At 39.9% G+C, this 144,179-nt stretch overlaps 4 protein-coding genes and 1 pseudogene across 6 annotated transcripts; 3 read left to right on the top strand and 2 right to left on the bottom strand.

Moving 5' to 3' along the window:
* Nucleotides 1-14,063: 14,063 nt before the first annotated feature.
* Nucleotides 14,064-35,639, top strand: GLYAT (glycine-N-acyltransferase). Of its 2 annotated transcripts, none has more exons than XM_072638699.1 (6): nucleotides 14,064-14,316; nucleotides 24,941-25,039; nucleotides 29,003-29,110; nucleotides 29,294-29,420; nucleotides 30,677-30,848; nucleotides 35,040-35,639. In XM_072638699.1, the coding sequence occupies exons 2-6, from the start codon at nucleotides 24,962-24,964 to the stop codon at nucleotides 35,518-35,520; spliced, it is 966 nt and encodes a 321-aa protein (XP_072494800.1). In that variant the 5' UTR covers nucleotides 14,064-14,316; nucleotides 24,941-24,961; the 3' UTR covers nucleotides 35,521-35,639. The 2 variants fall into 2 exon arrangements, with proteins under 2 accessions (XP_072494800.1, XP_072494799.1); XM_072638698.1 differs by lacking the exon at nucleotides 14,064-14,316 and adding an exon at nucleotides 24,555-24,663.
* Nucleotides 35,640-61,616: 25,977 nt separating this feature from the next.
* CNTF (ciliary neurotrophic factor) lies at nucleotides 61,617-65,120 on the bottom strand. The gene is made up of 2 exons (XM_072638697.1): nucleotides 64,881-65,120; nucleotides 61,617-63,331 (listed from the first exon to the last, which is right to left on the bottom strand). Exons 1-2 carry the CDS (start codon nucleotides 64,992-64,994, stop codon nucleotides 62,855-62,857), a joined length of 591 nt encoding a protein of 196 aa, XP_072494798.1. The 5' UTR covers nucleotides 64,995-65,120; the 3' UTR covers nucleotides 61,617-62,854.
* A 1,335-nt stretch (nucleotides 65,121-66,455) lies between these two features.
* Nucleotides 66,456-98,330, bottom strand: ZFP91 (ZFP91 zinc finger protein, atypical E3 ubiquitin ligase). Its single transcript, XM_072638694.1, has 11 exons — nucleotides 97,828-98,330; nucleotides 91,719-91,750; nucleotides 79,525-79,737; nucleotides 79,323-79,359; nucleotides 77,677-77,778; nucleotides 76,847-76,981; nucleotides 74,462-74,512; nucleotides 74,099-74,177; nucleotides 73,548-73,662; nucleotides 70,556-70,655; nucleotides 66,456-70,202 (listed from the first exon to the last, which is right to left on the bottom strand). Exons 1-11 carry the CDS (start codon nucleotides 98,211-98,213, stop codon nucleotides 69,692-69,694), a joined length of 1,761 nt encoding a protein of 586 aa, XP_072494795.1. The 5' UTR covers nucleotides 98,214-98,330; the 3' UTR covers nucleotides 66,456-69,691.
* Nucleotides 98,331-99,389: 1,059 nt separating this feature from the next.
* Nucleotides 99,390-121,275, top strand: LPXN (leupaxin). Of its 2 annotated transcripts, none has more exons than XM_072638695.1 (9): nucleotides 99,390-99,704; nucleotides 106,245-106,387; nucleotides 107,336-107,382; nucleotides 109,513-109,612; nucleotides 113,841-114,008; nucleotides 115,732-115,908; nucleotides 116,000-116,081; nucleotides 119,341-119,489; nucleotides 120,533-121,275. In XM_072638695.1, the coding sequence occupies exons 1-9, from the start codon at nucleotides 99,653-99,655 to the stop codon at nucleotides 120,800-120,802; spliced, it is 1,188 nt and encodes a 395-aa protein (XP_072494796.1). In that variant the 5' UTR covers nucleotides 99,390-99,652; the 3' UTR covers nucleotides 120,803-121,275. The 2 variants fall into 2 exon arrangements, with proteins under 2 accessions (XP_072494796.1, XP_072494797.1); XM_072638696.1 differs by lacking the exon at nucleotides 99,390-99,704 and adding an exon at nucleotides 103,174-103,281.
* Nucleotides 121,276-139,241: 17,966 nt separating this feature from the next.
* The window catches only part of LOC140523365 (olfactory receptor 5B21-like), a 5,951-nt pseudogene continuing 1,013 nt past the window's right edge, over nucleotides 139,242-144,179 (top strand).

Raw genomic sequence — 144,179 nt, 5'->3', positions numbered from 1 at the left:
GAAAATGAACACCAGTTTGAATTTTTGTCAGTGGCTCCCTGTGGACACCAGACTTGGGAGGTTGGATTTCTCTCACTGTCTGTACCCAAACTGTCTGAGCCTAAGGTAAGTCTCTCTGAATTGAAGATTGATCAATCTGCCTTGATTTACCCTAAATTCATCTTCTGTAAGAAGGGTCCCTGGTGGGACTAAGAGGAATGGTTTAAATTTGTGACTAATTTTTCTAAATTTGTAAACTCCAGAGTACTCAAATTCTATATAACCATAATTCCAGCTTTTTAAATATACACTACTTTTTTTTTTTTAACTTTTTCCTCCATTTTCTTTATTTTCTTTTTGTTAGAGATTCAGTACTGGAATTACTAGTTCTTCCTTTTCCACCTAGCTAATTTTGAAACTTCTCATTGGCAGGGTTAAAACAGGTTATTGGTTTTTTTGCCTTTAAATTCTTTTAACAAGGAGTAATTAAACCATTTTTGTCATTAGAAAACAATCTTTCATACTGATCATGGGGGAACTCAGTAAGTCTTCAAGGCATCTGACCATGCCTTGGGATGCCTGAGAACAATCCCACCCTTTTCTGATCTGAGAAGAAGTCTCGTAATAGTTTACAGAGATGAAGAAAGAAGTCTCCCTTTCATTTAATGAGAAAGGTTGTCGCTTATGTTCTTAGGACAATCAAAGCTAAATTTTTAGGAAGTTTTGAAGGAAAGCTGGCATAAATTTTGCTGAATGTTCGCTTAGAGAAAACCTTTGGACCCCAGTAGACCAGTATAAGGATTCTAGAGGTTAGGCCTAGAAATCAAAAATTGGAAGTTTTGGAGAATTCACCAAAATGAATTCCTGAATACGCAGTGTTAGCTGTAGGAGAAAAAACTTCCATATAGGCGAATCTCAGAAGGATAACAGATTGCCTCCCATGATTCATAATCGAAGGGGTGGGTGGGGACATCTCTAACATCTTCAGTGGGAAATTTCTCGGATGGAATAAGCCAAAAAGGCTAGTGCAATTCTCTCAGAAGTTCCTCTGAGGAGTGCCACTGTTGGTTGAGGATACCCCTAAGAGAGATGGGGTCAGGCCTAAGAGGAGAAATGTATCTTACGGCATCCCCATGGGGCAAGACTGGATTCTCTGTCCTGGGATGACTAAAGAAAGAGCTATTAAACTGTGTACAGTTCAGCTTGAGAAGACAAGGGTTTTTTTGTTTTGACCAAAGCTTGGAACTTTTGAGTACTTAAAAAGTTGTGAAATTTTACTGAACAATCTCCCCAAATTAGCTTAGACACAATGAACTGCTGATATTGCTAAATTCTTCATCACTCTCCGTTTTTCTTCCTGTGATTATACTTTGGCAAAAAGTCTAAAGAAATGGAAATTTAACCAGCTCTTCTGTCTTTTAGGGACTTGTTCTAAATAGAAAGTGCACTTTAAATGCATGAACAAAATTGGCAAATGAAACCAAAGCAATTTTGTATTGTTACTAAATTACATTTTTTTTGGTGAGATTCTAAAATCATTAACATAATTAGGAAACAGAAGAGTTATCTTAGATTGCCAGTAGAACCCCAGCCACAGTGTGATCATAAGTTCTATACTTAATAGAGGAGTCAGGTAAGATCTTGACTTCAAAATCTCTTAGAGAAAAAACTTAGGAGTAATTCAGGTCTCATTTAATGTTGTGTCTTGTTTTCTACCTGCTTATTTTGTAAATGATGAAACTAAGTTTAGGAAGAGTGGATTCCTTACTTCAGACACAAAGGGACCTTATGCAATTAGGAAAATCTTTTAAGAGAATGCTACTAGTGTCTGTTTTGTCTATATTATGTTATTTGTGTTTTATGCTAAATCATAGCTAATGGGTTTTTTGCCTCTGCCTTTTCTTTTGATGTGATCAACCAAAAGAAAGAAGCTATAAAAACATAAACTTTCAAGAGTCTTAAAATAGACAAATCTCTCTTTTTTTCCCTCTGTTTCCAACACTGGAATGTTGCAGATTGCTGATATGAAAGACAGATACAGAAATAAACTGAAAACTAAGACAGAAAAACCAATTGGAGACTAAATTTGTGAAAAGGGGATAATGATTTTTTTAATTTCTCAACATAATTTTGATGTCTTTATAAAGTATTTTGATGAGCTTATAGGGTACTAGCAAATTGTAAAGATGAAAGAAAACCAAAAATTCACAAATCAGTTATTCCCTAAAATGGACCTTTAAAGTAAATAGGGACTAATTTTAAACTGTAGTTTGAATTTTGAGAAATTTTTTTTATTTATTATGAGATATGTTCAGGAGAGATTAAGTGAAATAATTCAGGAAAAGTGTTAAAATAATAAAAATAAAATAATAATAATAAAATATAAAATGATAAATAAAAATATAAAAATAAAGAATAATAAAAATATTAAAAAATGATAATAAAATAATAAAAACTCAGGAAAAAGTATAGGAGAAATTAGAATAAAACTCTTGTGAGCTGCCTTAAATAATTTCACAACTCCAAATTTAAAAAGGAAATATATTTGCTAAGCCTGAAGAGGTTTCAGTTAGCTAATCTCCAAGTGTGAAGTTTTGGGGCAACAGTCTGTTAAATTGGTTTTTAAGTTGGTACAAGTTTATTTCAGGAAGGAATTTTTATTATTAGAAAGCAGAAAAGGAAGTTTTAGACCATCTTCAAAATAAAAGTGAGTAGAATTGGAGTGCATTTGTTTTTCTGTAGATTGCTGCTTTTAAACAACCAACCTAAGGGGGCCAAGCAATTGCTGTTTAGTGATCTCAGATTGAAGGTGATTCTCAAAGTGCTCCCAGAAAAAATAACTTGTTTTGAAATCAGAAAGCAAGTCATATTTAGTGACACTACTGCAGCTTGAATCAGTTGTTTAGGTAAATTAGAAATACAGTAAAATGTTTTGAAATATATGGGTTAGTGAAAATAAGTTGAAATTGTATAATAAGGCTATAAGTAAGCTAGAGAAAGAATTGTTGAAAATAGAATTAAATAAGAATATATATTTAAATACATTTGGGTTTTGAAAATATATTTGTATGCACACCTAATAGAGGGTACTAAAGTTAGAAAAGATCCAAATAAAAGGAACCCATGCTTTATAAAGTTATAAAATACTGAAATTTTGGGAAGGAAAAGTGGAACCTGCAAATTGTTTTAGTACAAATAAACATTCATAAGATGAAATAAATGAACAAAAGGTGAAGAATACAAAAGGATTTTAATGGAAAAAAATATAAACAAAGTTTAGCAGTACCAGATCTTAAACTATATTATAGTAATTTTGTGTTTGATAAATGTAAACATTTATGCTTTGTGGAAAAGAATACACTACTTATTTTTTTCTTTTAAATGTTAGGAAAACTGGAAAGCAGTCTGGCAGAAACTGGGTGTAAACCAATATCTTACATCATTTACCAAGATTAGGTCAAAATGGATACATGACCTAAGTATAAAGGGTGATATCATAAGAAAATTAGATGAACATGGAACATATTACCTATCAGACTTATAAATAAGAAAAGAATTTATGAATAAACAAGAGATAGAGAACATTATGAGATGTAAAATGGATAATTTTGATTACATTAAATTAAAAGGTTTTTGTACAAATAAAATGAATGTAGCCAAAATTAGAAGAAAAGCATAAAATTGGGGAGAAATGATATAGTTTCTTAGATAAAAGTCTCATATCTCAAATGCATAGAAAATTTTATAAAATGTGTCCAATTCTCAAGTTGATAAGTGGTCACAGAATATGAATAAGCAGTTTGCTAATGAAGAAATCAAAACTTTCTGTAGTCATATGAAAAAAATATTCTAAATCATTATTGACTACAGAAATATTCACAAACTAAAACAAACTTGAGATAACATTTCACACCTATCAGACTGGCTGAAATGACAGTCATTAGAATTATGGATAAGAGAAGAATTTTTGAATAAACAAGAGACAGCAATGTGAGATGTAAAGTAAATAATAGTTTTTTTCATTAAATTTAAAGGTTTTTGTACAAATATTGGAGGGGATGTGGAAAAATGGGAGATCAACACATTGTTGGTGGAACTGTGAACTGATCCAACCATTTTGGAGAACAATTTGAAATTATACCCAAAGAGCTATACCCTTTGGCTCAGAATACCATTATTACATCTGTTTCCCAAGACGATCAGGGAAAAAGGAAGAAAATATTCTAAAATGTTTATAGCAGCTATCTTTAGAGTGGTAAAGAACTGGAAATTGAGGAGATGCCCATCAAATGAGGAATGGCGGAACAAGTTGTGGTATATGAATATAATGGAATACTATTGTACTGTAAGAAATGATGAACTGATTGATATTTGAAAAACATGGAAAGATTCTCATGAAATAATGAAAAGTGAAATAAGTAGAACCAAGAGAATGTTGTGTATGGTAAAAGCAATATTGTTCAAAGAATAATTTGGGGGGAGAAGATTCTGGAAAGATTGCATAGTGGGTCAGGAAATTTCAAGCTCTTAAGATTTTCCTCCACAAAAGAAATAAAACAGCATCTCAGGACAAACATAGAGTGGTGAAAATAAAGAAGAGAAGGGGAAGAACAGAGGTCTTCTTGGGACAGCTGGAGAAAATCTGAAGAAAAATCTTGGGACAAGATTTGGTCCCCATGAAGAGTAAAAACCTCCAGATTAGGGGTTAGCTGGGTTTTTTGTTTAATTTTTTTTTCTTTCTTGTGATTTTTCCTTTTGGTTCTAACTCTTTTTTCACAACTTGACTAACGTGGAAATATGCTTAAAATAATTATACATGTATAACCTATATCAGATTTCTTGGTGTCTTGGGGAGAGTAGGAGGGAAGAGAGGAAGAGGGAAAAAATTAGAGCTCAAAATCTTTCAAAAATGAATGTCAAAAACTATCTTTACATGCAATTGGAAAAAAATAAAATACTATTGAGAAAAAAATGAGGTCAGCTTCAGGATAATCAAAATGGAAAGAATTTTATCTAATTTTCAGTATTACACATTTTCCATATTTTGCATAAAATAAGTGCTTGATTTTTTCTTTTTAATAATATGTCAAATTATGTTAATAGTTCTTAATCTTTGTAATGGTGATTCTGTAGGGAACTCAAGTATTCTAAAATAATTAAACTGAGCCTTAATATGATTTACGTAGAAAAAAGAAAGAAGGTCTAGCAGATCAGATTTTTTTTTAACTCACTTATACAGCTGGATTAACATTCATCCTTAAACTAAACTCATTAAGGTATAGCTAAAATGATTCTTTATCTCATATAAATGAGGTGTGAGAGAAAAACCAAAACAGAGGAATTAGATGGGGGAGAAGATCTGGTAGTTCTGGAAACCTACATTCATCAGGAAAAGGTTCAAGAGGGAACAATTCATATACCTTTAGAAGTGTATAAAAGTCTTCTAAATTTAGAAAGAAATAAAATGTTAAGGGGATAGGGAAGGAGTAGAGGATAATGGAGGGATCTTTAGAGGGGAGGGTGAGGGAATAGGTGAAAAGGGTGTTTAGATTTATGGGAATAGGAGGATAAGGGAGGGATCCTTACAGGGGGCGTAGGTAAAGCAAATAGGAGGGCAAGGTATCAGGTCGAAGCAATGTAGAGGAGTCAGAAGGAATTGGAAATAATAGATAGGCACAAACATAAAAAATAAAGATAAGAAGGAGAACTTCTTAGGTAAAGTACAGGTTCCTATATATATGTACATATGTATATGTGTGTATATATATATGTACATGTATGTGTGTATCAATATCCTTATATAAATATATCTGTCAGGCCTAGAGGCCTAAGGGCTACCCGAGTCTTTCCTTACCTGTCACAGGTCTTCAGCTGGCCAAACCGGATAAACGTGTGAGAGAAGGGACTTTCCAGAGTTGAACAAGGGTTAGGCTTTATTCAGGGTCTTGGTTACATGTGCAGGGTGAATTCTTCCTCAGGAGAGAGGAATCCTCTTCCCAAGGAGGCAAAGATCTTACAGTAAGAGAATGGAAGTGGGAGTGGGACAGGGGACAGGGGAGAGGGGAGAGGGGCCTTCTGTCCTCTAAGGGCCCCTCAGCGCTAAGAGCCCCTTCAGGCTTTCCTGACCCTACTTAAGCTCTCCCGCCACATAGTTTGCACCTGAATACCGTGCCTGTTCTCACCCCTTAGCTAGACAACAATAGGTGTGCTTAGACCATGGATTAATCTCGAGGGCGGGATGCTCTCCCCAGCAAGTTTCCCACGGGGAAGAGGCGGAAATGCACGAGATAGCCCGGGTCTCACACCTCAATTCCCAGCTGTTCCCTGGGGGGGGCCTCATGAGAACTCTAAGATTTAGAAGTCCTCACTTTTACCTGCCTGAGACTGTCCACCTGGAACTGAGCTTACACCCCCAACATATATCCATGCTTAATTATAGCCTGGTGGGAAGGAGGAAAAAGGTGTGTATGTGTGTGTGGTGGAAATGAACAAAGTAAAACGAATCCAGTAAATAATGAAAGAAAACCTACAAAGAAGCAAAGAAAAGATGGACAGCTTTTGATACAACTTGTAGCATTTAATTTATAGGCTTTCTTGAAGTGGAAACTTACTGCTGCATATTTTGAATCCTTTCTTATGGTTTTGCTGTGCACATGATATGTTTTTTCTTTTACTATTTTATATTTAAGTCTTAATATTTAAATTTGTAATATGTTTCTTTTTCTTTTCTTACTATGCATTTAAGTTTTAGTATTCAAATCTAAATTCAAATATAAAATTAAAAAAATACTTACAAGTAATAATTGTGAACAACCAAGTTATTGTGAATAACATAAAAACTCAAATCAACTACGAAAGATCTAGGAATGAACATACTACCTGGCTTCTAGAGAAATAGAAGTATGCATAGTATTGTTTCACATATATTTATCAATCTGTCAAATGACAAACTTCTCTATACAGGGTAAAGAGGGAGGGAGATAATTCTGAATTTAAAGTGCAACAAAAATTAAATTTTAAAAATGAATAAATTGCATGACTTTGGACTAGCTGAATGATGCACTAACAAAAAGGACATGTGTTAAAGCAATGTAAAGCAATCTACTTGAAAATAAATGTGTATATACTTATTCCTTAGTGTAGGACTAATTCTAGCAAGCAACAAGCAAGTTTTACAGTTTCACTGTTTTGGTTTTCTTTATTCATCTCAATTATAGCATTATATGTTATTTAATATAACCTATTGTGTTACCCTTTTTTTTTTCCTGTTTGGTTTTGTAAAACAGAGGCTTAAGACAAAATGTTATTAATTAGATCATGTATTTTAAAATGAAAACACACACACACCACACAGTGGGATTCTGAAAGATTTCTCTCTATTCTTAAATTTGAATGGCATTAAACTTTTTCAGCTTTAACAATAGAATTTGACTTGGGCAGTATCTGCCCACTCTTATGTAACCTTTTGTGAAGTTTGTGCTCTTACCAGCTGCCTGTTGAAGTTGGCTTTTTTTTTCAGTTCTGTAGTGTTAGAATACCTTTTCTTTGGAAGATGTGAAGTGTGCTGATGCATAATCTGTTCAATTCACTTTTGTGTCACTTTTGTAAATATAATAGTTTTGCACGACCTCTCTCAAATGTCTATATAATTTCACACTTTTAAACAACAGATGATGTGCCAATCAGAAGCAGAAGAGCTCCTATTCCAAATTCTACAGCTAGAACTTTTGTATAGACGAGTGGTTTACCATCTTGGAGTCACAGAATATCAAACTAGACACTTTACTCACTTAGTCATAGACATATTCTTTTCATCTGTTACTAATGCCTATGGCATTCATTGGCTTTGTACATATATGATAGGTTTGTTGTTGCTTAGCGGCTTTTCAGTCATGTCCAATTCTGCGTGACCCCATTTGGGGTTTTCTTGGCAAAGATACTGGAGTGGTTTGCCACTTCCTTCTCCAGCTCATTTTATAGATGAGGAAACTGAGGCAAACAGAGTACTGTGACTTGCCCAGGGTCACATAGACAGGGAGTGTTTAAGCCTGATCTGAACTCATCTTCCTGATTCTAGGCTCTATGGACTACACCACCTAGCTGCCTGATATCTGTTGTCCTGTGCAGAACATTTCACTATAACTTTGATGAAATTGCAAATCATGGAATTTACAAGATTTTTTAAATGGAGAGTATTTTTACTTTCTGAAAGCTCTGGAATAAAAAAGGCTTTAGTACTTAGATTCCATTTCTTGATGTTAATTTGATGTCTATAAGAGTAGAAACTGTGGGGTCAGAATCAAGATGGCAGAGTAGAAAGATGCATATACTCTAGTGCTTCCCCCACAGTTCACAAAATACCTGTTAAAAATGACTGTCAACAAAGTCTAGAGCAGCAAAAGCCATAGAACAACAGAGCAAAACAGGTTTCCAGCCAAAAGTAACCTGGAAGGCCCAGAGGAAAGGTCTATCTCATGGGATGCTGGACAGAGTGGAACCCAGCCCTGGCCATGTGGCGTGGGGAGGAGCAGGACTGGAACAGGCTTCCAGAGCAGAATTCCCAGCAGGGAGGGTCCCAGATCCCTCAACCCACAAGTGACAAAGAAAGCTCCAAAGATCAGTGTGGGAGGGCTTTCCCAGCTGAGTGAGAGGGGAAGGGGTTCCTCCAGCAATAGCCCCAGACAGTGGCAGAGGCCATGGCAGCAGACTGCAGGCAGCTATGGAGGCTGGGAAGTAACCTGGGTCCATTGTCCAGGTAGCTCAGCTTAAAACCTCTGGTGGTAGGGAGCAGCTAATCTAAATCCCAGCCCTGAGTGATGGCCCTGCCCCCACCCAAAGCCTAGGGGAACTGAGCAGCTGAGTCGAATCTCTTGACAAAGGATTCAGAAATCAAGTAACTGGGGTGGAGCCAAGATGGCAGAGTAGAAAGACACACATAGAGAGGCTGCCCATACACAGCCCATGAAACACCTGTAGAGAGGGACTCTCAACAAATTTTTGGAGCAGCAGAAGTGGAGAACAACAGACCTGAAAGACCTACAGGAAATGTCAGTTGCACCAGATGCAGAGCGGAGCTCAGAGCATGGAGCCCAGCCCAGCCTTGGCCACGCACGCATGACCATTGAACAGCCCTCTGGGGTGGAATCTCGACTCAAGAGATCCCCAGTCCCAGCAGCAGAGGGTCTGCAGATCCCTCAACCCACAGGCGCCAAAGGTCAGTGAAGGGGCTTATTCAGCTGGCCAGGAAGGGAGAAGGGCCTTCACATCAGGCAGGCAGCAAGACTTCTCAGGCCAGCCCCTAGAGCAGCCTGAGACCATAGCTGGATCGTAAAAACCCCTGGGGGCACTGAAGAGCAGAGTCTTACCTCAGCCCTGTGTAGATGCCCTGAGGCAGCTGGTCTTTGTCTCGAACTGAATGGAGGCCCTGCCCTCACAACTTGACTGAATCCCACCCCCGCCCCAGTGCTAGCTTGGCAGAACTGGAAGTCAGGTGCCTGTGGAGAGGAAACGCTGATAAGATTCTGGGCACAAAAATCCTTCCCTGTGCCCAGACAAGTACACACTTGATTGTGCCACCCTGGAGGAACCGATATCTTATAGGTCTCCAGAGTATACGCTACTCTTGACAAAGGACCCAAAAGTCAAGTAACTGGATGGGAAAATGCCCAAAAAAGGGGGAAAAAATAAGACTATAGAGGAGTACTTTCTTGGTGAATAGATATCTCCTCCTATCCTTTCAGATGAGGAATAACAATGCTTACCATCAGGGAAAGACATGAAAGTCAAGGCTTCTGTATCCCAAACACCCAAAATAAATATTCAGTGGGCTCAGGCCATGGAAGACCTCAAAAAGGATTTTGAAAATCAAGTAAGAGAGGTGGAGGAAAAACTGGGAAGAGAAATGAGAGAGACGCAAGACAAGCATGAAAAGTGGGTCAACACCTTGAAAAAGGACATCCAAAAAAAAATGCTGAAGAAAATAACACCTTGAAAAATAGGCTAACAACTGGCAAAAGAGGTTCAAAAAGCCAATGAGGAGAAGAATGCTTTCAAAAGCAGAATTAGCCAAATGGAAAAGGAGGTTCAAAAACTCACTGAAGAAAATAGTTCTTTCAAAATTAGAATGGAACAGATGGACACTAATGACTTTATGAGAAACCAAGAAATCACAAAACAAAACCAAAAGAATGAAAAAATGGAAGATAATGTGAAATATCTCATTGGAAAAACAACTGACCTGGAAAATAGATCCAGGAGAGACAATTTAAAAATTATGGGACTATCTGAAAGCCATGACCAAAAAAAAGAGCCTAGACATCACCTTTCATGAAATTATCAAGGAAAACTGCCCTGAGATTCTAGAACCAGAGGGCAAAATAAGTATTCAAGGAATCCACAGATCACCACCTGAAAGAGATCCAAAAAGAGAAACTCCTAGGAACATTGTGGCCAAATTCCAGAGTTCTCTGGTCAAGGAGAAAATATTGCAAGCAGCTAGAAAGAAACAATTCAACTATTGTGGAAATACAATCAGGATAACACAAGATCTAGTAGCTTCTATATTAAGGGATCAAAGGGCATGGAATAGGATATTCCAGAAGTCAAAGGAACTAGGACTAAAGCCAAGAATCACCTACCCAGCAAAACTGAGTATAATACTTCAGGAGAATAGAGGACTTTCAAGCATTATTGATAAAAAGAGCAGAGCTGAAAAGAAAATTTGACCTTCAAACACAAGAATGAAGAGAAGCATGAAAGGGTAAACAGCAAAGAGAAGTCATAAGGGACTTACTAAAGTTGAACTGTTTACATTCCTACAGGGAAAGACAATATTTGTAACTCTTGAAACTTTTTTCGGTATCTGGGTAGTTGGTGAGATTACACACACACACACACACACACACACACACACACACACACACACACACACAGAGACAGAGAGCACAGGGTGAATTGAATAGGATGGGATCATATCTTAAAAAAATGAAATTAAGCAGTGAGAGAAATATATTAGGAGGAGAAATGGAATGGGGCAGGTTATCTCTCATAAAAGAGGCAAATAAAAGACTTTTCAGTGGAGGGAAAAAGAGGGGAGGTGAGAGAAAAAACATGAAGCTTACTCTCATCACATTCGACTAAAGGAAGGAATAAAATGCACACTCATTTTGGTATGAAAACCTATCTTACAATACAGGAAAGTGGGGGAGAAGGAGATCAGCAGAGTGGGGGGGATGATAGAAGGGAGGGTAGTGGAAGGAGGGAGCAATTTGAAGTCAACACTCTTGAGGAGGGACAGGATCAAAACAGAATAGAAGCAATGGGGGACAGGATAGGATGGAGGGAATTATATATAGTTAGTCATACATAACACGACTATTATGGAAGTCATTTGCAAAACTACACAGATATGGCCTATATTGAATTGCCTGCCTTCCCAAAGGGAGTGGGTGGGGAGGGAGGGATGCGGAGAAGTTGGAACTCAAAGTTTTAGGAATAACTGTTGAGTACTGTTCTTGCAACTAGGAAATAGAAACACAGATAATGGGGTATAGAAAGTTATCTTGCCCTACAGGACAAAAGAGAAGATGGGGATAAAGGAAGGGAAGGATGTTAGAAGAGAGGGCAGATTGGTGATAAGGGCAATTAGAACTCTCAGCGTTTTGGGGTGGGGGAGGGGAGAAATGGGGAGAAAATTTGGAACCCAAAATTTTGTGGAAATGAATGTTCAAAAGTTAAATAAATAAATAAATTTTAAAAAAAGAAAAAAAAAGAAGTCAAGTAACTGGCTGGGAAAATGCCCAAAAAAGGGGGAAAAAAATAAGACCATAGAAGGTTACTTTCTTGGTGAACAGGTGTCTCCTCTCATCTTTTTCTCCTGAGGAAGAACAAGGCTTACTGTCACAGGAAGTTAAGACCCTTGCCCCCAGGGCCTCCAAAGTGAACTTAAACTGGGCTTAGGCAGTGTAAGAGTTTGAAAAGCCAGTCAGCAGCTTGCTAAAAGAAAACTAAAAAAATGCTCAGGAAAATAACACCTTTAAAAAGAGGCTAACTCAATTGGAAAATGAGGTCCAAAAAGCCAATGAGGAGGCATTAAAAAGTAGAATTAACCAAATGGAGGAGAAGGTTCAAAAGCTCACTGAACAAAATAGTTCTCTGAAAGAAAGAATTGAATTCAGGGAAATGAATGACTATGAGATAAACCAAGCAGTTAAAAAACAAAACCAAAAGATTGAAAAAACAGAAGACAATGTGAAACATCTCATTGGAAAAACAACTGACCTGGAAAATAGATCCAGGAAAGACAATTTAAAAATTATGGGACTACCTGAAAGCCATGATCAAAAAAAAAAATAGCCTAGACATTATCTTCCATGAAATTATGGAGGAAAACTGTCCTGATATTATAAAACCAGAGGGCAAAATAAATATTGAAAGAATCCACAGATCACTTCCTGAAAGAAACCTGAAAAGAGAAACTCCTAGGGATATTGTGGCCAAATTTCAGAGTTCCCAGGTCAAGGAAAAAATACTGCAAGCAGCTAGAAAGAAATAATTTGAGTATTGTGGAAATACAATCAGGATAACACAGTATCTGGCAGCTTCAACATTAAGAGATCAAAGGGCTTGGAACAGGATATTCCAGAAGTCAAAGGAACTAGGATTAAAACCAAGAATCACGTACCCAGCAAAATTGAGTATAATGCTTCAAGGGAATAAATGGTCTTTCAACGATATAGAGGACTTTCAAGCATTCATGATGAAAAGACCAGAACTGAAGAGAAAATTTGACTTTCAAACACAAAAATCAAGAGAAGCATGAAACGGTAAACAGAAAAGAGAAATCATAAAAGACTTTCTAAAGCTGAACTGTTTACATTCCTACATGGAAAGAAAATATTTATAACTCTTGAGACTTTTCTCAGTATTTGGGTAGGTGGAGGGATTGTACATACACACACACACACACACACACACATACACACACACATATTGACAGAGTATAGGCTGTGTTGAATCAGAAGAGATGATATCCACAAAAAAAAATAATAATAACAAGAGCAGGAATTGGGTGCATTTTGTCCATCTGGAAGTAGAAGTATATATTTATTTACAATTTTTCTGTTGAATTCTGTACTTAAGACACACTGGGATGATATTTTAATTATTATTGAGTAGCCATTAAACCTTGATCCTGCATAGCTAATATTTGACAACTGAAAATGCAAATACAAATTAAAAAAGGAATTTTGAACAAGTAAACATTTGAAGGCTGAAATTCCAAAGACATGTCATTATGTATAGAGCTGTAACACATTAGTAAATATTTTTAGGATTAAATTATAAAGAAACTAGATGAATTGACCTTGCTACAATCAGAACTCATTTAAATAGGAATAAAACACCTCCCAGTTAAATGTTTAAGCCTTAGTTATTTTACTAATACAGATGCATCATTTTTTTTTTAAATTTAAAGTTTTTTCTCCTGTATCACTGAGACCCAGAGAGGTAAAGCAGCCTCTCCAAAATCATGTGGATAGTAAGTAGTAAAGGTGAAATCTGAACCAGGTCCTCTGATTTCTGAATCAGTCCCCTCACCATTACACTAATTCTCTCTGTCAGGGTGTCTCTATATCTCTCTCTTTGTATCTCTGGCTCTGTGTCTCCATCTTTCTCCACTCTTCTGTCTGTTTCCATTTCTCTAGCAGTCTGTCTCTGTACCTCTGTGTGTCTCTCCCAGATGAGAATCCTAACCTCCAAAATTCTTTAAAGCCCAGAGTTCAAATCTAATAGTGGATTGTACTAGGTGGCTCTGAATTATCCAAGGTGGAGAAAAAGACCTTGTTCCCAAGTGGGAAACTGCTGATGGTCCTTTGGATTCTTCTTAATGCCATGATCAGCTAACCTTCCTCTCTCAATCTGCCTGTGTGACTCCCTTTGGCAGCCCCCTTGACCTTCAGTGGCTCTGCTACTGCATTCAATATCAGGCTCCCTGCCAAGTACAGCGATAACCCCAGCTTGACAACCCTTCAGCCCACCTGCCCTGGCCATGTTCAGCTACTGTGACCCGCACTGACCCAGGTTCCAATAACCATGACAACCCCAGCCTGGCTGACTCTGAACTCTGTCCAGTTCCCTAAGATCTCCGTGACCTGTGATGATTTCCTCTCATCCTGACTTGTGGCTCTTCCAGGGCCCAGTAAGTCTGTCCTGCCACATCAGGATTCCAGGCTCCCTGGCACAAAGCACTTAACACTTGTCTGTGTTGTGGCCAACCCAGTGTAGGAGAAGAGGAAAGCTGTCCAGTGCCTGATAACACTTCCTTTACCCAGCCCTCAGGTACTGGGGAAAACGTTTTCTTTATTAAACTGGGTTTGGGTCAGAGAATTTGCATTTGACTCTCCACCTTTCTGCTGCTTCCCATGTATGTGACCTTGGACATGTCACAGCCGCCCTGGACCTCAGTTTCTTCCTCAGTAAAATGAGGGAGTTGAATTAGATGACCCCTGTTATTTCTCCCATCTCTAAATCTATCCCTCCCCATGCTGTCTGAGTTGGATTTGGAAGACGGGCAAATCCAGCAATCTTCCTACAAATTCTCCATCACCATAAAGCACTGTACTCAACTAAACACTACTTTTGTAATTTTATGTTAATAATAAAAAGAGCTTTGTCCACTGGGGTGTTCAGGTTAACAAAATACCTTACTCAGAATGACCTTGTGAGGTAGATTATACAAATTGATTTGTTTTCTTTTTCTTAAACTTGACCCTTAATGCTATGGGTATAGGAAGTTTTCTGTGAAAAACACCCCTTACCTATACATCTCAGCACATGCTCCCAACTGAAAGTCTTAGCCTTGGAGAAGTTGAGGGCCTTTGCCCAGGATAAGGAAGAAGCAGAACTCAATCCCTAAATCTTCCTTTGAATTTAAGGACAACATCTCCTTCACCCATTTTATCAAGATGCCTGAATGCAAGAATTATGATCCCATATAATAGGTGAGGAAAGTAATACTGTATCACAGTGTCCAATGCTGACTGGAGGACCAGTGCAGCCTGAACCAGATGAAAATGGAACTGAGAAATACTTAACAAAATGAAAATACAATAGAACATAGACAGTTGTACTATGTAGTTTTCTATGTCAAAATGCAACCTGCAGAGATCCTTGTGTCCCTTTAATGCCTCTTCCCTCCTCCTCTCTCCCCCCACCCCATTTCTACTTGAGCTTGACAGCACTGCTCTGAAGGAGAGCTTCCTAATGAGATTTTCCATCTCACTTCGTAGTCCTTGGGCTTTTGTCAAGGTCTATAGAAAATGGCCTTTCTGCTGGGGGGAGGAGAATGCTGCCTCAGGAATACAGGGTCAGAGATCTGTAGCTGAAAAGAATCCAAAAGGCTGCCTAGTCCAATGCCCTTAATTTATAGAGGAAACAGTCACATGAAAACTTAAAAAAAATTAAACCATCATTACCAAGGCTGTAAACATCAGAAATGAGATCTGAGCCTGAGTGCCCTGATTTCATAGCCAGGGCCCTCTCCCTTTTTGCAGTAACTTTCTGGTTGATTTCCCCACTTCATGTCTATCCCTGCTCCAATCCATCTTCCCCTCAGCTGCCAAGGTGTTTTTTCTAAAGTGTAGGTCTGACCTGGACAAATCTTGCTCAGTTAACTCTGGTGGCTCCCTATTACCTCCAAGGCCAAATAGAATTTCATATTAAAGCTCATCACAACCTGTCCTCTTCTTAGCTTTCCATGTTGTCATTCAGTCCTTTTTCAGTTGTGTTCACTTTTTCATGATCCCATTTAGGATTTTCTTGACAGAGATACTGGAGTGATTTGCCATTTCCTTCTCCAGTTCATTTTATAGATGAAGAAGCTGAGGCAAACAGGATTAAGTGACTTGTCCAAGTTCACACAGCTAGTATGTGTTTGAGGCTAGGTTTGAACTTAGGTTTTCTTAACTCCCTGCCTGGCAATTTATTCACTGTGCCATCTAGCCACCCCATATCTTTTCATACTTTAATCTTTTTATACCTTAATCACCTTCACTCATTCCTTAATCTAGCTACACAGGCCCTCCAATGCAATGCAATACCATCTCTGTGCTTCTGAACACTCAACTTCACCTGTATATTTCCTGGCTTGCTTCAAGACTCATCTCAAGTTCCACATTCTGCAAGAAGCCCTTCCGGGTGCCTCTCAAGAGCTAGCAACTTTCCCTTTCAGATTACCATCCATCTACTCTATATCCCTTTAGTTACTTACGTATTGTCTTCTACTTTAAAATGTCCTCTTCTTAGGACAGTTTTTGGTGTTTGTTTTTCCTTTCTTTGTATTCTCAGAGTTTGGCATAGTGCCTGACACATAACATGCATAGAAATGTTTGTTGCCTTGAATTACCTTCACTCAACATCCCTTTAGATTTCTAAACAAAAATGCCCCTTGTTGGACTCTGCTTTCCATGTGGCAGTCTCCTCCCATTCAAATGTAGGTTCTTTGAGGGGAGGGTCTGCGACTCTTTTTGTATTTGTGTTTTTGGTGCTTAGCACAAAGGAAAAACTTAATAAGTATGTTTTTATTGATTCATTTATCAAGCCAACATGTACCTCTTTTCAGCTCCATACATTGTTCTTGGGGCCAGATGGAAGTCAGCTCCATCTTCACTTGACAACTCTCAAAAGACTTGATCACAGCTATCATGTACCTTCTTGCCTCTTTTTTCCAGGCTAAACATCCCCAGTTCCTTTAACTGAAACTGTATAGACTTCAATGGGTACTAACAGTCATTCACCACCCTGCCTGCCCTTTCCTGGATGCTCTCCAGCTCATTAATGGCATCCCTGAACCATGGGACAGGATAATCTAGAACAGAACAGAACAGAAGACTTCAGATGAGTTCTAATGAAGGCAGAGCACAAAAAGACCATCCTTACTCCTGAGACTATGTTGTCTTTAATATGCTCCAAGACTGCGTTACTGCTGGTGTTTCCCATTGCTTTTTGTGTTCTCCTTTCTATATTATCTTCTCCTATTTGAAGAGACAAAAGTTCCTTGTGGACAGGCGCTACCTTGATTGCTTATTCAGTTTTTATCACAAAGACTAGCTTCTAGATTTATCTGTTGATTAGCTCCTTGGGCAGCCACATCATCCTGCTGGCTTATACTAAATTTGAAGACCACTAAATGCCCCCGATTATTTTTAGATAAATTGCTGTCTAATTAATATTACCACATTCTGAATTTTTGAAGATATTTTTTAACCTAATCAAAACACAAAAATTTCCTTAATGCTATAAAGGTTACAGTTAGGTCATTGACCCATACAGATTTATCCCTGAATTATTTAAACGAGTTATTGAAAATGTAAAAATGGGAAATGGACAACCAAAAAGACATCAACACTGACTATAATAATTTCATCCAGAAATTAAACTAATGTAAATTGATTGTCACAGCAAGAAGACCAAAAAAGAAGACCCCAGAAACTGCCTTAGTCAACAAACATATGACTTGTTTTCCCAATAGAGAAGGATGACTGCCAAAGGTTAAACCAAGTTAAAATATGAATTGATTTGACCTTTGGCAGTCATTTGGCAGTATAGCCCAATAAAGCAGAGAAAAGGAGGGGAAGACTACTGTAAAGAAATCTTGGCAAGACAACCAACTAACCAACTAGGCATTCAATAATGAAAAAGGAAAGCAGAACTACAAACAAGAAAAATGGGGAAAGATTTGCAGAAAAAAAAACATCATTTCAACAAAGTGTTTTCTCCTTCAAGAAGAATGGAATCAATGCTCTTGATTGCTAATATTCCAGTCCCTGAAATGTTTATAGAACATGCAGGAAAGTACTAAAGAAAATAAAGACAGGAAAAGTAGCCAGATTGGACCAAATATATAGAGAGAAGTTTGACACTAGAAGTGATACTTTGAGAGACTGATCTAGAAAGTATCTGAAGGAAGGGAACATTAAAAGTATGGGAAAATGTCAGACTACTAATAATGGGATGGGGAGGAAGGTGAATGAGGGAACATCAGTAACTACTGACTCCCTCCCACCTCATAGACAATCAGTTGCCACATCGCATTGATTTTACCTTCACATCACTCATATATGAAACTGCCACTATCCAATCTCATCACCCCATGCCTGAACTATTGAAACAGTCTTCTGGCTGGTCTCCCTGTCTCAAGTGTTTCCCAACTCCAGTCATCCTTTATTCAACTATGAAACTGATCTTCCTAAAAAACAAGTCAGACCCATATAACCCCTTATTGAATAAACACCAATGGCTCCCTACCACTTCCAAGATCACATATAAAACTCTCTGTTTGCCTTTTAAAGTCCTTTATAACCTGGATACTTCCTAAGGTTCAAGCCTTATTCTTTTACTCCCTTCCACAAACCTTGTGATGCAGTAAAACTGGTCTCTTGGCTATTCCTCACTCTATCTGCTGACTCTATACATTCTCACTTGCTGTTTCTCATTCCTGGAATTCTCTTCCTCCTGACTTCCTTCTTTCAAGTCTCAGATAAAAAAAAATCACCTTCTACGGGAAGATTTCTTGGTCCCCCTTACTACTACTGCCTTCCCTCTGAGGTTACCATTATTTGACCCTATATATTGACAACTAATAAATTGAACTGCTTGGAATTTTGTAACTCAGTTTACCTTAATTTCAGTCATGACAATATATAACTTTTTTGTACACAGTGGTTTATGTATTGTCTCCCCCATTAAATTTTGAACTCCTGAAGGACAGATACTGGTTTTGCCTTTCTTTGTTCCCTAAGTGCTTAACACAATGCCAGGCACATTGTAAGCTCTTAATAAATGGTTGTTGACATATACATACTCTCCAATCTATACATTTTATCAATGTTGCTCTGTGGTAACAAGACATGGGATGCCACTGTCTTCAAAGAGTTAAAGATGGACATCAAACAGAGAGCAATAGAAAGTCATATGGTAGAAATGGGCAGAGCCAGAAGAATAGTTGTCATCAAGGAATTTGAGAGCAGCAAAGAAAAGGAGGTCTTGCTGTTTCACATGCAAGAGTGCAGGATAATAGGAAGAGAACCAAAATACTCTGCCAGTATTCTTTTGACATTGGAAACAAGTGAAAAAGGTCACCAGCATATTGGGTGGACCCATTTGGTGAATTTGGGGGGGAACATGGAGTCACACAGGACATTCAGATATTTTGACTGGCACCACTGGAGGGAACTCCCAACTCAAGGACATCAATGGGCCATTTGTTTTGGAGTAAGTAGTAAGTATAATGGAGTCCAGAAATCTTTGTATCTTTCATTCAATTATATGATGATAAAAGTATGATCTGTTGGAGACTGTCATTTGTGAAAGCCTGCCCATTCCCCTCCTTGAGAATACTCCCAATATGTTGATGATTTTCATTAAAATTACATACAGGTGGGAAAGAAGGCATATATATAGACCTGCAGTTGTCAATGTTTTCTCATTTGCTTCTTTTCAATATTAAGATGTGCAATTTTTTCTAGGACTCCTTGGTATATTCCTTTCCTTTAGATTTTTAAAAAATAATTCCCTCAACATCCTCACAATTTTGTTAGCTACAATACAGATTTCTCATAAGTATACTTGATCTAATCTGGTTATTTTCCTCATATTTGTCCAGTTATGGTTATTGTTCAGTTGTTTTTCAGTCATGTCCAACTCTTCGTGATCCCATTTGGAGTTTTCTTTGTAAAGATACTGGAGTGATTTGCTGTTTTCTTCTCCAACTCATTTTATAGATGAGGAAACTGAAGCAAACAGAGTTAAGGAACTTGCCCAGGTTCACACAGCTAGTAAGTGTCTGAAACCAGATTTGAACTCAGGAAGATGAGTCTTCCTGAATTCCAGACCATTATACACTGCACCACCTTCACTTTAGTGTTACTTTTACTTCCTCTATAACCACATCCAGGAATATAGCTGAAGTATGGCATATCTCTTATTGTTGATGGTAAAAATTTGGTTTTTTTGCAGATAATTTCCAAATTTCTTTTGGTTGTTGGTTGACCTTCCATTTTCATCCTTAAATGCCATGAGGATGATTTTCTTTGGTTAGGCTTCTCACTAAGTGTTTATTTAAAATGGTTTCATCCCTTGTTGCTTCTATTTGCTTTAGAAGGCAATCTGTTCAAAAGCTTCCAGCATCCTCTGTAAGAGTTTCTAAAAATGAGTTTATATTTTAAAATGATATGTTTTTTGCCTGATACCTCTCCCCTCTTGGCAAGTAAATTATGTTTGCTACTGAAACGCTTTTTAGCTTCTCTTGATCTCCTTGTTGTAACTATTGATTTCCATCAGTTAAACTTCTGCATCTCTAGCATTTCTTCAATCAGTGATTCATTTTTCATTTTTACTGTCTTATTTCAACAGAATACCCTTTCTTATCCTTTCTCTTAATTTTATAGAAATTTTCATCTTTTCTCTAACAAATTAGTATTTAGCTATTTATTCAATTCAGGAATGGTTCTCACATCAGTAACAAGTCATTTTTATATGTTCAAATGTCATCTTTCAAATGTTACTCAATATTCACCATATCAGCAGTTACTAATTCTTTTCTCAAAGACAATTCTCATGGTGTAGCTGAAGATGCGTAGAATAGACAAGTCTTAGACCTCTATATCATGAGCATCATCTTTGAGAAAAATATATATTTTTTGCTATCCTCACTTGCTCTCAGCTTTACATTGATGTCATTATGTATGAATGTATATGTGGATTTAATTTTGAGGGTCTTATTGAGTACTTGAAAATTTTTCTACTTCTTGATCTTTGTGTGATATTTGGTGGTACAAATGCTCCAATTATTTTTATGGTAGTCTTTTTCTCTCTAACTGTTTTCAAGAGCACTTACAATATATGCAAAATAAAATGATGCAAAAATAAAGGATGACCTAATTAGAATTTACGCAATAAAAAGTTAGAGCAAAACAGAGCATGGAGCAATGTTGATGAGCAATTTTGGCTCCAAGGAAGAGATCAAGAAATGCAATTCACCTCTCAGTAAGAGATGTAGAGGATGGAGTAGTGTGTGGACTGTCAGATGGAGTTGTTGTATTAATAACCTTTGCTGAATAATTTTTCTTTGTTAGAAGGGAGGACTTTTTGTATGATAGGTTGTTAGAAAGCAGAGAAGAAGAATATATCCAAAAGTTTGACTGCTATTTCAAAAAACAGGCATGATACTATTTTTTTCCTTGTAGAATTTAGTCAAGAGTGAGAATAAGAAGAAAAGGAAGGCCAATCACTATGTCATTAGGAAGATAGAATTTTTTTTTAAATTGACATTTACTTGGCTCATCATATGCATTATCTAATTGATCTTCAAAACAATCAGACACATTGTATAGCATGGTTATTGTAATCATCCTCATCTTAATTTTAAAATAATAAGGAAAAAACTGAGACTCATTGGCTTATTTTGGTTCATCAGTATCATAAGTGGTAGAGCTGGATTTCAAATACGTGTTTCCTGATTTCAGTACTCTTTTAAAATACACCTCAGCTACCTCTATTAAACCAAAGAATCAGTAGTGGCCTAGCTTGGTGGTAAAAGCACAGCCATGGCAAGTCATGGAACCTCTCTGGGCCTCAGTTTGCTCACAAAGGGCAGGGTGAGTTGTCTCTAAGATCCCTCTCAGCTCTCTCTTTCTGTGATAATTAATTAAAGTTCAGATAAATTAATTAAAGGTCATATGAGGTCTGTATAGAGGTTAAGGATCCAAGAGTCCAATTTGTTTCTGCCCTCAGTGCAGGACTATTGCTGAATCAAGTCATCCACCCCTCATGATTATTGAACCTGAGCATTGACGTGTCACCACTTGGCAAAAGACAAACAGTACAGAACTTCTGGGTCCACTTAGATTTTTAGGAAGAAAATCTACCCAGTCAGTATTCTTGCAGGACCATGCTGAGAACTCAATTTGAAAGAGAGAAATTCAATGCTTTCTGTAAATTCTTCTACCTTTTCCTACTCCTTTCTAATTCCTATAATCATACAGGGTCAACTATTCTCTAGGTAGGTTGTTTTCTCAACAAAAGTTTTGTTTCCTCTTACATCTTTCCACTGAATAGGGATAAAACAACATAAGCCCATAACAGCAGATCTCAATCAGATACAGAGTGAAATTTTTAAGCTTATTTATCTTGGTCATAAAAATAAAGTTGGCACTAGAGAAAAGTGAAATCTGGTAGTCCAGTGTCCCAGGCTATGGGATCACATAGACCAGGTTCAACTCTGCAGGCTACTCAAAAAATTATATATGTTTTTGGCTCATTAAGTCCATATTCTGAATCTATTCTAGAAAGTCTCAGAATATAGTGTTCATTTAAGTTTTCCCACATGTGGGTGAAAGGGCACCCTAGGATGCCATTGTAAACCCACTTAGGTACCAATGCATTTATTGATCAAGTCACATAATCTTTCTGAGCTTCAGTTTTATCATCTGAAAAAAGGGGATATTAATATCTACCTTATAGGGTTATTGTCAGGATCAAATGAGATATATTAGTACTTGGAAGATATTTAGGACACTACTTTGAGAACTTGGACTGCTCTAGAAGGAAAACGCAGTTAGAGTCGAAATCTATTCAGGCAAGGGAAAGAGTTTAAAAGATGGCTTTTCTCCTTGGCCCACTGGTAAGTAAAACTGGGAATACTGCTTAAGGGAGTGAGAGGTCCTCAGTATAGCTACATCAGCCTAGGGATGATACTCAGGATGATACATCTAGGCTAGATCCAAAAAGTGAGAAGACCTATTTGATACTGTGGATGAAGAAGAAACAAATGCAAAAACACTTGGAAAACAAGTAAATTATGATTAATCCATTCATTTTCTCATCTCTATGAAAATTGGGTACATTTGCCCCATCTTTAGTCTTGCACCATGTCTCACCTCTACAATTTCTCCTAGATTACTTACAGCAAATTATTTTAATATAGCAACATATAATCCAGTCATTATTGCTGCTGTCCAGTAGTGTCCAACTCTTCATGAGCACATTTGGCGTTTTCTTGGCAAGGAGATTTGAGTGGTTTGCCATTTCCCTCTCCAGGTCATTTTACAAATGAGGAAGCTGGGACAAACATGGTTAAGTGACTTGCCCAAGTAGAAAGGAGCTCACCACTACTGGAGAGACTGTAGGTATATAATACTAGCTATTAGAATGGAAGAGTAGGCCACATTTTCTCCCTAAGTCTCAGTGTTTTTATTTTTGAGGGCTACAGTAGACTCAGTTATTTGAAAATTCTAATGCACCACAGAAATGTTGAGCACTAAGTATTCTTGGGTCTTGTGAGATGTTTACTTCTGGACTTACACTGTCACTTCTTCTGGGTATCTTTCTGCCTGCAGATTTCCTAGGTGATTTTGTCCATCCCAGGTGTGGTGGGGAAGTCCTGTCCAATTACTGGCAAGGGAAGGGGCTTGGGGAATATGATGGGTAATACCCCATAGTTGGGCAATCGGTGCCCTTGTGATTATTAGTACTTGTAGTTTTGGGGACACACCTGAAGTAAGCAGGATGCTGTTCCTGATCGCCCAGTCTCTGGAGACTTCCTCCTCCTTCTGCTCTATATGGAGATTGTGTAGGCCTTTTGATTTCACCTACTCTTTCCCCATTAGTGGTGAGCTCCCAAAGGGCAGTTGTTGGTTTTGTGGCTTTGCATTTCTTTGTAACCACTTTGCATGGTGCCTTGCACACAGTGCTCACTCAATAAATCTTACTGCCTCACTGGAGAGGTGATGTGGAGGGTGCTGTTTAGCCAAATAATCCAATAGGAAAAATGATTCCTTTCTTTGAGATAAGGAGTTAATTAGGTTCGTTTTTTTTTTTTTTTTTTTTTAGCTTTTTTTAGGGGATAAGGAGGAGAGAGAGAGCTGGATTTCTGCCAGTTACTAGCATTAGGACTTTACTTACCTTCTATTGGCCTCAGTTTGCCCATTTGTAAAATGGGTGCAAAGTAGCTGTTGCGTTGACCTCATTAGTGTAAATACCAAATGAGAGGGAGTATACAATATACTGGAAGAGCATTGGTTCTAGAATCAGAGAACTGGGTTCAAATTCCACCTTTAAAGTTTGTATGACCTTGGATAAGTCACTTAATCTCCCCAGGCCTCAGTTTCCTTATCTGTAAATGAAGGCATTGGCCTGGATGGTCTCTGAAATTCCTTTCAGCTCTAGGCTTAGTCTATGAAGTGGAGATAATTATAGCTTCAGCCTCACCTCATAGGTTAGGTATGAGTGAATATCAAATGAGACAGTTTATGTCAACTGCTCTGTAATTCATAAAGTGCTATATAAAGGTCAGGGATTATTATTATTACTATTATTATTAGGCAAATTCTACAAGATGGTGAAAGGTAGTGGTCCAGCCCATTCCATGACCTTTGGGGCTGGGACCAAAGGCAAAATGAGAAGCATAATTTAATAGGAAGATGAGGCTGAGGCAACTAGCCAAGGTCTTAGGGCTGGCCAAAAGATTGGAATAATCTTTCAAACTGTTAACTGTTAACTTGTGACTTTCTTTTCCCTAGTCCCTCCTCCAGTTACCCAATATCTGTTCCCTTTTCTGGTTGTCCAGCAGTCTTTTTTAAATGCATCAGAGTTTGGTGTCCTAAGGTTGGGCAGTAGCAACAGGAACAGGTAGGTGGGAGCAAAGGAGACATTGTGTTCTTTCAGACGAGAGCCTGAGTTTAGGACACTGATCAACAAAGAGAAGCAGTGGTAGCTTAGAGTCCTATGGGACACCAATGAGCAGAGAGCAGAGCGAGCGCAAGAGAACTGCTCTGGGCATGGCATGTTCCAGCTAGAGTCTCATTGAGCAGGGTAAAGGCGGGGACGGGACACCTCCAACTCAGCTTTCTTTTTACATCTCTGCCTCTGTCTGTCTCCTCTTCCCTTTCTGATATTTCTCTGACAGTAAGCTAAGCATCCGCCCAAGATGCTTCTTCTCCGTAGCTCCCAGATGCTGCAGACTCTGGAGAGAGCCTTGAGGAAGGACATTCCTGAATCTCTAAAGGTAAGCATGAGCATTATTCATGTACATTTCCTCCCCCCCACTCATGCAGCCAGTGCCTTAGTTCAGTGACTCGTCTCATCTCCCCTGTATGACTGCAAAAGCCTTCTCTAATTGGCTTTCCTCTATCTTAGCCTTCCTCCACAGAGCTGCCAAAATGATCTTCCTAAAATGCAGGTCTGAGCTTGTCATTTCCCCCTAGTATAAGCTTCTCAGTTTGGCACTGAAAGACCTTCACAATACCGGCCCTTCTTACTTTTCCCTTCCCCAGTGCTTAGAACAAAATAAACCCTTAAGAAATGCTTGTTGACTGGCCAACTGATTCCACACACTTGGCATTCCAGTCATATTGACATACTAAGGTATCCTTATCATATATCCTTCACATGTGATGGTCCATCTTCCATCTCCTAACTCCATTTCTTTTCACAAGTTCTCTTGATTCCCAGAATCTATTTCCTCTTAATTTACTCCATTTGGAATCTCCTATTTCTTTCAAAACTCAGCTCAAGCACCACCATCTGTATCAGGGGTTCTTAACCTGGACTCTCTGAACTTATGTTTAAAAATACTTTCCTTTGTAATCCTATGCATTTTTGCATTTAAAAACATGGTCTGTTTAATTTTAAAACATTTAAAAACATGGATGGGCTCCACAGGCTTCACTAGACACTGCCCAAGGGGGCCATGACACACAGAGATATACACCTACACAACCAATTAAGAATTCCTACAAGAAACATTTCCTAACCCCAGCTCCCAGCAGTGACCTCCCTCCCCAAACCACAGTTTATTCATGGTGTATATATAATAGATGTGTTTATGTAGGGTATTCCAAAAATCTTAGTGCTAGATATTAACGCTTGCTAGTCCTCATGCATTTTAAACTTTAATAGCACTTGTGTGTAGATGTTTCCCTAGTAAGTAAGTGAAAGAATCAGAGTTTGAACTCATAATGTCAATATGATTTCCAGTATACGGGGCTGTCAACTCAATTTCTTTTTAGAAGCAAGAAATTTGTGCACCCTGGGAGAATACACCAAGAGTCCATGATTTCCTAATTATGTATTTCTTGGAAAGTTACCACCTTTTTGCACCTCAGTTTCATCATCTGTAAAATGAGTAGGTTGAGTTATGATGATCTATAGGTCTCCTTCCAAATTCTATGGTCTAGGATCCTTTGATAATATGCAAAACAAACTGGGGAAGGGGGAACTCCAAGTAAGAGACCTCCTTCTAAGGAAAATTGAAACCTTTCTATCACCTGGTCCTAAGTCTTAAGAGGTTGCTTGAGGCTCAGAGAGACACTTACTCACACTGTGAGAGGTTAAGTGAAATCTATGTTGTGCTGGAGATGGAGTTTGACCCCTGGCCTTCCTTACTCCCAAGGCTGACAGTTCAGTTGCCCTGGACATTTTTAGAAAATCCTTCCCTCCTGTATGTGACTGGCCATTGGAGACTTTGAACCCCCAACTATATACAACTTGACTTAGCAACTTATTGCAAAATAAATCCCTATCAGTCCCTGACTTCTCTAGCATCTGAAACATCCTATTACAAAGTGTTCCTTTGTTGACTCTCTCTGTTGTATCCTGGATCCCTGCCATCCTTGCTTCCATTTAGTCTTAACTCAGGCTCTGGAACAATCCTCTGTCTCTAGAAATTATGCCCTCCTTCCTCCAAGAGAAGATTTAAGATTCCTGAACCATTTTTCCAGAGCACTCCAACTTGGAGAAATGAAATTATAACCAAGGACTCACTTTGGAATTTCTCATAACTAGGTGGCGCCACAGTGCACTGACGGCTGGGCTTCCAGTCTGTATGATCTGAGTTCAAATCAAACCCTAGACTCTCAGTAGCTGTGTCATCCTGGGCAAGTCATTTAACTTTCATTTGTCTCAGTTTCCTCAACTGTCAAACTTTCGTTTGTCTCAGTTTCCTCAACTGTCAATACCAGAATAGCACTCACAGAGTTTATTGTGAGGACCAAAGGAGATAATATTTATAAGAGTACTTAGTACAGTGCCCAGAATGTAGTAAGTGCTTAATAAATGTTTATTTCCTTTCCTTCTGTCCCTTCCTTTCTCTTTGCTTCCTTTCCCGTCCCCTGCTTCACACACACATAACCTGCTACCACTTTTTTTTGCACATCATCACAGAACCATAGACCATGGATGTTATAGCTGAAAAGGAATTCACCAATCTTCCACTCCAGCCCCCTCATTTTATTTTTATTTTTTCAAAATCCTGATTTTAACCAACACCAAACAAAATGTGCACTTTCATATTCAAAGTAGAAAAAAAAATGTGGATTGTACATGAAACTGCAGGTCTCCTGTTGTGAGCAGTTTGCTTTTCTTTTTATGTGTTTAATAAGTTTGAGGTTTTGCTTTGACCATTCTAATCTGTATTCTCTCCTCCTGGGTGTTTAATAAATGATTGTTGGTTGATAGATTCAAGTATAGTTTGAACTAAATCAGTGGTTTCTATCTCAAGAAGAGATGGAAGCCACTAAGCCACATATAAGGATCTAATAATCCCTTTGGGGGAGGTGCATATTGGTTTAGAAAACCAAAGTAACATTACGTTTTATTGTATTTTTATCTTGTTAAATATTTTCCAATTACATTTTAATCTGGCCTGGACAGCCACCAACTGGGGTGTTCCACACCTCTGGACAAGCTGAAGTCCCTTCATTTATGATAGTCTGTAAATTTAAATAAAAGCAAGGTGTTGTTACTATCCTCTCAGGACAATCTAATCTCCCTGAGAATGGAGATTGTTTCACTTTTGACTTTGTATTCCCAAAGTTTAGCACATAGTAGGTACTTAATAAATGTATATTGAACTGAAGTGGATTCAGCAGTTCCATTCTTGCCTTTTGTCCACTGCTCCCCTCGAGTGTCCCTGGAGGGGGCACTCAGAAAGGACCTGCAGCAAGTATTGGACTAAACATTAGGAGCGACCTCTCCCACTTCCAAGTTCTGAGACCACAGACTAATCCTTTCACTACTCCGAGCTTGAAATCTCCTCCTTGGTTCTGGTCCTGCCTTACTCTGAGGTGTCTTATCCAGTTCAGGATCTGGCATGAATGCTTCTCAGTAGAACACAGCCAACTCAACGAAATGCAGATCACACCTACAAAATGCAATCCAGAATGGGCTGTTTACTGAAAATAAGCATTTAGATTGGATCAGAAGAACTGAGTTCAAGTTTGGGCTCAGCTACTTAGTATCTATGTGCCTTGGGCCAAATCAATTAACTTCTCCTTCCTGAAGACAAAGCTTTTCGACTTCTCTGATACTGGCTGTGTTTTCATTCATTCTCCCCATGGACCATTGCAATAAATAGCCTGCTGTTCAGATGCCTGCCCCACATCTCCTCCCTGCAGTCCATTTTTCAAGCAGCTATCAAAGTGATCTTCCTTAAATGGAAGTGTGACAATGTTACCCTCCACTCAGTAAACTCCAATGGTTCTTTATCGCCTCCAGCTTTGTACATAGGACACCCTTCTTCAGTCTTCTCATACTTTGTACCCCATCAATATCATTTCCTCTCCTTTCCACCTACCATTTCCTCAAACAAGAGGCTCCATCACCAGACTTCAGACATTTTTACAGGATGTCCCCTATGAATGCACCCGGGCTTCTCTGGTTCCCTTCAAGTTCCAGTTAAAATTTCATCTTTTACTGGAAGCCTGCCCTGATTCTTCTTCACGCCAGTGTGTTCCCTTTATTGACCAGCTCTATTTATGCTGCATATTGCCCATGTGTATGTAATTATTCATAGCTTGTCTCCCCCATGAATTGTGAATTCCTTATGAGCAGGGACTGACTTATACCTTTCTTTGTATCTCTAACTTAGCACAATGACTGGCACATAGTAAGTACATAATAAATGCTTATTGACTGATTTTGTCACCCTTCCCCATGAACTGACTCTGACTCCTTTGGGCTGCCACTCCAGATTTTTGGCACCGTCTTCCATATGAACCATGGGAATCCATTCAAGCTGGAGGCATTGGTGGACAGGTGGCCAGATTTTAAAACTGTCATCGTCCGGCCTCAAGAACAGGTAAACCACTTGTTTTTTCTCTCCAAAGAGGCTGAGTTTTTATCCCTTTTCACTTTACAAGTGACCGAGCTGGAATGCTTGTTTTTAGGGTTAGAATCAGAGGTCAACATCTTTCCCCAATGCTCCAGTCCCTTCCTACATTTTGATCCCTGACTTTCTTTCCTTTTTTTACAACCTGCTCAGGACATGACAGATGATTTAGATCACTACACCAACACCTATCAAGTTTATTCCAAGGATTTCCAGAATTGTCAGGAACTCCTCAAGTCTTCAGATGTCATCAACTGGAAGCAACACCTGCAGATTCAAGGTAAAAATGTCATGGATTTGCATTAGCCAGTGCATAAACTCTTCTTCTCCAGTCATCATGTAACAAAGCTAACTTTTGGCTCTATCAGATTTTCTAATTCCTAGGGCTGCAAGCTCTGTATGAGTCTACAGGACAAAATAGAAGCCATAAGGGCTAAGGTAATCTTAGTCTCCATCAAGGAAAACATAATGTCCAGTACTAAGGAAATGATAACATCCAAGTACTCTGCCCTGATCACACCACACTTAAAGTATTGTGTTCAGTCCTGTCCTCCACATTCTTGGAAGGATATTGGCAAAATGGAGCATGTGGAGACAAGACAAGACAGGTTGACTATGGGCCTTGAAATTATTCCATTACAAGGACTGGTTGAGAGAACCGAGGACATGTAGCCTGAAGAAGAAAAAAGTTTGTGGTGTTGTTGGAGGTGGTGGTGGAATATGAAAGCTGCCTTCAAGTATTTGGAGGGCTGGCATGTTAGGGGCAGCTAGGTGGTGCAGTGGATAGAGCACCAGTGCAGGAGTCAGAAGGATCTGAGTTCAAATCTCACCTCAGACACTTGACACTTACTAGCTGTGTGACCTTGGGCAAGTCACTTAACCCCAATTGCCTCATCCTGGGTCATCTCCAGTCATCCTCATGAATATCTGGTCACTGGATTCACATGGCTCTGGGGGAGAAGTGAGGCTGGTGACCAGCACAGCCCTCTCTTACTCAACAAAAAGTCAAGTACAAGTCATGTCAGTATTTCTCTGATGGCATGGTCTGGTTTGGCAATGAAGGATGAACACACAGGACTGGCATGTGGAATAGAGGCTCTATTCTTCTTGGTCCCTGGAACAGAATTAACAGCAATGGATGATCATTGCAAAGAAGCAAACTTTGGCCTGATCTCTGGGAAAATTTCCTAAGAATCAGAGCTGTGTGAAAGTGAAATGGGCTGCTATGAGAGGTAACCGACTTCCTATCACTGGAGGTCTTGAAGCAAAGGCTGAATGGTCATAGTGTATAGAGGATTCCGTCAGGTATATATGAATGCAAAGAGATATTCTCTGAAGTCCCATCTGATTTGGGGGTCCTGTGACTCTTCCTGACCTCTAAGGTCAGGAGTCAATTCCATTTTCTGGAATATCCAGGATCACTTTGTGCAGCTATACATTGGTCTTACCCCAGTCATTAATTCTGATGATAGTCTCTCCCCTGGGTCTGAATAATCACTCATGGACCTTTTGCTTTCATTTTTTCTTCTTCTATAGGTTTTCAGTCTGGCTTAAATGAGGTGATAAATAATGTCACAGAGGAAAAATCAGTCCAGGTCAAGATGACAAAACGAATTCTCTATTTGGCTTGTGAAACAATGAACAGATATGCACCTTTCCAGCAAAACATGGATAAAGCAGATAAAACTGAGAAACCAAAAAGAGATTTGTAAGTTATCTAAAAGCTGAATCGTTAAGAGAAAATGTATTGCAGCCTAGTTGGCTGGAAAGTGAATTTCTACTAGTCAAATTCTATTTTCCTGCTGATTTCCATTTCAAAGGTGGAACAGCCGCGTCGTTAAAGTGATGCCTTCTAGCATGATAAAAACCAAAGCAGTGGTCAGTCAAGCCTTTGCTATTCTTGTGCTTCCATAAGTGCTAAAAGTTAGCTTCCCTTGTTCTGGGATTTCTTGATCCTTGACATCTCCCATTGATCTTATAGAGGTTACGTGACTATCTTATGAATATGAAAATCTCCAGACTCTGTGGGCACAAATCTTGGAATTCCTTGTCTTTCTTCTCTTCTTCACCTTTTTCTTGGATATTTGCATTACTTATTGGAGCTAGACTGTCATGGTATATATACTTGTAAAGACTGATGTCTCTCATAGGAAAGTAGTTGGGGGGATTATCAAGGCCTATGTCAAGCTAGAAAGTGCTACTATTCACAGTAATTCGTACAAAGTAAGAGGCAGCATGGCACAGGGAACTGAGCATACCTTGGAGTCAGGAAGGTTCAAGTGCCATCATTGGCCCTGGGCAAGTAATTCAACCTCTGAGAGCTCCTAGACAACTCTCTGAAGCTACAAGTTGCAGAACACCTGCCAATCTGAAGCAATAGTGAGTTGGTCCCTGAACCAACCAAATCATGGGTGTTTTGTGAAGAGGAGAAATACAGCAAGAAGGTGCACCTTTTGGACCATAGATTTGTGAAGGGAGAGATAGGTGGGGGTCAGGTTGTGAAGGGCTTTAAATGTCCAACAAAGGAGTTCATTGTTGATCTTACAGATGATGGAAGGCCACTGGAGTTTCTTCAGCAGGAAAGTAACATGGTCAAATCTTTACTTTAGGAAAACACTTTGTGGGCAATGTGAAGAATGTTTTAGACTATCGAGACTTGAGGCAAGAGAGTCCAACAAAGAGGCCATTGAGATAGCCCTGGTCAGAGCTAATGAGGGCCTAAACAAGGGGAGTAGTTGTGTGAGTAGGGTGGAAGAAATAAATGTGAGAGATATTTTATAGGTAGAAATGACAGTTTGGTAACTAAATATGTAGGGTGAGGGAGAGTGAGGAATCAGGACACTAAGGTTATGTACTTGGGTGACTTAGAGCAGCTAGGTGGCCTAGAATTAGGAAGACCTATGTTCCCATCCAATATCAGACACTTGTTAGCTGTGTGACTCTGGCCAGGTCATTTAACCTCTGTTTGCCTCAGTTTTTTCAACTGTAAAATGGGGATTATAACAAAATGGCACCTACCTTGCAAGGTCATTATGAAGATCAAATAAAATAGTATTTGTAAAAGTACCTTTTAGATAGGACCTTGTACCATATAAATGTTTATTCCCTTCTAAAACTGAAATGTTTGGAAGAGGGATAGGGGGAGGAAATAATGATTCTGTTTTGGACATGTTCAGTTTGAATTCTTAAAAATGTCCAATGAGCCATTGATAACAAGAGAGCTCAAGAGAGAGAGTAGGGCTCCCCTTGTAGAATTAGACCCTAAGGATAATAATCTGTATTGGTGCTTTATCCCTCTTCTATACTATAAACTCCGAAGGGCAAAGATAGTGTCTTCTGTTCTGTTAGCTTCCTTTGCTCTTACTAATAGTGAATACTTAATAAAATAAATAAGGAGGTCTTGTGAGCCAGAGCATGTAGTTAGAGTGCTTGAGGTCTTGGGCTCAGGGAGTACCAAAAGACCTTTGTGCTTTGCAAAGTCCACCTTCTTTCTTTGAACATGCATATGTCTAAATTCAAGGAAACTGACTGGGTATCCTATTATAGGAAAGCACCATAAAAGTACTCCAAAAATCTGTGATTTGATTGGAATATGGGAGCTTTCTACCACAGATGATCTTGGTCTTTGTGTGGTTTTGTGTGGATGGATCTCCTAAAAAAGTTTATCCCCCTATTGGTTGAGCCACTCTAAATCCTAGGTCCTTTTGTACAAAAGATACTCACCCCAGACTGGAAGATTTCTAGCTTGGTAATTCTAGCTAGGGCTTACCCTCTATGAGGACAGAAGGTCACTTTCATGCCAGGATGAAGCAGTGCAATGAAACCTTGCTCTCTGCAAAGCCTGGATTCTACAAAACATAGCAAAACACACACACACATACAGAGAGAGACACGCACACACAGAGACACAAACATAGACACACACACACAAACACACACACACACACACACACACACACACACACACACATACCTCCATACCCCCAAGGAAGATGAGATTAGCCGGTATCTGATGTCATACTAGCAAGTGAAAGGAGAGGAGAAAAAAGGGAAGATGCCAGAGGGTCTGGAAGTTAGATTTCCATTAAATCATCCATTTAGAGTCTTCTAGTGAAAGTTTTTCATTTCTTGTTTTGGAAATTTTCTCAAGTGACTTGCTCAAGATCACACAAGTATTCGTGAGAGTCATGATTGAACCCAATACTGGGACTCAAGCTAGTCTTCTTCCCAATATACCATGCTACTCTGGAAGACCCTCTAGCAGACAAATAGCCAGCCTTTGTAGAAAGCAGGGAGGGGGCACAATGGATAAAGTGTGTAAGTGCCACACCTAAAGTCAGGAAGACTTCAGTTCAAATTTTGCATCAGACATTTACTAGCTGTGTGACCCTGGACAAGTTACTTAACCTTATTTGCCTTAGTTTCCTCACCTCTTAAATAAGTTGGAGAAGAAAATGGCAAATCACTCCATATCCTTGCCAAGAAAACCCCCCAGAATGGGTCATGAAATGTTGGACATGACTGAAGATGATTCAGCAACAAGAAAACAGAAAACTTCACTGAACCTCCAAGCTATACTAGTAGTATTGATGGAATGTTTAAAAGCTTATTGTTCCTATTAAGGTAATATTATCTCATTTCATCTTCACAATAACCCTGAGAGACAGGTGTTGTTATTATTCCCATTTTACAGATGAGGAAATAGAGGTACATGCTCTATCCACTGAGACACTTAGCAAAAAGTTGTTTCTTTTTGACTTGAATCATTAATCGAAATATGATAACAAAAGACATCTGAAAAAGCAAGTGGGGGAGGGGAAGATAGGAAAGCCCAATTTACTCAGAAGCCTCAGTCATAGATCTCCAGGGTAAAGTAAGCAGTTTGTCACTCCACTTCATCACTGGAATCACAGAATTTCAGAACTGGAAGGGACCTCAGGGCTTAGCCACTCCAACTGAGAGCTGAAACAGGAATCCATTTCCCTCATTTTATAGATGAGAAAATTGAGGGCCAGGGAAGATGACTGGTCCAAGACCATGTAAGTAGTATCAGGTGGGATTTGAACCCAAGGGATCTGAACTCAATGAAGGAACTCAGACTTGAGTGAGACTTTACTGTGTGTGTTTCTGCCAGTGCTAAGTAACAACTAAATGTCTATGAAAGACACATTTTTCTTCTGCCTAAAAGAAACGGTAATGGGGCTTGACTAATGACTTGTCAGGGAGAATGAAGAGTTCCTAGAAAGAATGGGACTGCTTCAAGAGAAAAAAAAGCAGGGGGGGAAATAGTATTTGAGAGACAGAAAAGAAATCCAAACAATATCAAGGCAGCCAGAAGAATGTGGCAGAGGAACAGAAAAGGAAGGAAAGCCAAAGGTAACGAAAACAGCCCAATGAGACCATGGGATCTGCTAAGATTGGATTAGACAGAAGACAAACAGCCCAGGGGAAGGGTTTTGGGGCTACTTCACAGGTGTGCCACTTTCTCTAGGGAGTGAGGCACACTTCATCTGCACCTTGAGCAAAGTTTGGAGTTTAAAATAAAAAGTATTGGTGAGGAAGAAAGAGAGAGCCCTTTAGGCCCTTGGTACAACCTGTTCTCCAGGATCCCAGATCTAGAGTTAGAAGGGACTTTAGTCCAATGGGGTAGTAGCTGCAGAAAGAAGATTTTGACTAACTTCCTAATTATTACAGTTGTCCCACACAAAGGAATAGACGAGGCAAGCAAGACTCAAAGAGGTCAAATGATTTGCCCAAGTTCTCACATAGCTAGCAAGTTCCTGAAGCGATGTTTCCACTTAGGACTGTACTGTAGCTATGATGTGGGGTATATGAACTACAAACAGCCTAATGTGCTTGACCCATCTGTGACTTTCAGTTTTCTCTTTCTCCTCAACAGAAACACAAAGATATTTAAGATGTCCTCACTGAACCTTGAGCATGCCTCCTTAGTAAACAACCTATGGAGCTTTGGGGGAAATGAGAGGAGCTTGAAGTTCATACAACGATGCATCCAACACTTCCCCAGCTACTGCCTGCTGGGACCAGAGGGGACTCCAGTGTCTTGGAACCTAATGGACCAGACAGGAGAATTGAGGATGGCAGGAACCCTGAACGAATATCGAAGGTTGGGCCTAGTAAGTCATATCCTCTACTATCACATCCAGGCTATGGACAAACTGGGCTATCCTATGTACTCCCACGTTGCTAAGGACAATCCAGGCATGCAGCAGGTATGCGAGAAGTTGAAACAGAAGCGTGCACCCTACTACTGGCAACAGTGGAACTGTGAGCCCCTCGAGAGCCCTGCATCCAAGGAGGGGGAAAGTGGGAGACAGAGTGAGGGCAGCAGTGGGAGCAGGGGCTCAGGCCACTCCTGAGCAGGGCACAGGCTCCCCAGGGGAATCTGGGAGTGTGGATAAATGGAATGCTAATTTAGCCTGGTCTCTCACTGTAGAAGAGCACTGATTTTCTTGTATAAATCTTATCATGATAACAAGATGATTGGCATTCTTTCTCCTTGAGCATTTCCCTGCTTCCCCCCCACCCCACCCCCACAACCCAGTCTTTCTGTGAAGAGGAGGCTTAGAATTCCCTGGAAGATGCTGGGCTTCTATAAAGGAGGGGGTGGGGAACAGTAGCTGCAGGCATCACAGTAAATACCTGGCCATTCCAGTGCTAAATCATCCCAAATTGGTCCCAGCAATTACCTCCCTGTACTAGACTGCCGTGGTACCCAGAGGGTAGGGCCTTGGGAGTCAGATGCCTGGAACTCTAGACCTGGTTCTGCTACCCACCTCCCTGGACAGCCTAGGGCCAGGATCATAGAGCTGGGAGGGATCTCAGAGGCCATCATTTTACAGATGAAGAAACTGAGACCCAGAGAGGAACAGTCCAAGGCTGCACAGGTACAGGTTTTCTGATTTTTTAATCCATGACAGTTTGCCTAGTTTGCTACTCTAGAGACCTCAGTTTCCCACTCTGTAAAGTGAGGAATCTTGAAGATCTCTAAAATCTCTTCTAGTAATGCTATGATACTCTATCCTCAGCCATTTTCTTCCCCTGCTTATTTTACAGGTAAGGAAACTGAGGAAAACAGGGTGAAGTGACTTGCCCAAGGTCACACAGTTAGTGTCTGAGGCCAGATTTGAAGTCAAGAAGATGAATCTTCCTGACACCAGGCCCAGTGCTTTATCTAGTATGCTGCTTAGGGACCCTCTATCCCGTAGCATATCTTTCTAGTCACTGCTAGCTCCCCAGCTTTATATCCCACTCCCCAAATAATCAAGAAAAACTTATAAGTCCTACTCTTGATGATGAATACTGGTCTTAAGGTCAGGACACCTGACTTGGACTCCTGGCTCAGTCACTTATAATTTGGATGATCCTAAGGAAATTATTTCCCTCCTTTGAGCCTGTTTCTTAATTTGCAAAGCAGAAATGATAATATTTGTCCTGGGTTCAATGGGACCAAATATACTTCATAAATCTTAAGGCATGCAACCTCAGGTAAGATATTTCATTTGCTAAGACTCCACTAATTGGAGTCCAATGTCCCTTCCAAGTCTGGGTACATGATCCTAAAAATCATAATGCAACTTTAATTTAGGATAATTGGAGTTAGAGCTGGAAGGGACTTTAGTAGTCACCTGGTCCAACCTTCCCACCACCATCCCTCTTACAAGTGAGGAAAAGAAGACCCAGAGAGGGAAGTAAATGGCCCAAGGTTACATAGCTTGCAAGAATCAGATCAGAGATTTGAAACTAGGACCTCAGAAAAGCAACTGGACCAATGCAATAGGTGCTAGATGGAGAAACAAAAAACCTGGGCTCAAATTCCAACTATGCTACTCACTATTTCAATAAACTTGGGCAAGTCTTGTCACTTTTCTGGACCTCAGTTTTTCTATCTGTAAAAGGAAAGGGTGGGATTGGAGGAATGCTATGGCCCCTTCTGGTTCAAAATCCAATGACTTCGAATCTAGTTCCATTCTAGACAGCATACTGTTTGGAGCCATCATCAAAAGTCCTTAAGTTCTTGCCCCTTGGCCATGCTCTGTCTTTGGCCTCCAACAGGAATTTGGGGTCATGAGGCCATGAACTCACTTGTGATTTCTACTTCCACCATCTAAAAAATAGACAAAAGGCTGTAATTTTTCTTTCCTAGTTTTAGATTTAATAACTTTTTTTTATACCATATTCATTTTGAAATAAAAAGGTTTTCCTAGTAACAAAGATTAAGGGAGGAAGAAAGTTCAGCAAAAATAAAATTGACTTTATCTGATAGCAACATTCCACACCCTGTTGTCCACTTTATAGTGAAAGGGTAGAGGTATGTTTGCCCCTCTCCTCTCCAGGGCTAAATTTGATTGTTAAGATCACACCAGAACTGTGAGTTGGAACGAAGTTGGGTCTCAGACAACTAGCCTTTATTAAACAGCAAACATGTGCCAGGTACCACTAAGTGCTGGGGATAAAAAGGCAAAGAACAGCCTCTTCTGTCCTCTAATGGGGGCAAAAACAGCCCCTGCTCATAGTTTAATGGGAAGAACACATGCAAACAACTCTATACAAAGTAGTGGATAAAGTGAAGATAACAAAATGAAAAGGTAATAATGCCTTGGGGGGGAGAAGGTAGGTAATTAGTTGAAACTTGAGGATTCAGGGAAACCAGGAGGAAAAATTGAGGAGGGTAAGCAGACCAAAAAAGTAGAATGAGAGACAAGTTGAGACTCCTACCTTGTAATCCTGCCCTCACTATCAACATTGTTATGGTAGTTTTAAGACATAGTAACTCATCTGATCTTCACAAAAGCCCTGTGAAAGAGGAATAAAAAAATTTTACTGTTGAAGAAACTGAGTTTCTGAGAGACTTCCCCCGCAGAGATTTTTTAATCTCATTCCTTTCTTATGAGAGAGAAAGAGAGAAACAGAGAGAGTGAAAGAGACAGAGATAGAGAAAAAGAAAGAGAAACAGAGAGTGAAAGAGACAGAGAGAGAGAGACAGAGAGAAAGACAGAGAGAGAGAGAGAGAGAGAGAGAGAGAGAGAGAGAGAGAGAAAGACATCTGCATGGCTATGATTACATGAAATGTATCTTATGATCTCAAATCACTTGGGGAAATTCTTTTCTTCATATGGCATATCCTTCCAGGCTTCTTACTATCCTGGTCAATCTTCTAAAAACACTCTCCAGATTTTCAGTGTCCTCTCCTAAAATGTAGAGGACAAAACAGAAAACAATATACCAGGTCTCAGACACTGTGACCCTGGGCAAATCACAACCTCTCTGTTTTCAGTTTCTTCATGCATTGTGTGCCAACAATGCCAATTAGATGGTGAACATACAATTTCTGTACCTTCAGCACAGGTGTCATTCAATACTGGGAAGACTGTTCTGTTTAGACAAGATAGTCTCTGGCGTTGAAGTCTATACCTTGACCTCTAGACTGTATACAGTAATTGAATGAATAAATACATAATAGTCTTACTGGTATGAGATAATCCTGTTCATACAAAGGAAACAGAGGTCAGCTTGTTTTTCTAACAGGGAGAGACATTTGCCTCACTGGAGCCCACTCATGAGATATTGCCAGAAATAGGTCTGGGTAAAGATATGGTCCTAGGGCCGGAGTCCAAGCACAAGCACTCCATCACTGATGACTATGAAGAAAACAGAAGCATGGAAAGACATATAAGCTGAAGCAAAGTGAAGTGGAAAAATGGTAGTACTCATATTGCAATTTAAAAGAACAAGAAAAACAAAAAATAAACTGAATGATGTATAATTATAATTGTCCATTTTGGTCCCAAAGATAAGAGAAGACTTCTCGTCTTTTCAATGAAAAGTCCAGTTAACTGTACTATAGTCTAGACCAGATCTTGTCATTCAAGTCCACAAGAAAAGAAGACAATCGAATATTTCACTACAATCCAGGTAAACTTTATCTCCAGCATTCTTTTGATCTGCCCATCCAGTAACACTAGAAAAAGTAAAGTTAACCTTGTATGACCTGTTCTTGACAAAGCCAAGTTGGCTCCTAACCATAACTGATGTCTTTTTCTAAATAATCATATATCATTACCATAATGTTGTGTCCTAGAATTTTGACAGGAATTGGGCACACTCACTGTTGTAACACACCACTCTCTTTCCCTGTCCTTCCCACCTCCACCACCCCCATTATTGTTTTTTAATTGGGACAATATTTGCTCTTTGGTCTTGTTACAGCTTTCAAGCTCTCTACAATTTTTCTAATATCAGTTCTTAGTTCCTCCAGTTCTTGAACTCATATAGAACAGATAGGAGTTTTCTTACAATCTTCTCACTTATCTTGAATTTTTAACTTCCTGGGAGGCAGCTGTAGTCAAGTTCTTTCCATCTGAGGCTAACCTTACCCTATTATTCCTGATTTATCAACATTCCCACTGCCCCTTTGCTCTTCCTTAAAATCCTCCACTATCAGCCTTTGCTTCCTTCTTCAATACAAAGCCCATAAAAATAACAAAAACAATCTGTCTTCCATTATCATTATAACCAAAGGGATTTAGAGTTGAAAATGACATAGCACTTGTAACTCAAAACTTTCAAGCCCAGAAAAGTCAATGTAGTAACTTTCTCCTAATGACACAGCTCCTTTACCTCTGGATAGAGAAATGATTGGACTCAGAGGGCAAATGGAGAATATTTTTTTGGTCAATGCAGAGATTTGTTTTGTTTAACTATATATATTTGACTGTTTATATTTTTATTGGGTTTTGTTTTTCTTTCTCAATAAGGTGAGGGGGAGAAAAGAATCTTCATTGATTGAAAAATTTATTTTTTTTAAAATCACACATTATGGAGGTGATATCATTATAAGCAAGTGAAATGGATTTAAGTGAGGAAGATCTGTGCAAAGTCACCAGACTCACTTTCTCCTTTAGAGCCATCTAGGTCCAGGGGACATATATTTATGAGGACAACTGGAAATAGCCCAGGATATAGTAGGGGACCTTGGGTTTTTCAAGCTAAGGTCTTTAACAAGTCTCAGCTTGACTGAGCAAATGCCCTTTCAGTGTTTAAGGCTTAATAAGAAATGAGGCAGAGAATGGTTTCTTTACCTAATCCAACACTAGTGTTCATGAGTCAAATGAAATTTTTAATAATAATAGCTAATGTTTATAGTGACTTAAGTTTGTAGATCATATATGTATATATATACATACATATATATACATACATATATATATTCTCTTTATTTATCCTCACAAATATTCTGTTAGGTTGTTGTTGAGTCTTTCCAGTCATGTCCAACTCCATGACTCCACTGGGGTTTTCTTGGCAAAGATGCTGGGGTACTTTTCCAGCTCCCTTCACAGAGAAGAAAACTAAGGCAAACAGGGTTAAGTGACTTGCCTAGGGTGACACAGCTAGTAAGTGTCTGAGGTCAGATTTGAATTCATGAACATAATTTTTCCTGATTCCAGGCCTAATATTCTATCCACTGTGTGGCACCTAGCTGCCCCTCTATGAGGGAGGTGCTATCATCTCCATTTTATAATCAGGGAAACTGAGGCTGTTCGAGCAATTTGCCCAGTGTTAGTAGCATCTAAAGTAGAATTCAAACTCACATTTTCCTGTCCTGGATGGACAATATTATTATTCCCCATTTTACAGATCAGGAAACTGAAACTGAGAAATCAAGCAGCTTGCCCAGGGTTTCAGAACTAGTAAGGGTATTTACTAGTGGTAAATTTACTTCCTGGTTTCAGGTCCAGCTTCTCCACTATATTGTGAACTTTTCTTGTGGCAACAACAGATCAGTGGGTGTTCTTCCAAGTCAGGATAAAGGACAGTCTGGAAAACAAGGTTTGAGGGAGGGTGGTACTATCTTCTGATAACTTAGTTTTTCTAATAATTGTCTTCAAAGTCTCGGGTCCCACTCTTTCTTGACTATCCCAGGGATCCTCAACATGCAACCCTTCTTAATCTCATTCTCACTCTCATCTTTGGCACCAGGGTCTCTACCCTGGGCAAGCCCATTTCAAGAAGCCCTTTTCTTTTGAAGGGATGGAGCTGGGGATGGGGTGAGGTAGTCTCACGGTGAAGCCCTCCTTAGGTGATGGTTCCGATTGAGTTAGAGGACTCCTATTGAGATTTCTGCTCTGGGGACCAAGTTCTGCTGAGGGACCCTGATAAACTGAGACCCCAGACCAGGACAACAGGCACTCAAGACCCCTCAGGGGATTTAGACTCCAAGGGAGACTCCAAAGTCTGGGTTTCAAATGACTTGTTCAAGTACCTCCAGCTCTGCTTGTCCCTGCAGTACCCTAAGGCATTCCTGTAGCCACCCAAAGGAGAAGCCCTTGAATTCCATTCCAGCTATATCTCCCACTCTCCCTTCCAGTAGCAGCATTTGCTCAGGCTTCACTTTCCCTTTCCTTCTTGACTTTGGAAAAATCCAACTTTCTTAGGTTCTCTTTCTGTTGATTTCTTAAAAAGTAAAGAAAGGCCACCAGTATTTACAATACTTCTCCCCTCACTCCTACCCGTGCCTCAACTCTGGCAGTCCCAGCTCTCACTCTGTTTCCCCGCTATTGCTCACCCCTTCGTTTCTTCCCTTGTGGAACTTCAGATTCAGTCATAGGGTCATACATTTATGGCTGAGAGGGTCCTCAGAATAATCCACCCAACCTATGTCTTTTGCAAATAACATGGTGAATACAGAAAGGCTGCTAGGTGATTTGCTCCAAATCTAGCTCTTTCTGCTACATCTTGAGTAAAAGGAGCCACATTCAAATCTTGGTTTTCATTGCTCACCACCTGTTTGCCTTTGGGCAAACTACTTGGTTCCTGTGGACCTCAGTTTCTTCCTTTGTAAAGGGAAAGGGTGGGGCCTTTTGACCAACAGTCCAAATCCTGTTGCTGGGCAGAGGGTGGGCCACTCCAACTTTATCTCAGGCTAGAAGGTAGCCTTTAATTTGCCCCAGGCCTGATGGGAGGTATAATGGAGGGAGGGGCAGTTAATGGGGGCTGTGGGTTTGCCTATGTAAATAAAGGCTGCCAGTGAGTCCCCTGACAGATTTACTCCAATATTCCTACAGACTGGTCTTAGCCCTGGCTCTCAAAGTCTCCTCATGGGGAGGCAGCCTCTGTGAAGGTCCAAGGAGGAAGCCATGCCTCTGCACAGCCAGGGTAGCTGCTCCAGCCTTTGTTCATCACTCTTGAGGCCCCACCAGAGCTCCCTGTCTTGAGGCAGCTGGCTCTCAAGGTGCAGGATGCCATCCATCAGTACTATGTAGTCAACACCTCCCTGGGCTCCTTGCAGCCCAAAGCCTCCAGTTTCAATTTCCAGGCCAATAAGGATGACAGCTCGTTGGAGGCAAAGAGCAATGTCGCCTTAGGGATAGGGGGATCTTCCAGGAATGTCAGTCAGTGTCTGGGATGGATGGAGAGGCGTTCTGCCACATCTACTATACATAGAACTCCTTAACTGGTGCAGCCTTCTGTCATCAGAACTACACTGAAGTCCTGTTGAACAAAGAGCAGAGGAACAGTGACATGACCAAGGTGGAACGTGGGCAGCAGTATACCAGCTGTTATTGGTTCTTTCAATGTTGTAAGAACTGATGTGGCACCCACTACTACTCAGGAGGTTGCATTTATCTGCCTACTGGCATACTCCCTTGGAGATGCCTGCACTCCCCAACCTTAGCTTCCTCTTGGGGGGACTGTATGCAATATGCAGGGGAAGCCAATTACAAAGATCCAATTGTGCCCCACTTCCTTCTACCCCCTGCTGCTCCTTGAGGACCTCAGAGTACATCAGCAGTGACTGTGAGAAGGCTGTGAGATTCGAGGCTTCTTTAGCTTCCAGATGGGCAATCCTCTGGTTGGCTTCCTGTAGGGGCAGAGCCCAAGGATCCTGAAGGAACTCTTTTATCGGGACAGCGCCACGGACTACCTCATGAATTGTTCCCCTGGCTTCAGCCAGCACCAGGCCTATGTCCATGAAGGCTGCCAAATCCTCTATTGCCTCCAAGCTATGTATATATATATATATATATACACATACATGCTATATATAGTATACTATACATATACTACATATATACCATACTATATACATATATGTATGTATGTATGTATACTATTCACTTCTATTCACCTCCCTTCCTTTTCTCCAGCCTTCCATGCTAAATGAAATCAACCCTAACGCTACCACTCAGATGGAAGCCAGGTTTGGGTGTTGAAGGGCACCTCTGACCCCTGGCACCTTGTCAAGGGCCATAAAGAAGCCCAGTGCGGGGGCCATTGTTGGAGTCTGGGTGTCCCTAGTGTTTATTCTAGTCTTGCTGATGAGGTGATGTGAGGTATCAGAGTCTACAAGAACAAGCAATATATGCAATTGCAAGAAGGAAATTTGTATTCACATCAGGTAAGAAAGGTAGAAAAGACCCAGATCAATAGGGCATGAGTCTCCCTCCACCACCCTTACCCTCCGCACCTCCCAATTTCTACCCCTACACATTCTCCTTCATTCTCCTCCAGCCTTAACAGGCTTTATCCTACTAGAGGCCCTGGACTCCATTTGCCTGAGGCAAAAAGGTTATCAAATAAATCTAACCTCAAAATAAACAAGAAAGAGGTCAAGGAGGTAAATAAAACTCTGGAAAAGGTAGATATAATAGATCTCTGGAGAAAATTGAATGTGAACAGAAAGGAATATACCTTTTTCTCAGCAGTACATGGCATATATACAAAAACTGACCATGTACTAGGACATAAAAACCTCACAATCCAGTGCAGAAAGGCAGAGGTAGTCAATGCATCCTTCTCAGATCATAATGCAATAAAAATTATATATAATAAAAGACCATGGAAAGATAAACCAAAAATCAATTGGAAACTAAATAATTTAATCCTAAAGGAGTGGGTTAAACAACAAATCATAGAAACAATCAACAACTTCATTCAAGAGAATGACAATAATGAGACAACATATCAAATCTTATGGGATACTGCAAAAGCAGTTCTTAGGGGAAGTTTTACATCTTTGAATGCCTACATAAATAAAATAGAGAAAGAGATCAATGACTTGCGCAGCTGAAAAAGCTAGAAAAAGAACAAACTGAAAATCCCCAAGCAAATATAAAATAAGAAATACTGAAAACCAAAAGAGAGATTAAAATTGAAAATAAGAAAACTATTGATTTAATAAATAAAACCAATAGTTGGTTTTATGAAAAAACTAGTAAAATTGATAAACCTTTGGGCAATTTGATTTTAAAAAAGAAAGAAGAAAATCAAATTACTAATATCAAAAATGAAAAGAGTGAACTCACCTCCAATGAGGAGGAAATTAAAACAATAATTAGAAATTACTTTGCCCAACTCAACTTTATGCCCATAAATTCGACAATCTAAATGAGATGGATGAGTATTTTAAAAAATACAAATTGCCCAGATTAACAAAAGAGAAAATTGAATACTTAAACAACCCCATCTCCAAAAAGGAAATTGAACAAGCCATCAATGAACTCCTTAGGAAAAAATCTCCAGGGCTGGATGGATTTACAAGTGAATTCTATCAAACATTTAAAGAACAGTTAATTCCAATACTATGTAGACTATTTTTGAAAACTGGGGAAGAAGGAATCCTCCCAAATTCTTTTCATGATACAAATATGGTTTTGATACCTAAACCAGGAAAAGATAAAACAGAGAAAGAAAATTATAGACCAATTTCTCTAGTGAATATAGAAGCAATTTAAATAAGATTTTAGTAAAATGAATACATCATCTTATTACAAGAATAATACATTATGATTAGGTAGAACTCATACTAGGAATTCAGGGCTGGTTCAATATTAAGAAAACTATTAGCATTATTGATCATATCAACAACAAATCTAACAAAAACCACATGATTTTCTCATAGATGTAAAAAAAAACTTTCGGCAAAAAACAACACCCATTCCTATTAAAAACGCTGGAAAACATAGTAATCAAGGGAACTTTCCATAAAATAATAAGCAGTATCAACCTAAAACCTTCAGCAAGCATTATATGCAATGAGGATAAGCTAGATGCATTCCCAATAAGATCAGGGGTGAAACAAGGATGTCCATTATCACCACTATTATTCAATATGGTGCTAGAAATGTTAGCTGTAGCAATTAGACAAGATAAAGAAATTGAAGGAATAAGAATAGGCAAAGAAGATACTAAGTTATCACTCTTTGCAGATGATATGATGATATACTTAGAGAATCCCAGAGATTCAAGTAAAAAACTACTTGAAATAAGAAACAAGTTTGGCAAAGTTGCAGGTTACCAAATAAACCTGCACAAATCTTCTGCATTCCTATATATTAGTAACAAAGTCCAACAGCAAGAGATAGAAAGAGAAATCCATCTAAAGCTAGGGTAGACACTGTAAAATATTTGGAAGTTTACCTGCCAAAAAACCCCAGGGACTGCATGTAAACAATTACAAGAAACTTTTCGCACAAATAAAGTCAGATCTAAGTAAGTGGAAAAGCATCAGTTGCTCATGAGTAGGCTGAGTAAATATAATAAAAATGACAATTCTACCTAAATTAATTTACCTGTTTAGTGCCATACCAATTAAACTATCAGATAATTATTTTCTAGAGCTTGGTAAAATAACATCAAAATTCATCTGGAAGAACAAAAGGTTCAGAATATCTAAGGGACTAATGAAAATAAATGCTAGAGAAGGTGGCCTAGCACTACCAGACCTCAGATTGTATTATAAAGCAGCAATTATCAAAACCACTTGGTAATGGCTAAGAAACAGAAGGGTAGACAAGTGGAATAAGCTACATATTCAAGACACAGTAGACAACGAATATAGTAATCTCTTGTTTGACAAACCCAAGGACCCCAGCTTCTGGGATAAGAACTCACTGTTCAACAAAAATTGCTGGGAAAACTGGAGAACAATGTGGCAGAAACTAGGCATAGACCCATGCCTGACACTGTACACAAGAATAAAGTCCAAATAGGTACATCATCTAGGTATAAAGATTGATACCATGGACAAACTGGAGGAGCAAGGAATATTTATCAGATTTATGGAGAAGAGAAAAATTTTTGACTAAAGAAGAGATAGAAAGCAATATGAAGTGCAAGATGGATAATTTTGATTACATTAAACTGAAAAGTTTTTGCACAACCAAACCCAATGCAACCAAAGTTCGGAGGGATGTAATATATTGGGAAAGAATTTTTACAGCTAATCTTGGGGATAAAGGCTTCATTTCTAGAATATATAGAGAACTTAGTCAAATGTACAACAATACAAGTAATTCCCCAATTGATAAATGGTCAAAGGATATGAACTGGCAATTTTCAGAGGAAGAAATTAAAGATATCTATAATCATATGAAAAAATGCTCTAAATCACTTTTGATTAGAGAGATGCAAATCAAAACAACTCTGAGGTACCACATCACACCTATCAGATTGGCAAACATGACAGAACAGGAAAATGATAAATGTTGGAGAAGATGTGGGAGAGTTGGAACACTATTTCATTGTTGATGGAGCTGTGAGCTCATCCAACCATTCTGGAGAGCGGTTTGGAACTATGCCGAAAGGGCTACAAAAATGTATGCACATTTTACATCCTTTGACCCAGCAATACCACTTCTAGGGCACTATCACCAAGAGATCATAAAAATGGGAAAGGGTCCCACATGTACAAAAATATTTATAGCAGCACTCTGTAGTGACCAAAAACTGGAAATCAGTAGGGGAATGGTTGAAAAAATTGTGATATATGAATGTAATGGAATACTATTGCACTTAAGAAATGATGAACAAGAAGACTTCAGAGAGACCTAGAAAGACTTATATCATCTGATGTTGAGCGAAAGGAGCAGAACCAGGAGAACTTTCTGCACAGCAATGACCACAATGTGTGAGAGCTTTTTCTGGTAGACTTGGATCTTCACAGCAATGCAAGGACTTAAAAAAAAAAAATCCCAATGGTCTTTTAAGGCAAAATGCCTTCCACATCCAGAGAAAGAACTATAGAATTCAATCTCAGAATGTAGCAGATCAATGTGTGTGTGTGTGTGTGTGTGTGTGTGTGTGTGTGTGTGTGTGTGTGTGTGTGTATTATGTTTTGGTTTGTTATATGATTTCTCCCATTTATTTTGGTTCTTCTACAGTGAAAATGTATTCAATAGGAATGTATGTGTAGATCCTATCTAGAATTTTATGCTGTCTCGGGGAGGGAGGGTGGTGGTGGGGGGTAGATAGGAGGAAAAAATAAAGAAGGTTATCAAAGCTTCTGATTCTTGTTGGAGGTACCCTAGTAAAGGAGAAAATATCCCAAGGGGGAGGTGGGCCTGTAACAGCTTCTGAGGTCTTCAGGTACTTTCTCCTTTCTTGGGTCTCAAGAAAAAATTGGCAGACAGACAGACAGACACACAGATACACAGACACATAGATAGATAGATAGATAGATAGATAGATAGATAGATAGATAGATAGATAGATAGATAGATAGATACATAGATAGATAGATAGATAGATAGATAGATAGATAGACAGACAGACAGACAGACAGACAGACAGACAGACAGACAGACAGACAGACAGACAGACAGACAGATAGATAGATAGATAGATAGATAGATAGATAGATAGATAGATAGATAGATAGATAGATAGATAGATAATTTATTGTTTCTTCCCTCAGGAGCTCACATTCTAATGGAGGAAGGGAACACATAAAAGGGAGCTAGAAAAGAGAGACGTTGGGGGAGGAGATTGGAAGAAAATGATTTCTGTCCTTTCTGACAATGAAAGTGTGATATCCATTTCTAAATGCTTTGGTCTTTAAATTCCAGTGTAGGACAGATACCCTCCCTGCTTGGGGCAAAGAAGGGCTTTGGGCTAGGTAGAGGCTCTTGAAGTCAGATTATAGGGCTATAAAACCCCAGAAAAAAGTGATCTATGAAGACTATGGATCCTCCTCACTTTCAGTCTCAACTCTAGGAGTTTTCTAAATTAAAGAGCAAACCCAATCGAATATAAGCACCTGAAAAGGAATCAGGCCTAGTCCTAACAAATGGCCAAACCAGCCTGCACTGGAAAGACCACCAGTAAGAGAGAGGTGGCTGATGTGACCCATTTCATTTCTGGTTAGCTCTGATCTATAGGCTGTCTTTCCTTGTATCAAACTCAACTCTGCCCCTTGGCAACTTCCTACTTCTGCCCTCAGAGTCCAAGTAGAGCAAACTGAGGCTCTTTTCCATTGGGCATCTCTTTGAGTACTGGAAGGCAGATGTACTGCCTCTACCCTTAGCTTCCCCATCCCTCCATACCTAATTCTTTCAGCCAATCTTTCAGTGTCCCTTTGAACACCTTGATTTGTCCTCAATGCTTTTTAGTTTTATCAACAACCTCCCCAAAATGAATACAGGTATTATGATCTTGAATAAGGAATAGAACATCTGGACTCAAAGTCCCTTGATATATAAGGAATTTTCTTTGTCCGAAGGGTAGGACAATTTAAAAATAACATTTCAACTTGGCAAATAGCACCTCTGGATAGTGGTTTTAATTTTAGTATGATTTTCTATAGACTAATTCTGTGTTTTGGTTTCTTCATCTGCCTTATAGAATAATAAAGGGAATGCAGAGAATAAATTGTAATGGAACTGGCAGGACTCACTTAAGGCAGATCCAGTTAGATACAAAGGACTGCTTGACGGAGTTATCCTATAAACTAAGATACCTGTCCTGGTTTTTCTTACCTCTGATTTGTGATGGATATCTGAATCAAATTCATTGAATTGTAAGTGGGTGAAATAGGCTTTGAGTCTCTTCTCTACTTCTTTGCATTCTTGAGTAACAAAGAGTACAAAATGAGAGTCATTACTGAGTCAGTCTTTAATATCTAGTCTAACTTCATCTAATCTGCACAGAAGAGAGCATGATGCCATTACTAACCAGTCAACAAGACCAAAAATGTTGTGCGTAAGAAAACTTGGACTAGTAGAGATACTCAAGGAATTTATGGGAACTGAGAAAAGGAAAAAACAAAAGGAAGGAGAGTTAATTAAATTTCTCAGGACTCAGGATTTGCCAGAAATCTCCCTTTCCAGAGCAAGTCGAAATTATTCCAGAAATATCTTGGTGAATTTATGTAGAGAGCCAGTGCCGATGTAGTCCAGAATGTGAGGTACTGTCCAGGTTTTACTTGAGACTTGTACTAACATGAGCGACTAACTTCATCAAGACAATTGACTCACCATCCCCACTCTAGATATGCAAGGATGAGAACATCCTGAACTTGCAGGTGCACCCCAAAGCCATGCCTCCCCTAAGCTGTCTCACCAGGAGGAACTAGATTAGGGAGTATAAGAAATAATCTAAAAATGTTCTCATGGGAATGACCTTGGTTGCTTGAATGTTCTCACAATGAACAATTCTGCTTGCTTGCCTGTAATAGCCGATATAAATCTTGGCTATCCCGTTAATAAATGAGAACTGTCCTTTACAACTCTTTGCCTGGCCCCATCTACTTTTCTTTCACAATCTCTCAGCAATCACAATTGGCAGCCCCCCAGCTGGTCCATGGCAAATTTAAATTCCTGAACTTGGTAGAAATACCCAAATGAACATCCTTTCTCAGGTGAATTCCTTGTATAATTCTGTATGGTGTCATCTAATTAAAAATATTTTCATTTAATTCAGCTCAACATTTATTGCATACTGTATTCAGAACCTAGTGTTGGGTGCTGGGAGGAGACACTGAATTAAGAAACAGTCCTTGTTGTGGAGGCCATGGTCTAGAATGGGGACAGCAGAAACACAGAGAAAGATAACGCAGATCATTTGGGCTAATTATAAACTTGGTATTTTCTGAAGATATCCAGTCTGGCGGCTAAGGATGTCCAGCACCGTGTTGGGGGCTGAAGCAGAACTGTAGAAAATTGTACATTTTCCCAAAGGTTGATTGTGGGTTTCTACCAGTTAAAAGAGAAAATCTAGACAGTCCATTAAAAAATAGACTATCAAGCCACTGTGGATTGGATAGGGCCTGCTTTAAAAAAGCCAGAATGGATTTATCTTAAACAATCATTGTTAAAGATATGCATTGTATATATGTATATGCATATATGTGTATATACATCCACATATGTATATCTATATAGAGATATGTACATGTATATATACATGCACCCATTCACCCACACATACATAATTTCTGTGTTACCTGGAAATAGTACCTCACCGAACTAAAGAATGGGCATGGGATGTGGAGTCAGAGGACTTGAGTTCAAATCCTGGCTCTGCCACTTAAATAACCTTGGGGCAAATCACTTCATCTTTTTGGACTTCACTTTCCTTACCTTTAAAATGAACCTGATGACCTTTTCCAGGTATAGATCTATAAGCCTATGGAATGTAAAATAGGCATATAACACTAACTGTAACCTTTATGACTGTGATGCTATGAAGTTATCAATTCTTCCCATTCCTTGGCCAGAGATGTCATCGGTCGTCTTTGAAAGTGAAGGACTAACAACAATCTTGGCGCTAGGACTCCAGAGCAAAGAGCTAACATTATACTGGGGTAAGGGTGAGGAGGAAATACATGTATGTGTAAGTGTAAGTAAGTTTTTTTCTCCCTTGGGGGAGGAATCTCGAAAATATATTGAATTTACAAATTGAGTGCTGTCTCAATTACCTTCCTCGTATTCCTTTATTATATTGCTGTCCTTCACACATTCTCCCCATTTAAATGGCTCTCTAGCTGTTTCCTAAATAGAATGTTATTTTTTCTCCTGTGCCTTTGTTTACAGGTGGTACACAGTACCTGAAAGACACTTACCTCTTGGAATTCTTGATCTTAGCCTTCTCATGCTGTGTCTTTCCTGTTCTGAAGAATCTTTTTTTTAAAATCATTTTCATTTTAAAGTAAACTTTTTCAATGAACAAAGATCTCTCTCTCTCTCTCTCTCTCTCTCTCTCTCTCTCCCCTATTGGAGACAGAAAAACAAAACTCTCCTAACAAATATCCATAGGCCAAACAAATTTCCCATATCATCCATGTCTGTCAATATAGGTTTCCTTCTGCATCCTGAATCCATCACCTTTCAGGCAGGAAGCAGATGGTCTACTTCATTCATCTTTGGTCCTTTGGAACTAGGGTTGTGGACACAATGATGATCTGAGTTCTTAAATCTTTCAAAGGTGTTTATCTTTATAGAGGTGTTGTTACAGCAGAAATGGTTCTTCAGTTTCTGTTCATTTCACTTGTCATCAGTTCATCCATTTCAGTAAATCTACAAGATCCAGCCAGCATGATAGATTTTTGTGGGTACCAGGAAAAGAGCTGGGCAGCTATAATTCTTTTACACATCATTCGAACTATCTCAAAATCTAAAAATACTTGTATTGTGGCCAACCCCTTTCATGTATATAAGTGGCCCCAGCCTTAGCAGCCTTAAGTTCTCCTTCTTAGGAGGGGAGGCTTTCATTTGTATGGTATGTGTCATTTTCTTTGCTCTGAAATTAATTACACCTCTGCTTGTGTCCTGACTCTCCTGTTTCTAGCCTGCTTTGCTTGTTTGTTTGGCTCTAGACACCTACAGGTGAGAGGCTGTGACATATGTAAACTCCTAGAAGGCACAGACTGTTTTGGTTTTTGATTTTATTTGCCCAGAATAGATACATAATGGATTTTTAATAAATGCATGGGTGTTCCTTCTATCCCCTTTGATAGTTGTTCCTTCTTGGTCAAAAGTTAGAGAAATGGAATTGAGGAAAGTCAGAGAATGTGATGTGATAGTTGCAAAACACTCTGATCTAATGTTCATAAGATTTAGAGCTGGCAGACACTTCAGAGATCATCCTGTTTAAACTCCTTATTTTACAGAGAGGAAACAGGCCTAGGGAGGGAAAGTGACTTGTCAGGGTCACATGAATAGTTAGTAACAAAAGGTTCATTCAAGTCCAAGACCTTCAATTCCAAGTCCCTGTACCCTGTTTGTCTCCAATGATCTTATGTGGTTTCTGTGGATTAATTCCTTCAGCAAGCATTTATTATAAACCTACTATGTGTTAGGCACAGGAATCCAATTTCATTTAATTACAAACAGAAGCCAGGTGACAGTTTTATTTGGGGAAGCAGGGATGAGGGGAGAAGCCAGAAAGGATTTGTCATTTTCAAAAGACCAAAAATTTGCTACGAGTTGACAACTGAAAAAAAAAGTTCCTGCCAGGCCTTCCCCTTGTCTTGCTGAAGGCTGGCTCTGTTACTGGAATGTGTAAGGAATGGGAGAAAGAGGGTCAAAGAGACTTCAAAAGGTGATTCTGGAGTAAAGAACAATTGAAATTCAGTCATTTGAAATATTTCATCTATAAAATGAGGGAGGCAAGGTGATGTGTTGTGATATGAAAATAATAAGACTGGGCAAATCACTTAACCTTTGTCTACCTCAGTTTCCTCAACTGTAAAATAAGGATAATAATAGTACCTACCTCAAAGGGTTCTTGTATGGATAAAATGAGATGATATTTGAAAAGCACTCTGTAAATCTGCAAGTGCTATGTGTTAGCTATTATTAATGTTATATTCTACTTTATAGTCATCTCTTTTGCTCCATACTCAAACAAAAATCAAGTCTAAAAGAATCTTCATTTTAGAATTGGAAGGAATTTGAAAACTAATGGAAATGTGTACCCCCTCTATTAAAAAGGTTTTAAAAATGCTTTATTTTTATACCACAATTATTTCTGGAAGTTTCTTCTTACGCAATTGAAAATAAGATAATGAACCCTCTTTCATCACAAAGAAAGGACTATCCCACACAGGGACTGACTGACAGCACCTCCAACATTCTGCCATAGGAGGCCCTACCTCTCTGTGTAGAGGTGCCTGTCTCTATTTTTAGCAAGGGAATGGAAATGGGATGGGAAGCAGAAAGAGAATGATGGTTTTCAGGCAATTAACACCAACCTATGACAGAGAAGGTTAGGCGTTGGTAGATGGAGGGTAAAGGTAATGGAGCAGGAGATTTAGGATCAGACAAAGAGAATGATTAATGATAAATAATTGCAATAAAAATAATCAGAGATATTATAAAGCACTTTATACACATCATTTCATTTCAAATGTATAACAACTGTGTGAGGGGGATAAGAACTGAATCTATGATTTTTGTTAGAACACCCAGGTGAGGAAACTCTCTTTAAACTGAAGCAGGTCATCACCTTCTCTGCATTTTCTAGATTTAGAGAATTGCCCAGAGCACTAAGAGGTAAAGCGATTTGCTCAGTCACACAGCAAGTGTGTGTGAGGAATGAGACTTGAAGCCAGATCTTCTTGGCTTGGAGGGAAGCTGATTATCCCACACTATGTCACATATTATCTGTATTTTACAAATGAAGAAACCAAGGCTCAGAGATTCTAGGTGACTTGCTAATGGTCACACATGACTGATATCAGAAAACATATTTGAGTTCAGAACTTTTTAGACTTCAAAATCTACAGTTCTCTAAATGTTTTCTCTTTCTGAATTGGAGGAATGTGAGGGGAAGGGAGGAAGGAGATGGGATGTAACTGTAAGTTGAAGGACTCATAGAGTCATGTGGGGTCAGAGCTGATGGGGCTAGTTTTAGAGTTCATTTTGCCCATTCTCTCACATTAAATTCAAATTTAAAGCCCAGACTTAAAGCCCATGTTCTTTTAACGTGATAAAATTCTAGTGACTTCCTCAAGGTAGGAACTAGGTTGGGATGGAAGATTCAGAAGAGTTGTGTATTGGAATAGAATGGAATTGAAAGAATGGATGAATGGACATTAGTTTTGGAATCATGGCTCATTTTTGTCCTCATATTTTACAAGGAGACAAGACACAAAAAGAGTCTGGAAAAGAAAATACATAAATCCTTCGCAAATCAGACTAATGAACTAAGCTATCAAAGATTAAAGGGGAAAAGTCAGTTGAGGGACAGTCTCTTGTCCCTTCCAGAGGCTGGGTGCTATCCTGGCTCTAACGTGGGATCAGAGGTCAGGATTTTGGTTGTCACCCGAGGCACTAGCTGTGTGATTTTTGGTCTTCAGTCATGTCCAACTCTTTGTGACTCCATTTGGTTTTCTTGGCAAAGATATTGGAGTGGTTTGTCATTTCCATCTGTAGCTCACTTTACAAATGGGGAAATGGAGGCAAACAGGGTTAAGTGACTAGACTAAAATACATAGCTAGCAAGTATCAGAGGCTGGATTTGAACTCAGAAATGCCTGGTGCTCTGTCCACTTCGACACCTAACTCATTTTGTGACTGTAGTGTCCTTGATACATACAATTATCACCTTGCAGGGTTGTTGTGGGGATTGCACTTTGCAAAGAAACCTTAAAAGGCTATATAAATGTTCCTTTTATGAATGTAGTGAAGTTAAGTCCTTGAATCCACTGAATAGTCATTCTTCCTCTTCACCAAATACGGCTTGTGGAAATGGACTCCCATGGTACCCTTTCATTGGCACAATGATTCCAACCAGGGGAAGAAGTAGAAATTCCATCCATCTCAACTTTTTAAGAAAAAGAGTAACAACCAACCACTTGATCAGCTCAGGTGTAGTCTGGTTTATGAGGCTGAACTGAGTCATCACTCCAGATCCCTTTAGCCCTAAAATTTTCTCTCCAATAGCTTGTCTTTAAAATAAGCTTAATACCAGCTAGGTATGTGGCTAGGTCAGTCAGCTTTGGTGTTAGGAAATCCTGAGTATAAGTCCTTTCTCTTTGGTACTTAACCTGTTGGTGTAATTCCAGGTAGTTGTCTAAAACTATCATCTATAAAAGAATTGCTATTCTAAGTTTGTGGAGGGATTTTTCCACACTGGGAATTTCTATACCAACAAAAAATGAGCATTGGACCAGAAAACAAAAATATCAAGCCTGCTGAAAGGAGGGTTTTTTGAGATTCATGTCAACTCTAAGACCTTTTCCCTGCTAAAATCTGAAAAACGTAATTATAGCTACAAATAAAATATCAAGATGTTTAAGTTTTGCTTAAAGTGAGATCAGTATGTTTTCTCCCCCCACTTTCTGGAAGGGGAATAAGAACTGGCATCTACATAGTGCTTTAAGATCAGTAAAGTGACTTCTTCACAACTCTGTGGGGGTATATACTGCAAGCATTTGTTTCTTCATTTTACAAATTAGGGAACTGAGGCTCAGAGAGGTTAAATGACTTGCCCAGGCTTGCTGCTAGTGACTGTCAGAGGCAAGATCTGAACCTTGGTCTCTCCTGATAGTAAGTCCAACACTCTTTGTAAAAGATCAAGCTTCTTCATTGATCTGGGGAATCACAGAGTCTCAGGAGTCTATGAAATAGGGGTGAGGGAATGGGGGTCAGGAGAGGTTTACTTGGCTGATCTGGAAAGGGGAGACAAGTGGTGGGGGGTACTTGCCAGAGGGCATCTCATTGGCTTTAGATGGGACTTGGCTCTGTATCTTGCTTTTGGGGTGATTTGTCTGAGTGCCCACTGTATGAGTCCTTAGTCCAGATGTATAGTCAGGAGCCTCACCCACTAAGGAGGAAGGAGGAATGTGTGTGTGTGTGTGTGTGTGTGTGTGTGTGTGTGTGTGTGTGTGTGTGTGTCTGTGAGAGAGAGAGAGAGAGACAGACGACAGACAGACAGACAGACACAGAGACACAGAAAGACAATCCCTTTCTATCTCTTTCTCCCTCCCACAGCCTTTCTCCAAGACTTAGCTGTCATTAATTGGGCTGGGGCGGCCTCTAGCGGTCATAGGCTGAAACAGCCTAGTCCATTAACCTACTGATGGAAAGACACCACTTTTGTGTCAGAACTAGGACAGACCTCAAAGATCACCTGGTTCTAACTCTCCCATTTTACAGATGAAGAAACTGAGGCTTACAAGTATGAAGTCATTTGCTCAAGGTGCCGCATCTAGGTAGTGGCAGAACTGGGAGGGCCCTTGGGACGCAAGAGTCAATACCAGTCTGGACATCTATGATTTTGAGGAAGCACAGTGGTGCAGTAAATAGAATGTTGAACCTGGAGTCAAGAAAACTGGAATTCCAATCCAGCCCCAGGCACTTAGTAGTTGTGTGACCCTGGGGAAGTCATTTAATATCTGTCTACTTCAGTTTCTGCATTTGTAAATAATGGTAATAATAGTACCTATTTCCAAGGGTTGTTGTGAGAATAAAATGAGATGTTTGTAAAGTGCTTTGCAAACCTTAAGGCTCTATTTACAGGCTAGCGAGTATCAGCATTGTCATCATCTTTCTGTCACCAGCATCATCTTTCGGTCCTAGCTCTCATTTTATGTTTATATTTCATGAAGAAACAGACTTAGAGATATGAAGCAACTTGTTCAAGGTCACACTACTAGTTGGTGGCAGAGCTGGGTCTCTTGTCTAGTTTTTTTCACTATAATAAGCTGACCACTCTCTAGGGCAAGGGATGAAGTGACTTTCTTAAGGTCACAGATTAAACGGGGATAAAGAGTGTTGAAGCTCAGTTATGGGACCAGCAGTATTCAAGAGGATGACTAAGGGTGAGAGTAAAGAGTTAGGGGTATAAACTACTTGGGATAAGAGGAAGGAAGATGAACTAATCCCAGAAGATTAGGATTCCTCAAGGATTTATGCAAGACTTCCTGGTCACTCAGACCTAGTCACCAAGGGAGGTGTAGGGTAGGGGGAGAGAGAAATCATGACTTAATGACTCAGTAGATAGGCGATGTGGGTTGTGAACCCTAGCAAAGCACCCAAAATCAGAAGACTAGATATTCTAATTAAAAAGTCATTTAGTAATTTGTAAAAGCTTTGGGAGAGGCTGGCTACCCTATACCTTCATCCTCCTCCCCTCCCCCATACCTAGTATGGAGATTAGAATGCCACTAGATTGGAATCTGAACAATAGGTCTCAGTTTGAAACTACCAGCCAATAATGGTTTTACTGTGTCATGTTGTAGACCACAGATTAAAACTGTGCCCAGATCTAGGTTGTCAATTAAAGTTTTCTGTCTGACTTTCTGGATAAAGGGCAATATCCTGCAAGGGGGTGAGGGGGTGTGGTCTGGGCTGGACTCCACCTGACAGGACTGAAAGATTACCAGTGTTTCCCCCAACATGTTGCACCATTTAGCCCTAAGGATAATAATGGTATAGAGAGGCTCCTGGGTATTTCTGTTCTCATATATGATTGATTGCCCGGTGTATTAAGCAATTGTCATTGTCCTTGATGGTGTCATTTCTTCTCAGATTTCATCATGCCCCTAAAAGGAATGCTCCAGTACAGAAGAGTCTCAATAACCATCTCCTAGGTCTCCTGTGGGCATTGGGCAGGAGTTATGAGGTTTGATTCTAGGATTCTGGCCCCAAGAATGCCATGAGAACTTTCACAGCTAGAAGCAAATGGACACTTGCAACTAATGGAAAATGAGTCCTTCCTGTGCCAGCCTCTTCCACATGATACAGTACCTAAGCAGAAATCAGTGAGAGCCCAGCCCAGGGAGCAATCCAGCATTTGTCCAGTGGTTTAAGGAGAAATCTACCCTTTCAGAGTCTTCCTAGGGGCTACATACTTGCTCACCTGTGGACATTATACCCAGAGGTGTAACAGTGCTAATGGTTTGCCTAATGCACTCAGATGATGCACCCAACCCAGTGCAGATGGACCACCCAACCCAATAAAATGTAATTCAGGGAACCCAATGTGGTATCACTTGTGAAGTTCCCTTGTCCCAATAACACAGAAAATCAGGCTAGAAGAAAAAAAACTTATCTGAATCCTGTAGGTGACATTTTTTAAAATTAGGAATCATCATCATTTCTTATTTTCCACACATCAAAGGGACAGCAACAGGTGAAACTGAACTCGTCACATCATATGCACTACGCACACATAGAGAAAGTTAATTAAATGGAGTCTTTTATGTCTCTGCTAGGCTACATGGAAAACTCAGGGATTTCCTGTTTCCCAACAAAGAAACCAGAGCAGGGAGATAGGCTTAGCTGTGGTCCTCTGCTAGCCTTAGTTCCAGTGCTTAAGGATGATAAACCTTTTGACTTTGTTTCAGGAGGGCCTGGAACCATTCCACTACCTTTTAGAAGACATTCATGTTTATAAGAAACTCTCATCTTATTTCTCCGACAAGAAATCCAATACAACCCCTTTCATTTCCCAAGGGAAGTAACATCCAAAATATACCATTTACATCGTTTTTCTAACTCCTAAGACAGTGACAATTTCACTTACTTATTTTTCCAAACGGGACAACCAAAACATCCCACTTCCTTTTTTCCTCACTTCGAAAATGATCTAATATTTTTGTCCCTGCTCCCATCATGCCAAGCTACCCTCACAAGGTGATGAGGGTGGAGGAAGGGGGGAAGGAGCAGGGAGATGATTCATCAATACAAAATCACTCTAAAATGTCTACTAAACTTTCCCTGTACTTGACACCAGAAGACGCAGGAAAGCTTTTTCTTACTGTCAGTATTTCTTTTCACCCAAAGCCTAGTTTCTATAAGATCATCTTATTTTCATGATTAGGCCTTTATACTTGGCTCTTCTTAGTCAACTTCTCAGGTCATTCCAAAAAAAGATTAAGTGGTATTGCTTTGACTGACCCCTGTAGACCTCACATGCCCTGGGGATCCAAGGAAGGAGGGGAATCCTCCTTCAATTTGGGGGAAAAGTGGGCTAGAAATTAAGGTGCACAGAGATCCATAAAGGACAGGTCACTTATAATGATCAGTCCTCACATTCTGGGGGTGCATCCTCCTCGGAGCTTGTAGCACCCCATGTGCTGAACAGGCACAATAATATTCAGTGATGCAGACACTAAGATTCAGGCTAAGAACTCATTTCAGTTAAGGAGTGTAAACAAAAGTAGCAAAACACACTCTACAATCAACTGTTTTAAGTCAGAATAAATTTTTTCTTTAGTATCCCAACCTAGATACATGCTTAAGAGATTTTAGAATGAATCAACCACCCCTCATTTTAAATATAAAGAAACGGAGGTTCAAGTGATTTGGCCAAGGTCATGCAGGTAGTTATTTTTAGAATCAGAAACTGAAACCACATCCTCTGATCACCAATCCAAGTCTTCTTCCACCGTAGCATGCTATCTTATGGTTAATTCTTCTGTTTCAGGAGGCAGCATGGAATGGGAGTAGGGAGGAATGGGATTGGAATCACGAGACCCAGGCAGTAATTCCAAGTAGATATTTAAATCTTTGTGAGACAATGGGCCAAGTCATAACCTCTGTAGGCCTTAATTTTCTCCTCGGTACAATTAGAACAGACAGATGAGATTGCTATCTAAGGTTCCTTCCAGTTCTAACATTCTATGGAAGGTGTAATCTCATTCATTCCAAATTTAATGTTGAAACGCACACACACACACACACACACACACACACACACACACACACACACACACACACACACACACCCTTAAGTCCTTAAAAAAAGACAAAAGTTCTCTTCTTCTACAGGTCTTCGCATTTTGTGTGTGTGTGTGTGTGTGTGTGTGTGGCTAGGTTGTACAATCCTTGAAGGAAGCAGATAATCTCTTATAGCATACATAAGGCATGACATTGATTCATTAAACATTACCAGCACTGCTATGCTAAATACTTGAAAAGATACAGACTTCCACCCTGAAGAGCTCATGGTCTAGCACAAGAACACCTACCATCCTACTTGCTGAGTAGCATTTCTCCATGGTCATCTTCCTGCCTCTTCTGTTTTGCAATTAATTTCTTTGTCTTTCTAAGACCCCTTTGTCTGGTCCAAACTCTGCCTCTTATCTACAATACATCCAAGATCTCTTTTATCCAGAGGCCATTGTAGACTTCCTTTCTGGTGATCTCTGCTGGATTTGCTCAGAATCAGCGAGTTCAAAATTGATTACCACCCATTAAGAATTTGTAGTCATTTTCTTCTTCATTGATGAGAAAAGCTTTTTACACACACACACACACACACACACACACACACACACACAACCTGTGGATATTGAGTGCCAGTGATGGTAACAAATGATTCCCTAATAGAAAATGGGAAAACAGTAAACAGGAAATTCAATTAATGGACCAAACTCAAAAGTTCATAGTTTGATTCCCTTTCCCCACAAGAGGAACATAAAGGACTACTTTTCTACCCTTTTCCCCCTACATATAACTTCCCACTCTAATCAGGTCAATGTTCATATTGCCCTGTGGACACATCAAGAGTATTCTCATTTCATGACTCTATATTAAAGGTTTTCCTCTGCCTACCCAAGGCCTGCTTATCCTTGAAGGTTAAACTGAAGTGTCACCTCCTTCAAGAAGTCTTCCCTGACCACAGAAGAATTCACTGATTTTCATTCTCTCAGCTCCTGTAGATGAGTTTCCATCTGATCAAGAAGACAATTGCATCCTCTTTTCTCCTCCTCTGATTGCATTTCCATAACTACTTGTAAAATGCATTGTAAACTCCTTGGGCACCAATGGACAAATTCACTGCAAACTTGGAAGTCTTACGGCTTTATCTATATCCCTCAAGTGCTCAGTAGAGTTGGTAATTCATTCATTTTTGGACATGTTAGCCCTTGGCAGGAAGAAGCCTCTCTCTATCCCCCTACCACTTTTAGTTTAAATGAATAGCTGACCTAGTTTTAACTTCTGTACCAAAACTGAACCAGATAAAAGGAGCACTGGCTTTGGAATCAGAGAACCTGGTCTCAAACCTGGTTCTGTAACACATTACTCAAGTGACTTTAGACAAGTCACTTTTCTTTTCTCATTCCTATTTCCTCATTTGTAAAAGGAGCGGGTTAGCTGTTCTGTCACGTCTGACTCTTCATGACCCCATTTGGGGTTCCCTTGGCAGAAATATTGGAGTGATTTGCCATTTCCTTCTCCAGCTCCTTTTAAAAATAAGGAAACTGGGGCAAACAGGGTGAAGTGACTTGCCCAGGGTCATACAACTAGTGTTTGAAGTCATATTTGACCTCGGGTTTTCCTGACTCCAGGCCCAAGGCTCTATTCACTGTACCACCTAGCTGCCTGAACACATTAGACTAGATTGCTTGAAAGTTCCTTCCAGCTCTAAATTCCATTCTAAAATCCCATCTTTCAAGAGTTAAACTATTTGGTCTGTTTTCAAAATCACATTTCAGATTTGATGCATCCACATGACACTAGAAATACTTTTCTTTAAGTCCATCCTAGCAATATAGTTCTGTTTCTTAGTCTATGTAATTAAAGTCTATAGGAGAGTCAAGGAATTTCACAGAATTTCCAAGCTGGGAGGGACCTCAGAAGCCATCTTTTCCAACAAGAATTTTCTTAGCAGATAACTGATAAGTAGGTATATCCAGCTTTTTGTTCAAAGACTTCCAATGTGTATTGGGGGACAAGGACACGGGCAGGAGATGGGGGGAGAGGAGGAAGAAACCATCCTTATATCATTTTCAGTCCTATTGAGAATTTGTGATGATTCAGACATTGTATAGTGGCATCTCATAGACAATTTTAAGTAAATGGCACACACCAAGACTTTTTTGCAACATAAAACCTGCATATTTCATCCATTCTAATTAATCAATTAAACAATCTACACTATATACCACCCTCAGAAGTAATACAAGGATTTCTTTCCCAATATTCCACAGCTCAGATTTCTTCACTAATCTAGCAGGATTTACCCTCCCCTCCAAGCCTGTCCTTACTTAATTTGTTAATTGGAGTTTCAAGTGTTTCAGAATCACATCCTCTGACATTCCCCACCTTGTAACAGAAAATGCCTTTCCCTTGTCCTGTGACCCAATCCATAAATATGGTAACCAAGGAGTTCCAGAAACTTTTCCATCTGAATAATACACCATCTATCCCATATTAAAATCTCAATTGTATCATTCATAAGTATAGTCAATCACTTAAATAAAAGGTCGGGTTATATGCTATGCATATATACATATATATGTGCATATATATGTATGCTTAATATCTGTAAGCAAGAGACACTAAATTAAGAAACTAAAAATGTGTTGTTCCATCACTCCAGTGAGTAGTCAGAAGACTTGGAAGTCCTTTCCTGAAGGAGGCCAAAAGGTGCCTGTAGCTTTCCCCTTTGTTTCCTAGCAATGATGAACTGTTCTTTGATCCAGGTCATAACCAAGGTTCTTGGCAGCTCCAAATCCTAAGGTTCTAATACACTGTCAACAGGTTGAGTTGAGAAGTTGCACAATCACCTATATCCTCTTAATTAACCCAAGATATGTAATTATGCATTCATAACTTGGGTCTCCTTCTATCTCACGGGAACAAGCGAATAAGAGGAAACTGGAATGGAGTAAGTGAAAGGGTCATGAAAAGGGTCTTGGATATCTGGATTGCCTGTAGCTCCCCATGATTTGTTAATTTAGTGATGTGGTGAAGAAAACTACGTGAGAAAGCACTCAGAGTCAGGGTGACCCACTGAGACAAGCTTTTGCTTCTGGTTCCTGAGCACTATAGTGCATGGTACTACACTCAGAAGGAATGGACTTGTCAAGTGACATACTTCTAAGTGTCTCCAGCTTGTCTTAAATAAATAAAGGTCATCAAGAGGATGAGAGAGTGAGAATTGTAGTGCGAAAGCCACACAGGCTTCTCTTCCATGCAATGATTGCTACACTACAGATGAGAGGAGAAGAAAAGGGAGAAGCTACATCTGCTCGGCCTCGGCATGGGCTGGGACCCTGTTCTGGCTGGGAGATGAAATCCAATGGAGGTCACGGATGGACCTTACTGTCCACTGCATGAGCTCCTGCAGCACCTTCAAGCCCCACAGTTTTTTTCCCAAGAAGGTTTGGGGACCACCACCATCTGGCACCCTATCAGTCTCTTGAGATGGGGCCTGGTGTCCCAGCAGCGCCATCAGCTCCTCTATCTCATAAGCAAAGGCAGCCACTTGGAGCAGGACCCTTTGGATGTTCTGGTGGAAATCTCTTTCTGTGGGGGTGAATTGTACCCTCTGGTCCTCCAGGACCTCAGTTAGGAGTGTATGGAAGGTCCGATATGCTTGGAGATTTTCTTGCAGTCTTTCTGCTTCTGTCAGCTCACTCCACCGGTCAGTGCTGGCTGTCGGTACACCATCCACAGAATCCAGGTCAACATTCTTGTTCAGGCCCTGATGTTCAACCTGGGCAAGGGTAGGAAGGAAATATAAGAAAGCAATAAATCTTCTAAACTCAGTTATAGGTACACCCTTCAACCCAAAAAGAAAAAAAAAAGTATGTCTTGATATAGATACCATTTGGGATTGAAATTAAAAGGAGAAAGTACTCTATCTAGAAAGTTAGAGCCTATCCCTGTGCTCACGCAGGTGGTGCCAGGATGCCTCCAGGAATGGAGGCTAAACTAGAACTCCTCTTCCCCTCAGAGATGATGAGGGGAATGGGAAAATCCCTAAAGTCATAGAGAACATGTCATCTGAGTTGTTTTCACAAGGATTCTTCCTACTTAGGAACCTGCACAGCCTCTCAGGGATGTAGGATGCTCAGCTTTTCATTTAATCTAGGAAGTCCTTTCTACAGTTTAATACTTGTTTGTTTTTTGGGGGCAGGAGCAGGAAGGGGAGACAGATGTTAGGCTTTTGTGTGCTAAGTTCAAGAACAAACAAGAGAAAGATGTATACTATCATAATTTGGGAGGGTCTGATTTGCTAACCTTTTCTAATTTCATGCAGCCGTTTTCCCAAATTAAGAAAAATCACTCCTAACCCTCATTCTGCACATAAAAAGCATTTAAAAATACATCTGAGAAAAAATGAACTTTAAAAACAACAAAATTAAATTTGGACAGTGTATGCCACACCCTGCTGTTTTATATAAAGCGCCTTCACATCAATTCACAATTAAGTTGGAAGAGGCATTCATATCACCACACCTATAGCTAGCTCCCAGGCTATTTCTCACTGGGTAAGTCTCCTAAACAACTCTAAATTTATGGTGGAAATGGGGGAAAAGGGGAGAGAGGGGACAGCATGACACAGTGGAAAAAGCAATAGATTTGAAGTCATAGAATCAGGGTTCAACCCCCCAACTTTGCCACTGTGTGACCTTCTGACAAGTCTCTGCAACTCTGGCCTTATTGTAAAATGATAAGTTTCATGTAAATGTTTAAGGTCCCTTTCAAGTAGGAAATCTATAATCCTACCAAATAAAGATTTTAGGCAAATTAAATCTCCTGTGAGGTTTTCAATCCCCCACAGCTGCCTAGGTGTATATCCCCAGGAGGATAAAAGGGAGAAATATTGTCCCCCTCACCTGCACATTCTCAGAGATCTAGGCGTTAACATAAGAGGGTGGAAAAGGGCATTAAAAAGGAGGACAGGAGAGGAATAACCCTTTAAGAAGTCGAAGCCAGAGAGGCATCCTCATTAACATCTCTTACCTCAGAGCATTGGCAATCTCCGTCTCTGCCTATTAATCACCTCAACAATCCCTCCCCCCATCCCAAATTAGACTTGAACAAACCCTAGATACCAAGACTCCTAGATAAACTAATACTTTGAAACCATGGTTTGTAATATTTTCTGATGTTCAGTTCGGTTTTTTATTAACTTGCAGTGACCATGTTTTTCCTAATTGGATTTAGTAGTGTTTTTGAGCTCCCAGTAACTGCGGTGAGAACCCGAGACAACCGTAGCTGGTATGCAAAGAAGCAATTCATTTCCATTGGATACTTACATAAGACTCTAGGAGGGAATTCAAGTCTGAACGGATCTTCCTTGCTAACCAGATAGAACGGGTGCAGAGGTTCCGGTGGTGGGGGGTTAGTGGGGTGTGCTCTGTGAAAGCCATTCCTCTTAGCAGCAGTCTCCAGAAAACAGTAACTGAGTTTAGGAATGACAGCTACCTGAGCTGTGTCTGCAGCTCCAATAACCATAGTCTTCTCAGCTTCTCTGAGTGGTTGTGCAGCCCCTGCTCCTCCTCCCCCTCTTTCCCCCAATCATACACACAAAAACAACAGATACAGAAAAAGTCCCTCTGGTTCTGAAGTGGCAGCACATTCCTAGATACAGATTTTAGTCCCTACAGAATTAACAAAGGGCACTTTTTACCCCATCAGCCTTTTCCCCTGCCTTCATTTGCTGTTTCTCTCTCCCAGCACACTGCATGGCTTACTGTTTTCCTGTTGCTGTTCTCCCTTTGCACTTAGCAACAGTCGCTGGATCACTGGAATCCTCTAAGGAAACTCCCGCCTGATGTAATTTATTTTATATACACAGATAGTTGATTTCACCAGAGGACTGTAGTTTTTCCAGCCTCATTTTTTTCCTTCTACATTCCCCATTTAAAGAAATTAAGTTTTGTTTTGAAATGTGCCATTTCAAAGCATACACCTCCTGAGTTTTTAGAGTTATCTTTAAAACCTAAGATTTAAATCCACTCTCAATGCAAATGAATGACAAAATGAGTGTGAATCTCTACCGTCTGTGACCTTCACTCTAGCTTCTAAAGCATAAGGATCCTCTCACCACTAAGACAGCTGCTGAAATGAGGAACAGCAGCCTTGTTATTAAAAGTATTTCCTCTAGGTCTTTAGTGTTATCAGGAAGATAATGTGAATTAAGAATCACATGTGCATGTATGTGCATTTCTTGGCACTGGACACTAGTCAGTTAAGGAAGATAAAGTTTAAAGTTTGGTTTCCAAATGAAATTTCGTGGCACCCACTCCAGTTCTAACCTTGCTTGGCATCACGCCAAAAGGATCAGTACAAAATTGGCCAAATTCACAAGGACAAGCCCTCAACAGTTGGTCAGCAGCATCTGTTTCTCCTCATTGGCAAAGGAGATCAATTTTAGCTAAGGTCTAACACAGATGCAGGGGGATGAGGATGCGATGGTAGTTTTAACAGATAGCTCTGCCTGTGCTTGAGGCTTAGATGCTCAAATATGACAGAAGAAATGCTCCCTACAAGGGGACCCCATCCTCACCCTTGCCCCTGGTAGAAAGAAGTTTGACTGTTCAAGGGATTTCCTGTAGCACTGAGCTGTCAGTAACTGTTGTCAACAACCACAAACCAAGATTCCAGTCTAAAGCAAAGATTTAACAGTGGCTTCCACCCCCACACCCACCTGAACATTACTTATTTCTGTCAAGTTATTGCCTTCCAATTTGACAACATAACCTTTTACCCTGGGATCACTTGCAACCCCATGCAACCAAGGAAGACAAGTTGCTTCCATGAAGACTTTTATTTTTCTTCTTTGTACATTTATTTTCATTTTTACCTAGATTAAGAGAAAACAACAGCAGTTGAAAAGCAGAGTATCCCTTTTATTATAATTTTTTTACATAACTTTTCCAACCTAGGTTCAGTTAAGTACCTGTCTCTCCCATTCAATTAAGAAGGGTCCTGCATATTTCAACAGGAAAAAAGAGAGGTCTTTGAGAAATAAAACATTTCAAATTGATCCATTACTTCTTTTTCCTTGAAAACTACATCTGGGAGGAGGGAGAGGACAAAGAGGGAGAAGGGGAAAGATGGTTCATCAAACGCCATAGTCAGAGCCAATTGTGTCCCTTCTAGTCTTTGCCCCATGCAGGTACGGAACTGGTACAGGTACTTCCACATGGAAGCTGCTTCACACCCGAAAAGCCCAGTTCCTCATGGCCAGTCAACACATCCAAACCTCTATCTGAACCTCGTTTTAAGATGGTATCTCAATCATGTGGAAAATGATTACAAGATGTCTCTCTTAACAAGGAGAAAACAACTAACTCCCTGCTCGACTTGCAGCCTCATGTCAACCACAGTGGTACAGTGATTTTGAGGTACAGTGCAATGTGACAAGTGTCCATTCAAGAGGAGAACACAGAGTTAAAATAGACACAATTTAAATATAACAGGATTGGACTGTTTCTGGGCCAGGGGTAGGAGATGTGCATGTAAGGCTCCTCGGAAGTGCACTTAAGTCAACTTTAAGGAAAGGAGGGATGGAGAAGAAAACATAAAGGAGAAGGATGCAAGATATTAGTTTACTTAAAAAGAGAGGAGGAAATCAACTCCCAATTCCATATCATGTTCTTTTCCCCAAATGTTCCCAAAAAGGAAAAATAAAATAAAGTCCATGAAAAATACAGTGTTTACTGCAAACTACTACAATAATTTAATTGAAGCAAACTGCATGCATGCAAGTGGTGGCAGAGAAAAGGACAAGGAATGAGAGGAGGAAGTTTCTAAGTGTTAGAACTAGTCAGTTGGTGGGGGTGGGAGGGGAATGTGATATAGCTCTCTCCCTTTCCTCAGACAAGCTATGTGTGGAGTTTGCTTCTTGTGGGGTGGTAGTATCTGTGAGGACACTAACCACTACAACTTATATATATCGGATAAGAAAAGGGCTAAACAGATGAGAGGAGGAATGGATGCTAGCTGGTGTAGCCAATATAGACTGACGGGGCCCGTCATGTAGGTGGCCCCATGTGATCAGGTTTCAAGGCCTTTTCAAGCGTTCCCAGCATACCAAGTCAACTGCCACCCCCTAGCGCTTGAAGAGAAACATATTCCCCATCAGATCCCATTCCTGTCCCCTTTTTACTTTCTACCCCCACAGCCAAGGGCTGGCAGATCTAAGAAACAATGGGGCATTTGAGACTTTGTCCACTGTGGGAGCTCTACTCCCCATTCTCCTGGCAGGCCTGCACTGGAACAAGCAGTAAAGTCAAGCTTCTTTCAAAGATGGCATTTTGGTTCCACCCTTTTCTTCAAGGGGGTGGGGGTGGGGAAGGTAGGAGAGAAGGGAGAAGAAAAAAAGAGAAAAATTAAGATAGAAAATTGATAACCTTTGTATTTTTAGTGTTCATGAAAAACAGCTGTTCCTCACCTTTTCCAACGAGCCTTCTCTTCTCATTTCTCATAAGGGATAGAGCAAGCCTTCATGCCCTAACACTTGGGCTCTACAATTAAGCCTTTCTCAAGGACAACCATTGTCTTTATGCTCTAAAAATGAGACTGGCTAAAGTTATACTGGACGCTATTCCATAAAGCAGCATACCCCTGGATAGTACTTAGGATACACAATTTTGTTAGAAGAGACAATGGAGAACCCCCCCCCACCCCCTCCTCAGATTCCAGTTGAAAACGACAGGTAACAAGTTGACTGTATCCCTACATCTGTTGTAGCGTCACTTTCAAAGAAAGGGCAAAACCATCAGAAAGCAACAGAACTGGGTACTTTTTTATGTAATCAAACCATAAGATGCCACGCTTTGCCCCCTCAAGCGGCAGTGTCTTAATAGAGGGCACTGGAATGCAGCAGACAATGACAAAGCAATGATTAGTATAGCAAAAGATGGGAATCAATGACCTAAGAAGGTCTAAGGGGAAAAAGACAGACTTAGAAGAGAAATTCTTGTTTCTGCACTTCATACCCTGAAACAGCCCTTCTCTCTCTCAAAAAAACCACTATCGCTCATTCATTGCTCTAGAAATCCAAAGAGGGCACTAATTTTCATCAAGTCTTTCACCCTTCCCTGAAAAGATTTTTCAAATGATCACTAGGCTATCATAGTGATTCTTAGTGCTGAGGACCAGCTCTTCTTAGAGGCCACTAGAAAATTATGATTTGGGGGGCTGGATATATATCTCATACCTTACAGTCTTGCCTCCAAAAGTACCTATAGTGGGAAGGATCCCATATCAGAATACTTCACTTTCCTAGCCCCACAAAAAAATAATAACAACAACAAAAAAATCAGACTTTTTGTCAATAAATAAGGAATCAAAAACACATATGTTCAAAGTGCAAATTTCTGTCATCAGTCTGGGACTCTTGTGTCTCTCCAACATAGAGCTCTGTTTTCCAGTCAGAGAATGTATAGAGGGCAGCCCCCTCCCTCTCCAAAAAACCTGCTGCCAAGCAAGTGAGCACCACTGAGAACCATATGGAGGTGTTGGGAAGAAAGGGGAGGGAGGTGGAGGTCCCCATGAAGCCTTTCTTTCAAAAGCTCAGTGGGAAATGAAAGGAGATGGGGATAAAGGATGTGGGCTGTTGGACAGCTCACCCTGAGGAGGAGCCCTAAAGTGCCAAGGTAAGCTCCAAATCCAGGGGAATACAACAATGTGAGGCTGAGTGCTGCAAAAGAGAAGAAAGAAGAATGAGAGGGCTACAGTAGAGGAGGAGATAAAATTGAGAGGACAGGAATCTGTTAAAAGAGTAAGAAGCCAAGCACATCAAAATGACAGTCTAGGAAAGGAAAGAGGGGAAGAGGTCTGCCAAAGGTCAGGAAGTCTGTCTGGCTTGAATTGGACGTGAGGATTTCCCTCACTTTGCTCTGAGTTTCTTCTGTTTCTCACTGGTGAAAGCAGCATTACTTTCATAAAGGGGCCGATGGTGGAAGGATGGAGGGAAAGGGGGTGTGCTATGTTCCACACTGGGAGGAGCAGGCCCTTCAGTTACTTTTACTAGTATTTAAATCTGTTTTAACTGTAATTTTTTTCCTTTTTTTTTTTCCTTTTTTTAAATACAAAGTCTGAATTGTTCCAATGTCCCCTACGGTCCAGCAGAATCTGAATCTTCAATCAGAACCTCTGTTGTGGCCCCAAGAATCTCCGTGTTCATGACCAGCCCTTCTGTGCCTCCACTGCTGCCACTTCCCACAAAGATCTTTCCATCTGCCATCAGGCTAACCCGCTCTGCCCCGCTGCAGAATGCCTTGGGCATCCCTTCCGAATCTAACAGGAGGCACTCTGCAGGGGCTGAGTTCCCCAAGGGCTCTGGAAGAAGGGGAAGGCCCTGGGCATCAGTGGGTTGCCCCAGGGACTCTGGGTTAGTGCCCAGGATATCTGTGCTGGTGATCAGGGCTCCAGCATTGGCAGCCAGAGCTTCAGCAATCAGCACCTCTGGGTGGCTTTTTGCTTTGTGGGCCACCACACTGTCCTTCTTCTCAAACTTCTTGCCACAAATATTGCAAGAAAACTGATAGAAGGAATCTGCATCATGCTTCTTCATGTGCCAGTTGAGGGAAGCCTTCTGCCTACAGGTGAATCCACAGATCTCACACCTAAGCAGAGAAGCATGAGAACCAGTAAGTAAAAAACAGAAGAGAAAAGAAAAATATTGGTGCTCACACATTGAAGGGGTGATCAACAACTGAGTTCTCAAGTGAAAAAGGAGTTTGAAGAAGGAAAATGAATTTGACTTGTGGTCTAGTCCTCTACTTCTGAGGAATGAAACAAAACAGACAAAGGATGATGAAGAATTAATCCATCAGCCAAGAAAATGCCCACCCTTCAAATGGGCAGTGTCAATATGACTGCACTGTGACATATTTACAAAGAAGGATCTGGGCCACATGAGTACTGGCTTGTCTGAGCATGGGGCTGGCATCTCTTACTCAGAATTGTATTCACTTACTGTAACGGTTTCTCGCCAGTGTGGATCATCCGGTGAACTGCCAAGTTATGGGAGCTCTTGAAGGCCCGAGCACAGTATTCACAAATATAATCTCTTTGATCTGAAAGGTAAAAAAGGGTGTTGAGCTTGCTACTTCACATTTGGAGTAAGAATGCTAATTTCTTTCACTATTTTTTTCTTTCTTACTCTTCAACATTTTCTTACCAAGTCCCACTTCAATGCTTCACTATGTTATAACACTGACTCTAGATTTTCAAAGGTTATGTCAAGAGAATGTAAGTGCTGTTAGGTCCTATCAAAACAGAATGAATAGCTTAAAGTATAGAACAGCGATTTGTTATCCAAAAAACAGCTCAGATAAATTCAGAAAGCTCATTCCCTTAAATACAGCCACAACAACTCAATGTATACTGAAAGCCATGAAGGCACTAAAGCTGGGACTTGGAATCCATACCAATAAAATCATGTTTTTTTGAGGTTTGCATTACTCGATATGAAAGAGAATGTCACTCTTAAAGCAACTATCGAGAAAAGGTCCATCTGAAGTAAAATCCATGAGAAAGTATTACAAGCTAAAACAAACTGTCATCCAATAAATTTTACTCCATCACATGGTTGCAAAAAATTGGAATTTTAGTCTCAATACTACCACTAGGGTTGTGGACACGTAGGTGACAGAGTGGAGAGAGGGTTAGACTTGGGTGTCAGGAAGGATCTGAACTCAAAACATGGACTCAGGAATTTGCTCTCTGTGTGACTCTGGACAGGTCATTTAACCATGTTTGGCCTGAAGTTCCTTTTCTGTAAAATGGAGACAATAAAAGCACCTATCTACCAAGGTAGTTCTGAAGATAAAATGAGATATTATTTGAAAAGTGCTCAAAGCTCTACATAAATGCTATCATTATTATTAACTACTATTAATTCTAATCTTAGAATTATTTATGTCCCCAAGAATGCTGTCCCTATTCTAGGATCTTTTTCTTACAATTGTAATACTTCACAACAAAATTAGAAACCTACATACAAAAAACTTTGAAGCACCTTGGTGGGATGCAGTTCCATGCATCCAAGAGGAAAAGAAGTGTCGGTTTGGGGTTTTGGAGTTAGTCAGAATGTGCATTTTTAATGGCTCAGACTTCACCTGGCACTGAATTTACAACCAACATCTTCTCCCTATCCTCTCTCCTCCTAGAGAGCCTCATTATGTCTTTGATGACAAGCTGTGGAACACGTCTTCACAATTTCTGGCTGTCTCCCCACAGCCTACCAGGAATCAGGCAGGGTTCCTTAGGGACAAGTATCACACATGGGTGAATGAGTACCAGGTTTTGAACTTTGCAGTCAGAGCAAGAGTAACACGTGTCACACTTTTGTGTCTCCCTCAAACTTATCTACTAAATTTTTTTTTAAGGGGGAAACCTGAATCAGTCAATTATCACTCAAATGAATTACAAATTCCTTTCAAAATGTCTTCCAACAGAAGAGGAGGCCCTTTCCCAAATTCACACTTCTCTAAGTACACTAAGACATCCCTGATCTGTAATATTCATTATTTGCTAAAGTCACTTGCTTACAGACAAAGTAAATTTCCATTAAAATGTTTTAGGGAAAAAACCTAATTGGGTTAAACAAATGTAGTAAATTTTGAGCACACTAGATTATTATTCTAATTCATTCAAAAAATCATTAATCTTTCCTCCTGCATGTAGCCTCACTCATCCTGTTCCATGAGCTTCAATCCCTCATTCCCAACTAACTGTTAGACAACTCCAAGTAGATGATGTGCCACAAACCTCACCTCACCACCGCTGTAATTCAAACCTCCATTCTTTTAAACCTAGACTAATGAAATGGCTTTGCCATTGGCCTCCCTGTCTCAGGTCTGTCCATCTGTCTCTCCTCTCCAGGATGTCCATTCCTCAGCTGCCAAAGTGACTTTCCAAAGTGAAAGCAGATCTCACAATGGTACTCCCTTAATCAATTCCAGTGACTTCCTATTGTCTCCAGGACCAAATATAAATTCTTAACTTGACAGCCTCATCATAGAGCAACTACTTCCTTTAACAAAAAGACAAATTGGTCATTTTTTTTCTGCACCCCCAATACCCCATCTCACAATCTCTGTGTTTTTATGGTCTCTTATATCCTGAAGCCTGGGATGCACTTCTGCCTCATCTCAATCCCATTTTCAGGTTATACATTAAGATTCTACTCTGATCTCTCCAACCACACGTACTCTCTCCTTCCCTAATGACAGGTTTTATTTATTCTCTTTCTATTTCTTCTTCATATACTGGCATGGTTTGCCATTTCATTCTCTAGATGAGTTAAATGAGGAAAGTGAGGTAAACAGGGTGAAGTGATTTGTCCAGGGTCAAACAGCTAGTAAGATGAGTCCTCCTGACTTCAAGTTGGGCACTCTAGCCACTTGGCTGCCCCCACCTCTTTGACTATAGGAATCTTTCATTCCGGGTGAACTTTGGCACTTAGCAAGTATTTAATAAAGGCTTCTGGACTGATACTCAGATAGGTATACTAAGAAGACCAAATCAAATCTTCAATTCCCTTAAGTTTTAAGATTTTGTGCTTTTAAGGGTGAGAGGAGGAACATACTCCAAGTTTGTATGCTGATTTCATTATTCTATTTTTAACAAAGGTTAATGGACTGGTGCCAGTCATATTTTAAAAAATAAGATCACACCAATAAGCTGGTATGGGAACATGGGGACTTAAGACTGTAGGCTGTTTTACTTGGAATATTGTTTCCACCAGTGCCTAACACAATGCTGTGCATATAGTAGCTGCTTAATAGTTGGGTTCATCCATAAAAATAAAGGCTTTTAAAGAAGGATAATTCAGGATTTATCAGGTAGTGCTCAGTAATTACATTAAATATTATGACCATATTTTAGCCTAAATAAGTCAATCAATTTTCTGCTTTCTTCACCAGTGTGAAGAAAATTTTAATTGCAAGATGCTGTCCTGTTACCTGTGTGATGTTTGGCATGTCGCAGCAGCTGCTTCTGGAGCCTAAAGAGTCGTCCACAGGAAGGATGAGGACATACATATTTCTTCTTCAGCATATGCTGGTATTTAATGTGGTGCTAAAGAAGGTGATAGGAAATACAATGTGATGAAAATGAAGAAATTTTTCTTTGAATGAAAACAAAAGAGTAGATAATATTTTTTTATATGTGCCATGCAACAAGAAATTAGAGGAATTAAATCACAAGAAGGCCAGTGCAGGCATGTCCAAAAAACATTTTTAGTTTCAATGTCAACTTGACTAGAAAATTCATGTAGTCAAGTCACTCTCAGAATAATTTTATCAAGAAGGTGATTCCAAAGAGTGCAGAGTTAGTTACTTGGGGAAAAAGCTGCTCCATAAAAAATCTGAGTTTTCTTAGTCATGCATGGCTGTGACACAACTCTAATGATAGTTATAATCAAGCCTGACAAAATGAAATCACCGATGAAGCACAGGAAGAAACTTCCCTGGATCTAACTGAAGATGAACTTGAACCCTACTACTTTACTTACTTGCAGGTATCGAGGGTGAGCAAGAACAGTCCCACAGCCTTCCATCTCACAACGAACATACTGGATTGGAGGTTTCTTCCTGTTATGAGAATAAGAAAAAAAAAAAAAAAGAATGGTGCCATCAAGAGATGAAAAGTTGGGACATGTTTGTAAATAGTATCTACACAATTCTTAATAGAGATAACAGAAAGTTCCCAAATTATTAGTGGGACTTGTACAATAAGTTGAACTAGGAACCCAAATGAGCTAAACAAAGAGTTCATGAAAATATTAACCTTAGTTAATATTAGTGATTTATAAGGTTCCTGTTAAACTGCTTTATAATAAGGAAGGATATAAAAAACTGGGGTTTAAATTATTCACCTCCTTTTGGGTAACCGGGGGCTTTTGTCATCTTTTCGTCTCCTTCCTCTCCTGAAATCAGAGACAAACAGAATGATTTTCAATGTATTCCAGAATAAAACTGAAAAAGTATTCTCATAGGATCAAGGGAGTTTAAAGACATATAATCAAGAGTAAAAGACATGTGAGACATGCTAGGTAACACATATGCAGCAAGAAAAACAACTCACAAATCAAATGATCTGCACAAAATATTGAAATATTTAGTAATGTTGGAAAGGGTGGTGGTGGTTTTTCCCCTTAAAGGCTTCATCCTAACCCTACTATAAGAAAGTTCTATTTCTAGTAGTAGTTAACAACTCAATTTTCCTCAATAAAAGATGCATTTTAAGAATAGCTCTCATTAAAACAAAACAGGCAAATTTTACTATTTCACCAGACCCAAGTCCCAGGGCTCAGTGTCCCTTTGCTCACAAAAGCATAGGATTGCTAGTCTTTTAGGAATTGCATTTTTATACATACATTTCTTCAGAAGAGAAACTGGTCAATCTATTAGGATGAAGGGAATGGGAGTGATACAGAGGAAGAAAAATGGACAAAAGTTTTGTAACAGAACTGTCAAAACAAAACAAAAACAGGCTTCTTTGGGAGGCAATGAGTTCACCATCACTTAAAATTAACTGGATTTATGTTTCAGGTGGGGCAGGATAAGATGCATGCTAAGACCCTCACAAAATTAAGATACTAGAATACTATTATTTCAAACATACAAATTAAGTTATATTCTTATCCCATTAGATATTTCACACAAGCATATCACCCTACCCATGAAAGGCTTACAGAAAAGAGTAATTTGTCAATACTTCAGTGAGCTATGATTTTGTGGGTGTGGGTATGGCTTACACTGGTTGAAAAAGACAAAATGACAGCAGTGGATAAAAAATTCATTACCTACCTAGCACCAAGCCGTTGGTAATACCAAATTGAGTTAAAAAAGCAAAATGCACAGAACTGAAGTACTAGTAACTTCAGACGACACTTAGTTCTATCAAAATTGTGACCATAGCTCACACTTTAACATGAAAATTTTTCCTTTTGGGAATACAGTCCCAGCTTGTTCAAATCATAGCCTACTTGGCATTCAATACCAAAAATTCTCACTTATTCTTTCTTTGTAGTAAGAGTCATTAGGCATTTCTGTGTTACTTACAGATCATGGGGCTACTTTAGAATACTGAGAGCTACCAATATGTAGTATCATAGCTTTTTAAATATAGGACAACTGACTGTGTTCACTGTACAATAGACAGATTCCATGAATGCAGATCCTTATCCATTATTCACAAAATATACTAAATTTACAACTGAAACACTTAGTACAAGACCCCCAACTTCCCCCTGGCCTTTTTGTAGTTTCACTGTATATTTTATGTTATTTTAAAATTAATGGCATGAAAAGGTGAAATGCTTTCCCTTCTTGAGTTCCTAATAATAAAAGCAGCTCGTGTTGCAGTGCTCAGAGCACTGGGCCTGGAATAAGGAAGACCCAAGTTCAAATCTTACCTCAGGCATTTACTAGCTGTGTGACCCTGGGTAAGTCACTTAACCTGTCTGCCTTGGTTTCCTCAAAACCATAAAATGGCACCTACCTCCCAGGGTTCTTGTGATGACTAAATGAGAGAATATTTGTAAAGTGCTTAGCAAAGGTGCCTGGCACACTGGAGGGCCTTGTTTTTCTTCCTTCTTTCCTAATGGAAAGTGCCAATTTTCACACTACAATACCACACTGATGCTCACATAGACCGTCAGAGACAGAGGGACCTGAGCTCATCTAGTCCAATTTCACCCAAGTTAATGGCTGAGCAGAAGAGCATGGTCAAGCTCCCGGTTAACGACTTGTGCCACTTTTCCATATGCCACCCTAGCTTGCTGATTTCTTCCTTCAGATATGGAAAGCACCAATATCCTATTATGATATGCTTTTACCACCTTCTAGGAAAAACTTTACAACTCATCAAGATAAAAGTCTTTACAGAGATAAAAGTAATAGTTCTAATTCTAGAGGGGGAAGGATTGGAAACACCCTACCAACCCACTGAGGAAAAAATGAGAAACAGTAACCCAACTCTGATAAGAATAGCATATTCCTGTCAAAGGCCACGCCAGCTACTGGAAACTCCATCCTACTGGTAGGAAGGTTGTAAATTAAGGTCACCCATTGACCTAAAAGATATTCTTTTGAGTAGTCACCAAAGTCATAAGTAAAAAAAAATCGTAGAGCATACATTTCAATTTTCACCCCCAATTTCAGGCTCATATATTTTAAAAACCCACAGGAAGAAGAAATTCCCCCAAGGCTTCAAGATTCCAGTAATGTTACATCTCTACTTATTATCTCCTACTCACTTCCTAGGAGGCTCCTCATCTTCCCTACTTTCATTCTCTTCTTCTTTGACCTCCACCTCCACTTCCACTTTAATTTCTTTCTTTTCTTTCTCTTCTTTCACCTTCCCTGATTTTCTCCGTGGCTTTGGGGCTTCCCTGAACACAAATACAGGACAGTAAGGGACCATGTAAGGGACCGTCTCTAGGCAGGGGATGAGGCCAAGTTCAGATACTACAAGGAAATAAGGTCTTCCTCTAAATTCTGGGAGTTCTGTGTCACCTCCTTCCTTTCCTCCCAACCTCCTATGTCTTCTGTCCAATATGCTCAGTAGGTGCCACAACAACCATTTTACAGACTTGCCATTTAAACCAGGCACAGGGAAAATGCTTTGCAAACCTAAAAGTGTTACACAGATGTGGGTTATTATGATTTTTCTACCATCTTAGTTATTATGAAGGTTGCACTTGGCACTACTCTGAGACATCCTCAACACAGACAAATCTCACTAAATAAAGTAGTGAAGGAATCATAATTTTGCTAAGTGCTGAGGCAGGTCACAACATTTGATTAGGTAGCAAAGGTGTGGACAATGCAAAGGGGAATCAGGCTTATTTCTGAAACAATTTGAATGAAAGACAAGAGTGGGAAAGGGGTAAAAGAAGAGAAAATGGATATGTAAACAAACAAGTGCGTGTGCATTCATTTGAGACTGAATATATGCCCAGACACTGAACCAACATAGTAATAGACAATTAAAAGCATGCAACATATCAGACAAGGCTTCCCAATTATTTTACATTAAAAAAAGTAACCGAACAACACTATAGTTCAAATGGAACAGGAAGCATGCCTTTCTAAGTGGGGTTTGTAGGTCTCATCTCTTGGGTCATCTTTGAAGGGTATCTCCTCTTCGCTGATCAACATCTCCTCTTCCTCTTCCTCCTCATCACTACTAAAAGGAGAAAGTCAAACAAAAGAGGTGATGGAAATTCTACAGCTGTATTTAATTTCTGATCTCTTAAAGGTCACCATTCAACAAGCCAGGCTTCCAATTCTGGTAATCTAGACAAAGTGAAATCTAGTCAGCTGTTTTCTTCAAAGCCTTACTTTTGAGATGAAATTAGAAAAAAGCAAAAAAGTATGTGATATGTATGTGTATGTATGTTTTATACATGTATGCACGAAATTATAGTTTAAAGTCTCTTGCAAAACTAAAATGCTTGAACCCAAAAAGGAAGTTTCAGGAACTGATGAACTCTCCTCTAACTTAAAAATGAGTATCTCAAAAATTTATGGAAAAAAATAGTTGAGAATGTGGGTATAGTATCCCACTCCCCTAAAGATTAAATTCCCTTTCTCTCCAATGATTCCCAAGCACTTCAGAATTGACTCTTTATTGTGTTGAATGTTGAAGTGAAAACTCTTACGAACAATAAGCAATAAGCTTTAAAAAAAAAAAAAAAAAAAGGAACTGTTTTGAGAAGTCTGAGATACCCCGTTTATATTATTAAAAACTTTCTAGGGTTATTTAACATCAGTTTTGGAAACTGCTGCTTGTAATGGTTAATTTAAATGGGAAGATCTTTCATATTCATTAATAGGCCCATATGACCTGCCTGAGTCACATGGAGCCTGTGGTGGGAGGAGTTTGCTGAGTAGGTGGAACAGGAAGAGGGGGAGCTATTGCAGAGCTGAGAAGAAATCAGAGCACAGTCAGAATGGAAGGAGGCAGGTAGTAAGCCTGTAGTTGGCTGTAAGAGAAGGGCATTTTGTTTAAGAGAGCCTGCTTGTGATTTGTTTAATGGACCCGATTTGTGGGAAGACAAGCAGGGGGAAAGTGTGGGGATAATGTTGTTCTCTGCATTGTTATTGTGTATAGATTTTTGTTACTATGATGGATTTGGCTTTCTGGTGTCTGAATAAACATTTTGGTTTTGTCTTCCATGTGGAGAGTCTGGGGTAGTTTGTGATTCAGAATTGTGGCAGGATGTTTATGGCCACATGGGTGCTGTGAATACTGGATTGGTGCTACACTACTATATTTGAATGTATCTATCCTCTAAATAAAATGGAAGAAAGGCTAAATCTGTTAAAAAACAAAACAAAACAAAAACAAATGACGACCCCCCACCCCATTAATCTCCTTGCATAAAGAAGTTGCATGACTGTTTTAAGAAAGCCTCAAGAATGGGCTTTAAAAATATCAAAATAAAATTTTTCAACGTAGGGAGTCGCTATTCCAGAAAACAAATAGGATTATGGGATCTTAACAGATTTAGTCCAAACTTTTTGCTGGTAGATGAAGAAAATGAAGCTTTAGATATCATTTATCAATTAGCAAGTGCAAAAATGGAGAAAAACAAAATCTAAATTAACATTTAATTCTCACTGACAGCTAAACATCCTTTCAAATGGAAAATAAACATCTGAATTATTTAATATGAATATATTCAATGGTCTCAAATAAAATAAAAGTACATCTAGGGAGTTTCCTACCTTACTCCACCAGGAGACTGATGTTCTTCTGTGATCTCTGGAGAAAAAAAAATGTACATATTATTAGTTCTGTCTAAGCTGACAAAAGAACCATAAAGTATCATTTCAAAAAAGCAAGCTCCTCTTTTCCCAAGTTAAGCTACTTTAGCCAAAATTATCTGACAATTAGTTCTTCTCCAACCACTTCCCACTTTCACTATACCGTATTCAAGCTGTTCTGTATTGGGTTCTGATTTGCAGATCAGCTGCAAGGAGCCAGTCTTGGATCTTGAACTTCTTGTGTTCTCTGTATCACACTGGCGTGAGGCAGCGGTCCTGCTGCTGCTGCGCCAGCCCCGGCTGGGCCGAGGAGTAGCAATGGGAACTTCCTGTGTAAGGGGAGAGTTGTCTTCTTCCTCCTTCTCTTCCTTGGGATCTGAGATAAAAAAGGACACACAATGTACTTTTGTGAGTTAACAGTTACATGAAACTTAGCCTTGATGTCTGATGCCATTTTTATATCCAATAAAGGCAGGATAAAAATTAGATATTACGCTTTTAAAAAAAGATTATCATTTTAGCCATCATCTGGTCTGCTAAAAAGATGCTATACTATGAGAGGAATGAAAAGAATTAGGTATAACTCAAATTATTTCATTCTAACTTTTTCTGTATTATCAAGAATAGAAGGAACCAATAATTAAGTGGTGATCATAGGAAGATCACAAATGCAAAAGACTTAAAATTATCAATGAAAAACAGGACAGGAATTCATTTTTCTCTTTCAACAGCTCAATGATCTTAAAGCCTATCTAGCATATTTGCAGGCACTTAATAAAGGCTTATTTAACAAATGATGTGCCCACCACAGCATTCCATTAAAATCTACATAAAGCCATAAAGTATAGTTTTAACTTTGCTGCATGTATCCTATGAGGTCCTAACAGTCTATCTCCAGGCTTTAAGTCCCAGTCAAAATTCTACCTTATACTGGAAGCCTTTCCCAATCCCTCTTAATTCTAGTACCTTCCCTCTTTTGATTATTTTCTATTCTACAATCTATTTGATTATCCGTAGACAGCTATTTCTCTTACCTGATTAAGAACTCTTGAAGAGCAGGACAGACTTCTGCTTTTCTTTGTATGCCCAGAACTTAGCACAGTTCTAGTATGTGCCTAATGCATGCTTTACTGAAGGGGAAAAAAGTCTCTGCCAAAGTCCCACCTTAGGCAAGAAACTTTTCCTAATATTCCTTAATCTTAGTACCTTCCCTCTCAGACTACCCCCAATTTATCCTCTGTGTGTGTATGTACGTATGTCTGTATGTACGTATGTATGTGTGCTTGTACCCATTGCTTTGCATGATTTTGCCACCATCATACTGTATCTTTTGCCTTTTTCTTTCTATCCCCTGCATTTATCAGCAGAGTGCCAGGCACACTGGAGATATTTAATATTTGTTGACTTGCCTTTATTTGGGTGTAGCTCCAAATCACTTTCTAAATATTGGCTACACTAACAAAGTATCTGCACGCCTGTTTTCCAGTATTTTTGACTACTTTTGTCATAATGGAGATTCTTTTTCATACTGACTATGCCTTCAACTATTTCCTCTGAAATCTTGAAATTGTGAAGCTGATTTTAAATACATTTAAGTATCCATATTTTGGTATTTCATTTTAAATGCATTCCTATGCATGTTTCTCTTCTCTCATTAGAAGTAGGTCTTTGTTGCTAAAACAGAGATTCGAGGCCATCTTAGTTACAATGCTCATTTTCTCCCCTGTTTCACAGAACACCCCTACTCTTTTCCTCCTCTGCTCCACTTCTATCTCTCATGAAGGGGCCCTTCTCCTTGCCAATACCAAGCTTTCATTTGTTTGCTTGACGCATCTATTATTTCCTCTCTTCAACTTCCTTATCCACTGGTTTCTTTTCTTCATGCCAAGGTCTCTCTCAATCTTAGAAGACCTTAACTTGATACTGCAATCATCTTGTATGTCTCATGGTCATACTTTTTAAAAGAATGAGCTACCATGAGTCCACCATTTCTGGGCTCACCTTCCATTTATTCCTCAACCCCTTACAACTTGAATTCTGACTATATCACTCATGAAAAAATAATAATCGCAGTTGCTAAATGTGATGGGTCTCTTTCTCCCCCTCAATTCTCATTCTTTGGCCTTTCTATAGAGCTGTTGATACTGTTAACAGAAAGAGGGTGACACTGACACCCTTCTCTCTGCTTCTGAATATTCTCCTAAGTTTGTATGATACTACTCTTTTCTGCTTCTCCTAGATCATTTCTTCTCAATGTCATTTACTGCATCATCATCATCTCTCTTCCAACCATTACATGTTGGCTAGGATAGTCTAAGTGGATCCCTAGGGCATTCCTAAGGATCTGTCCTGGGTATTTTCTTTCACTCCATAACCTCTACTCCTGAATTCATCAAGTCAATTGAGTTCAATTGTTTCCAAAACATATATATCTAATCTTAATCTTTCTCTAGAACAATCTCCTGACTCCATTACTGTCTGTGGCGTGGCCACTCCCCCCACCACTACCAGAATCCAGGGCCTCATTCTTTCTTGCTTCAACTCTTATAGCAGCTTATTTAGTTTTTGCTTCTAATCTGGCCTCTCTCTAGTCTCTCCCTCCACACAATTTTCCAATTACTCCTAAAACACCTGTCTAACCTTGTTAATCTTCTGCTCACAAGCTTCAGTGGTTCAGTAATGCCTAGGATTCTGGCATCTACCTTCTTCTACATTCGGGCTCCCAATCTACCTTTACAGAGTTACTGTTGTAGTAGCTGTTTCTTGCTCTTGATTCCTGATTTCTGCATCTTTGCATATGGCATGACTGGAATGTATTCTTTATCCTTATCTCTCAAATTCCTTAACTTTCCTTCAAGGCTAAGCTCAGACATACAACATACAAGTTGATTTACCTAATAGGAAGTGTTTACTCTCTCCCCTCAAATAATCCTGTATTTTCATATCCCCGTACATATACCACTTAGTAAAATGTATTTCAATTAGTGGTGAATATTCATTCACCTAGCCTCCCATGTTCATAAATTTGGGGTTCTCGTTCATGCATTGTTCTCTATCCAGGAACCACCAGGACCTATCAATTCTATTTTTAAAATACCCTCCCCCTCAATTCCTACTGCTATTACTCTAAGATATGTTTTCCAGCTTGACCTAGTGCTCTATTTGCCACAACAACTTTTCTTATACATAAACCGAGCCACCATCACTCAACTCAAAAATCTTCAGGAGCTTCAACTATCTATGAAATCTAGTTCAAACTCCTCTGCCCAGCAGTCAAGGCCCTCCACAATTTAGTCCAACCCTATTTTTCCAACCTTATCTCATAATAGCCTCCTCCACGTGATCTATAAAGGTCAAAATAGACATCTTTATGTCTTTTTATCTTGTTTATAAGTTAGTCAGCCCCTCTGGAAAGTACTCACCTCTGCGTCTTTATTTAAATCAATAAACAATCATTTGCTAAACTCCTTTATTTTTTAAAGCCCATCTCAAATACCATCTTCTCTAAGATGCCCTTTCTTGACCTGAAAGGAAAGAAAGACTAACAACCTTTCTGGCTAGAGTTCATACATTATTTTGTTTTTTTTAACTCTCTGATGCACTCAGGAAATACTACATATTAAAAGCACATGTGTCTCACATGTCCTTACTTGATTAGAAAGCAAGGAACAAATTGTCTCATATCTAAACTGCACTGTAGAAATACTTAATGTTTTTTGTTTTAGTTCTTACCAAAATTAGGAATTATACTGAATTATACTGAAACTCAAACCACACCTCCTACCTTCTTTCAAGAAAAAACTCTGAATTTGATAGCCACCTACCTGTTCAGCTACGACAACAGGAAAATAGGACTAACTGCTAGTCCCAGAATAAGTCCCAAAGTTTTCCTACTTCAATGTTTTTGTTCAGAATGTTCCATTTTCTTAGAATGCTTATTTCAGGGCCTTTGTCTAGCTTCTATCTTTATTAAGTGCACATTATGTGTCAGTCACATGCTAAGTGCTGAGGATATTAACAAGGCAAAAGACAGTTCCTACCCTCAAGGAGCTTACAATCTAATAGGGAAGGGGAAGGAGGGGGAGAACTTGCAAACAAATATATTCAAAGCAAGCTATGTACAGAATGAATAGAAAATAATTAGAAGAGAGAAACCATTGGAATTAAGATGAGTTAGGGAAGGCTTCTTGTAGTGGATTTCAGTTTGGACTTAAGGGAAGCCAGGGAGGTTAGTAGCTGGAGTGGAGGCAGGAGAGCATTGCAGACATGTGGAGCAGCCAGAGGGAATGCTGAGATGGAGCGTATGTGTCTTGCTCATGCAATGGCCAGGAGGCCAGTGTCACTGGATCAAAAAGTGTGTGGACCTAAAACGCCTAGCTTTCAAAATACTACCTTCACAAAGCCTTCCCTGATTCTCTCCCCTAAATCACCATGGGACTTTGTACCGTTTTACTGCACTTTTATACTGTACCTTGCATTATGGTTACTTGTGTACACATCTTATCTCCCTGCTACTGAGAGATAATATACAATTTCCATGAGGGCAGAGACTATGTCTTATTTTTATCCTCCCTAGTGGTAGCACAGAACTTCAGACAATTATTTGCCGTATGAACGGCAAAGATCAGAAAATCACTTACAGATCATATAACTGAAAGTAGTTATAGCTTTCAACAGTACTTCTACCAACCCCCTTTATTTTTGACAGATCAGGAAAGAAATTCAAGTTCAAAGAACCAGCTGTATGAGTAAGTGGGTCACAATACTCCCTAAGAAATTATATGATTTCTGTGTGTATGTGTGTGTGTATTTTAAATAGACATTTCAGAATTCCTAAGATATCTGCATAAAGTTCATGCTGATAATTTAAGTTTATTCTACCCCCACTTCCCCCACAGTGGAACATGATGATGCTAGATATTTTTGGTAAACTAAGCGAACAGTCAATTTTTCAAATGAATCTGTCCTAAAGAATAAATGTTAAAACACAAAGATGAAGAAAACAGAAATAGATAATGTATTTTTAACAGTCAACAGAACTATTAAATATGGTAACAGATTAAATCTGTTTATTAGAAATTCTATCTTGGGAACTATGGTTTAAATGAGCACACCCTCTCCCCCACTTATAGAGCAGGTAAAGGATATTTTCATGATTAAACTGTTGAATAAAAGTGGTTGATTCTGTGGAGCAGGGGCAGTGAGATGGGGAACTGGGTCAGAATCAGGTTGAAGAGAAGTAGAAATAACTTACTTTTCTGGTCTATTCCAAATTCTTTGGCGATCCAGGCTTTTGTGTGAATTTTAGTTGCACTAACATATATACCAGTCACATGCTCTCCCAAACACATCTACTATCTTTTAAGCCTCATTTTGGTAACTGGCAAATGGTCAGCTTAGTGTAGAGGCCACCCAAATCTACACATAAGCATTATATGATCAGCACTAAGTCAGGCCAGAGCATTGTGCAGTTAGGGAGCTGACAAAGGCAGACTTGGTGGCTCCAGTGTCTTTAGCTTTCAGAGTTGCTTAATGCTTAATACATAATTTAAAATGAGATATTGGTAAAGCGCTTTGCAAATTGTAAAGCAGTATTTTAAAAAAGCAATTTTATAGTTGCAAATAACAATTTCATGAAGAAAAAGAATCCCTAAACATTTTCTGATTATTACAACATATGGTTATTGAAACATTATCTCAATACAGAGACCCTGAAACAGAACCGTACAATGAAGAAATTCTCTATATAAGTTTCTGTCATTCAGACAAAAGAGGTACAATCACCAGGAAGAATTTTATACATCCATGGAAGTTTATTGGCTCAATTAAGAAAAAAAATTCTTCAATTTACTTCCTTCTACTAAATTCCACTAGGGAAGCTGTAATTAAAGCAATGAATCAATCATTTAGGAAAAGGTGGAATGAAGGAAGTATTGCCATAGATTTTATCTGTCGGTAATCTGAGTCAATGCTTTGCTGCTGTTACTCTGTTCTTCCTAAATGCCCTATTTACAGAGTTATTTAAAAGACATGTTTTAAATTATTCCTAATTTAGGAATAATAGGCTCTCTGAAGTTAAGAAATTCCAGAAAACAAAACTCCCTGCACCAATGCAGGTGTCACCAAAGATGGGAGCTTTCTCTTTAATTGATAATCTTAAGGAATTGTCTAGAACATCGAGAGTTTAAGTGAATTGCCCTGGTATGGTGTATGACTTGGTATGTGGGTCAATCAGTATGGTAGGACTTGAATCCAGGTCACTCTGGCTCCCAGGTCAGCTTTCTATGTACTAATTCATGTTTACCAGAAATTATCACCACCCAGTAACTATTTAGTATCTATACAGAAGTCATGAAAGTGTTACTCTGAGTTCTCATTGGCAATGTCAGTAGAATGCAGACTTTAGCAAAGTCTTACATGAAGCTAGAGAGGTAATGTGTTCAGACCTAGAGAAAGGGTGTGTCTTTTTATCAGAGTGTGCTAGCATAGCCAGATTTAAAGCTGGTCATCATCAAAGTTACTAGGTAAAGAATTCATGAAACTGAGCAACTCAAGAAAGCTAAGATCTGGAGAGATTCTGGTCTGCATCCCTGCCATTATGGAAATAAGACATATTTACAGTATCAATATATTTCAAATAAAGACTTCTCTCTGTAGATGTATATATGTTTGTCTATTTCCCTACACATCTTTCTGAAAGAGAGGTGCTTTATCCTCCTTTTGGGCAAGACCTTCAGAGGGGAAATATACTATATTGTCCATACCTCTACTCAATCTGTACCAAATGAAAAACACTAAATTACAAACCAAAACTGTGTGAGACTACATATAAAAAAGGTGAAGGTGCAAGACACACAGGGAAGAGGAATCATTTGTTCCAAGAGATGATAGTACTGACAAAAACCTCACATAGGTCCCATAATATGAAAGGGTTAAGTAAGAAAAGTAAGAAAGCAGAGATACAAGAGCGATTGAGCAGAAAAATGGGCAAGAAGATGGCAAGGACTTTGGTTTACTAGAACAAGAAAATTTGAGTGAACAGTAGTAGTAACGGAAAAGACATCAGGGAGATTACTTCTGCACATACTAAAGACTGGCTTGAGGAGCTACAAAAAGGCCAACTAGGACAGCAGGAAGATGGTATTTTCATAAGAGAATAGAAGCTGCAAAGATTTTCAGGTTTTTGTAATAATAAGGTTCTTGCTTATAAAGCTAAAGGAGCTAGACATAAGGGAGGGAGGAGGAGGAAAAACCAAGGGCCGTGACATTATCACATTCATTTATAGTAGCTAAAATCATAGGAATAAAAGAATTCCCCAAGGTTTTAGAGATAAAGAGAGATCAGGGACTGGGGGGGGGGGGGGGCGGTGGCACATTTGAGGGTGGGGGCACATCACTGGAAGGACAAGAGTCTGTGAGAAGCTGGATCTGAAGACCATTCTGGCCTCAACTCTCTCTGGCTGTGGGACTCAAGAGTTATTTCCCTTTGTTGGTTATGCACCTTAAAGAAGTAAGGTAGTAACAAAAAAAAAAGATGTCATGGCAATTCACAAAATAAAACTCTCAAAATACTTGAAAGTATAGTTTAAAATAAATCACAAATTAAGCTTAGTTTTTAAAGGCTTCCTGCAAGCTAAGGAATCAATCCCGCCCTCCCCCGCAACAAGGTATACGTGAAATATAGTTCTGATGAGTGGTTAAGAATGGAAAAATAGAAGAAAATATCTGTAATGTGGCACATAAATATTAGCTATTACTTTCAAATGATGCCTTATAGGGCTTGATATTGGCTGAAAAACTATCAGAAGATTTCCTATTTTATTAGGTATACCTGTGGACGATGGGAGAGAGGTCACAAACAATCTATAAAAACAATATTTAGGGACATAAAGAAGTTGGGTCTTGAATTGGCCTTTAGGCAGGATCAGAAAGCAGTGGAGGCTGAAAGGCGGGGTCTGAGATAAGTACCACCAAGAGATCCAAAAGAAGCTCGTTTATTTCCCATCTCCCAGTTCACTTTGCTCCTAATCAGTAACTTAATACTCACTTTGATAATGGAGGTTTAAAACAATTCCTTCTAGAGAACTGTTAATGCAAGCAATATCCTTATTACCTAACGCTTAGTTTAGAAAACACAAGCAAAAAATAAAGCTTAATGATGTGAGGTAGAGATCCTCCTTGAGTGTATTGATAAAATGTAAATCAGTGAAAAGGGGATAAGTGCAAATGCTTTTTCGATGATGACCATGAGCTGTAGTTGCAAGGGTAGGACAGAATCAACACCAAAACCAGAGTATCATAGACACATGCTACCATACGTAGGTAAAGGATCGAGGTACTGTCAATTCTGCTACTGAAAGAGAAGACCATCCTTGCTCACAGAGAAGTCAGAAAAAATTTAGTTATCACCAGTCTAAACCCTCCATTTAACAAAGGAATAGACCTGAGGGTCAGACAAGCAAATAAAGATTACAAGTCAAAGTTTCAGGTGTTTTGCAAAAGTTAGAACCTAGGATGTGAGAAAATGATGCTGTTTTTGCCATTCACCATTCCAATTCTGTAATCCAAAGAAAGTTTTTCATCTTGATCATCAAGAATGCCTTGGAAAAAGCTTTCCATAACCAAAAACATGTGCACATATATCTGTACACATGCTGAAAGTTAGAAATAAGTCAACTAAACTAGATTTTGTTTTTCTATTACATGTGCAATGTTTACTTTTAATGCACTTTTACACTGTGCAATGCTAAAATAGCTGGAGTTGCAGTCAGAGGATCCCAGTTTGAATCCTGGTTCTGTCACTCATTACTTGCATGACACTGGGTAATTCATTTAAACTTTCTGGGAACATTTCCTTCTCTATGAAATGAGCAAACTGGGTTAGATAATCTCTAAGCCCTCTCTTCCAACTCAAAATCCTATAAAGCTTCAAACCTTAGCACATTCAAAAAAATCTGAAAAACATCTGAAAATGTATAATATTGGACCTTTCAGAAAAAAAATACTCAAATGCCTAAGGAGAATTCTTCTACACTCACCTTGTAAACATAAAAACCTGTCCGAAACTAAAAAAGGTCACAATCTTAACGGGGATGGGATTGTTCAACCCAAACTAAGCACAGAGGAAGAATGGTGGTTATTTGAGGCAAAAATTAGTTTTCTAATGCTCAAACCAACAGGGAATATGGTCACATTTTTCAGTCTGCACTTTTTTTAATCCTTCTTGTTGTAAAGTTTCAACAACTCAACCCCTACTATTAAGCACCTACTATTTTCAAGGCATAGTGCTAGACTGGGAATATAGATTAAAAACAAGAATGTTCATGCCCTCAAAGACCTTCTATTAGGGGAACGAAAACAATATGTACAGAGATAAGCTGACACAGATGCAAGAGAAAAGTAGAACCCTTGTAAGACTTACGAACTAACTGACTACATGGCCTGATGGAGAGGGGTAGATTTACTGATGATTCTGTGGTGACAATCCTCTTTCCTCAACAAAAAGAAGAAATTTAGAGGAGGATTTGATCTAGAGGGCAGATAGATGGCTCAGTGGATAAGAGCAACGTGCTAGGCCTGCAGCCAGAAGACTTGAGTTGAAATCTGATTTCACATACTAGATGTGTGACTCTAGGTAAGTCACTTAACCTCTGTTTTAATCCACTAGAGAAGGAAACCACTTCAGTATCTCTGATGAGGAAAACCCCATGGACAGTGTGGTCCTCAGAGTCACAAAGACTCAACTAAACAACTCCTGTTTGGCTTAGAGAGAAATACTGAATTCTGTATGTTTATTATTATAAAGTGTTAAGTTGTGATTTAAAATCAAGCCTGCTAGAATGGCAGTTGCTCCTTCCTTTCTCTCTCTCTTCCTCAACTTAAGGCAATACTAATGAAGTCATGAACAAGGTATTTATTTGTAGTCAAGCCTTACCACCCCAAAATAAGTAAGATAAAATCAAAGGGAATATAAGGGCTTCTATACATGTGAACAATATTGAACAGTGCAAATAAAGTAAGTTTTAAAAAAGTGTCAAAGAATAGCAGGCTTCCATCTTTAAAAAAATCATATAACTTGTTTGTACATACTATCACTATTTCATATTGTCTGTGTATTCTAGAGCCATCAACAGTACAAGGATTACACCTTATCTAAACTTGCTGCCCCTGCAGAGTACCCAATAGTGATCTATAAACACCAGGCAATCAATATGTTTGCTGAATTGTACTCAACAATTGTACTGAATTGTACTGAACAGGGTAAAGACAACTTCAATAACTAGAGGCCCAAGCACAGAGTGAGTATATATCCTACAGGTTTTCAAGTTTTAGAGAAACAGTACAATTTTAAGTAAGTAATTTAACAACTGGAACTGCCATCAAAGAGAACCCAGTGAATGACTAACAGGGGAGGATATATCATAGATTTAGAACTGGAAGGGATCTTCCAGCAATGTAATCTAAATCTAACAGTGATCTAATCTAACACCATCATTTTACAGATAAAGAAACTGAGACCCAGCAGTTAGGTGCTGGGATTTACCTGGATTGCCCAAGGATTCAAAGCAGAATCTGTTTCCAAGTTTAGCTCCTTTTCTCCTGCACCACACTGACACAGACCAAGGGATCCATTCAGGATGAGACAGTTTCTTTTCTGTAAAGTCTATTACCAATTACACTATAAAAGTCTTTAAAAATCTGAGCCCTTTTCCATCTTTTATTCATATGGGCAAAAGACGAGAGCCAACATCAGACTTAAGAATTAAGAGGAACTTCAATACAGTGATCAAAGTTGGAACTTTGATAATTCACTCACCAAGAATGGCTCCAATGCTCCTTTTTGGCCTCTGGGACCAAACAGAACTCCTCAGTTTGACTTTTAAAGCCTTCCACAACTGAGCCCTATCTTGTATCACCTTTCTAGTGTAAATTTTTTATTAGCATTGCTTTTAAAAACTTATATTCTATTTTTATACCTTTATTCTTTTTTTGGCTAACAAGGTTTTATTTTGGATACAATTATCATATGTCCCTTTCAGTTATCCTTCCCTCATTGAGGGGGAGAAAAAAACCCCACCACTTTCAAATACATTCAGAGTCCAGCAAGACAAATTATCCAATTGGCCTTGTGCCAAAAACATACAGCTCTCTTTGAAGTCTTTCCGACTTTATTATAACCTACTCTTTTTCACAAATTCTTTGGTCCAGTCAAACTGGTCTTACCATTACTTACACATGAAATTCCATCTCCATTTCTCTAACTTTGTACTGGCTGCCCCTAATGCCTGGAATGTACTGCCTTCCTCCTCCCTATCTCTGAGAATATCATTTCCTTCTAACACTCTTCAAGTGTCACTTTCTATATAAAGATATTCCGGATCCCCACAGCTGCTAATATAAACATATACACTGAACGTATATTTATTTAGGGGCATGTTAGCTTCCTGGTAGAATGTAAGCTCCTTAAGGACAGGAACTATCTTGGTTTTTGTCTTTGGATCCCCAGAACTTAGTAAGGTAACCAGCACATATAATCATTTAATAAATACTTGATAATTAATCTCTTTGGTTTCCACTTTTTAAAATGGGAAGAATTCCTGTAGTACCTAACTCACAGGACTGTTAGGAAGATTAGGTGAGATGATGCAAATTAATCAGTTTCTAAAACTTGGCATTTTATCAGCTCCGAGGGCAAGGACTATCTCACTTATGTGTTATCCCTAACATCTAGTACAGCTCCTTGAAGTAAAAAAATCATACGTATGTTATAAATTATTACAGTAATAAATGTTTATGTGGCTATCTACTGATATTTGTGGTATTAGAAATTAAAATGATTCATTATTAGAAAATGTTTTAACCTTGTGGATCACCTAAAAGGGTTTTAGGGGCCCCTAAAGAGTCCCTGGACTACACTCTGAGAACCACTACGCTAACCTTTTGGAACAGAAAAGGATAATAAATATTTACTAGCCTGGTATATGAAGAGATCTTTTTCTTCTTTCCTTATTCCTAAAATTACATTTCTAGTTCCAGTTTATATTAATGTTGAGATACCCAATACATCAACTAGAAGATTAGTAATTCTTCAAACAGGTCATAAAAGAAAAGGAAAGTGCCATACAAGACATAAGTTTTCCTACCAATGGTTATTGTGATGATTACTGTCAAAGGAGGAGCCTTATGTCTAAGTCTTCGTGGCACCTGATTAGCTATCACAGCACCAAGGACACTTTTCATCTAATAAGCAAAGGCCTCTTTAAATGGAAACTGAAATGAATTATTACACTACTTCTTCTCATCTTACAAGTTAATCCCAGTAAAGCACACCTGAAGAGAAGGATAATAAAGTCTTACCTTTACTGGTTGTCACTACTTTTTCTGAGCATCTGAAAGAAATGAAGGATTAAATGTAAGTGGAATATTTTCTGCATTTCCTCACTTATGATATTAACATATTACACTGTTTTAAGAACCAAATAAAATTGTAGTCCATCTACTATGCAGAATAAAACATCACTACGATTCAAAAGTAGCGGATTAACTTATCCCTTTTTAATAATACTTCAGAAATTACAGAGCATAATTCACTCATGTGTACAAATACACTCAAATATACATGGCTCTTTACAAGCCATGCAACCATAGAGGAGCTCTTAAAGTAGTACTGCCCATGTGGTACTTTAAACAAATGCAGAGGTGATGTTTCTGAAAAGTATTCACTTTTAAATGCCAATAAATCTACAAACATGAATGAAAACCCTTTTATATCACAAAATTCCTGAAAAAGAGAAAAACTATGACATAAGCAAATTCCACTTTGCTTTATGAGTAGCTGGATAATCATTTCGTGCTTACGCTGACCTAAAAAGAAAGGCCTTTTTAACAATTTCAGAGTGGCTGCCATGTATCTCTATGAAGACATCAGTCACTGACTCAAAATCCCTGTGCACGTACAGTGATTTTATGTTAAAATTAAAGCATTAAAAATTTTTTTAAAACCAAAAAGTTTCAAGAATGGTTCAATGTGAGATCATTTTTTAATATATACGGAACAACTTTCCCCTACAGCAGCCAAACCACACTTTTATAAATTAGGTTTTTAAATGTCTTCACCATTATTGTTCATAACAAATACCCCTTTCTGACATATAAAGCAATAAATCATAAAATTGCTTATGGCCACCAACAACGAAGTTCCCCTAGAACAAGTAATATCCCACAAATAGTAAAGAGTATAATACTATAGTTGTGATTTTGAAGCTACATTACAAATTTTTTAAAGTTTATATTGAGCAGGGTTCATTGTTTCTAAAAATCTCTATTAATGGAAAAGTTGTTATTGTAAGTATTTACAAGTTAAAAAATTAGAGGCGCAAAGGCTAACGTCCCAATGGTATTAAATAAGACCTTTATTAGGTGACATAGGCAGGTAGGTGGCTTAGTAGACAGAGAGCCTCTCCTGGAATCAGAAAGACTCATCTTAATGAGTTCAAATCTGGCCTCAGACACTACTAATTTGTAACCCTGGGGAAGTAACGTTGTTTGCCTCAGTTTCCTCACCCATAAGATGAGCTGGAGAAGGAAATGGCAAATTACTCCAGTATCTCTGCCAAGAAAATCCTAAATAAGGTCATGAAGAGTTAGACAAGACTGAAATGACTGACAAACAATAGGTGACACTGAAGAAAAATGCTAGAACACTGAGCCCAATTTATTAAGATGAAAATCAATAAAGATAAACATCAAGTCCTTCACATGGTATGTATGAAGAGTCACCTTTACAAACCAGAAGAAGCCTGGAGACAAGAGTTGTTCTGAAAAAGACCTCAAAGTTTTAGTGGCCTGTAAGCTCACAGTCAGCAATGAGACGTGGCAGCCAAGAAAGCTCATGAGGCACAGGGCTTCCAAGAACAGGGAGTTGAGAGTCTCACTGTCCTCTGCCCTCCTCACACTTTATCTGGAGGACTATGTATAGTTTTGGGCAACATTGGAGAAAGATACTATTAAGTTAGACAATGACCAGGGGAGTATAACCAGGATGGGGAAATGCCTTGAGTCCATGAGGACATGTCTAGCTTCATGAGAAGTTTTGGTGGACATAATGGCTGTTTTCAAGTACTGGAAGGGCTGTCACATGCAGGAGGGATTAGACCTGTTCTGTTTGTCCCTAGAGGAAAGAAGCAGGAGCAGGGGGTGAAAGTTGCAATGAGGCAGATCTAGGCTTAATGTCAGGAAAACAATTCAGGCTGTCTAACAGCAGGAGTCACCCCAAGAAGCGGAGGCAGCAGCTTGCTGGGAGGTGTCTCAGCAAAGGTTGGTCATTACAGGATGGCCCCTTCCCAGGTGTGTGAGAGCAGAGATTCCTTTCATGAAGACGCTGGACTAGATGGCCAAAGAAGCCTTGATGAATCTAAGTCTACGTACTTTAGGACCCTAAATAAATTAGGAAGCACAAGGAAGAGCTTACCAAAGGGGAATGCAAATAGGTATACATTTGTGTACATATCATAAGTCATGTTTAACTTTGTGTTATTTGAAAAAGACAGTAAAAGACCTCCAGTTTACACACTATCAGCTACAGCTGGTCCTGCTTAACCTGACGGTAAATGTCAAGCTAAAGCAAACGCTTTTCTCAGTTTGAGTACTAACTATTCTTCAAACCTTGGCTTGATTTTCTGCATTATAATCTTGCCAAACCTGAAGTTTAGCTCTAGTAATTCTCACATTGCACAACACAGAGAAAATACTAGGACGGTTTTGGCACCACAAGGGAAAATCAAGCAAAACTTTTGCACAATTTTAGTTCTTAAATTTTAATTTCAGATGCAAAAATATTTTCTCTTTGAAAGTAATTGATATAACATCTCAAAATATCCTTCACTTTCATCTTTTAAATGTTTATTATATTTGGAATTACAGAGCATGTCAATCCAATTCTTTAGAAATGTAATCAAAGCAAAAACAATCATCAAGAAAGCAATGGAAAACTTAATTACCACTCAATTACAATAAAAACTGGCTAATTATGCATTCCTAATAACTACATTCACTGGTGCTCTAGGTTAAGATTTGTAGTTGCAAATTCTGTACAATCTAATTTTAACAAAAGGAGACAAAGAACATAAATAAGTTGATATTTAAGATTTGTTTAAAGGGGAAAAAAAAGCTTCACCTTCCAAATTCAATAACAGAAATGGCAAATCCCCCAATCTTATACCTACAATTGATTTTCATCATGATTCAGAAGTGCTGAAAACTTTTCTGAATGAAAGGATTAAGTTATAGTACAGGTACTGTGGTCTAATTCTGTTAACTGAATGTGGTATATACAACTTTCCATTAACCAAAGTTCCTGACTAATCAGAACTTTACTACCCTACTCAAGAAACCAAGAGTTTATATTGCATATTAACATTAAGATGATAATTATAATTTGTTTTAGCGGAAGGACTTTCTACAAACATATAAACATGTTTTAAGCACAACTATCTGCAGATAACTCTGGAGGCTGAAATAATGTAGAAAGTATGTACAAGTATGTAAATCCTTTCTATTTATGATATGAGATGGTGAATTAGAAGAGGGAGAGATATAGAACCAGAATGGAAGATACTCCTTCCCTTCTGGCCATACCATGCACAAAAAACAGCATTACACAATTCATCTTTAGCATGACTTAATAAAATTATACTGTGGTCTTTTGAGTATAAGGACAATTCAAAACTTTGACTGCAGCATCCTTCACTAAAAGAAATAGATATTGTGGCAGTGGATATAGTTACCACTCCAAAGTTACTTTGGGACTGGCAGACTGCAGATATTGACAATTAAACAATCTGTTTTGCTCGATTATACATCTTTGTAATGAGTTTTGTTCTTCATTTGTTTTCAAATAGGAGGGGGGGCATGACTGGGGTGGGAAGGTTGAGAAGATAGACTTTTTTCTGATTAAAAAAATTAAGTTTAATTTAAAATATCTTGTCATAGGAAAGAGGCAATACTGATACTTTGAAGAAGTGAGTGGGAAAGGGGACAATGTTGAAAAGTATTTTTTACCCTTTTATACCATCTACCCAAAAACAAACTTTAAATAAATGAATGAAGACAATTTTCTGAGAGCAAGAGTGAATTTGTAAGCTGGGTATCACTGTAAAAGAGGGAAGGAAGGAGGTGGGAATTCCTCCTACCTATTATCATGCCATCCATTCCAAGAGACTAAAGTAGGAGCTAACTATAAATCTCTTCTGACTACCAAGTGAAAACTGCAACTACATCCAGCAAGATGTTCATAGTTGTATATACTACCAACATAACACGTGTATTTCTGCACCAGTGACTTAGCTATAAGCCTCTGAATTATTTCAATTGTTTTTTAAAGAAGGAAATGAGGTGTATCTTTTCAAAATCATTTCCTCATATTTCAGAAACACGTCAGTATTGAATTTGATGAATCTGATACAAAAGGTCAAAAATAACTGTACTTACTAGAGTAAATGGTTATGCTATTCCAAAAATAACTTATGAGTAGCTGAAGAAGCACTCCCAGTAATTCAGTGACTTAAAATCTGTCCTAATTTTGGAAGCAAATGTATTTTTCTTTTTGCAGTAGATTGGTTTCTGTCTAGCATACTCCAACTACTACTATTCATATTTTTGGTAGTATGAAGAATTTAGTTGCTAAATAAATTTTGCTGAAGACTGTCTATATATTTTCAACTGGTTAATTTTTTTGAATTTTCTTTTTTCAGATCACTGACTTTGGTAGCTGAGAAGGAACCAGAAACTAGTCCAACATCATTTTTACAAATGAACAAAGTAAAGCTCAGAAGAAAGGAAACAAGTATTTATTAAGTGCCTATTATGTGCTAAGTGCTTCACAAATCCTTAGCTCATTTGGTCCTCAGTACAACCCTGAGAGGTAGGTAATATTATTTTTTTAATATTTTACAAGTGAGGAAACTGAGGCAAACATAAGTTAAGTAACTTGCCCAGGGACACACAGTTAGTAAGTGTGAGGACAGATGTGAACTAAGGTCTTCCTAACTCAAGGTCTAGCACTCTATTCCAAATAGCTAGGTTAAGTAACTTTTGAAAAGCTGAAAATAGCCACGCACAAAAAACAAATCTGATGTAATAGAATGGGGATCATTCCAATATAAAGGCATTGTGACATTTAATTGCTCTTGTCTTGCTCCTTGACAATGTCATTTTTCCTACCCATGCTTTGGTTTCTAGCTAATTCGGAAAGCTACTTTAATAGTAGTTTCCAAGTTTAGAAATAACTACTTGACTTAAAAAGAAAAAAAAATTAAGCATTAACAACAATTTACAACCTTAACAACAATTTTTTTTTTTAAATTCTAAGTCAAAATAAAAATGGAACTAGACTTCAAATAATGGCAGGAGTGAAGAGTGAATTGAGAAAAATCTGAAAAAAATCAATCAATTATGTACTAATTCAAATGACACCTGTACAATACGTTAAGTAGTGTGGATATCAAAAGTTAGAGATATTGATACCTAAGGTTTAAAATAAGTTGAGAAAGCTGAGGCCAGTAATAATAAAAGATGGTATACAGGGGTAACTTCTGCTATTATTAAGGACTCTTTTCATCTTTGCACTTGTATCCCCAAGTGCCTGGCACCCTGATATCAGGTACTTAATAAATACTTGACTTGATTTCCCGGGCAATACAGAAAATGCTGTAAGATTTCATGGAAGAAAATTAATGCTGAGGTTGCACACCAGAGTGGAAGGAGAGAAAAAGAAGGCATGTGGTAGATTTGGAGTGATGGGAAGGGGCGATCAGGATCAATTCAGAAGGGAAACAACCATGTTGGGAGATGTCTATGTCGGGGAAGACTTTTCTTTTCTCAAGCCTCCAGGGACCGGTATGGGTTTGGGATACCAAACCCGCCCCACCCCTCCGACACACTGGCCGTGGGACTGTGGGCGGGTCACTGGCACCGGACTTACAAGTTGGGGCTGTCCTTACGTGGAAGGGTCACTCGCGTCAATAAGTAGCCACAGTAAAACGGGGCTAACACGTGCGTCGTAGAGCATCGGACGCTTGTTACGTGAGCCCTTCTATACAGTTCTCGGGGTACGCTGACTACAGCTTCAAAGCTGGGGGGTTGGCCTAAGGAAAGCCCGGAGAGGGCTGGGCAGAGCGGCGCCGGGCAGGCGCTGGTCTCTTTCTATACGCCTGTGGCACCACCCCCCCAAAAGCGGCGGTAAGAGTTTCGAGGGTGGGGCGGCTCTTCCTTTCGTCTTTGGGGTCCCACTACCTCGCACCTAGCAAGCACTTAATACATGCGGGCAGAGCTTGACACAGGTGAAGTTCCTCCCGCGCCAGCAGAGGGCACAGACAGCACGCCGTCACGTGGAGCGGGAGCTACGGTGGCCGAGAGGGGGGCCCGGCCGCCGTGACAAGGGGATGGGGGAGGAGGAGGGGGTACTCACGAGAGACGAGAGCTCTTCTTGGCCGGGGTTGGCTCCGCCGCCGAGGCCTCCTGCCGCGCCTCCGCGGCGTCTCCTGTCCGGGCGCTAGGGCTGCTCCTCCGCCGCCGGGGGTACTCCGCCTTTCTCCGGCGGGACGCGGCTGCAGCAGCCGCGGCGGCTGCTGCGGCCCGGCCCCGCTCGCGTCCTCCCCTCAACACCCGGCTGCCGCTGGCCCCACTGGCCGCCGCCGGGGGTGGCGGCGGCGACTGCTGCTGCTGCTGTTCCTGCTCCGGGGCCGCCTCGGCCGCCGCCGCCTCCGCCCCTTCCTGCTCCGGCCGCTGCTGCTCAGGCTCGAGCTCCGGCTGCTGCTGCTCCGGGGGTCGCGGCTCCTCCGTGCCCCCCGGCATCGGGGCTCGCCCGTCCCCGCCTGCGGCCCTCCTCAGGCGGCGGAGCCGGCCGCGCCACTGCCCCCTCCCCTGGTCCCTCCGTCTCCGTCCGTCCGTCCGTCCGTCCGTCAGTCCACCCGCCCGGCTCACGCTCGGCCCTCACTTACCCCTCCCGCTCCCGCCCCCCGGGCCAGCACCACCACTCACGGCCGGGCCGCCGCCAGCGGCGCGCGCGCGCCCGCCCACCGCTGACCAATCAGCGGAGCTCCGCTGCTCCCCGGGATCCGCCCCCGCGAGGAGCCCCCTCGTGCCCCCCTGCCCCTCACCTCCCGCACTTCTGCTTTTGGCCAATCAGGAGGCGGCTCCAGGGGAGCGCGCGAGGTTTCCTTACCCCCGCGCACCCGCTTTCACCGTTAAACGGCCGCGTCTCGCGACAGTCCCAATGTGACTTTTTTTCCTCCCTCCCCGCTTTCAGAGGCTCCGCCTCGCGTTCTCTTTCCTAGAGCCCCCGGAGGGAGGTTGCGCGCGCACTCCTTCCGAAGCGCCTGGGCTGTTCGTGCTACCGGGGCCCTTTCAGCCCCTCCTTCCCCTCACTTCTTTCTCAGGCCACGGAAGCTGTCCTGGGCCGGCCTTCGGTCCGGGCCTTGGGCCCCTCTTCCAGTTCTCTGGATCTTCCTGCCCTCCTCCCTGCCAGTTCTGACGTGGAGATGGGGGTAAATTTTTTGAGCTGTCGCTTCTCCTTTAAGAAAAAAAAAAGGCTCATCGGCTGGAGGATGAAAGTCCGTATCAAAATGGCGGCGGCACCACGGGGGGCGGAGCTGCAGTGAATCCCGAGCCCGCCTCTTTGCTAGCGCATGCGTCCAGCCGCCGTCGCCCGGGAAGCCTGGGGCTTGTAGTTCGGAGTCGGGAGTCTAGCTGCAGGCAGAACAGGAAAGACCGGGACTGTGCGGAGGATTCTGGGAGTGACTTCGTGAAGTATGACATCATGGGAAATGCAGTTTCGCCTTGAGAAGGTTTTTTCCGGGCGAAGCTGCCCGGTGATGGAATACCTTTCCCGGGAAGTGAGGCATCCGCCTGTCTGGGCCGTTCTTCCTCGCTCTTTCCTCGACACTCGTCTGGCCCGCGTGCATGGCAGGGAGCGCGACCCGACCATGAACGCTGACCTTGCGCTTTACGGACCTCGTCTGCATTGGGCGAGGGAGGGGCTCTGCCCTCCTCAGCTAACTGAAGATCCTTATCGGAGAGGCAACTAAGTGTTCTAGGTGGGACTGGAACCCTGGGATTCTAGCCCTTCGACCCCATCTCCTAGGTGAAATACCAGTGACCACCAGCAGGTTTGCAAAGCGCTTTACCCAGCCCTGGAAGATGGAGCGGTGGTGTTCAGGCCCGTCCCCTTTCGGGGGTTTTCTTGGCAGATCCTGGAGGCACTCTGCTCTTTCCTTCTCCAGATCATTTTACAGATGAGGAAACTGAGGCAGACAGTTACATTGCCTTCCCAGGGTCACGTGGCTGGTAAGTGCCCAAGGCCGAATTTGAACTCCGGTAGAAGAGTCTTTATGACCTCTGGCCCGAAGGTTTCTCCACTGTGCCTCTAGATGCTGTCATCATCCACGTTTTACAGAAGAGACAAACGAGTCCTAGAGGTTAAATGTCGTGTCCAGGGTCCTACAGCTAATAAGAGTCTAAGAAAGGATGCCAATCTGCCTCTGACTTCTAAGGCCCAGGCTTTGTCCGCTTTGTCACCTAGCTGCTTCTGGTGTAGGTAGAGACGAGAAAAGTGAGGAAACAAAATGCTTCCCATCGTCGTTCCGGACTGGAACTTGAAGATCTGTGTTCAAATCCTAGCCCCGACTTGTCAGTTCTCCCCATTTCTAAAAGGAAGGATTGGACTAAATAAGCTCCCAGGGCTCTTCCAGCTTCCTATTTATGGTGGTATTATTTGCAGCCTTTTGATTGTGAGATAACCATGTTTTCCTCCCCAACACACAATTTTTCCAACTGTCCCTCATGCTTGGAATGTTCTCCCTCATATAAATCTACAAACTTCCTTGGATTCGTTTAAATCCCAAATAAAATCCCATCTTATACAGGAAGCCTTTCCTAATGCCCCTTATTTCTAATGCTTTCCCTTTGTTAATTATTTCCTGGTTATCCTGTATGTAGTTTACTCTGTGTATATTTGTTTGAATGTCGACTTCTGTTAGATTGTAAGTTTCTTGAGAGCAGTGATTATCTTTTGCTCTTTTTTGTATCTCCTAACCCTACATGCGCTCTAACCCTAAATACCTCGGATTCTCAATGCACAGTGCCAGGGACATAGTAGGTATTTCATAAATATTGATTGATTGATAAGTAATGCTTGTATGATCTACCCCAAAAGGATATAGGAGCAGTACTTTGGAAACCCTAATGTGTCTCAGACTTGAGAGGTGTGTTTCCTGATGACTGTGCTAGATTTAGAGCTAGGACAAAAGTTGCTATTAGACCTTGAAGAGTGTTTCATATACGCCTTGTCTGATTTAAGTATCAAAAGCACTCTGTGAGTCTACCAGATAAGAGCTCTTGGCCTGGTGTCAGGAAGGCCTGAGTGCAAATTTTACCTCAAATGCTTACTGATGTGATCCTAGGCAAGTCACTTAACCTCTGTTTGCCTCAGTTTTCTCAACTATAAAATGGGAATCAGAATACACCTATCTTCCAGGGTAGTGAGGATCAAATGAGATAATACAAGCTCTTGTAAAACTCTTAATGGTGTGTTTGGCATATAAGTGCTGTCTAAATAAAAGCTAATTACTACTATTAATGTCATTCCACTTTATAGATACAGAACTGAGAGGCAAATTGACCTAGTAGAGCTGGCCTCAGAGCCTGGAAGACCTGGGTTCCCAATCTATTGAACTCTGGCAAATCACTTGACCTTTCGGTGCATTAGGAAGTCTGCTTGAGAAGCTTATGTTGTAGAGAAGGGACCAGCCTGCCTTAGGGTTTGCTTATCAAGGAGTTCCATCAGCCAATGAAATCCCAGGTCCCTGACAGATACTGCTCTGGAAGGGGCCATGGAACTTCCTGAGCCCAACACTGGATTTTACAGATGCAAATGGAGCCAGGGGAGAGTAAGGGACTTGAGCCAGGTCCCCACGCAGCAGTTGCAGACTGGGGCCCCTGTAATGGTAAATGCAGTGTTTTCGCCATTGTACCAGTGCTGCCTCCTGGAGTGCTTTGGAAGGAGCCCCAGAATTGGCAGCAGAGGACAGGGGGTAGGGTGGCGCTCCCCACTTAGCAAAGCCTCTCTGACACTTACTCTTTGTGTGTGACTCTACCATGGCACTCATCCTTTCTGGGCATCTGCTGAATGAACTGACCGATTAGGTCACTTGAAACTTAGTCTTTAATCCTGATTTTTCCACTGTCACTCTGCTAGCAGAGCACACAACTCCAGCCCCTGGCTTCTGACTCTATGCTGGGCTCTTCTCTACTGCACTATATTGCCTTCTACTTATCTTTGGGACCTTAGTGTTTCATATACATTTCTCCTCTTTAGGCTTTTCACAACTTTAAAATGAGGGAGAAGTTAATTTTTAAGATTTCTTAGTTGTGTAACCCCAAGCAACCCAATTCAGCCTCAGTTTTCTCATCTATAAAGCAGGACTGATACTTGTATTACTGATTACAAAGGTTGCTATGAGGAAATAGGAGTTCTTTTATGTTGTAGGGACCCTTCTTTAATGAGGACTGTACTCTGCCTAGGTAATTGGGAGGTAGATCTTGATCACTCAGCTTTGGAGTTAACTTAGGGAAGGAAAGAGGCACCTGGAATCACGTCTGGATTACAGGAATAGATGTCATGGAGTCCTGCAGGAAGTCACCTGAAATTAGGTCTCCTTCACAGCCCCTCTCCTCCACAGCTTACCCCATTGCCCAAGAGCCACCTGTTTCTGTGGTTTTTACATATCTGCTTTACCAGAAACCAGTTTGAAGAGCTGCTTGCCAGAATCATCTTGTGCAGATGTTTACGTCAAGCCTGAGCTGCCCAGTATGCCAAAACAATTTCCATTTACTTATCTCAGACTTAGATTTTCATACCTTCTATTATTCCCCAGTTTTGGCCCTTGGCTAGTTTTATCAACAAAAGTCTAATTAGAGGAAAAGAAATCCTTGAAACTTTTAAGGGATGGAATCAAAAGGAAACTAAGCTGCAGGACCAAGGAAGACCATTGAAACAGTATCTCAGAATACAGTTCTGGGTTTCACATAAATCATACACTTAAATTGTGGACCAGATCCAAAGCTTTAGGGCAAACACCAAAATTATCTTTTCCTTCCAGTATTTGGGGCTACTCCCCTCCCCACCAACATGATTAACATTTTTTCATTCTTAAATTCTTCCCCCTTCCTGCTGAATTTCCTTTAAGTTCTTTGGAGCAGCACTGACATCCAATGGTTATTTAGAGTAATGCAAACTGGGAATCCCCAGTTTCTGTTTAGGTTCTATCCTTTACATAAAAATTTCAGCAATAATAGATTGTCTGTTGTTTGCATTTTAATCCTAGTGAGCTGGAAAGAGGAGCAGTCGCCCTCATGAACTAAAGAGCAAGATGGCAGAGAATAATATAGTTACAAACAACAATAATACTTTATATATAAACATGTAAATGTTGTCAGTGATTGAGGTTTTGCAGCAGTGGAATAAAGTTTTTTTTAATGAAGAATTACTTCTTGAAGCATATAAATGTGTCATTTCCATGGAATCCAGCCCAAGTTTTCTCCTTGTAATCTTGGTCATTGGTTCCTCAAGGCTCCCAAGCTGTCAATCAGGCCATTTGGCCAAATTAGCTCTCTCTTTCATCAGTCACATTTTTTTTTTTCAGATACTGCTAACCATACTTTGAAAAGTATGTGACTCACAAAAAAAGAAAAAAAAAACTCCCTAAATCGAATCAAAAGAGAGGAAGTGCTAAGCAAATACAGGAACTAAAAGAAGATTTAGAGAGGCTTCATGCAGTCTCAGTTGCTTTGTGGTCTTCCAAGCCTATGACCCATCGGAGTTAGAGACTAGAGACGCTTGGGTTTGTGACGATGGAAGACCTGGGTGAGTGGGGGCTTCTCCATGAAGAAGCAAAAAGGGAATGAAAATTTTAGTTCTTTCTGTAAATGGGCTTATTTGAAGGCTAATTAGGTTGGGCAGAGTAGCTGAAGATCTAATTTTCACTTCTCTTCCCCACCCTGAGAGCAGGAAGAACTGTTTTCATTGTGTTGGACATCCTCTTTGTCATGGTGGGTCAGCCTGAGGATCTAGATTACTAGACTGCTAAGCAATTTTTTTAATTAAGTGGAATTGAAATGGCCACTGTGATGTATCAAAAGGATGAGTGTTTCTTGGAAGGTGCTTGAGACTTGATCATCTAGCCACTTCCCTACCTTAATGGGTGAGAGCCTTATACAGGATGACTGAGGTTGCTGCATGGATAAAAGACAATGAAATGAGAAGGATAGTAGTGATGTTGGTGAAAAAATGAAATAAAGCAAAGAAAGACAGCATAGTGTAGTGATTAGAGGACTATCCTGAGACTTTAGGAAAGTCTGGTTTCAAATTTTGCCTCTAAAACACATTAGTTGTGTTATTGTAGATGTCACTTAATTTTCTATGTCTGTAAGTTAGTGTACTGTTGATCTCTACCACTGGAGGGAATTTCCATGCTGGAAGTTCCCTAAACAGATACAATCTACCCTTCTCCCTCCCCATCCCTACCCCCACCCAAAAAAAAAGAGAAAGAAAAGAGAGAAGTATTTACATCTTCACCTCCTTCTTCTGACATTTACCACCTGTGTAAACTTGGGCAAATGACAACCTCCCTGGGCCTTAGTCTTCTCATCTATAAAATGCTACAGGTTATACTAGGTGGCCTCTGAGGTCCTTGCCATTTCTAACTCCATGATCCTTTGTGTAACTTGGAATGAACCTTGCAAAGTTGTGATATTCATGCCAGAAGACCACTTACTATTCTTCAAGCCTGGAATCCCTAGGTAGGTGTTCCTTCCACAAGGGCCAGTTGCATCCATCTTGGGCAAGTGTTGTCTATCTTTCCCTTGATCCCCCACAGATAATCTACCCTCTGTTTGGGAGGCCTTCCTCCTTGGGGGCAGGAATGGATGTCGTGAGGATCAGCATACCTCACAGGCTGTTTCTTTGCTATCTCTCACTCTCATTATCTGCCCACTTCCTTTACCAGCACCCATAAAACCTGATAACATCCTTTGTGCTCCTCACGGATGGTAAAATGCTACAGCTAGTTTATACTCTCTGGGCCTCTCTCCATTGCATTATAGGTTACCAGCAAATTTCAATTGCCATTGTGGTATAGTGCATAAAACAAACATGCAGGTGATCTAATAAAATCATACATGTTTTAAAAACCCAAACCACCATGGGCTTTTAGCAGCTGCTGCTGCTGAGATCTCAAGAAGCTGTGGGTAGAATATGAGTTTTAATGTTCAGTATATCACTTTTCTCCTGCAACCTACCTCCTTCCTGCTACCCCCTCCCCCATTGCTCATAATGAAATTAGTCATCCTGAAATTATGAAATCCGGTGGGAAACATGATATATTAAGAGAAGTGACATGCACGAAAGCAGGGTGACTGAGGCCTACTAACTGGGTTTAATGAATTTGGGGGCAGAGGTGGGTTTTGAAGCTTTTCCCACCCTTCACACTTCTTCCCCTTGTCCCAACACTGAGCTAGCTACCTAGTATACCCTCCTTGGTAAATGCTTTTACAGGGTTATTCTGGCTTCCATTGTTAATAAAAGTCTGTCTTGAGGCCAGGAATCATTAATATGTCATTTAAGCAAAGCTGGAGAACTGAAAGAAGGGAACCATGATGTTTGGGGAAGCAGCAAAGTTTAGAGGTTAGGGACTTGTGATTTCACTGGCATGAGGAACTCTTGGGTGGGGAAGCTCCTTTCACTAGTACTTAAATCTTAGTGTTGTTTAAAGCACTAAGTTTAGTGATGGACCCACAGAAACAAAGCCACTGGATGTTAGAGCCTGGGAAAAATGGGCAGGATTGACAAAATAACAGTGACTCTTCCCCCACTTTGGCTTATTTGGTCCATGTAACTACTGGGAAGAAAAATGGAATGCCATTCTGCCGGGAACACTGAGTGTCTCAGCTATGAGATCTCAGCAATCATCTAGGCCAGAGCTAGAGGGAGACTTTTTTTGTCCTGGGGGGTGCCACCAGCTATATGGGGCACAAGAGATGATGGGCTTGGGGACATTGCCTTGTGGGAGCAGGAGGAGTAGATCCAGGACATAGGCTTGCAAGGCTGCTGTTAGGAGGGCAGGGGAGGAGAAAAAGATCGGAGAGCACAGTGGGATAGGGAAGTTCACCGACAGCCTGCCATCTGGAAACTTGCTCTGTTAATCATTCTTGCTAACTAGGTGCTAAGCTCTGTTGTTCCTGCTGAGCTAAAGGCACAGAGTGCTATTATTGCAAAACCTTAGTCACCCTTCTCTAGTTATAGTTCCAAGGATTTCCAAAGTCCTCAAGCTAGTTAAGCTTAAAAGTACACTAAGACTTTTGGGACAGCCTGTATAGCTAAGGAAATTGAGATATCACAAGGAGAATGGCTTATCCAAGACATCTTAAAGTAAGTGATAGCACTGAAATTTGAATACAGGTCTGAGATTCCAGAATAGTGCTCATTTCGTTAATGAGGTCATGGAATATTATATTGGAACTAGAAGTGGAAGACAATTAGAAAGCAGCCATGGTCTGCACAAAGCGTTGCCAATGTCTACTCTGAAAAACCAGTGTGTATACATTGAGATAAAATCAAGGGAAGGGGAAGAGAAGAAGCATTTATAAAGTGCCTACTATATGCCAGACACTGTGCTAAGCACCTTATGAAATATGATCTCATTCCACAGGAAGCACAATAAATAATCCATGAAAGAGGTGGCTAGAGAGATGGGGATGGAAGACTCTGCTCTAGTGACAAAGGTCATGTGTTACTTGATGTCTTTTGTTTCTTATTCTTTGGTGGTTCAGATGCTTTGTTGGAAGAACTGGAACGATCTTCCCTAGGGGAAAATTATGAAGAGCCCAAACCTCTCCTGCAACCCAGCAAGGATGAGAAGGAGGTGGAGGCAGCTAAGGCCTGTCCAGCCCCAGATGACTTACAGCCCATACCGGTAAGCTTTTCCTTCAGTTTCCTTCTGAGCATGTAGGTAAATGCCTACATATAAATGACCATTAATAAGTTCTTCTTCAGTACCTCCTTAGACCATGGCTGTGACTTTGAGTTCTAGCAAAGAAGCTGTAGCAAGGTCTGTTGGGCTCTAGATTGTGAGCCTGGGCTCTGTGATGAACTATGTGCCTGTCACCCTGAGGACTGAGCAGAGAGCCCCAGCTCCTGAGGGCTGGCTACCAGCAACTGACTACAGTCACTCACAGCAGTAAGCTGTTTGACCCCATAAGTTGGGGAGAAGTCACAATGTGTTGTGGTGGAAGGTGTGGTGATATAAGTGAAATAACAGATCTTTGAAATATTAGTCAGTATAGAAAAGTCTTCCCAATACTGGGGTACCCTGGAAATGAAAGCTCTTTGAAAGAGAAATAGATATCACTATGTATGCACACTGAATTTCATATACATATATATTATATACACACACATATATACACACACATATATGCACACACACACATATATGTATATATACATGAAAACCCTTCCCCCTCAAAATGAACAAAAACCTAAAACAGAATTTATATGCATTCATCTGAGAAAGGGACCCTGTATCTTAAGAAGTTAACAGTTCTCAAAAATTATTCTCGGTGGTTGCTAGTCAAGGGACTAAAACCTTGAGAAATTTATTATAGAAAAGTAAGCCATGACTAAATGCCCTATGATTCTAATATAGGTGGCCCAGGATAGGGATGAGAAGATACTTTTGGTCCCCTTGCCTTCTTTACTCATCCAACTCTTGCCTAGAAGGAAGGATTTTCTGTATGGGAAAGTTACCTCCTTTGCGGTAGAGAGGACCCACACAGGAAGAAAGCTCCAGGATGATTTCAGTCAATGAATGCCAAAACAGTGGAGGTTTTTGTTTTTTTTAAACCGCTCTTTTATATCTTAGGCACAGCTGATATATACTACAAAGATTGAAGAGGCCAATGTCTACAGGTATTTTATTTTCATTGATCTTTTTGTTTAAATTTGATTGCCGTGAATGTTTAGATTCATAATGATAGTGATCATAAATTTATCATAGTCTCACCACCATTTCTCATCTCTGACCAGGTCCAGCTTGCAAATTCCCATAATGCTAAGTGGTCACAGCTCTCTTGCAGATCTAGAAAAGTAGAGGTAATCCCAGAATTCACATGGCTCTGCCCTGCCTAGGAGATAGAGAGCTGGCCAGATATGCCCTTCTCTTTTGCACATTTGAGCAATAAATTGAGAGAAACTGATTTGCCCAGTAATATGAGAGCCAAGATATATAAACTTAATATCTTTGGATCACAGCCCCACTGCGTATGTCATCTAATTAAGGTGCATGGCAGTGGAAGGCTACCCTGGAATTAGAGGCAGGTGGCAGCACTGGTAATGCTGGACAGTGATCCCTTGAGAAGGCTTACTTTAGAGGTGTGTGAGTACCTAAAGTGGCAGAAAACATACTGCTATTTTTACTCGTACTTTTTCATTCCCTCTTTTTAAGGCTGAAGGAACTAAGGCTCAAAGAGGTTAAATAATTTGCTCAAGGTCATGAGGGAGAGCTGGGATTCAAACCAAGATCTTCTGACTATTCTAAACTTCTCATTTGATCCATTCCACTGTGCTTCTTTGGACCCCAAAGATCCATTGGCCTTTTTTTTTTTTAATTTCTCCTCCATTATAATAAATGAAGTGAGAAAGAAATGTTGCATTTTCTTCCCCATTCTGTCTGTGCATGCAGGCAGCCACCCACCCCCTTATCCGTGAGGCAGAAAAACAAATCAGTGAATTGTTTTTCTTGTAGGGTAAGAAACAGGTTGGTAGCTATTCTCCCTAGTTACCCCGAAATCAGATGTGACAGAAATAAGGTATAAAAAAGGGCATGTAAAGCTTTGCCATCATTTTAAAAACAGGGACTATACCAGGCTGATAGTTTTCTACTTGCTTCTATTCACTTGCATTTATAGGGAATTTTAAGTAGAAGTATAAATGAATATGTCACTTGTAAATCAGCCTCTCGGATACTTTTTTGCATGCTTAGAGTCAATAACAATTGATGAAGGATTAATAGTAGATTATTCTTAAATAATAAACTAATTCTCTTTATCTTAAAATACCTACCTTTTTAATTCTCCATGTTCAAGGAATGTGGTGAAAATGTATTTGGTGAAAACATTAGCACATTTGGCTATATTATAGTTTAATACTTTTATGACGTGTATTTGGAGTTCTCCACAGGATATATGATCTTCATATGGCTCTTTTAGGTATGGCGTTTGCAAAAGTGAGTTTACCTTCCTTTAGAGCTGTGAGAACACCTTTCTTTATAGTTTTATCCACTGTGTCTAAGTTAGTATGTACCCCTTCTCTGTCATGTGGTACTTGTTTGTTTAGCCTTTAGGAGCAAACCCTATTGGAAGTGTTTTTGTCTTCTTATAAGATGAAAGAGCCATACCATTCACCCCTGAGCAAAGAGAGGGGCCATATTTAGTTATTGTTACCTTAGAGTTGTCAAAAGAGACACTTAGGTAGAGCAATTTCTTGCATTGTATAGAGTATTGCTGGCAGACTTGGAATAGTGATCAGGGCTCAGTAGCACTATGTGTCCTGTGTTCTAGTCATATATTTGACTGTAAGTAAGGTTTATGGAGCCAGGCACCTAGAAATGTGACCTCCCATCTGTATTTGGCACACAGTATGTACTTAATTAATGTTCATTGAATCAATGAATGAAAATGGCAGAAAAGAATATATATAATAAATTGGTAAATCATTTTTCCTCAAGGAAGTGATTTTAAGAGGACTGCCCTTTAAAAGGTTCCTTCAGTCCTACTTAGCACTGGTAAAGTTTAGACACTTTATACTTTCCTGTGTGAAATTGAGAACTATTTTACATTGGTGGCAAATTGAGACCAAAACCAAGTAAGCATAGGACAAAATATCTATACTACCTTTAGTTGTTCAATTTTTTTACTTTTACTTTCTGGAAAATTGTTTCTATTTAGGTGTCAGATGTTGAGCTAGAGAAATGAAAGTTAAAACTGCAGTTGATAGTGATTGAGGACTGTTATTGATAAATGTACTTTTTCTCCTTTGTAGTGATATTCAAGAGCCAGAGGCTGGGCTGCAGCATCAGGCCACCCCAGCAGCAGCACAGCTGGATGAACTCATGGCTCACCTGTGTCAGATGCAGGCCAAGGTAAGGATGGTCCCTGTGCTACAGGCTCTCACAAGGAGCAGTGATGTAGTACATAATGATAAAACTAAGCTTTCTGTTTAGGACCTCTATAAAGATTCTGGTTTCTATTCTTCTTCAGGGAATGACTTGTAGCTTCATGTGCACCAACTATATGCCCCAGTTCAGTTATCTTGGCTTGTATGCCTAGAACTGTGCTAGACACCAATGTGCTACAAAAAGAGACTGTGACAATAGCCATGACCATTAGGAAATATGGAAACGTTAAAAACTTCCTTTTAATTCAATTTAAAATATCAAGAAAATCCTTTCTAGATTTTTCCCTTTGGGAAAATGTGTAGAAGATCAAGAACAAAAACCTAAGATCCAAGGAAGGCAAAAAGTGCCCCATGTCCAAACAAGATTATTGCCTTCTGCATCCCCTGAAAGTACTAGCCCTGTGATCCACCTAGAGTACTGGCCTTTCCATTCAGAAGAGTTTAGAGCAAGAGTTCTTAAGAGTTCTTTTTTGTGTCACGAACCTTTTTGGCAGTCTAAAGTCAATGGATCCCTTCTTGGAAGAATAGTTTTAAATGCATAAAATAAAATAAGGAAACTATTTTGAAACACATTTGTCAAGATATTTTATAAAAGTTCATGAAACTCAGGTAAAGAGCCTTTAGATTAGGATCTTGGTCACAGAGGATAAGAAGTCCTTTTAATCCTTGAGGTAAATAATCAAGGAAGGAATTGAATAGTTGTAGAAGATTAAGATGCAGTAGAATGTTAAACCCAAACCACATTTTAATATGGGATCTTTTTCCTTGTTCAAGATTCCTACAAATGTTGCCTTAAATTTTTAAAAATATTACCAGGTTTTATTAATGTCATGTTTTTTTCATTATTGTAGTTTTCTCTCTATCCCCCACCCCCACTCTGAGAGCCATTCCATATAACAAATAGTAATTTTTGAAAAGAGAGAGAGAGAGAGAGAGAGAGAGAGAGAAAGAACGAGAGGAGGGAGTAGGAGGAGGAGAGGAAAGGAGGGAGGGAGGAAAGGAAGGACGGAGAGGGAGAAATGGAGAGAGAAAATGAAGACGAAGAAATCAATACAATCAACATCTTGAAAAAGCCCCAAAACCTGTACAATGTCTGATACCTTTAGAGGTCCCATCTCCACAAAGGGGTGGGTTGGGGTGTAGTCTCATGTCTCTTCAACTGAGTCTTACTTGATCTTTAAAATTTTGCTACACTCATTTGGGATTTTTTGATGTGTATTTTTTTCTAATTTTTTTTGTTGCTATGTGTTTTTTTTTCTATTTACATTGTTTTAGTCATTTTGTTTCTTATTTTCTTTCAGACTTCCTCTACATCGGTTCCTGTAGTTTTCCCCATTCTTCTCTCTATTAATCACACACATCATTTCTTACATAGTAATATTCCATGGCCTTCATGTACCAGTTTGTTTGCCATTTTCCAATTAATGGACATCGACTGTTTATAATTCTTTGCTATCACAAAAAGTGATACTATAAATATTTTGGTGTCTGTGGGGATTTTCTTCTCATTGATGGCTTCCTTGGGGTATAAGCCCAGTAATGAAATTTCTGGTTCAAAGGGTATGAACCAGGGGTGGGAAACCTGCAGCCTTGAGGCCTCTATGAACATTTTAGTCACTTTGCATGATTCCAAGTTTTGCACAACAGTTGTACAATTTCACAGCTCCACCAACAATGTATTAGTGTACCTATTAACCCACAACTCTTTGACTATTGTCATTTTTTGTCATCTTTGCTAATCTGTAATGTAACCTAAATTGTCTTGTGGTAAAGAAATGTGGGGTGAAGGAGGGGGACACTATCAGTTTGGATATTCTTCTTTCTGAGCTATAACAGGCAACAAGTATTAAATAAGCACCTACTATTTGTCAGATTGGGGAATACAAACAAAAACAAGGAAAAACAGTCCTTGTCCTCAAGGAGTTCACATTGTAATAGGAGTGACAACATGCAAACGACTATGTACAAATGAGTGGTATGCAGTGTAAATGGGAGAGAAGGTGCTAGAAATGCTTGGATTTAGAATTATGTTAAATTAACAAAGTTGTTTCTGGCAGACTTGTGCCTAAAATGTGGAAGTTTTTTTCCTTGACATAAGTCTATGAGCCAATTGGGAGATAAAGTCCTGTCTTACATGAAACAACTACAACACAGGCAAATGTAGTGTCATTTCTCATTATGTAATCATGAAATGTTTATTGGATAAATAAATATAAGCCCAGAAAAGTGGGATATTGGTGAGGACAGGGCTTACTGGGCAAAATCTGTTCACTGAATCATAAGTATCAAAAGGCTCCCCATCCCAATCCCCTTTCTGAGCAGACATCCTGTCCACATCATTTCTAACAAGAGGTCATCTAGTCTCTGTTCAAAGACCTTGCATGGAAAGTGTAGACTTAAGAAAAACCCTGAAGGTTGTACAGGATTTGAAGCAGAAAAAAGCAATAGAGAAAATGCCTGGAGCTAGGAGATGGAGTATATTGTTCATGGAAGAGCCAGGAGGCCTGTGTCATTGGCTCAAAGAATACTTAGTGTAAAGGTGGGAAAAGGGAATTAGATGTAAGAAGACTGGAAAGGCAGGAGGTGGGAGGTTATGAAGAACTTCAAACATGAAACAGGATTTTATATTTGATCCTGAGGGTCATTGGGAGCCATTGGAGTATTGAGGAAGGGGACTGACATGGTCAGACCTGTGCTTTAGGAAAACCACTTTGGTGACTGAGTGGATGGTGGAGTGAGGAGAGACTTGAGGCAGGCAGGCTACTTCAGTAGTCTAGGTGTGAGGTGATAAAGGCCTGCACCAGAGGATTGTCAGTGTCAGAGAAAAGGAAGAGGTATATTTCTGAGAAACAGGTGAAATCAAGTTTGGGTATGGGAGTGAGATAGTGAGGAGTCCGGGATAACTCCTAAGTTGTGAGTCTGAGGGGCTGGGAGAATGGTATTGTCCTCAACAAGAAAGAAGGTAGGAGGAGGGGAGGGTTTCGGAGGAAAGAAAATGAGTTTGGTTTGGGACATATTGAATTTAAGATGTCTGCTGGACATTCTGAAAGTCAAGTTGGAGTTGTGAGATTGGAGCTCAGCAAAGTAGATCTGAGAATCATCAGCAAAGAGATGGTAATTAAATCAATGGGAGCTGATGAAATCATCTAGCAAAGTAGAGTGACTTGTCTAGGCTAGTAGATATCAGTATCAGACCTCCTGATTTCCAAATCCATTACAGTTATCACTACTACCTTCTAGTGTCTTAGTTAAGGGAGAGAAGTCATCCAGTTCAACCCTAACCTCCTCAGGGACCTCTGCCTTTGGTCATTTGGCTTCTCTGAGAACACCCCAGTGTCACAGAGGCTACCACTGCTTTCTGGTTTCATTGTTGGTCATCATTTCCCTCATATTAAACTGAAAACTGTCCTGCTCCAACCACTAGCTCTTGGGCTGAGTTCTGGGATCCTTTTGCATGGCTTCCAGACATTGGAAGATGCCTCTCATCTTTGCCTTAGTTTTCCCTTCCCTAAACTACACATCCAACCTCTGACTTGACCAGCTAGGCAGCGACAGTGTCATGGTAGATCCTTAAGATGAGGGATACAACAGCTTCCTAGGCTGCTTTGGGATTGTGTGTTGCATAGTTTATTGGGAAGGTACTGAACTAGTTAGGAGATCATCGGATCAGACAGCTAGAGCTGGAAGAGACCTCAGGCTAATCTAGTCCAACCACCTCATTTTACGGAGGGGCAGCAGAATAAAGTCACCTTGGTGGTATGTGATAGAGGTGGGATTTGAACCCATATCCTCTGACTCCTGAGCCAGTACTCTATTAGTATAGAACATAGGGTCATAAGAGATCAAGGCTAGAAGAATCCACCCATTTTAGGCACCTTTATTTTCTTCATTCTTCATTTGTTTTTTTTGGTGAAGCAATTGGGGTTAAGTGACTTGTCCAGAGTCACATAGCTAGTGTGTCTGAGGTCAAATTTGAACTCAAGTCTTCCCAACTCCAAGGCCAGTGCTCTATTCACTGCACCACCTAGCTGCTCCAAGTATTTATTTTCAATACTTTTCCTGGGTCATAGACTTTCCACCAGTTGTTATGCATAAGTAACAGTGGGATCTGAATGTGGAATGAGCTTGTGAACATGAAAGTACAGGAGGCTGCTAATTTTCGTGCCTTTTAAAATTGTTCTTCTTGTTTGCAGGTCATGGTGAAGTCTGATAGCCCCAAGGAGCCAGTGCCAAAGAAAAAAGATTCCAGTGCTTCCTTGGACACTATGCTTGGGGGATTGGAACAGGACTTGCAAGACCTTGGCATTGCCACCATCCCCAAGGGCCACTGTGCTTCCTGCCAAAAACCCATTGCTGGAAAGGTGGGAAAGTTCAGGCTTGGTGTTCTGCAACCACGTGTGTGTGTGTGTGTGTGTGTGTGTGTGTGTGTGTGTCTGTCTGTCTGTCTGTCTGTCTCTGCATGCCACCAAGGACTGAACTTTCTCTAAGGTAAACATTTCGGATTATTCTCATCTTGATTTCCTTTCTTATGATAAAAAACCTTTAATAGCTATCAAAGGTATTGAAATAAACAAAAATAAAGATAAAGACATACACGAACCATGAACCCAGGGTGTATATATCAACTTAATCAAAATGTACACATTGTACTTGATTTGCTTCTCTGTCCTTTTCTGATCTTCTGTTGACATGATCAGATTTTGCTTCTCTTATTATTTTTGTATATTGTTATTCCTTGAATATTTTCCTAATTCTTGATCACTTCCTCTAACGCTTCTACATTTCTTTGTATTCTTTATATTTCTAATTTCTTGTGGTAATATTACATTACACTAATATACCATGAGTTATTCAACATTCACCAGTCATTGAACTTGTGAGCTGTTTGTAGTTTTTGCTATTACAAATAAAGCCACTCTGAATATTTCTGAGTAGATACCCCTTCCCTTCCATTAGTAACAGCCTTGCAGTGTAGCTCTAGTACTAGGATCTTTGGAATAAAGTATGTAATCTGTTTTATAACTCATTGCATATTGCCAGATTTCTTTTCAGAAAAGGTATACAAATTCAAATTTAATTTTTTTTCAGTTGGAAAAATTATTTCTCTATCTTTCACCTCCCTCCACCATTGGGAGGGGTGGGGGAAGGGAAAGCCTGTAACCAGAGTTGTGCTAATTCACAACTCCACCAACAATGAAAGAGTGCTTCTTATTTCAGCACCATCAGTATTAGGTTCCCCTTTACATACATCAAAGTGACAAGTATTATTTAAATAATAAAGTTCACTTGTTTAAATTTGAATTTTCCCCTCATTCTTAGCAAATTCTAACTGAGTTTTTTGGTGTTAATTCATTTTTAATCAATCAGTTAAGTATTTGTTGTTGTTTAGTTGTTTCAGTCATGTCTGACTCTGTGACCCCATTTGGGATTTTCTTGGCAAAGATACTGGAGGGGTTTGCCATTTCCTTCTCCAAGTATTTATTGAGCCCCTATTCCTTCTTTAGCCTTGTATCAGAAAAACTTGCTGCAAAGGTTTTTTTCCTATTTTCTTTGCAGAGCCCTTGAGCATATCCCTGCAGGACTTCTCTTCACCACTTTGAAAGACTGTGTTAAGTGGATTCTCTAGGCCAGGGGTGGGGAACCTGTGACCTTAAGGCACATGTGTCCTTCTAAATCCTTAAAGTGCAACTTTTTGGCTGAGTCCAAATTTTCAGAACCAATCCTTATAAGGCCACATGTGTCTTTCTAAATCCTTAAGTGCGGCCTTTTGACTGAATCCAAATTTTACAGATCAGATCCAAAACTACATGGCCACAGGTTCTCCAGCCCTGGCCTAGGCTTTGGTAGTGGTTATTTTGGACCTCAGCTCAAGGCCCACCTCCTTGTGATCCTGTTCCTGAGGCCCCACTAATGGAGGTTCTTTCTCCTTAGCTCACCTCGTGTTCACTTCTCTGTCTACGTGTCATATCCCAGCAGAACAGGAACTCCTTGAGGGCCAGACCTGTTTTATATTTGTCTTTGTAACCTAGTGTTCCTCATAGTGCTTCTCACATAGCAGGCATTTAACCTTTTGTATCACTGTAGGTGATCACAGCTCTAGGGCAGACATGGCATCCAGAACATTTTGTCTGTACTCATTGCAAAAAGGAAATCGGCTGCAGCAACCCCTTCTTCGAGCGCAATGGCTTGGCTTATTGCTCCAAGGACTACCACCAGCTTTTCTCCCCCCGGTGCGCATACTGTGCTGCCCCCATTCTTGATGTAAGTAAGAAGGCAGCTGCCCCTCCAAGCCCTGATTTGTGTTGATAGTGTCACATTCTGACATGGGCATGTGTGTATGTCCCTTTTGCAGAAGGTGCTGACAGCGATGGACCAAACCTGGCACCCAGAGCATTTCTTCTGCTTCCACTGTGGCGAAGTGTTCAATGAGGAAGGTAGGTGTGGCCCAGAAGATTTCTTCAGACACTAGGCATATATTTAGAAGAAGAACAGAACACAGGTGTGCCTTTGTCCTTATCACCTTGTGCCCAAGGGTACCCAAGTACTAGCTCCTGCTTTAGGCCTGCCTGGCCTAAATCAATGCCAGATTTGCTATCATGATGAACCTTTTGGCTCAAATTCATCCCTTCCCACATTCCTGCAGGTAATTTGCAGTCTTGACCCTAGCCTGTAGCTCCTTTCCCAGACTGGGCCTCATTTTAATGGAGAGATCATTTTCATTTCTGTTTGGGGTAGTTTGTTTCTTCAAGAATAAATGAAAACCAATTTATGAATGGAGGATTTTGACCACAAAAGGCTTGTCCATGAATCAGAACTCTGCTCCAGCCCCGCCCCCCCGCTGCCCTTTGCTGTGAACATCTGTATTCTTGTCTACAGAAAAATTATCCTGATCTAGAGGCTCTCCACCTTTTGGTCAATTTAGCAGTGGAAGCATTTGGAATTGCCACAAGTAGTATAGTTCTTTACATGACCACTTGATTTTTTAACCTCAAGAGAAATTACTGTCATCTGTACTTTTCTGTATCCCTTAAAGACTTGAGTTTCCTCTCCCCTCCGTGGTGGTGCAGGTGCTGTCCCCTGAGAGCAGGCCCACGGTGAATCCCTGTCTTTCTTTTTCACTGTTTCCCTTCCTGGCCCTGCAGGTACTCACTAATTTCCCTTGTGGCTCACAGTCTCAGCAGAGCATCAACACCCCCTTCCCTGTTGTGGTACTTTTAATTGCCAGTGTTTCCCATCAGCCCTCCAGAGATAATTGGCCCCAGAGAGAGTCTCAAGGGGCCACATGCTGAAACTTTCTCAATTTGCTACATTATTAAATGGAGGGGCACCACCAAAAGTTTAGCTGATTAGTTTTGAGCTTTCCTCCCCCGAGATTCTTGTGAATGGCTGTTGTTACTTTTCTGCTCTTTCTTCAGATTCCCGGGCCCTTCTCTTGAGCAACTGCTTCTCAGAGGGTCATTCCTGGGTCATTTGTCGTGATTGAGTCATTACTTTCAGAAGCCGCATTAAAAGTGGCTTTATTCACCATCATAGTCATTTACCCGGCTTGGTTCAGTATTACAGGTTAGAAGCCCAGGGTGATGATAAGCAGAATTTTATGGCCTCAATAGCAGCCCTCAGTGAATTTAATTGCCTTTGTTAATAAGCTTAAGACCATGTGAAATTTATGGAATTCTTTGGTATGATGGAGGGGAAAAAATTGAGCTCCTCTCCTGTATCTTCAGAAAATACCAGAAGAAAGCATCTGATGAGACAGTCATTCCTCCATCCAACAAACATTTATTAATCCAAGATCACTAGTAGGTAACTACTAGTTACTACTAGAAAGCAAATCTTTAGATTATATTAATTCATCTGCTGATTTCCAGCAAAGCCATACCAATTGGGAAATGTGAAATACATCAGAGTGACCCAGTGGAATAGTTTGGGGACTGGGAAGAAGAGAAGCTCCTACCCAAGACTGCAGTTGGTCCTTGGTCATTCTACCCACTTCTGTCTAGGATATTTGCTAAGAGAAAAAACAACAAAAAACTGCTGGCTGTGGGCTCCTCCTCTCAGTGGGAAAGGTGAAAATGAGGAAAGAAATCTCTTTAACTCTCTCTTTATATAGTAAGAGCTTGGATTGCTGTTGATGTGGCTTTCTTCCAGCAATATTGGCAGAGAGGTCAGAGAATATAAAGAGATCTACTAAAATCGTTTCTGATAGTCCTTTCAGATTAAGGACAAAGGAGAATACCTATTGTGAAACTTTAAGTTCAGAGTTTGAGCCTGATATAGTATACGTACTATGTAAGATGGAGACTGGGCCCAGAAACAAGGGCTCAAAATCCACCCTGGGCACTGGTTAGCATTGTGATCATAGACCTGTTATTTAGAGCCTAAGGTTCCTTGTTTGTACAACGAGGCTGTAAAGCGTGCGCTGCCTCCCAGAGAGGGGCTTTGTGCCTAAAATACTTTGCAAAAGTAAAGATGTTGCCCAAGGCTGGCAGCCTGGCTCATGTTTGCCATGTCCATGTTTGTAGCTATAGTTTTACTCCCATACTTTTTCTCGTTCAGTCAGCCAATCAATTTATATTTATTAAGGACCTACTGTATACCAGGTAGTTTGCTAAGTGCCAAGGATACAAAAAAGAGGCAAATGACAGTCCCTGCCCTCAAGGAACTCATAATCTGACAAGACAGCATCCTAGCAGATAAACACAAACAAGCTATGTACACGATGCATAGACAGGGAATAAAGCGGTGACAGAGCAGGCTTCCTGATGAAGGTGGGATTTTAGCTGGGACTTAATAGAAGTCAGGGAAGTCAGTAGTCACTAGAGGAGGAGGGAGAGCCTTCTAGGAATGGGTAATAATGAGAGAAAATGCCAAGAGATGGAGCATTTTCTTCATGAAACAACCAGAAGAGCAGGGTCACTGGGAAGTAAGGTGGAAGAAGACTGGAAAGGTAGGAGGAGGTTGGTTATTAAGGTCTTTAAATGTGAAATTGAGCATTTTGTATTTACTCGTAGAGACAACAGGAAGGCACTGGAGTGGGGAGGGAGGCAGCTTGACATGGTCATAGTTGTGCTCTAGGAAAATCATTTTAGTGGCTGATTATGGTATTGGAGAGGGGAGAAGTATGAGGCTGGCAGACCCATCAGGCCCACTGGCAAGCTTCTTATTTGATGAAGGCCTGAATCAGGGAGTGGTGGTGTCAGAGGAAAGAAGGGGGAGTATTTGACAGGTGTCCCAAAGGTGTAAACAACAGGGCTCAGGAACAGATAGACTTGGGAGGTGAGAGAGAGAGAGCAAGGAATCCAAGATGACTGGGAGGATGGTGTGCAAGTAAGAGGAGGAAAGATAATGACTTTGGTTTGGGATATATTGAGTTTAAGATGTCTACTCGAATCCAGTTCAGGATGCCTAAAAGGCATTTGTTATCCTTTCAAGAACCAAGAAGATTTCAATGGAGTCCCCATAGTGAGGAGGAGCAAGCAGTCCCCCTGTCTCTAAGGAACCGTAGACCCTCCTAGACCCAGATAGCAGGTATTGAGTGTGATTTTTCACTGCCAAAGGAAAAGGTCTCTCCCCTCAGTCAACTGATTTTGTTTTGAATAAGTTAACTTGGTCTCAAGGTCACAGACAATTTTGATTTTGGACGTAAACTCATATTTCATATGATGATGTGTCTCTTTGGCTCTGTTTCCCCAGGATTTCATGAAAAGGACAAGAAACCATACTGCCGGAAAGATTTCTTAGCCATGTTTGCTCCCAGGTGTAGAGGCTGCAACCGTCCCGTGTTGGAGAATTATCTGTCAGCCATGGATGCCGTCTGGCACCCTGAGTGCTTCGTGTGTGGGGTCAGTCAGCATGGGGCCTTAGGGAGAATTAGGTAGCATTGGAACTAGTAAGGGGGGCTCAAATACCACATCTGGGATCTGAAAATCACCAGGTTTGTCTGGGTCTCATTTTCTTCCCTTTTTTAAAGTGGGAAGGGGGGGTGTGTTGGATTATTATGTCCTTGTCCCAATCCACAGCTAATGATACCATGATTTAGAGAGCTTTCAGGGAGAGGTCAGTGTTCCTGCCAAATCTGCATTGGAGACAGACCCTCTAAAAGAGAATGGACAGACAGTATCCTTGATGGGCATCTAGGTGATACAGGGAAATAGAGTGATGGACCTGAAATCAGAAAGACCTGAGTTCAAATTCATCCTTTGGAAACTTATTACTTGTGTGACCCTGGGCAAATCACTTAACTTCTATTTTCTTCAGTTCTTCAACTGTAAAATGGGAATTATTCCCAATTACAACACCTATTTCCCAGGGTTGTGTGGATAAAATGAGATAAGATTTGTAAAGGAATTGGTACAGTAAGGGCACATAGTTAGTTCTTGTGTTTGTCCTTGGTTCTTGAAGAGGACCATGACATCAAGATGATGACATGACTTGCAGTTTACTTTGATTTGAGTGAGGGAGGGCTGTGCAAGGTCACTAACTTCACTTTCTTCTCCTGAGCCATCTGTGTCCAGTGGCCTGATATTCATCAGGACAACTGGAGGTGGCCCAGGATGCATTGGGAGACCCTGGCCCTTTCAGGTTAAGGTCTCATCATATTCTCACTTTGAATGAGATACACCCATTCAATAAATAGGCTTCTTTAAGTAGTTACTCAAGGGATGGAAGGGCACATAGTAGATGCTACATAAATGCTTATCCCCCCACCCCCATACTTACCCCCTCCGTAGTCCTGACCTTTGCCATAGTATTCTTCCAGAGAAGATGCCCTCAGCTCTATTGCCTTGAGAAGCTTATGAGTTCTCAGACCCTGGGCTTCTGTTTTCTGAGGATGGTTAAACATGGTCCCTTCTTAGCCTCTATTTGTTCTTTCTCTTCTTCCCAGGACTGTTTCCAGGCTTTCTCCACAGCCTCTTTCTTTGAGCTGAACGGGCAGCCTTTCTGTGAGCGGCACTACCATAAGCGGCAAGGAACCATCTGCCACGGGTGTGAGCAGCCCATCACTGGCCGTTGCATCAGTGCCATGGGGCGCAAATTTCACCCAGAGCATTTTGTGTGTGCATTCTGCCTGACTCAGCTTTCCAAGGGCATTTTCCGAGAACAGAATGACAAGGCCTATTGTCAACCATGCTTTACTAAGCTCTTCCCTCTCTAACTTCAACCTGCTCCTTGGGCCTTCTTGATGCCACCCAGGGCTAGAGAGAAGGGGTATGAAACAACCCACAGATCCCTTCAGCAGGCTGATAGGGAGGGCCAGGGGAGTGAGGAGACTTCTCAACATGGCAGATGCATTTAATTTTCAAGATTATACATGTGGGCTGGCCTAAATCAGACAATGCTGAGCCTTTTCTACACTTTCTCATTCTCCAAGAAGTTACACACACACACACACACACACACACACACACACACACACACACACACACACACACACACACTCACTGCTGCTTACCTTAAGGCCACCTTTTCTCACTCTCTTTCATAAAGTTCTTGGGATTGCTGGAATTCTGACTCCATACTCAAAAGAAGCTTAAAATTCAAATGTGGTGTTTTTTTGGGGGGGTATTTCTTAACTGCATGCTGTTGGGTGCTGGTCTCATTGAGAAATAAAATAGCTTGCTATTGTGACTCTTTTTTTTTATACCCAATTACACTCCTTCCTCTCTCTACTCCTTCTGTTTCATGTAGTATATATAACAAAGGAAGAAAAAAAGGGCATAACTAATTTTTTGTTTTTGCATGGCCGGAAAGCCCTTTAAAGATGAAAATAAAGGATAAAGTCTACACTAGATAAATTTGGGCATAAGAGGTCATTTGGGGCCCTATTTTAGACACATCTGGTGTACCCCATGACTCATCTACAAAGTATTGTGTCTCAATCTGAAAATTTCCTTTGACCATTTAATCAACCAACCCACCAACCAATTGAGTTGCTAAGGATACAGTGACAACAAGAAGTAAATCTCTGCCCTCAAGGAGTTTGCAAATGGAATAAAGGTAAGGAGTGATTAGAATATTCAGTGATAGTAAATTCAGGATGCAGGCAAAGAAGTGAATTCTGAGGGTTCTGGGGCACTTGTGAATCTGTTACAAAGTGCAGCATTATTATACCCCTTGCCTCATTTCATTTCTGTGTTACACAGTGATCATGAGTCATCTGGAAAACTTCCACTTTTTCCAGAAGAAGTAGCTAACCCAGAGAGGGTCAGATTCACCCTCTTATGAAGAAAAGTATTTAAATTGAGGACAATGGACTTGTAAATGTAGCCAATATACACATAAAGGACCCCACAAATCTCAGTTCACTTTTAAGTCATTAAACTTTTGAGGTACCTTGCATATGCACATATGGATGTGTGATTTTTTCCCCTTCCTTTTGACGTCCGAGTCCATCAATCCTGACTCTTTTTAATTTACTTCATTTCCAAAAACAAACCTATGCTTCCTAGGACTCCCACTGAGCTGCACATGAGGTCTGTTAAAACTAGAGAAGGTGGGAGGTACGGTTTGTTTGACTCTACTTCTCTCACAGTAGAATAATTATAAGAGCTAACATTTCTGTAGTACTTTAAGGTTTCTGAAACATTTTGCATGTTTTATCCTATTTGATATTCACCACAATCCTGTGTAGTGGGGGTTTTATTAACACTATTTTACATATGAAAGAAACTGAGGAGTTAAGTGACTCGCTCTGAGTCATAACTGGTAAGTGTCTGAGGCTGGATTCAAAATGATCTTGATTCCAAATACAGCTGTTATTAAGTCATTTCAGTCTTACCTGACTCTGTGTGACACCATTTGGGGTTTTCTTGACAGATACTAGAGTATCTTTGCCATTTCCTTCTCCAACTCATTTTTCAGATGAGGAAAAGAGGCAAGCAAGGTTATGTGACTTGCCCAGCATCACACAGCTAAAAAGTATCTGGGGCTGAATTTCCAGTCAGGTCTTCCTGGCTCCATGCCCAGTACTCTACTAAGCCAAGTAGAGCACTCATATCTAGTAATGACTCCACCTAGCTGCCTCATGATAAGATAGTAGGGGAAGGCTCCCTCCTTGGGTTATTGTACCTATTATTCTTCCATACTGCCCAAAGTAGGATGTTGCCTCTAGAAGAGATCTATAGAAATTACTTAGTTCATTCCTTCTCTTTAACACTATCCAAACCATGCCAGATAACAGGTCTATGAAGTGGGAATTTGAGCACATTTGGACCTTTGATTGTTCAGTTTGGTTGAACTAAATTCCAAATGATCCCAGCATTCTGTGTGTTCATTTGGGTATAAATCCAATATGGTAACCTCCACCCGTGGTATTGATGAGGTGCATGGGTGCCTTGTGCTTGGATCCCAATTCTAAAATCACATTTCTCCCTAGCCTCAAAACACTATCCAAGTTTCTCCCTGGCCCAAGGACAGCCTGCCCTAGCAAAACTTTTACTTCTCTTCCTGGTACAGTAGGCAGCTGCACCTATAGAATGTATTCGTTTGAGCCAACTGTGAACTGGCTGAACTGGTTGTGTACTGGGTCATCATGACATTTATTACTCACTGACCAATCATACGTATCCTAGACTTAGACATATGTATACTCCTTTACATTTATCTTGTCTAACAAGACTGATGGGACCAGTCTGGGTATTTTTCAGTCAGTCGTGACCTTTTGTTGACTTACTGATGTTTCAGGCCTAAAACCACACCTCCAGATAGCCCCACTTGGATTATTTCCTGATGAACTCTGGGTAAAATATCTGTACAGTAGATACCAAAAGTACATGTTCCTTTAAGAACTAACCACTCCTTAACCACTACCTAATCCTTCCCTGAATCACCTAGTTAGAATATTGGGCACATGTTATACTATAGAATATACTATTTTACCTGTACCCCTTTCAAACCACAGGTTCCCTAAGAACTCTTGCCCCCTGAAAAGTGTAACAATAAATTTTTTAAAATTTATTTATTTAACTTTTAACATTCATTTTCACAAAATTTTGGGTTCCAAATTTTCTCCCCATTTCTCCCCTCCCCCCACCCCAAAACACCGAGCATTCTAATTGCCCCTATCACCAATCTGCCCTCTCTTCTATCATCCCTCCCTTCCCTTGTCCCCATCTTCTCTTTTGTACTGTAGGGCCAGATAACTTTCTATACTCCATTACCTGTATTTCTTATTTCCTGGTAGCAAGAACAGTACTCAACAGTTGTTCCTAAAACTTTGAGTCCCAACTTCTCTTCATCCCTCCCTCACCACCCATTCCCTTTGGAAGGCAAGCAATTCAATATAGGCCATATCTGTGTGGTTTTGCAAATGACTTCCATAATAGTCATGTTGTGTAAGACTAACTATATTTCCCTTCATCCTATCCTGCCCCCCATTGCTTCTATTCTCTCTTTTGATCCTATCCCTCCCCAAGAGAGTTGACTTCAAGTTGCTCCCTCCTCCCATTGCCCTCCCTTCCATCATCCCCCCCACCCTGCTTATCCCCTTGTCCCCCATTTTCCTGTATTGTAACATAGGTTTTCATACCAAAATGAGTGTGCATTTTATTCCTTCCTTTAGTCAAATGTGATGAGAATAAACTTCATGTTTTTCTCTCACTTCCCCTCTTTTTCCCTCCACTAAAAACTCTTTTGCTTACCTTTTTTATGATAGATAATTTGCCCCATTCCATTTCTCCCTTTCTCCTCCCAATATATTTCTCTCTCACCGCTTAATTTCATTTTTTTAAGATATGATCCTATCCTATTCAATTCACTCTGTGCTGTGTGTGTGTGTGTGTTTGTGTGTGTGTGTGTGTGTGTGTAATCCCACCCACTACCCAGATACTGAAAAGTTTCAAGAGTTATGAATATTGTCTTTTCCTGTAGGAATGTAAACAGTTCAACTTTAGTAAGTCCCTTATGACTTCTCTTTGCTGTTTACCCTTTCATGCTTCTCTTCATTCTTGTGTTTGAAAGTCAGATTTTCTTTTCAGCTCTGGTCTTTTCATCAAGAATGCTTGAAAGTCCTCGATTTCATTGAAAGACCATTTTTCCCCTGAAGTATTATACTCAGTTTTGCTGGGTAGGTGATTCTTGGTTTTAGTCCTAGTTCCTTTGACTTCTGGAATATGATATTCCACGCCCTTTGATCCCTTAATGTAGAAGCTGCTAGATCTTGTGTTATCCTGATTGTATTCCCACAATGCTTGAATTGTTTCTTTCTAGCTGCTTGCAATATTTTCTCCTTGACCAGTGAACTCTGGAATTTGGCCACAATGTTCCTAGGAGTTTCTCTTTTTGGATCTCTTTCAGGTGGTGATCTGTGGATTCCTTGAATACTTATTTTGCCCTCTGGTTCTAGAATCTCAGGGAAGTTTTCCTTGATAATTTCATGAAAGGTGATGTCTAGGCTCTTTTTTTTGGTCATGGCTTTCAGGTAGTCCCATAATTTTTAAATTGTCTCTCCTGGATCTATTTTCCAGGTCAGTTGTTTTTCCAATGGGATATTTCACATTCTCTTCCATTTTTTCATTCTTTTGGTTTTCTTTTGTGATTTCTTGGTTTCTCATAAAGTCATTAGCCTCCATCTGTTCCATTCTAATTTTGAAAGAGCTATTTTCTTCAGTGAACTTTTGGACCTCCTTTTCCATTTGGCTAATTCTGCTTTTGAAAGCATTCTTCTCCTCGTTGGCTTTTTGAACCTCTTTTGCCAATTGAGTTAGCCTACTTTTCAAGGTGTTATTTTCTTCAGCATTTTTTTGAGTCTCCTTTAGCAAGGTGTTGACCTGCTTTCCATACTTTTCTTTCATCTCTCTCATTTCTCTTCCCAGTTTTTCCTCCACCTCTCTACCTTGATTTTCAAAATCCTTTTTGAGGTCTTCCATGGCCTGAGCCCATTGAATATTTATTTTGGATGATGGGGATACAGAAGCCTTGATTTCTATGTCTTTCCCTGATGGTAAGCATTGTTCTTCCTCATCTGAAAGGAAGGGAGGAGATATCTGTTCACCAAGAAAGTAACCTTCTATGGTCTTATTTTTTTCCCCTTTTCTGGGTATTTTCCCAGCCAGTTACTTGACTTCTGAGTTTCCTTTCCACACCTACCATGCCTCCAGATTGGCCCAGCTAGCACTTAGGGACTGAGATTCAAATGCTGCTTCCCAGCCTCAGGGCTTTTGGTGAGGGTGGGGCTGCTATTCAGTGTAAGATTAAGTTCAGGTGCTCAGGTGGGGGCAGGGCCTCCACACAGGGCTCAGTTCCCTCAGGGGGTTTATGTGGAGACCTTCAACAATGGATCCAGGCTCCTACCTGCTTTGGGAGCTCTCTGGTCTGCTGCCACCTCCACTGCTGCCTCCCGAGGGGGCCTGAGTTATGGGTACACCCCATTCCTCTCTTGGCCAAAAAGGCTCTCTCACTGACCTTTGGTGTCTGTGGGTGGAGGGACCTGCGCTGCTGCTGGAGTTTCCATCCCTTGAAGCCTGCTCAGATCTGCTCCTCTCGTTGCCGTGTGGCCAAGGCAGGGCTGGGCTGTGCTCTGGGTCAGGTGCACGATGGACCTTTCGGGTCAGTTTTTCAAGTCTCTCTGGAACAGAAATCTCCCCCATTGTATTGTTCTGTGGCTTCTGCTGCTCCAAGAATTTTTTGGGAGTTCTTCTTCACAGGTATTTCATGGGCTGTGGGTCAGGAGCTAGCATATGTGTATCTTTCTACTCTGCCATCTTGGCTCCTCCCCAACAATAAATTTTTACCACCTTGACTTCAGGAATGCTTGAATCCCTGAATTCATTCCAGGTGACCTGCACCTGTACTCTGGTCTTTGGGAGGGGTCCCAGAATCCATCCCCCTCCTTTCCAAATTGCCTCAGTATCACACATAGATAAGTGCTAATATGGTCATGGCAGTGATTTCCTTGGTAATTTAAAGTTCCAGTGTATCATATTTGTCATATTTTCTCCAAAGTTGAAGAAGGGTAAATGTGTCAAATTAGAAAAAAAAGGAAAGTACATTGACCAAAAACTTTAGGCAAGTGACCTTGACTTCAATGCCTGGCATAATCGTTAATGCGTTATTAGAAGAATCATTTGTAAACATTTAGAAAAGGAAGCAGAGATTATCAGAAGTCAACTCAGCCTCCATCAAGTTGTGTCAGCCTGATCATTTCTTTTTTGACAGGGTACCGAGACAGAACATCAAGGAATGTTTATCTACATAGAATACTTCAGTTTTAGCCAATCATTTGACAAAGTCTCATGCTCTTTTTTGGGGGATTAGATGGAGAGATATGGGTTAATTATAGATCATCCATCAAATGAGGATGACACCTCTCTCCCATCATGGTTGTGAGGATAAAAGGATAATATTTGAGTCTGCAAACTTTAAAGTGCTATAGAAATAATAGCTATTGATGTTTTTGTTGTTGTTGTTGTACACTTAGGTCACTTTGGAATTGATTGAATGACTGGATCCAAAGAACGAGCATTAAAGCAAAGACATCAGCTTGGGGGGTGGGGTCTAGAGACATGTTCCAAGGTTCTGCCCTTGACATGGTATTGCTCAATATTTTTACCATTTGATTTAGATGAAAATTTGAATGAAGTCATAGAAGGTATGTATCTTTAGCATAGTACCACACACAAGTAGGTACTTTAATGAATGTTTGTTGAATTGGATGAATATTTGCATCCTCCCTCCCTATTGTTGTGTGCAGTCTTCCTGACTCCATTTGGGGTTTTCTTGGCAAAGGTACTGGAGTGGTTTGCCATTTTCTTCTCCAGCTCATTTTATAGGTGAGGAAACTGAGTCAAACAGGGTTAAGTCACTTGCCCAGGGTAACACAGCTAGTAAGTGTCTGAGGCTGAATTTGAATTCAGGTCTTCCTCAGTCTTATTCACTGAGCCATGTAGCTGCCCATTCTCCCTTCCACTTCCCCATTATCTTTCATTTCTCTTGTATTACAGGTTGTATAAATTCCTCTAATGTGGACACTCCCTTTATGACTAGCCCTACATCCATAGCTTACTGGATTGTGTTCTAGAGTTGCTTTAACTAAAAATCTAATCTCCCCTCTTCCCCCCAACTAAAATGGTGATGATCTCCAGATTTAGCCAGGTTAGTTATTGGATGATAGTACATACTTCATCACTAGGACCATCTTCAAGGCTTGTCCAGCTTGGCAGTACTTACCAGGGCTGGTGTTCTGTTAGCATAAAGTACCCAAGGTTACCTCCAACATCAGATGAGGCCTAAGAAGAGCACTTTGATGGAGGCCGTTTACTTTCCCACACTGGGAATAATTTGTATCTAATAACTCCAATGATTTATTGATTAATAAGATCCTAGGGATGTCTGATCTCATTTTAGAGAAGAATCTGAGACCCAGGGAGGGTAGTGGCTTGTCCTAGGTTAGGACTAGGTTCTAAGAATCATAGATGGAATTTGAACCCAGATTCTATTAACTCAGAGAAGTTGAAAATTTCACAGTAAGATTCGGAACTCAAGAAGATCTCGCAGATGGAATCCAATCATCTCAAACTAAGAGCCAGAGAGAGACATTGCCCAAGGTTATGCAAATGATAAGTGGCAGAATTGAAAGTTGATCTGAGGTCCTGTTATTCAAAGTCCACTGTTCTTTTGATCACCTAGTGTGGCCCCCACACAGCCTGGCTTAGTCATAATGCCTCCCATAGTGACCCAGCCATGTAACAGTAAGCACCCCAACATACACATGGTGGTCTGCTATCACAGGTTCTTAGATCTGCATTCATAAAAGGAAAGGCAACTTTTGAGGGGTTAGCACTTTAATCAAGCACATGTATCATTCCTTTAACCAAGCACATATATCATTCACCTAGTTCAGAGGAGTCAGCACCCCGAACTTCAAAGAAAATACAGAGAAATCAAAGATCAACAGACATGGCTTCCTCTGTCTGAGCATAATTCAACAGGCAGGTCCAACTCTCTGACCACAGTTACCAGAGAGGGAAGCACAGATATCTGGGTTTTCAATGTAGGGGTGGAGCTTCCCAGAGTCCTCATCTGGCCAAACAAACACTTCCAGTAAGCCCCAAAGTAAAACTTCAATTCAGAGTATTTTTTTAAAGTCAGAGGGAATCACAGCCCTTGAGAGCCAGTGCCTCATTAACAAAAAGCTTAAGCTTTCCCACAAATCTTCCCTAATCAAGCTCCCTTTAATGAGCAGGCCCATTAATGGATGGGGAAGATCTTTAATCACATTAAAATAATTAATAATACAAATACATATACTGTTTCTAGTTAAGGAAACTCTTGTTTTTGTACTTTACTCCTAGTAAAGACTCTTGATTGATAAAGGCAAGATTCAATCAGAGGCACATGATTATGCTAAAACAAAAACAGCAAAAGATCCTATTTTGCTTGCCATCCCAAGCCTTTAAACCAAGAGGAAGCCTGAAACAGATGAAGTTTACTCCAACAGTGGAGTAAACAAAAGCCTTGGAGTCAGGACTTAGAGTTACACTTCTCGCTCTGACACTGATTAGTAGGGTGACCCTAGATAACTTTATCTCTGTGCCTCCTGGTTCTCATCTGGGAAATGGGGATAAGAAAACTTGTACTACCTCAGACTTATTGAAATAGCTTTGTAATTGGTCTTCAGCAGGTCTCTAGAGCTATCAGTAAGAATTTTCTTAACTACAGACCTGATCGTGTGACTTCCCCTACTCAGTAAACTCCTGTGACTCCCTATGGCACCTGGAATAAAATATAAATTGTTTTCTTGTTAAAGGTCTTCACAACCTGGCCCAAACCTGTCATTTTTAGACAATGCATCCAGTCTCACTTTTTACAAGTCAAATAAAATGGCCTCTCTGTTTTTCACACATGGTAATTCATCTCATCTCTGTGCTTTAACATTGCCTTTGCCCCGCTGCTGGAATGCATTCCCTTTCCCCTCCCCCTCCCATAGAATTCCCCCTCTTTATTCAATATACAACTCCAGTATTGCCTTCTGCATGAATCCTTTCCAATTTCCCCAACTACTTATGCCCCTCCGAACTCCCTTGTATTTAAATACATTATTTTCATTTGTATTTACTCTATTTATGCTTATTCTATAAGTACTTCTATATGTATATGCTGTCTTCCCATTAGAGCACAACCTTCTTGAGAGTAGGTATTGTTTTATGTTTTATGTTTGTATCCTTATCAGAGTGCCTGGCACATGGCAACTTCTTAGTAAATGTTTGTTCATTGTTTAATTGACTATAATTTTATAAAGTTGTTTGGGACAGTGCAAAATCAGGTGACTTGCCTTTGAACACACAAATAGTTTGTGTCAGAGGCTCTGTTTTAAGTTGGGCTTTTGAACCCTCTGTTCACTATACTTCCTTCTTTCCCCTTATAACATAAAATGTTAGAGTTGGGACTTTAGGACCTGGAATATCAGAGACTGGAGGCATGTTACAACATAGAACATGGAATATCAGATGTGTGAGGCATCTTGAATTTTAGAATGTCAGAGCTGAGGAACCTTAGAACATAAGCTATATCATGTCTGAGCTCAGAGTAAGTTTGGAACACTGAATACAGAAGCCAGAGCTGAGAGGGATTTCTAAGATCATATCATCCATCTGTTTTCTTTAAGCCAAATGCCCAGTCTAATGGTAAAGTGGAACCCAAGTCCTCCAGAATCCTTTGCTTCTTCTTTCTGGACCATTGCATCACCGTGGACTTTTAATCAATGCTAGGAAGGAAGAGTTTAACGTAGAAGGCTTGAAATGACCTCATGAGGGCAGCATTACTTCAGAGATGAATACAACAAGTAATAAAATTACTCGTTTTGGAGCTGTCTAAAGATTCTAATCCTTCAAAACTCCTTTAACTGATGTGAGAGCTGGAGATTTTCTTATGGAACTAGGAATGTGCATATACTCTCCTCTCTCTCATTTTTCATCTCTCTTTCTTTCTACTGGCTAATTCCCTGTTATAAATATGATCAGATCTCTGGCATCCTTCAAAAACTTTCACATGATCCTGATATTCTGTCTAAACATCATCTTGTAACTTTCTTCCTTTGCACCAGAGGTGTCAGATTTGGGTCTGTCCCTAAGCCACAAACCTCAGAGGGAAGCCCAAATCAGATTAAAATGTAATTGAGAATCTTTAATAAAATAAAAATATAACTACATAGAGAATGTTAATTTGTCATTTTCTATGTCAATAAGCAGTCTTCTCAAAATGAGTTGGACTCCACTGCTTTGTATTCACTATCTCTACTTCAGTGTCACCTACCATACCAGTACAAGTGGTCATGCTAACTGACTGCCATCTTCAAGGAAATGTGTAACTGGAAAAGGAGGGGACCTGGTGATACAGTGAGGGCAAGGGATGATGAATGAACAGCTTTAATATTTTACTCTCAGTCATAAAATTTTAAAGACCCGCAGGACATCGGGTGGATTCTCTATGGGAGATTTATAGAAAGATATAGATAAGATTACAAAAGTGAGAAGGCACAGATGGGTTACAGTTTGTGCTACTGGAATAAATCCTTCACTCCTACCCCCTGCAATGAAAACTCAAAATCCATCTGAGTATCCAAGGAACTCCATTTAGCTCCATTTCCCCTGTGTAAAATCAAAGGGACTAAATGAACTCCCAGGTCCCTTTCCCAATCCCTCTACTTGCTACAGCAACACTTCCTGTTTCATATGTTATCTGTAAATTCTCCTGTGTCTCCATGGGGTTTTCCTCATTAGAATGTTAGCTTCCCAGAAGGTAGGGAAGATTTCAATTTTCAGTTTTTGTATCACCAGTACTTAGCACTGTGCCTCACACATAATAAGTGCTCAATGATGTTGTTGGTTGATTGATTACCTCTCTAATATTCCATGATGGACTCTTTCAATGCAGGAAACACTGACAATTGTGATGGCCTTGGCATGTGGAGCTCCATAGATGACCTGCTCTTGCCTTTATATCTTCACTGACCCTAGTGGAATGGGAGTTCATTGAGGGAAAAAGTTATTCAGATTCTGCCTTGGTATCCTCAGAGCCTAACCCAGAGCCTGGATCATAGTAGTCAAAACAAAAAGATTTATTCAGGTCCATATGACCCTATGCTTAGCTCTAGGGGATATAAAGAAATGATTTCATATGCAATCTCTGCTCTCCAGGATCTCACAAATATCATCTGCTTCTTGTAATATCTCTAGCTAAGTTGTATTATTATTTCTACTGCTATTATTTTATTTTATCTTTTTATGGAGATGAATTGTGTCCAAGAAGTGGTACAGACAACAAGAAAAGGTAGGAAATGGGAGAGGAAAAGGCACAGATTGAGCAGAAAGAATAATAATTCAGAAGAAACATTGGTATTTGGGGATAGTAGGAAAAATAATGCTAAAGGTTGGAGTCAAACTGTGGGAACTAAAAATAACAGAGGAGAGAATTTTCACTTTAGTTGATAAGCAGTGGGGAGTAATCGACTATCTTGAGGGGGTCAGGTGATGATTTAATAGTATTTTTTCCCAAGTAAATGTAAAGATAGTTTTCAACGTTCACTTTTATAAGATTTTAAGTTCCAAACTTTTCTTCCTCCTTCCTCTCCACCCTTCTCAAGATGACAAGCAATATTTATACAATCATATTGAATACATTTCCACATTAGTCACACTGTGAAAGAAGATCCAAAGGGAAAAACCAAGAGAAAGAAAATACAAAACAAACTCGAGAGCTATATTATTATCCTCCATTTACAGAAGAGAAAGGCAGCCTGGCATAGTGGATAGTAAGCTGGACGTGGCATCAGGAATATCTGAATTCAAATCCTTCAATCTGCATTCAGACTCCATAGTTCTTTCTCTGGATATGGATGATATTTTCCATCATGAGTCTTTTGGAGTTGTCTTAGATCATTTTATTTCTGAGAAGAACCCAGTCTATCAAATTTGATCATTGCACAGTGTTGCTATGTACAATGTTATCCTGGTTCTGCTCTCTTTACTCAGCATCAATTCATATAAATCTTTCAAGGTTTTTCTAAAATCTGCCTGCTCATCATTTCTTATAGCATAATAGTATTCCATTATATTCATATACCTCAACTTGTTCAGACATTCCCTAATTAATGGGCATCCCCTCAATTTCCAATTCTTGGTCACCACAAAAAGAGAAGCAATAAAAACTTCTACATGTGGGTCCTTTCTCTTTTTTTATGATGTCTTTGGGATACAGACCTACTAGTGATATTTTTGGATCAAGGAGTATGCACAGTTTTATAACCCTTTGGTCATGGTTCCAAATTGCTCTCCAGAATGGTTGGATCAGTTCACAATTCCACCAATAATGCATTAGTGTTCCAGTTTTCTTGGTGGATGATTTTTAGAAAGATTTCTTTTGGAGACAAAGATCCCATGCCAGACTGAATAGAGAAGTCAGACTCAGAGTTAGAACTAGATTCAAGTCCCATTACTGATAAATTTGGTCATAAGAACCTGGACAAAGCTCATAATCTCTCAGTAGTAGCCTCAGTAAACTCCTTAAGATTCTAAATTGCAGAGCTGGTAAAGACTGCTATTATTAAAAGAATTTTTTCATTGAGAGTGCCTTACACAAGTGAAACTGTAAATTTATTAAAAATTTAAGTCATATTTGACTAATTTTGAGCTATGCTTATTAATCCTATAAGGTGACCCTGGAAAGATGCAATGCTAATTTAAATGGGAAGATCTTTCTCATTCATTAATAGGTTCAAGTGACCTGCTTAAATCACATGGAAGCCCAAGTCACATGTGGTGGGAGGAGTGTGCTGAATGAGTGGAACAGAACCGAGAGAAAGTTATTGAGAACAGATATGGTGGAGGGAGAGAGAGGACACAGGCAAGCAGGTACAGCTAGGTCCATGAGTGTCTTACTGTGGGAAGGCCCCACAGGGTTGGGGGTGAGAGGGAAGGGGGAAGGCTTGGAAATGGCTTTGTCCCCTGCAGTGATAATGTGTCTTGACTTCTTGGTCACTATGATGGATTTGGCTTTCTGGTTTGGAGATTTGGCTTTCTGATATCTGAATAATTGTTTTTCTTCTGCCTTCTATATGGAGAGTCTGTTATACTTTGCTATTCCAAACTATGCCAGCATATTCATAGTCACCCTTGGTGTGGTGAATATTGCCTGGGAGATACAGAAGAGAAGCCAGTTTTTTTTTTTTTTTTTATTAATTTTTTTATTTTTTTTATGTTTAACAATCACTGCCATACAATTGCGATTTTATCCCTCCCCACCCACCCCCCACTACCTCCCTCCCTCCCCACGACTGCATACAATTCTGTATAGATTCTACATATACTTTCCTATTGAGTATATTTTCACTATAGTCATGCTGTGTAGTCAGACTAAGATAAATGAAAGAATCCGTATAACAAATCAGAACATGATACACAAACACATACACATACACAAACATGATCTGCTACATTATGTGAGTGACTTCCATATTTCTCTCTCTGAGTGTGGAAGGCATTTTGCCTTGAGGTCCACCATTGGGATTTTTTTTTTTTTCAGAAGTTCTTGTGTTATTACAAAAATCTAAGTCTACCAGAAAAAACTCTCACACACTGTGGTTGTTGCTGTGCATAAAGTTCTCCTGGTTCTGCTCCTTTCACTCAGCATCAGGTCATATAAGTCCTTCCAGGCCTCTCTGAAGTCTTCTTGTTCATCATTTCTTATGGCACAATAGTACTCCATTACATTCATATACCATAATTTATTCAGCCATTCCCCAATTGATGGACATCCCCTTGACTTCCAGTTTTTGGCAACTACATAGAGTGCTGCTATAAATATTTTTGTACATGTGGGACCCTTTCCCATTTTTATGATCTCTTGGGGATATAGTCCTAGTAGCGATATTGCTGGGTCAAAGGGTATGCACATTTTTGTAGCCCTTTGGGCATAGTTCCAAATTGCTCTCCAGAATGGTTGGATGCGCTCACAGCTCCACCAACAATGAATTAGTGTTCCAACTCTCCCACATCCTCTCCAGCATTTATCATTTTCTTGTTCTGTCATGTTTGCCAATCTTATAGGTGTGATGTGGTACCTCAGAGTTGTTTTGATTTGCATCTCTCTAACCAATAGTGATTTAGAGCATTTTTTCATATGATTATAGATAGCTTTAATTTCTTCCTCTGAAAATTGCCTGTTCATATCCTTTGACCATTTATCAATTGGGGAATGACTTGTATGATTATACATTTGGGTCAGTTAAGAGAAGCCAGTTTTAAGAGAAAGACAATGAATTCATTTTGAACTTGAAGTGATGGTGGACTATGCAAGTAGAAATATCAATAAAAGCAGATAAAAATATGGAAGTTGAACTCCAGAGAGAGGATAGAGCCAGAGATGTGGATTTGTGACCCTGGCCAAGTCACTGTTTGTCTCAGTTTCCTCATCTGTAATAATGAACTAGAGAAGGAAATGGCAAACCACTCTAGTATCTTTGTAAAGAAAGCACCAAATGAGGTCACAAAGAATAGTACATGAGTGAAATGACTGAACAATAACAAACTTGAAACCGTGGAAATGGATGGTGTTTCCAAAGGAGACGGTATGAATGGGGTAAACAGAGGCCAAAGGGGATTCCTATTAAAGTATGGGTTGGAGTAGCTAGGTCCCTTCCAATCAATCTTGAATTTTTGTGATCTTGGGACCTGGGGAACATACAAATTAAAGTACAGAATAAGGATGGTCACAAAGAGATGAAGTTGATCTTTATAACAGGAAAATAGACTTTAAGCTGTCCTTTCCAAAACAACTCCCCTTTCACTTTTTCTATTTTGATGGGGTTGGAGATACTAGGAAAGATTCTTGCTTTGTATTTATTGATGACACCAATGCACCAGGTTAGTTGACTAGCTAGCTATTCCTTTTCCAGGTCTCCATAAAGAAAATTCTATATAATTCTATTGAAAGAACTTTAAGTTATAGTGGAGGAAGTTCATTACTAGGAGGTCCTTACACTCAGGAAATCACAAGTTTGGTGGAAAAAATTACACATAAGGGAACTAAGATTGAGATAGGATTTTATGGATTTGAAGTAAGAAGACTAGGGTTTCAGCTGTAGTTTCCCCTTTTACTAGTCTTGTCACTGGAATAAGGAATGTAGGATTGCCTAGCAGCATTGAGAGCCTAATTGAGATTACATGGTAGACCCTGTCAGAATGGTTAAGTGATTTTCTCCACCTTCATCCTGTGCACATGCATAGGAGTGAAAGCAACAAATGGTGGTAGTGATCCAAGGCAGAGTCTTAAATGAGGGTAATCAGTGATATAATAAAAGGGCTATGGATTCAAGAGATGAGGACAATGTAGAATTGAATTACTTCACCAAGGAGTTACGAGGGAGAGAATAGGAGAGACTGGCTAGTGCAAGGGAGATGGCCTAGGAGAGAACTGAGGGATCAAGAGATTAGAGGTCATAGTATGGATGAAGAGTAGGATTATGTAAAGGAAGACTGAGAGAGAAGTAAAAAGCTAATAGATTATGGTTAGATCAGAGAATTTCATAATTCTTGAAGATGGAGGTGGTATATTTTTGGGTTATGGCAGGTTCAAAGATATGACCAACTCTGTATAAGGCAAGATGGTGGAATGGCTCATGGGAGGTGATTAGGTTGAGAAACTGAGTGATTAGGATTTTTGAAGGAGAATCAACATGAATGAATTCTTCTAATATGAGATAAGAGTTGAGGAGGAAAGAAAAATTGTAAGCCAGGTATCAAATTCTTTAAGGGAGAAGGGGGAATGACCTGGGAATTTGTAGACAATAGTTCCAGGACTTTGATTGGGTGAAATGAATATCATGAATCAGCGCATATTACCAGGCTGTGAATTTTGGTTACTATCTGATACACCTTGTAAATTATGCTCCTTCGATTTTGATTATATGCGACTTTCAGGTTCCCTTTTGCCAATCTTATTTCCTCTTTATATTGGCTACTTATATACTTACTATATTGACTGTGATAGGGGAGGGAACCTTCAGGGGGACCAGAATAAGATACAGTTTTCACCCAATTTTCTATATCCCAGTTGAGTGATTGGATTGGAAGCAGAAGGTAAAAATTGCCTTGTGCTAATGCAGATGGAAAGGGTTGCTTTGGGACAGAAGGGAGAGGCCCAGTTCCCAGTAGCCTTTGACACACTGCATGTAGCAGAAGATGTAAGGCTCAGGGCCCTAGTGCATGGGGATGGGGTGGGTGGGGATTCTCACCTGAGAAGTCTGGTGATGAAGTGGTAACAGGAAATGTTCCCTTTGAAGATGAAAGATACCCAGTAGCCTCCCTCTATTCTTCCTCTCTTCATGCAGTGAGAGAAAAGGAATCCCTACTTCTCAATTATGGCTCACTAAGCTCTTTCAGGCCTCTTGCTGTGCATACTGCTCTGATGAACTGTGAGTCACCAACTACCATCCTTTCAGTAACATGGAGTGAAACACTGCCTTGCCAATTCACCTGCCACCATCTCATAGGAGCTTCTGGGTCCTACCTTCTGTCTTGCTGCTATACCCTGAAAACCTCCTGGGACTCTTACTTAACCTGTTTATGGACCCTTAATATTTCCAGGCCTTTCCAGATGTTCTTCAACTGCAGTCTCTAATCTGTGTTGTCTACCCCAATTAGAGTATGAGCACCTGGAGAGCAGAGATAGCTTTACTTTTTCTATTTGTATCTCAAGCACTTAGTGAAGTGCTTAGCACGTAGTAGGCACTTGTTAAACTTCATTCATTCATTCATTGAATCATCACAGTGAGTGGGATAGCCAGTCCTCACAAGGGGACATTTTCCCCAGTCATTTTCTGCATTTTTGATCACATGAATCTTTACCTTCATTCAGTGATCTCAGTGTCATGTTGCTTCCTCTCTTGTTCTCTTAGCCTAAAATTCTTAATAATTCTCACAGCAGGTGGTGGGGTGGGGAGGAAGCTTCTGGACAAATGATATCATATTTAAAATTAGTTTAACTAACATGGATATTACTTTGTCTCACAGGGTTATTATTATGTGGCTGTTCAGTCATGTTTGACTGTTTGTGATGCCATTTGGTATTTTCTTAGCAAAGATACTGGAGTGGTTTGCCATTTGCTTCTCTACCTCATTTGATAGGTGAGGAAACTGGGGCAAACAGGTTTAGGTGACTTGCTCAGGTCACACAGCTAGTCTGGATTTGAACTGAGGTCTTCCTGGTTCCAAGCTCAGTGCTCCATCCACTGAGCTACCTGACTGCCCTAGGGTTGTTATTACAATTCAGACATGAAGAAATAACACGTGAAAGGGGGAAGCCTAATATATTGGACAGAGGATTAGATTTAATAACAGAGACTAGAATCAGGGTCTTAAAACTCCACCTGGCTGTGTGACTTTGGTAAGTCATCCATCTGGGTCTCAGTTTCCCTCTCTGTAAAATTAGACTAAGTGGACTAAGTGATCTATGTTCTTGATATTCTCTGACTATATCACATTCAAAGTGCTTTATAGATGTAAAGTTCTGTAAAGTTTTAATCTACTGGTCATTGGATATCTTCCTTGTAATTTCATTTTTTGGGGATGGTGTTAATTCTACCGAACAATTGAAAACCTCTTGCTAAAAGAGTTCCTTCTTGAGATATCCTGATCTGTGTTTTAGAGTGGAGAGAACACTGGACAAACTATGTGCCCTTGAATTCTTCTTCCTGGGCCTCAGTTTCTCTTTTGTAAATTGAGAGGCCTGGACTAAGTCAGTATCAAAGGTCTCTTCCAACTCAGAACATAGAACATAAAATGTCAGAGTTAGAAGAGACCTTAGAATACAAAGTGTGTGAGCTGGGAGAGACCCTAGGACATAGAATGTTGTTGCTGAATGGGAGCTTAGAATATAAAACATAGCAGGTCACAGGTCCCTTCTAGTTCTAACGTCCCATTTCCCAAGGTCCTTCGAAGTTCTGTCATTTTGCATTTTAAGACACATTTGGGTCTAACATGCTATGACTATGGTCATATGATTCTCCTGGCTCATCTATGCTTTTCGGTCTCTTTCTGTGCAACAGTTAGGATTCCATCACCTTGGATCCTGTGAAATAAAAGTTTCATTGCTTGTGATAATTATAAACAAAACTCTGAACCTGGAGACTCAACCATAGGAGACTGCTGCCCCAGAGGACTCAAGCACATAGACATATGCAAGTTTCTGACTGATCTCAGCCCCAGTGATCAGTGGGATGAACTGGAAACCCATTGCAGACCTATCTTAGCTTGCACCCTGACACCTATCCCTCCATGGCAACTAAGTTTAGGTCAAAGCATCTTTCTAGTACAAACTGTACAAATACTCTGATATATAAAACCTCCTGAGGATCAGAGACATACTGACTCATCCGCACCAAAAATTCAAATTCAAGGTCTGGCAAAGAATACACCTTTTGCAAAGATTGTTTTTATGTTTTTAAGACCACTTTTTTTCTTGACCTCAGAAGCATCCTGGGAAATTGAGACATTTGCCACCTGAAAGCCATGACTCCAACTCTTTGCTGGTCATAGATCCCTTCATTTTAAGACCAGCAGGTGGAAGCATCTGCAATCATCACAGAAGGCTCCCAGATGTTCATGGAGCCAGGTACGTATGTCCTAATAAGTAACTATTAGTATCTTGGCACTTAGTAGGCACGTAAAAATAATTATTGAGTTGGTCCAATCCCATAATTTTACAGACAATAAAGCTGAGGCCCAGGGAGGAGAGGTGACTTGCCCATGGTCACACATCCAGTTTATGACAGAGACAGAATTAGAACGTAGATCTCCTGACTTCTAAGTTAAAGCACTGTACCGGAGATGCTTCTTGGACTTTCCTTCAGCTTTAACAGGCTCTTTCTTAACCTGGGGTCTGTGAACACACACACACATATATACATATATATGTATGTAGGTTTACATATATACATACATACATATATATACAAATATATTTCATATAAAAATATGTTGGCTTTCTTTGTAGTCCAATATATTTTATTTTATGCATTTAAAAACATTACACTGGAAATGAGTTCATAGGCTTCATCATATTGCCAAAGTGGTCCATAACTCCAAAACAGATTAAGAATCTCTGTCCTATAGGGTTCCACTCTTGTACACTCCATCTTCATTCTAAATGCTCAGCCAATGATTATCTTAAGGCCATCTTTCAAACTCCTGACCTCACGCTCATTGGAAAGACAGAACTTACGAGTAGAAGTCTGACTACCCAGGGTGGAAGAATTTCTATATAATTTGGGGCATATTTAAGATTATAATTTTGTTGAACTTTCCTACATATAATTTGTCCCTTTGATAGGAATTCATGTCTGACAAATAAACTCTGATGAAAATAACATATTTCACCTGTTGAAGATTTGAACTCAAATACTAAGTCCTCAACCACCCAGGGGTATTCCCCACCCCACTTCCAGCCCCAGTCATGGCATAATCTAGCTGTTTTTCTTAGATCAGTTATAAATTCTCTGTTTCACGAATCTATTTTGAATTTTGAGTATTTCTTGAATCTAGTTTTTTTTGGATAAATATGCATGCATTTTTATTATCAAGGGTTTTTGTAAGACATAAAGTTAAGAAAAATAGCTCAAAATAACTATTTTTATTTTCTCATCTTTTGAATTTTATTTAATTTTTTTGATATTGTTAATTTGATTTGCTTCTAGAAATTCGCTGACAGTTTGCCTATTTTATTAATCTTTTCAAAACAAGGACCAATAGATAGTTTTACTTAAAATGCTATACTTGTTTTCAATTTTATCTCTTTCATTTCAGAATATTTATTCTTGTACTTATTTTTTTAAATTGCTCACCCAATTCATTGGTCTGCTTTCTCCTCTCCTTTCTCTCTCTTTCTCTTTCTCTCTTTCTCATTCTCTGTTCTTTTTTTCTTTCTCTCTTTCTCTAAAATATTTAAACATTTTCCCTTCAGTTCTATTTTAACTGCTCTTCATCTTCACCACTTGACTTCCCCAACTTCCTTCAAGTTCAGCTAAAACTCATCTTCTATAGGAAGCCTTTCCTGATCCCCCTTAACTCTAGTGCCTTCTCTCTATTGAGTATTTCCATTTTATCTTTTTTTGCACATAGTTGTTTGTATGTTGTCTCTTTCATTAGAGTTTGAGAACAGGTACTGCCTTTGACCTTTGTATCTGTAGGACTTAGCACACAAAATGTCTGGCACATAGTAGCCACTTATGAAATGCAACCAGTTAACCAACCAATGGACTCACTGACTTCAGGCTGAATGACTCTCAGTATCTTTTCCCTCTGAAGACTGACTTTGATATCCATTAAGTTAAATTCACAGGCATTAAGACCATTGGTCCTATTGGGGAAACCCATAATGATTTCGCTTGGAGTCTTAGCCCATATACAAATGACCTTTAAAAAAAATCTTGTACCAGCTAGTAAAGCCATTTCTTTCTCCCCTTTCCAGAATCACTACCCAGATTTCCCTTTTCTGCCTTTCATTTGGGATCATTTATTAATGCAATATGGAGTGGAAATAATTTCACATCAACAAAGCACAGAGAGTACTATGGATCAGGGGCCTTTAGTATTAATGGTTGTTGGATGATGACAACAGTCTGGGGTGGGATGGTTCAATAAGGTGAATCCATGGCAGAAATATAACTTTTATTTTCAGTTCATTAGATCACAGCCACTTCAATTAATGTGTTAAAGTAGTCAGTTTTGGCTAAGGGAAATTGATCAATTAAGTGTCAAGGAGAATCTTGGAAATCCATTCACAATGCACACAAAATTAGCTGCTTGGCTTTCTTGGAATATCTCCAGCTCAGTATTCCTGCCTCACATTTGGGAATGGTGACTATCTATCATGAGATATCCATTGCTGGTGTGGAGACAGGAGACAGGATGTCTCTTCTGAATTTTTTTTAGGCACAGAAACACCTTAATTAATCACTATAAAGTTAAAGTGTAGTTATGTAGATAGAATACCGGCTTGGATTTGAGACACCTTACTCCTATCCCTTAAAAGCTGTATGATCTTGGACAAATCCCTTAGCCAGTCTATTCCTCAGTTTCCATAGCTGTCAAATGGAAATGCTATCAGCTGCCCTGCCTACCTCAGGGTTATTGTGGAATCCAGGAAGATAATACCATATACTTTCAGATTCCTTTCCCTTTTTTTCACCAAAGGGCTTACATTGTGTATTTCTTAGAAGTTTTAAAGTAAGAGAACCCAGATTCAAATTCTAATTTGGCTACTTACCAAATCTCTTCTTCTTTCTGGGCTTAGTTTTTTCTACAATAGAAAATAATATACTTGGATTAGCCACTCTTTTCCAGCTCTAAATTCTATAAGCCTTTATTATTAGCAACAGTGTGGCTTGGACAGCCTCAATAAAATAGACAAAGGCTTTGAGTTTGAACTCCTGAGTATCTCCAGTCTTCACCCTTTTAATGGAGTCTCAGGATAAGCAAAGCTTTAAAATCTCTCTTGTTCTCCTTCCCATTCCACTGTCATTCCTTCCCTAATATCCAAAGGAATGAATTTTCAAGGGGGATGAACCAACTCTAACCTGGCCATCTAGTCACTTCATTTTTCCCTATGAGTAATAGCATTGGTTGTGCCTCAGACAGTAGGAGAGGGGAAGATCACCTGGAGTGCAATCCTGGGGAAGCTCCCTTCTTTTCATTCCCTCTGAGGATTTTTCTTGCCAGTTGGAGAGGAAGAGGATTGTAGTTATCAGGGAGAAGCACCATTTTGGGACATTTAGATTTCTGCATTGCCCTGGCAGTCTTCAAGACTGCTGGTTGAGGTAAGAGCTGGGAAAGAAGTTTACTCTGGAAGGTTCTTGCCTTGTCCCTTTTACTTTTCCAAGATGGCCCCACCCTGCACTCTACCTAGGGATCAGCATAGATATAGTCAAAGAAAAGGCATAAATCCTAGGGAAAAATTACATAGAAAATAAAACTCTGCCTAAAATGTGGTGGGTCTTTTTTGCTTTGTTTTGTTTTTTAAGTAGAAGTTAGATCTTTCCCCAATTAGTTTTCCCTCCTCCTGGGGTGGAGCTTGGAACACTGGTTTTTCTGAATAATTTCCATGGAACTGTTGTATGTTATGTAGAATAACAACCACATAGAAAGCCTGCTTGAGGTGTGCTTGAGAATTACAGCTAGCATTTATATGGTACTTGAAGTTTGGCAAAAAGCATCATAAATATTGTCTCACTTTATCCTCAGTTTTCATTTGTAATTTCTTGAAATATAGCTCTGGAAATAGTAACTGTTTCTCTTTTGGCCAACAGCCCTGACCATCTTCCTCACAGAGCTTGATTTTTCTTTCATTTCTTTTTTAAAAAAACATTAATTTTAAGTTTTCAACATTCACTTCTATAAGATAATGAGTTGTAAATTGCCTTCCCTTCCCTAAGACGTCATGCAATCTGATATAGGCTCTATGTATACATTCATATCAAACTTATTTTCACATTAGTCATGTTGTAAAGAAGAATTAGAACCAGTTGCAGAAACCAAGAGAAAGAAGAAGCCCCTCCCTCACAAAAATGAGAGAGCATCCATCTGCACTCAGATCTATATTCTTTTTCTGAATATGGATAGCATTTTCCATCATGAATCTTTGGGAGTTTTTTTAGATCCTTACTTTGCTGAGAAGGGCTAAGTCTGTCAAAGTCAGTCATTCCACTATGTTGCTGTTACTGTGTACAATGTTCTCCTGGTACTGCTCACTTCATCAGTTCATGTAAGTCTTTCCAGGTTTTTCTGAAGTCTGCCTGCTCATCATTTCTTATAACACAATAGTATTCCATTACATTTATATAGCACAACTTGCTCAGCCATTCCCCAATTGATAGGCATCCCCTCAGTTTCTAATTCTTGGCCACCATAAAAAGAGGGGCTGTAAATATTTTTGTACATGTGGGTCCTTTTCTCATTTTTATGATCTCTTTGGGATATAGACCTAGAAGTGGTATTTCTGGGTCAAAGGGTATACACATTTTTATAACCCTTTGGGCAGAGTTGCAAATTGCAGAGGTTAAGTGACTTGCCCAGTGTTATACAACTAGGAAGAGTCTAAGACCAGATTTGAACTGAGATCTTCCTGACTTCAGGCTGGGCACTCTATTATGTCACCTCGCTGCTGAAAAAACTTCAGTCATAAATGATTAAAGCTCTTATGAATCCAATTGTGCCCAATATTTTAACTCCGTCTCTTAAACAATTGTGGATTGACCAATGATTCTCTCTTTCTTTATAATTTCAGGAATGAGCAGAATCTAGACATAGGGAAAACCACTTATTACATGAAGGTACCTGATGTTTATGTCTCTCTTCCCACCATATATTTTACCTACTTTGTCTAGATTTTGTATTTGTTCATGCGTATACATATAGTTGTCCCCTATAGAATGCAAAGTAAGCCCATAGAGGACAAGCGCTATTTAGTTTTTCTTCCTGTGTCCCCAGTGCATAGCATAGCATATGGCACATAGTAGGTGTTCAGTAATTGCTTGTTGAATGAGC

This window comes from Notamacropus eugenii, chromosome 2 (genome assembly GCF_028372415.1).
Source record: "Notamacropus eugenii isolate mMacEug1 chromosome 2, mMacEug1.pri_v2, whole genome shotgun sequence".
Lineage (NCBI taxonomy): Eukaryota > Metazoa > Chordata > Mammalia > Diprotodontia > Macropodidae > Notamacropus > Notamacropus eugenii.
The sequence above is the reverse complement of the archived record's forward strand: the minus strand, read 5'-3'. Positions and strand labels throughout refer to the sequence as shown.

What these genes read in the sequence shown, in the direction of transcription:
- GLYAT (XM_072638699.1), top strand. Translation starts at nt 24,962, where the DNA reads ATGCTTCTTCTCCGTAGCTCCCAGATGCTGCAGACTCTGGAGAGAGCC. An exon ending in ACATTCCTGAATCTCTAAAG is followed by an intron (nt 25,040 to 29,002) that starts GTAAGCATGAGC and finishes CTGCCACTCCAG; the next exon opens with ATTTTTGGCACCGTCTTCCA. An exon ending in GAGAAACCAAAAAGAGATTT is followed by an intron (nt 30,849 to 35,039) that starts GTAAGTTATCTA and finishes TCTCCTCAACAG; the next exon opens with AAACACAAAGATATTTAAGA.
- CNTF (XM_072638697.1), bottom strand. Translation starts at nt 64,994, where the DNA reads ATGGCTTTCACAGAGCACACCCCACTAACCCCCCACCACCGGAACCTC. An exon ending in ATTCCCTCCTAGAGTCTTAT is followed by an intron (nt 63,332 to 64,880) that starts GTAAGTATCCAA and finishes ACCCTTGCCCAG; the next exon opens with GTTGAACATCAGGGCCTGAA.
- ZFP91 (XM_072638694.1), bottom strand. Translation starts at nt 98,213, where the DNA reads ATGCCGGGGGGCACGGAGGAGCCGCGACCCCCGGAGCAGCAGCAGCCG. An exon ending in TACAGAACAGCTTGAATACG is followed by an intron (nt 79,360 to 79,524) that starts GTATAGTGAAAG and finishes TTTTTTCTCCAG; the next exon opens with AGATCACAGAAGAACATCAG. An exon ending in TACAAACCCCACTTAGAAAG is followed by an intron (nt 76,982 to 77,676) that starts GCATGCTTCCTG and finishes ATTTGTGTTCAG; the next exon opens with GGAAGCCCCAAAGCCACGGA.
- LPXN (XM_072638695.1), top strand. Translation starts at nt 99,653, where the DNA reads ATGAGGAAACTGAGGCAGACAGTTACATTGCCTTCCCAGGGTCACGTG. An exon ending in ATGACTTACAGCCCATACCG is followed by an intron (nt 106,388 to 107,335) that starts GTAAGCTTTTCC and finishes TTTATATCTTAG; the next exon opens with GCACAGCTGATATATACTAC. An exon ending in CTGAGTGCTTCGTGTGTGGG is followed by an intron (nt 119,490 to 120,532) that starts GTCAGTCAGCAT and finishes TCTTCTTCCCAG; the next exon opens with GACTGTTTCCAGGCTTTCTC.